Genomic DNA, 142,280 nt, shown 5'->3' with positions numbered 1-142,280 from the left:
TTATAAGGCCACCATGCTTGGTTTTATTGGATCCGTTTGGCCTACTCACTGGTATTCTCTGTTGGCTGAAATGGCCTTTTCATATCAGGCAATCATTCAGACAGCGTCCTTTCAGCTTTGCAAAGGAAAATGTTCAAAATAATTTCTGCTGAAATAAGTTGATGTCCTCACAGAAAATGTCAGCTATTAAGAACAACACTTTCCTGTGTGGGATTTCTCTTCCAGGTGATTAGAGCAAGGAGACAGGTGAAGATTGACCCACCCAAGAGGGGCACATCGGGTCGCTCTGGGGCTTTCTCTGTCCTGGTGAGTCATTACTTTGTGTCACCATATTACTTTATTCTTCTTAACACAAATGTGCTGCTTCCAATGAATATTTACATGATGTGTTCTCTGCTCTCCAGGGAGATCCACAGAATGATGGACAGAACGACAGACCCAAAAGAAGCGTACAGAAGATGGATGCTGCAAAATAAAATGTTCATAGTGTGCACAGTACAAATGTGTCCACATTCGACCAAAAAAACCATGTAAACAAACTGAAGATTGGTGTGAAAATCTGACATTAGGAGTAAGAACTTCTGTGTTTACTTGGTTTTGGTAACCTTCAGGTGTGTTGTCCACCATTGCTGTTTCATCTGTAAGATAGCTTACTTTAATCAGCCAGTCTGCACTTACAGATTCTTTTTATGTACTATTTTAAGTTTCTAATATATTCCTGCATGTTATAAAATCACAGAAGATCCCATATTAATATTCTAGTTTGCCATTTTGTTGTAACCTATTTAATCACAGATTCCTTATGAAGATTGGGGGTATATTTTTGCAGAAATAATACTTGTGTTGTTGTATCAGAATTCAATAAAAGTTTAGTGGAGAAATATGGTGTAAAAGTCTTTAAACATTAAACACTTCATGGTCCACTAGAGGCTTCTCCATAAAACTGGATAATAGTTTTACACTCCCAGCTCCATTAAGAAATTGTGTTGAGTTTTTGTAGCTGTTCAGTCTTTCCCGCTCCCTCCCTCCCTAGAATACCATTATTTTACCACACAAGGGTCTGTGAAACTGCCTACAGCTGATTCATAAGATAAGGTATCATGAGGTTGAAATGCCTCTAAGTCCCCAATTACAGGTAGCAAGTGTTGCAGCTTTTGTGCATGGTTGGCAAAGATGACAGCAGCATAAACTTGCAGGAACCACTTTTCTTTAAAATGGCCATAAGCCATTTACATTACAGCATCTGAAGGAATGCATGAGCAAGAGAGAGAAAAATCTAAATGTAGTCCAGACCATCTGTTTCAGGAGTCAAATTTAGTCTATTTAAATATATTGTGTCATTTTTAATTCATTTGGCCAGGAATGGAAACGCAGTGTGGTCTGGACCAGAAGATTTGAGTGTTTCTGCAGGGCACTGACGTAAATGTGTGCACAAAATCTGATCTGCTCTGCATCTGGGTCTCTGCCTATTTACAGCATATCAGATTAAACAAATCACCTGTAACTCTGAGAGAAACAGCACTGTACTGTGATGGGTGTAGGCTGGGTTAAAAATAAAAGCGGCGCAAATTATATTTAAATCTGTATTCAGGTCCACCCAAAGTGATGCCACCAGAAAATCCAGAGTATGAGGCAATCTGATGAGGAAAATGAGCCTGTGTAAAAGTGTAAGGCAATCTAAGCGAATAGCATGAGTCATCCTCCGCTCATTTACTGATCAAAGCTCTCAGCTCATGACGTAGGTATGCAGTACTCACAGTCTCATTATTATGGTTTTATAGACACAAACAGAGGGAAATGGAAAAAATAACATGACAAAATGTTATTTATAAACTTGACATTTTCCCTGAAGCACATAATTGGTGTTGAATATGCTCCAGCAGCTCGCTCTGGGAGAATATAGACGAGTGTAAGGTCCCGAGTTGCTGACACAGTCATCAGATAACCTGGATTAGCTGGTTGTGAACCGTCTTGGTTGGTGTTGTCTTGGTGACAAACCACTGCAGGATGCCGTTGTGATTTCGCAGAAACAGCAACGCTCTGATAAAGACCAAGATCTTATTATTCCCATTTAGAAGCAACAAGAGAGCCACAGCCTCAGCTCACTCCCCTGTCATCATCTCTCTGTCTCTGTCTCTCTCTCTCTCTCTCTCTCTCTCACACACACACACACACACACACACACACATACAGTGCTGTGACAGCTGCCAGCAGGGTATCACTGATTGACTGTACCCTCGGGCTAATGCATCCTGGGAACCTGATGATGACCTGATGGAACGAGGCAAAAGTGTCTGAGAGTGCATATTCATTGCGCAACAAACAGGCTAATCCTTAAAACCCATATTACTGTCCACAGACACGTTGTAAATAGCAATCAACCATGTAAACCCATTTCCTCTGCTGATGCAAATACAAAATCAAAGAGGAGACACTGCGCTTTTTGGGTTTTTCCCTTTCCTTGAAGGTCCAGTGTCTTTGATTTAGGGGGATCTATCAGCAGAAAGGCAATATAATCATAGCTATGTTTTCATTTGCGTACAATCATCTGAAAATAGGAGTAGTTGTGTTTTTATTACTTTAAAATAAGCTCCGTCATGTTTCTTTCTATAGTAGCCCAGAACAGACAAACCAAACACCGGCTGTAGAGCCTTCCATGTTTAAGCGGTAGGGATGAGGGGTGTTCAGTTGGTTGCAATCTGCAACCTCACCACTAGATGCCACTAAATCCTACACACAGGATCTTTAAGTGTCTTATATAGCTTTTTGTGCATATAAAAGGTCTGAAAAGTTACAAAGCCCAAAGTTCACACCAACAGGAGTCACTATGTCCCACATAAAACACAGCTCACTGCAAACTGCATATTTTTCTGCTTTTATTCAGTCTCATCCAGTTTATCATGAGGCCAAAGCCAAGCATAACTGGATTCTGGACTGCAATCGTGTGGCAATTAAAGCAAACAAGGACTTTAAATTGCTGTATCAGCAGGCCCTCACTGTAAAGGTTGCAGAGAGGAAGACTGAAGAACACTGCAGTCAGGTGAAAGAGGCCCAGAGCTCTGCCTTAGCTTTGGCACTGAAATCTGCCATCGATATGGATCAGCGTCACCAGCTGGAAGAGGAAAATATGCAGTCCATGAAGGAGCTGGAGAAGCACGCTTCCAGCACTGAGCCCAGTGAGCAGCAGCAGACAAAGGAGGCGCTCCAGGCTGCAAGAACATACATGGACGTCTGCGTCCAGACCGACACCGAAGGGGACAAATTGATTTGCCTCCAGATCGGTGCATTTGAGAGAATCGTGGCCGATGCGCTCACCGGGCTTTCTGAGAAGTGACAGCCTCTGCTGGAGGGCCAGACAGCAGACATTGCCAAATTTGAGGCTGCCGTGAAGGAGATCAGGGTGCCACGAGTCCTGCAAAAGAAGACTACGAAGTGGACGGGGGATGACAGCAGGCCCAGGTGGAGGAACTGGTTTCAGAGGTTGTTTTCATGCACTTCTGGACAAGGTATAGAACAGTAATGGACTTTGGTTTCCAAAAAACACCCAGCTGTCCGTAGAGGGGGGATCTCTCTTAGAATTACCCTTCCCGAGGTTTCTTTCTAGTTCTGGCTCACTGGGAGTTGTTCCTCATCTTCTTAGAGAGCTAGGGCTGGTGGGAAACCACTGTTGATGTGGGCCTGTCGTCAGAGGGTATATAAATAAAAAAAAACTCAATTAAAAATAAAATCTTATCTATTCTGTTTCATTTCAAAGCACAAAAAAAAGGTTTTTGCTCTGCAGTTTTTACAACATTTTCAGAAGAAAACCACATCAATGTCAGCTGAAAAAGACATTTTATAGGGATCTGAAATGTCACCATTTTCCTTTTTCTTGAGTCTGCTTTAACAGTACAAGCTCAAACAGTGATCAACACCAGCCCTCTGTGATCCGATTTCAAACTTGGAAGCTGGAAGTTTTGCTGTTTTCTGATGTCCTACTGATTATTTTGTAAGTTAGCCTGTTGAACTTTAGCATTAGCGTTTTGCTCGGCTAGTGTGGCTACTCCCACAGGCTGGGGTTTTGATGACTAACATTTTAATATTGAGGGACAGTCAAGAGAAATGTGTGAACGTTCAGCCATAACTGAAGCCAATTAAACAGAGTAGGAGTTTGGATGCCAGTAGCTGTTTTTCATTCACACAGAATGATCTCACTAGGGTTAGCTTTGTTGTTACACCGACAGTGATTCCTTGGCTGCAAAAACACTCATGCAGAAACATGGATGATGCCTGCTCAGGCCTGTGAGAGCTGACCAATCAGAGCGCACTGGGCGTTTTGGGAGTGGGCCTTAAAGAGACAGGATCTAAAATGGACAGAGGGTAAATAGAATTGCTGCAGCAATTTATAATATGAGAAAATACTGGGGGGGGGGGGTTAGCGTTAAAGCGAAAGCTATTCTAGTGGACCCCCCAAAATACAAGTATGGACCAGAAAATGAGCATAACATGGCCTCTCTAAAGTTCAGACTTCAATCTGAGCATGTGTCACTGTGTGTGGTCAATACAAAGGGAATCCTCACCGCCTTTTTCAGTCATTGTGGTTGTGAAATGGTGTGTGGCATTGTTTCCGCTCTGGTCGGGGTACAGTCATCTTGTTGAGAACAAAGCTGATGATAATCACTATGGACAAAATCATTTGGAAGCCTTCAATCTATAGGATTGTGGTAGGAAATGGTGAAAGCAGAGTGATATGTCAGAATTTCCCATAAAAGCGCAGTCAGGTTCATATGTATTTAGTGGCTTACAGTCAACATCCTTTTCAAGCAGTGGAAACCACGGCGTAAGTATTAGTTTCTGTTGACAGGGGCATCTCATCCCAAACAACATGCAATGTGGGAAAAGACAGACACAAACAAGTTGTACGTTAGCAATGAGTAGGAAGTTTGTCTTTAAGGAAGACAGGGTCAACTCTGAGTCAGGAACTGCGCCCTACTATTCTGCAAACCGCCCAGTGTTGAAAAACTTTATCCTGTGTCTTCTGTTTTCATCACAGTGTGAATTACCCTGTTTAAAGGATGAATTCCAGTTTATTACAGGCCAGCTTTTTGTGGCAAAACAACAACATCTGACTGGGCAAGAAACATGACCAGTCACCTGATTAAACTGATTTTGAAGAAACCCTGAGACAAGCTTCACCTAGTTCCAGATTTCTAAATCACCAATCACTTGTTTGATTCATTCAGAGATGCATATAGGTCTACTATTGTGGCCATCTAGAGAAACAATTAACCAATCACAGCTAAGTAGGCAGTGATAAGAATGGGAACATCCACTTCCTACATAGTAAACTAACTGCATTCATTTAAAAAATGGACAGAAAAATGGCATGGACACGCTCCTGTAAGTCAACTCAACAACTCTTAAATGAAAAGCTCAACATTTTTGGGAAATTATCTTAATTGGCTTACTCATCTTATCACTAAGACTGGAAGGGGAAGCAGCTAGTTAAGCTCTGTTCAAAGGTGGTTAATTCTGCGTAACAGCAACTCTAAAGCTCACTAATTAACATGTATCTGTGTGTCTAATCCATGCAAAAACTGAAGAGTAAAAAAACAGCAAATCTCCATTTTAGGAGGCGGTTTCTTGAAGGAGATCATTTCTTGGTTGGAGAACCGGCTGCCAAGCAACGAGCACAGACTCAAATGCTACAGCCGGCTGCTGGTCGTATCTTAATTACAGCTTACTTTTCAGGTGTGCTCACTTTTGGTGTGACATCCAAATAAGTGGTTCAGATAATCCGGCTAATCTGTTGTTTTGTTTACGACTTTATTATCCGAGAGCATGTGGTTTTTCATCTTGCAGTGTTCCCAGATCACAGCAATTACTTTGGTCGATGATGTTATTATAACTGCTAGAAATGATGGCCAAAATCACAAAAAAATGTTGGAATAAACTAGAATTATCTTTTATCTCACTGCACCAGGCTGTAAAAGTAAAGAAAGTATTGAGGCAACTGACCACTTATTATAAAGGATGATTTCTCTGTGATTGACAGTCAAGACGAGGTATTCCCTGCTCAGTATTCCTGGAGTGGTTCTCCTCGTCTATTCTCCGTTCCAGCTGACCTCAGACTGTGACCATGCTTTCAGGCTGAATTTGGCTCCTTCTCTTCATCTTCTGCCACTTCCCATCAGATCAGATACAGGGCGTTGGCTGTCTTCCCTCACCTCGTGTCACTCCACTCTGGCCTGACATCACCTCCCAAAAACAGCCTCCCTAACTCTGCCTGTCAAAACTTCCTCTAACTGCTGTCACAGCGGCCCAGCCCTGTCACATCACTCCGACCGTAATGAAGAAAAGGCAGAGAGAGACGGAGATGTATGTGTGATACGTGTAAGTCCTCGGTAAAACTGTTGTGATGTCAGCTCAATATATCAACCCGCTGACCTTTCAGCATGTATGGCAGTGGGAGGGTTATTTATGGGCCAATGCAGAATTCATTGACTTTTCCAGGCTCTGTCAGCGTCTTATTATAAACAAAACCATCATCTGTACATCCAGAGGCAGTCCGCCAGCTGCAATCCTTTCAGTTTGTCACTAAAAACAAATGTCTACAAAAAGTCTCTGAGGCTGCTGAAATCAAATTTATATAAAACTTTATAGACACAGTCTCTAATAACATCCAGAACCTACACTCAATGCAAAATGTTTATGCATGCAATTTCATTCCAAGGTCATCAATTGTCAAGGTTTTGTTGGGGGTTGCAGCTTGTAGCTAGTAGGCTACACATTACCGGTATGTATAATCCACTTTGATGTTGCTAATGGTTTCCATTTGATACAAATTACTTATCATTGGTGTTGGTTTAAGGGAATACTTCAACATTTTGGGAAATACAGCTTTACAGCAGTAAAAGAAAAACCCGATACTATGTCTACGTAAAATCATGGGATGATTAGCTTAGCTTAGCATGAAGACTGAAAGTAGAGGGAAACCAAAGTCTCTGTTGGTTGCCTGTGAGCCTCATGTCCACAGGAAGTGACTACTACCAGCCAAGAAATAGCCACATAAATAACTGCCCATTAAACTATAGATTGTGATTTTTAGAGTTGTTTTTTGTAGAGATTAAACAAACTAGATATAATTTTCAGAACGATAATTTCAGTTAATTTGCAAACTAAAGGTGCTGTAGGGTTGATTTTGTTACATTTTAACAAAGCCAGGCTGGTTTTCATCTTCAGGTTAAGCTACGCTAACAACCTCTTGCTTTAGCTTCATGTTTACTTTACAGGCATGAGAGTGGTATCACTCTCCTTGTTTCCCATAATGTCAAACTATTCCTTTAGTGAAAATATGAAAATCAACAGATCGACCTGGGGCTTCTGGGGCCCCACGGCAGTTGCCTATTTTGCCTGGTTGGAAATCCAACACTGGCTATGAAAAATTGTTCGGTTAAGCCCGACCACCATGCATTTTTGAGTTTGTCTAACATATTCAAAATGGTTTATAAAGAATTTCCTTAATCCAATAGGAGCCAAAAAAAAAATCTCAATCTCCTAATGCCAGGTACTGGCATGCCAACAGCAACATGCTGGATGCTGATCTTGACAGCCCAGGCATCAAGAGTCTCCACATCCTTCACCGTTAGTAATTCAGTGGCAATAAATGCCTTTCGGTTTGGAGTGAATTCTGCCAGAGAAATCTGAAAGTGGACATTAAAGCCGAGCACTGAGATGAACATAGCTGAAAGAGAAAAGCAGGATTTTGTCTGTTCCGTCTCAAGGCAATTCATCTGCGTAGCTCTCCTTGAAGATGATGGATGCCTGCTGAGTCACTGCCATGGGCCAATCTCTGCCCTGCTCAGTACATTAAAGCAGAAAATATTGCTGAGTTTGACCCGCTGCCCACTATACAGGTCCACGGACAGCTGATTTATTAAGAGGGGAATACTCTCAGACAGGGTGAATCAATTTCATAGATATAGATTAGAATAGGATGTCAGAGAGAATTTGTGATGAATTGAGAAAGCAGCATTTCTTAAAAATATATCTCAAGGAAAAAGGAGCCAGCGTATCATATATATATATGGCGGGTGACTAGGCTAAAGAAATCCGTGAATCAGTCACAATTTAAAGCCTGGTGTAATTCAGTTGCATAAACAGGACAAAGGATCCAGGGTAAGAAATCTGCACAGAGGCAGAGATAAATGCGAGGCAGGTCTGGCTCAGTCTGAGCCAAGTGGGCTGAAACGTGAATTTTCTCCCTCTCATTCTCCTTCCTCTTTGGTATGACACGAAGGTCGTCACAGGCTGTGAAGTGGACAGGGCTGTCAGTGGAGAGAGGAGCTGAGAGGGCAGCACAGGGAGTTAGGCAGGCAGGGGAGGAATTCAAATCAGCCTGAGGTATTTAAGATGGAGCGACAAAGTTGAAAACTTCTTATAAAGGCTGCGAAAGACAACTATGTCTCCTCAGACCCGAGGAATCAGTAGGAGGGAGGGGTGGGCAGGCTGGAGAAGGTAATGTGGGCTTGGGAGGTAAAGAATGTTGGCTGGAAATAGCCTCCAGCCACCACCTCATTGACTTTGTAACCATTTGTGAAAATTACAAAGCTCTAAACTGGCACAATTATGTACTGTAGATGAAAACAAGGGTGGAAAGGAACATTGCATTCCTCAGCTACATTCCTCAAGGGCAGCAGAGTAATGGAATCTCTGGGCCAGAAAATATTATGAATAAGTACATAAGAGGAGCATAACACATTAGGTCATTGTCTCTAAGTCTACTTAAACCACTTCGGGGACCTTTGGTGAGGAATAAGGAGGAAAGTACTTTTAGTTTGTGGTTGGAAAAGTAACCTACTTCCGCTTTCCAAGTCAGACTCACATGTATAAGTCATTTTTAAAAGACCAAAACAGCACAAAATGACTTCTGATTACCGGGAGTGATTAAGTCTTGCAAGGTAGCACAGACTGCTGATAGAAATCATCCATGTCTTTTCATTCCTTATCTATCTCTCAGTCTGTGGCTGGCTCCATATCTATATTGCATCCTTGTCTCTCTATTATCTTGTCAAAAGCTTTGCACAGTGAGTGCATCAAAATAAACGTCAGTCAGCATGACTGATGTACGATAAAGAAAAATATACTAAATGTTCTATGGAGGGAAAGACATAAAGAGGTGTGGAAGCTGAGAGTAAATGACGCAGATTGTCAGCAAAGAAAAAAGTGGCTATTGTGCCCACAGCTCAGAAACTTCCCGAAGTTCAACTCCAAGTCCTTGGGGTCTGCCGAGTGCCAGCCAGGGCAGAAACATTAATATTTCATTTGAGGCTAAATCTCTCTTTGAACATTACGGAGAGGGAGGGAGAGAGAGAGAGAGGGGAGGCTTGTTGGCCCAGGAGTGTGGTCTCACATTGAATTTTGAAGTCATAAATGGATGTTTCAAAACTGCAGAGCGGGTGGTGCTTTACGGGTCCGGAGAGGACAATAAATCATTTGGTCACACGTACTGTAGCTGTGCTTGGACCTCTCTGGATCAAAGAGCTCTCTCACTACCTCTGTACCACATGCTCTACAACTCAAGTGTGAGCAAGGAGAGAAAATGATCTTCTCTGTGTGAGAAGTAACATCTATATATTGCATCATCCATTTGTAATAGCACTGAGTTATCCATGAGCAGGCTATATGACAGGACAGCTTCAATAAAATTACATCACCCTGGTGTTTTAAAACATACAACAACCACACAAACTCTTACAAAATAACATATATCAGCAAGAACGTAGGAATGTAATATTACATTCCCATGTACTGTAGCAATACCAGGATGTCTTGCTCTGACCATCTACAGGTGAATGTTATACACCAAAAATGTCACGCAAATATGTAATCTTTCAATAGGAACTCTAGTGTAATTTCAGTGCACAAAGCTTCATTCTAAATGGGAATATTAACTCCATAATGTAACCGCCTACTGTATCGACTGCCCTCTACAGTGGCGTGCCTGTCCACTGGAGAAAATATGATGAAGTGCTCTAGGGTGCCCTTCCAGTGGAGAGAATGCACTAAAGTGTCCTATGATGGCTTAATGTACAAGAAAACTGGGTCCTCTAAGATTCCTTTAAATTGGAGAAAACACAATGCAATATCCTCTAGGATGTCTTCCAGTGGAGAAAATGCGATGTAGAATAAACATGATGCGGTGTCCTCTAGGGTGCCCTTCTAGTGGAGAAAATGCAGTACAGAGCTGTACAGGCTGCCTGACATGCTGCAAAAGGGTTCATCAGGACTTTGTGCATACTGGTGACCCACAGTATGCAGCTATATGCCACATTTAAATCCTTTGCTGACAAGTGGTGTCATTGCTGTGGTTGTCAAAGCAATAAAGCGGTGCTCTTGTGAGCAGGAACGACATTGGTTTATCTTAAAGAGCAGTTCAGCAGATTCCTTTTCCATGCTGTTAAGATTCCTCGTTCTCTGGACTAACTTTGATTTACAGTTAGCTGATGTTAACGCTGAAGTAGTATACTCAAAGCTTGCTAGAGATTGCCCTCTTGTGGTTAAGTTCTACAATGCAACATGTCAACAGCAGAGCAATGGCAGATTGAATTAGTACACTTTTTCATTTGAGTGAAATCTGCATGTGAAAAACAAAAACACTGGAGCGCAATCAATGGATTCCAGCACACACAACTTACTGTGAGTATTACTATTGAAGCATACATTTGCCCACTCTACACCCAAAGGAGTATGTTCACAAACACTGTAAGGAGCTAACAACTCCATATTATTAATATTTGTGCTAAACCAATCACTGAACAGTTAGGGCTGCACATTTAAGAGCAAAGGTGAGAAAATGTGAATAAGAATCTCAAGGATTTTGCAAAAGCACTTCTAAGGATAGCAGCAAACCTTAAGCAGATGTAGCAATCACATAGTCTGGTACTTTGCCAATAATTGTACACTTTGCTCAGAGAATCTACCACTGCCTTTGTGGTGTGTGAGACAAGATGTTAGAGACAAGATTAGTTAAATGATCCTGAGTGAAATAGTCTATTGACAGTTATGTAAAGATAAGTTATAGATATTCCCACCTATGTCTTGCAGTATATGAAAAATATTGTAGTATGATAATAGTAGGTTTAAAGAAAATGTATGAGCGTAGTGAAAAGGAAACTGTCCTCCTTGGACTGGATATTAACAAATCAAATTAGTTAACTGAACTTGTTTTCACCAACATGCAAGAACTTTTCCTTCTTAACTGTACAATAAAACCAGAGAGTTGAAAACTGTGCTGTATGATGTGGCAGCATCCATGAGGAATTATTATTTCCACAAACATTTGCCTTCACTGACTGCACCCTGGTCTGACTCCTTGGGGTTTTGCAGTTGTAGGAGGTCTTGGTTGGAGCAGTGGATGGGTCCTCCCCTCGTCCTCTCCTGTGCTGCTCACCGCTCCTTCTTCACCTGCATGCCCCCAGGCCTCGTCCCTCTCCAAAGTCAGCAGCATGGTCTGCTTTAAAACGGATTGGTATTTTTCATTCATGCGCTTTACTGCAGGTTCGTAGCTGCTGCACTGCACTTTAAGCTTTCGCATCTCCTCGATGAGCCTGTTTTTCTCCTGGACGACACGCCTATGCTGCAGCCGGTGGAAGTCTCTGGCTTTCTGGACCCTCACCAGTGTCTCAGCTGCGCCAGCGGCTGCCAGTTTGTACTCCTCCCCTTCCCGCTGCGCGCTTCTCAGCTCGCTCTCCAGCAGCTTGTTTTCAGTGTACACGTCCGGTACCACACCAACCCGCTCTGTATCCAACAGCCCTTTCTGCGCCAACTCGGTCCACTCGGTCTGAAAACAGTCAAGTGTTTCCGTCATGCCCATTTGGAAGAGAAAGTTGCGTAAAAAGTCGTCCACGGCCTCGGGTTGGTGTGCGGTGGGATGAGCAGCAGCGGCGGCGGCAGTGGCCTTTGCCCGGTCCTGGATAGCTTTCACCGTCGCCTCCAAATCTTCTTCCCCTTCTGTCAAACTCCAGTCATCTTCTAGAGATACTTCTTCATACTGAAAGTCATCCTCTTCGTTTTTGTCAGTTGCGCTCATGGTTTCACTCGTCACATGCAATGACAGAAAGTTTTGATGTTGCTATGGTGACTGTTCGCTAGTTCAACGCGAGATTTCACGACTTTGCGTTTGCCATAGCATACGTCATCAAACAATCATGGCGGACTACCGAGAGGCGCCCTTGGCCACTCGGCCAAAAACACTGGACCCAAATGAGTATTTCAACCTCTCGACGGAGCTGCGACGTGCCGAAGAAGAGAGGGGTGCACTTCGCTCGAATCTGAAGCTGCAGTATCAGACACAACTCAATAACCCGCATAGAAACGAGCTCATTGTAAGTGGCTACCGAACGTACAAGCTAGCAATGTCACCCTTGATAATGGCTCCGGCTACTTGCTAATGGTAGCATGTCAGGGCACAAAAGTCACACAAACCCACGTTTACTTAGATATAGTAATATAGAGTATAGTGTCGCATATTTACCTATATGTGTGTTACCTTGTGGCACTGGGTGGCATTTTTGACATGCGTTAGTGTGTAACGTTAACATTAGCTTACTAGCTTGATGTTGGAGCTAACGTTTCACTGATTCAAAACTTAACTATTCCTGCTTCAGCCGCTCTACCCTCCACTATCACTTGGAGCCCAGTTCAGTATTTTGTCTTGAAAATTATATGTGGCCACCTACTAGCTAGCAATGTCTGAGAAGATTTTTATGCTATGTCCAAGTATGTTTAAGATGAACTACAGCAAGTTGTCAATTGTAATTTTCTTTGTGTCAGTCTCACACAATGCGGTGTATCTTTTAAAGTAAATGTACCCCAAATGACGGTGTTACCTAGTTATTATATGAGGTATTTGCTACATACCTTGTTTCACAGCAGACATTCTGGTTTGTCATAGGAAAAGCACAGGTGTTACCAATACTATTCACTATGTCGCCAAAAGTCATGACAGTGAGGCAGCACGCATAATAGGAGGACCCTGAAATCAAAGCAGCCAAATGCAGTTTTGCATTGTTCATTTTATTATTTACACTTTTACATTTTATACTGTGTTATGTTCAAATGTACACCGTGGCCTTTCCAGGAGAGGAATTCCTCTCTTGCTTACCCTAAGGTTTCTCCCTTTTTTCACTAGTAAAGTTTTTTTTTTTTTTATGTTATGAAAATAAAGGGCTTAAGAGAAGAAGGTGTTGTATGTTGTACAATATTGATTGTAAACCTTTCTGGGACAAATTTGTTTTTTTGTCCTATATTTTGACTTAACTTCTATCGAATCAGTTTGCCTTATTCAACGCTGGGAGGTCACAGCAGTTTTGTGTTATCACGACAACAAACTATATCTTTTGTACTGTTGTCTTCCTCTTTGTAGTAATGTGTTGCAAATAATTGTTTGAATCTCTTCTCTTTTTTGACTGCAGATAAAGGGCGATGATTGAATTTTATTAATTCTGTCTTTATAGGAAGACCCTGCCTTGACACGCTGGGTGCATGCACGTGGCAACTCCTACCCATACTTCAGGCCCACATTCAAGACATCCCTGCTGGGTGCAATGTTTGGAGTTGTCCCTCTCTTTGTCCTCTACTTTGTCTTCAAGACAGACAGGGTATGAGACAAAATGCTCTGACTCTTCTTTGCTTGATTATCACAGAGTGCTTCATGCATAACATGACTTACCTATAACTCCATTAGCGACAAGTTAAATAACTACACCATCTTTTTGCACAACTTAAGTCTCTGTAGTGCAAATGCATTGGCACATATTAATGTCAGTTCCTGGAACCACAAATAAATCAAGCCTGGGTACAAATATTGATCATTTCAAGAAAAATGTGGTCACAGTTTCAGGCCACTGACATTCTGTAGGGTATTTCGAGCAAGACTGACAGACTACAACTAAAATAGGTAAAATTAAAATGGGAAAAAGAGGCAGATATATGGCCACATATTATTGCAGGTTAAAGTCTGAGTCTACGAGTGTCATTGTGCTGCAGGTGTCTTGAGTTTTATTTCCAGTCCCTACTGCTATGCTTTTCATTGTATCTATCTGCTGTTATATTGGGAAAACTGAGTGCCAAACTGGTGGGTAACACATCAGTGATATTACCTTGAATAAGTATTGGCATGAGACCACATGGGGTACCTTTTACTTGTGTTATAGAAGTAATATCTGTTTTTTTAGCGACCCAAACACAGTGCTAATGCTGAAAGAGTGATTTTGCCTAAAATAATCCTAAAATGTGATCCTTGGTCATAAATAGCATCATAGATATCTGAAATGTTATTTAGTTTAAGATTAGGACTCATCATTCCCTTGTATGCGGGTGTGCAGTTGATCTGGTTTTCTTTTTTGTCACAGTTCCATTCAGATTAGAAATGAATGCTTCACTTGAAATGCTGCCTGCTTTTATTTTCCTCCCCATTGTCATGGAGATTCACCTTCTAAATCCTTAGCAATAGAAATTCCAGTGAGAATTTGGTGCAAATGTCACACTGCTGGGCTATCATGTTTGTCTCCCTCTCTCTGCTGGGAGGAAAAAAACTGCTTGAAAATCATACAGCGTTCAATCATAAAACATTCAGTTGGGTAAATGTCCAGAAGGTGAAGAGGGTGAGGGTGAGGGTGACATGATTTGTTGCCATGGAAACTGGATTAACCCATTATCTGTTTGTCGTCTGTTTTACAGGATAGGAAGGAGAAGCAGATTCAGGATGGAATCCTCCAGCGCAAGTTCAGTTTGTCATCATGAGCTCTGATGTATAAAGACCTCCTTTATGTATTAGCAATGTCAGTGCGTGTAATTATTATTATCCAAATAAAATGATATTGTCAAAAACAGTCACGTGATTTTGATTGGTGAGGCCAAAGTGTGAGGAGATGGCAAGACGCAATATTCTAAATGTGCACATATTACATGTCCGCAGACCATCGTAGAGGCACTGCACAAACAAATATTAGAGCTGCATATTAATCAGTAGATACTGGAGCAGTAAGGCACACAAGAGTGCATTTACATTTTAGCTGTAAGTGAAAACATTGCTGACAGTAAGCTCAGTTGCTAAAATCCTTTGCCACAAAAATTACAACCTGCGATACTTGTCCCCTTCATTAAAAAAAAAACACTGAGGTACCCTTCAGCAAGTCACTTTTAAAGGGAGACTAAGTTTTGCCAAACTGCAACCACTGTGGCCACAGGTCACAGGACAATAATGTATTTAGTGGCAAATGCAGAGAAGAATATTTATTGTTAGTTCATATTTAAGTCAGTAAAATTACTCAATGACAACTCTAATTTTAGTTGTCTGCATAAAATAAATGACTTTATTCCTTCTGTAAGTTCCTCAACAGACCCGATCAAACAACACAAAGACAGCCATGTTCCATATCGGATTGATGGTAGTTACTTTTTTAATGAAGTGAAATTACAGTTTTTAACTTTGTATATATGTGGTTTCTGCTTTGTTTTACTACTGTTTACTGGGCTTCCACTTGGGATTAAAGTGGCTGCGGAGAGGTTCCCAGCACTGGTAGTAGCTCTTGTCCAGTCTCTGGCATGTTTGCAGACCCCACTTGGTCACTGCCATACTGAAGGATGACTCAAACATGAAAGCCTGAAGGGAGAACACATGTAGCAGATATAATCACTGATGGCACTGACACGGTTTCTAACTTTTTCTAATGAAATCCTTAATGGTGGTCTTTTGTCTCTCTAGTTAACAGTTAAACATTCTTTTTTACCATTGTTCCCTCAGCGACCCTCTCAGGTTTGAGCTCAGCAGTGCTGTTCTTCTCAAAGCATTCAGCATCCGGGCCATGTGGGGTCATTATGCTGTGGAGGCTGGCCCCTCCTGGCTGGAAGCCTTCCTCTTTGGCTTCATAGTGGCCTTTGATCAGACCCATGAACTCACTCATGCAGTTACCTAAAGCGACAAGCAGGGGGTGCTGTAACACAGTGTTGAACTGGGTGCAGTTTGTTTGATAAAGCTGTAACACTGAGTTCCACTAGATGGCGTTATAGATCTGTGGTGAAAACAGACAAAAGGTGTGTGCAGTGGTGGTGCCTCAGTCATGCAGCAGGTGGATTGTTATCGCCCACTGTCTTGACACTGGTTGGGTAAATGGACATAATGTCATGTAAGCCTCTGGCTGGCTTGTTTCATCTCATGACTGACTAAAATTAGCCTCATTAGATAGAATCTGACACTTCCAATCAAATTAGGATTCAAATTCCGCCACGTCTTAACAACCAAGGCCTCAGAATTAATTATTTTTGCTTTTTTAGGTCGTCCCTGCAAAATGCAAGCAAAGCACATGAGAGCCGAAGCAAGGCACGTGTTTGTCGTTGTGGTCTTACGGTGATAGTACGGTGGACGGAAGGTGTGGGCAGCCACACCCCACCGAGGGGGGAAGATCACAAAGTCAGCAATGGCCACACCTGGTCGCGTGGATTTGGCAGTCAGCACAGTGAAGATAGATGGATCCTAAAGAGAGGTTGGAAGGAAAGCAACATATGACTTTTAAGGGTTTTCTTAGCAAAACATGTATATCATGAAGAAGAAGAAGCATAGTTTGCTGGAGTGTGTCTGTGTCCGTAAACTCTCACCGCATGGTCAAAGGCCACGCAGTTGATAACCATGAAGTTCTTCAGGTTGTATTTGTACGGTGTGTAGTTCCCGTGCCAAGCCACCACATTGAAAGGAGAGAAATCCTGCGTGCAGAGCACAGAACGAAACAAATAAGACGAGTCTACCCCAGCAACAAACACAAAAGACTTTAAATTGAGCTTTTCACAGGGAAAAAGGAATAATGAATAATGTCTTTGTAATCTTAAATTCCCAGAGAGAGTACTTCTTGACATAAAGAGAAAAAAAAATGGTCGTAATGAAAAGGGTTGATTGTGAAGGAGGGTGTGCTTCTTTCATTCTTTCTTTTCTTTCACTCCCCCTGTTCTTTGTGAAACGAGTCTCCAGGTATTATGGGGTAATTGGCTTCACAATCAAACTTTCCCAAACTTTGAGCATTTTGACGCTCGCAGCGGCGCAGTTATGGGGGGAGGGAGCGGCAGTAACAGTGGGTGCAGAGATATTTCTGTATCTTGATTGTTAAAACCACAGCAATTTTATATAGTTTCTCTGTTCTGATAATGTCACTGCGAAAAAGACATTCAACAGCAGCTCTAAAATCAATATAGTTCATTACAACTCAAGCTGCCTCCTGAGTGACCTGCGTGCTCCTTCCACACATGCTCACGTACCCTTCTACACATGAACAGCTAACACACACTGACAATAAAACCTCACAGACACATATGCTTACACAAACATGTGCTTAATTAAATTCATGCACGTTGCATACCATAAATAAACCCCCAGAAAAAAACCTTAACCACACACAATTTACAGTAGTGTCTATACAAAAAGGCCTTTGGGAAACCCAGTGCAGGTAATCTCTTGGACAGTTGTCTGTGCTAACTCCACTACATTCGATTAAAATGAAGGGGGAAAATGGAGGAGAGCAAGCACTTGCACACACATGCACACAAAACACAAACATATTGGCCCAGTCAAGCAAATAATAAGTTAATTTGAGCAATTTCAGCGCTCTGCAGGGGAACAAAACAGCAGGACCAGACGGGAGCAGCAGCATCTTCCCTGAGATGAGGCCCACGTCCCCCACCTTATTTTCCTACCCATGCAGCCTCACCCTCCTGGCTTTTGGAAGGGTGGGCACCAGGAAAAGAGCTTTGGGTGCAGACAGCAGCCTCCACCTCTGACACCCAACGCCTAACAGTGGGCGGATACTCAAGCGGAGGCAGCGAGAGAGATGAAAAATGTTTGTTGTGCTACAAAAAAGACAGTATCTCGCCCTTGTGTACTTCCTTCGATGAATAATAACAGTGTGGTTTGACATGGTTTCCACGGTTACAACCCCCCAACCCCCACCCCTGACAAAACCCCTCCTCCCACCTCCTCCCTGTCTCAGTAAAAAACCTCCTGTCAGACATTATGTGTCGATCCAATTATGCGCCCAACAGGACATTTCAGGAGGGGCAGGATCATTCCCTGAGTGAAATATGGTGAAATTAATGCTTAACTTGGGAAAGGTTTTTCCTACAAAGCAAAGCTTCACAGGTACACTGTCTGTAACTCCAAAATGCCTTAACTAATTATGAGTGATTAAGACTCATAAGGGAGTCGAGGCGGAAACCTCCTGAATGGATAACAGCTAAGGCTTCGATATTAAATCATCAGGAGTGGCAATTCAATCGGCAGGAGCAGCTAATGGATCATATGCTTCACTTGGACAGTTTCCTGTTAGTAATTGTTGCGGTTCAATGGTGTTCACTGAAGCAAACACACACCTAAATAAGGTAACAGGGAAGGTATGCCATATGTGTGGGCTCCGGTCATATACTGTCTGTGTACATGTCAGTGTACTGACACACACACACACACACACACACACACACACACAAACTGAAATGTCACAAAAAACAAACCAAAAAAACCCACCTGTTGGCAGGCGAAGAGCTTTCCTTGGTACTTGTTGATGACGGTGTAACCGGTGGCCACTTTGCGATCTTCGTACCAAGCAACTGGACACAGGAAATCTCTTGGGTTGGCCAGACCATTGGCTCCTGCAAAATATAGATACAATATATTCATACATATGCACAGAGACATGCAAAAAAATCTAAATCTTTACAAGCAACGCTACAGCCACGTTAGCAGCTCTGTGAGCAGTACTTGGACCTAAAGGCTAACATTGGCATGCTAACATTGGCATGCTAACATGCTCACAATGACAATGCTAATATTCTCATGTTACGCAGGTATAATATTTAACATGTTCGCTATACTACTTTAACATGTTTCTATGCTAACAATGAATTAGTTCTAAAGAAGTACAACTGATGGGAATGGGAATGTCATTTGTTTTGCAGCTATTCGGTCATAAGCCAAAGCAAAGGGTACATGCCAAATTTCATGGCAGTCCATCCAATAGTTTTTGAGACATTTCACCCACACAGGTCACAAATGTGAACCTCATGGTGGCGCTAGAGGGAAAGTCTGGAGATCACTTAAATCAGTGGGATTCATCCACTGGGGAGCATGAATGCATGTACAAAATGTCATGGCTATCCATGTAATCGTTGAGATATTGTAATCTGCACCAAAGTAGTGGACATAGTGGCCGACTGACGTTTCCAGGTGTTGAGTGTTGCTGCTAGCATGGCTAAAATATGACAGATTTAGGGAGAACACTCCACACTCACAAACACTGTATACACACCTATGGGTCCCAGGTCAGGGAGTTCAAATTTGGCTCCGTACACTTCCAGTATATAGCCTCTGGTTTCTCCAAACACATCCACACTGAAGCGCATCCCTTGCTGGACAAAACAAATGAGAAGCAGTGGTGAAGGAAACTTTAGCGCTGTGGGACCTACCAAAGCTGAGGGACTTATAGGTTCATGGGCTAATGTGTTTCATAAAGCACATGTGCTGCAAATGCTGGTGGTCAGGCTTTCGGTGGCTTACACCTCTTTCTGCTGTTATTTATTTTTAAGGTCACTTTTTGAATGACTTTCTATATATGGCAAGTGGGATGTGAGGGCAGACACAACGGCAGATTTCTGCATGGAAAACGGGCAGACGAAAAACATCGACCTCACCTGGATGACACAGATCTCGTTCGGCTCAACCATCATTTTCCCAAACTCTGTGGTGATCAAGATCTCACCCTGCTGGGGGACTGCGGAGACAAACAGACGAAGAGAAGTAGAGAAAAGAAAATCTGAGGGAGAACAAGGACCGGGAGATTTGAGCTATCATTGTTCTTGTGATAGATGACACTGAAAACATCAACAGCCCTCTTCCTCACCAATCAGAAAGTCTCCGTCTGAGTTGTTGAAGCACCTGGAGCAAGAAAAAACAGAGAGAGCTTGGAAATGATAACCAAGGATTTTTGTAGATGTTTGATTTGTGAAAATGCATCTTATTTGTTACACGATGGGACACATTTGCACGCAAATCCAGTGCACGCGCACCTGTCAACCATGGAGGTGTTGCAGGCGTATATGTGGATGCCAATGCCGTTGCGAGATTTGGCATCTCCGGCACCACAGACAGTATGCAGACCCTGCAACACACGGATGTACAGAATCAGTGAACTGAGAATCTTTAATGAAAACGTGGAAATCAAACGAGCTCAACTCACAGCCGCAAAGTCCACTTTCTTCTCTGTAGATTTGGGGATGGTGAATGGCAGCCATCGAAGCTGTGAGAGAAACCTCAGAGTCACAATCTACATATTCGCTATATAGAGAGAGTTAATTGGTGCAGATAAGTATTGAAGGCCCTTAAGACATTTTTTAAATTCGCATCTTACTATAAGTGATGACATTCCACATGGACACACAGCTTTCAGCCAAAGTTAGGAGTTTAGGTTATTCCACATGACAGATTTCTTTACTTCTGTTTCACGGTGTTACTCGTATGTCGCGTATGTCTGTGCGCAAATCAGAGTCAGCATTTGAATGTGAATGCGATGACAGTCGTTGGATCAGATCAGCCACCCGGTCCTGATGACGTAGATGAGTGGAGTTTTTTGGGAGTGGTGGATTAGTTTGACATTTCGTGAAACATGCTTGTTCACTTTTTTGCAGAGAATTCGATTTGAAGATCAGCCAGGAGCAGTTAGCTTAGCATAAAGACTGGAAACAGAGGGAAACAGCCAGCTAGTCACTGCTTAACATACCTCTGCTAAAGTTTTTGTACTGATTAAAGTAACATATAACATAATATAACATATTCATTATTGAGCTTTAAGGGTGCTAGTAAGCAGGTTTTTCCCCCTGTTTCTAGCTAAGCTAAGCTAGCCAGCTGCTGGCTGTAGTGTCATATTTACTGTACAGATGTGAGAGTATTATCAATCTTCTCATCCAAGAAAGCAAATAAGTTCACTGAAATATTCTTTTCAACTCTATAATACTGTACATAATAACTAAGGATGTTGTTTAATCTAAGCTTTAACTCTAATTGCGTTTATTTCATTGTGATTATTTAATATTATAAAGAAATTAAAAATGTTACATTTCAGGGCCTTTAAAAAGATCCCCAGTTACTCCACTTGAAGCAAAGACAAAATGAGAAGGAACGAGCCTTTCTGTACCTGGTTAGGGTCCGGCTCCGCCTCATTCCAGTTCTCTGTTAGATTTCCACAGGGCACTGGGGTGAAAGGCTTGTGTTTGACAGAGGGCAAAATACGGTACAACCAGCTAGAGAGAGAAAACGGACCAATGTCAAGTCATTCCTCACATCTAAGCTCCATTTGGCCCCATGGTGGTGAGTGAGCTGACTTAAGTGTCAGAAACAGATGAATACCTCCTCTTATTGGCTGGCCGTGGGCAGGTGAAGGCAGAGCCAGAAAGCTGCTCAGCGTAGAGGCCATAGGGACAGACCTGAGGGTTGTTCTGCAGGGGTCACAATACAGGATGTTAACACTGTGTGTTAATGATGGGATCAGATTTTTATGTTTTCCTGTGAAACACAGACAAGTCACACCTCCTAACTCCTGTGGTGTCACATTAAGTATTCAGGCAATTCACTTAAGCAAAAAAAAAAAAAAAATTAACAAAATTAGTGAATAAATTATTGAATTAATGAACACACAAAAAAGAGAGATCCCAGTGTGTGTGTGTGTGTGGGTGTGTGTGTGTTACCTGCCCCTCAGGTAAAGATCCAGGACAGCGAGGGTCCTCAGAGGAGAACTCGTTCCCGAAACCGCTCATGTACTGCAAGAGAACGACATCCAACACCCAAGTTAAAGTAAAAAATAAATAAAAACACATGTAAACACCACGCAGCTTCATTGTAATGCAGGATAAATGTGTTCATGCTGGTTATAATTAAATTTGAAGGCTTGTCATTAACGCTTGTCTTTTTGTTAATTGTTGTCATATTGATTCACATTAGATCTATGATAAAACAAACTGCAGTTATGCCAAATTTCCCCCCTCGCAGTCACCCATTATTTTTGTGTTATTGTGTTACAGAAACAGACTAATTGCACTAACATCCTCCACGCCGCGTTTTGGTCAATATTTCAATTATGATAGGATTATTATTACTCCACTATCTTTCTACACTGATCTCCAGTAACCGTGTCTTCCCCACCACAGACCTTGACACAGTGCGAACGAAATCTTGCTGAGTCATTGTTAGTCTGCACAAAGCGAATGGATGGTTTCCATATGTGCGCGTCCATGCGCCTTTGGTGCGTCGGGAGAGCGTGCGTAAAAGCGGTTTTGAGGCTCCGGTTAGAATTTTATGCTAAAACGTTTATTTTGTGCCAGAGCAGCAAAAAGTTCAACACTTAGGGCAAAGCTATGAACTGTCACGATAAGCCATTTAGTCATGTGCATTCAAATCCTCGTTGTTGCCAACGAGCTGACATTTCTGCCCTATCGTCTCATCCTATAGACGACAAACAGTGAAATAATGCACACAGAGCATCGCTGGATTCAACAGTTTGGAAGTAATTTCAATGATCACTTCCCAAATACATTACTTTAAAATGTACATATATATATACTGAAAGGATGCTTTGCCATCTAAATATTATTGTTCTGTGAGGCTGTTGAGGCGCGTCAGACCACATCTGGGCAGCTGCTGAATGCAGCACACTGATTGGTCGGAGGCAACGCCGCCCTTCAGTCAGCCGGTCTGCTTCTGTTGCAGTAAACCCTGGCTCGATGCGCAGTTTAACTTTGCGTATTTCTGGATCAAGGTGTAAATGATTTACTCCTGCCCTTTAGTCTTTAGTGCAAACTTTGACTCAGTTACTCTAATTTAAAACTTTTGGTTCCTGGCGCAAAAAAGGCGCAGTTCCTTAATACTTCGGAATAAACATTTCTATATCAAACACTATAATATAGCAAACGACGGCTTACCTTGAGTCCAGCCATTGTGCTGTCAGTTAAAACTAAAAGCTGTTTCAGTGGTTACAAATCAACTTGCAGCTGCCTCTGCCTGACTCTTAACGCATTCTCTCCGGCCAAAATCCACTGCAGGGCGCGTGCATGCCGCCTTATGAACTGCGGGGAAAAAGGGGGTTGGATTTGCACTCTTTCTCAATATGGGTTTAATTAGGCCTTGAAAGGCTCCGTGACGCAACAGCAGGGTCTCATGCTAAGTGGAATGGACGGGTCAGATGGGCCAAAATGTGCGCAAACAAGGCAGTGTCGCTGCCAAGACAAACAAAAACCAAGACTGCATTTAAAAGCTTGGAGTGCAACTTACAGGTAACAAATAGGACCCATAAAAACACTGTTCATGAGGGAAGGACAGGCTATATCTCAGGTTATTGTTTATGGTCAGAGACTACTGTAATCCTGACATGACCTGTCAGTCTAATATTGATAAAGGGTTAATAACTATGGATGCTGGAGTATCATAATACTAATTATAGGTAGTAGTGCAAATATAATAGACTTATAGGCTATAACGAACATGAAAAAAAATAAATAAGCAGCCTGTAAATGATGGTGCAACAGACGCAGCATTAGTCTTTTACAGTGACTTTGGTCATGATCAAATTGCAGTGACCTTATATGGGACTGCCTGTGTACACAGTGGCGTCCTGCACATCCTCACTTCCTGCAAAACAAACATCTGGACAAAAAGGTTATTTGGTCAAAATTTTCGACATGAGTCTTTATTCTGAAGACCAGCGGTGGAGGAAGCATTCAGATCCGTTACTTAGGTCAAAGTAACAGAAGCACACTGTGGAAATACATGTGAAAGTGTTTTCTGTCTATTATATATGATGTTGTGGATCAATATCACTGCTACATTCATTTGTGTTGCATTTTACTGCTTAAGGCATGTAGCATCACTGTCCTGAGACATATCATTGTCCTGAGTATCTCTAAAAAGGTAACTTTGTGACAACGTATCTTCCAGCTAATCCAATAGGTTTTTTTTAATTGTTTACTTTAGTTTAAGAAGTGGGAGAGTGTTCTAAACCCTTAAATGAATATTTAACATTCAGTTTATGAGAAAAAATCTAATTCAAAATCACCAGAATTGGAGATATGTGGTTTTCACTGGAAAGGGATGAAAAATTGTAATCTGGAAAGTAACTAGTAACTAAAGCTGTCAGATAAATGTAGTGGAAGAAAAAGTGCAATATTCCCCTCTAAGATGTAGAGGAGTAGAATTATAAAGTTGAATAAAATGGAAATGCTCATGTAAAGTAAAAGTACCTCGAATTTGTACATAAGTACACTTGAATATATGTACTCAGTTACTTTCCAGCACTGCTGAAAGCAAAGTGAAATGTTTGCACGACAATGGAGGCGAAAACACCATCAGTCTGAATGGTGGGGCCATCATTTCTCTGGATTTAATGCTCCACTGGTTCATCAAGTTGCCCCTAATTTTGTCATGTTTAACACACGCTGAGTTCCTGTTTTATTCAAAGCGAGTTATCGTTCCTGTACAGCTGCATAATTAATTGGCTTCTCGTAAAACCAGCGTAGTACACGGATTAACCTCTGTATGCTGCAGAGAGCAATTCATTCTCAATATGAACAACAGCAAGCGAGGCCTCCAAAAAAGCCTATACATTACACCAAATTTATTCAGTTCATTTCTTGAAATAGATGGTCAAAAGAGGGGTACCTAATGTCCCCCATGCAGCATGTATCAAAAAGAATCAATTTCGCCTCTCTCATCCTTGCCTCGCTTCCCCTCTTGTCTATTTCTTTTCTTTTTGGGAGGTGTTGGGGAAGGGTAAATGATGGCAATTCTCATAGCGAGGCGCAAATAAACTCGCCACGGCAGAAGTAACTGTTCTCCGGCGAGGCGTGCAGTCAGGCCCGGGCCCCCCGCTGGCAGCCAGTCAGGGTGCTGTGCCAAAGACGAGAAAGCCCAATGGCAGGAAAATATCACGTCCCAGTCTCCGGAAATTGATCTGCTCCTTGCATGGAGAAAGAAAATGAGCGATTTTAATTTCATCCCCGAGTCTGATGATAGAATTCTAGAGTATTTGGGTCCAATCCGGATGGCGCCTGTGTGTTTTAAGAGAGGCGGAAATAGGTGGAGACGGGAGAGAGGAGACTGTTGTTGCCTACTGACAGTTATATCTATGCATGCGTAAGTGGGCCATAAATGCTTTGTTATTAGATGCCTGCTGAACTCAATGGCTTGATGGTAAATGGTACACTCACCTGGCACAGTCTCTCCCCATATGCATAAACAAGCAATCTCTTTCTATCTCTCTCACACACACCACACACCACACACGCACGCGGACACACACCCACACACACAGCCACAAGCCGATTCTGTGATGTGATGACATCTTTAGCCTTTCATAGCACATGCTTGTGCATGAACTTTCATACCTACTTCTAATGTGTGTTTTTAACCCCTTCTCCTATACTCTGGCCTTTTTTAAAGGGTTGCGTCCCCTAAAAGTGACACACACACACACACACTTACAACATTGTAACCCATCTACCCATGGAGATTGTTTCGCTTCTATTGGCCGAGGTTATCAGATGTTTGCCTTCAAGACTTCCGCCGCTACCCCAATACAATGGACAAAGGAATTGTATTAGTGCTGCTCATTGCTGAGTGTCTTTCTGCAAGACTACATGTCATCACAGGCCTCTAAGGTGGTTTTATTTGGGTGAATTGATCCTTTACAGGTCATGCACACTCAGACAAGTGTTGTCGCTTATTCGGGAAGATTAGACTCCTGTTCAGGTTAAAGTTGGATGAATCTGTGCTGGGAATTATGCGAAGTCCTCAAACTCAGTGCATTAATAAGAATTATCAAGGTGTAATTTGCCCCACCCCAATAGGTCGGAAATGTCAGTCAAACACAGTGTGTGCATGCCTACGCAGCCCTGAAAAGAGGTCTCATTGGGCAGAATAATCACCTGTGTGGGTTTAGCATGACTGTGCAGGGCCTTTTACACGACCACTAATACAGTACTATATCTTATTAAGTCAATATTGAGGCTTCCAGCATGCTCGGTAGCTTTGTGAGTGCCACACATACAGTATTTTACAACATGGATCATTTATTCACACAGGGATTCTCAAAAAATGGTTAAACCTTCCAGGAAATGTATAACCAGAAACTGAGCAGTGCATTGTATTGTATCTGTGATATTTACTACATGCATACTGGTAGTTATATATAGATCCAGTGTACTTTTGATTAAATTAATCAGGCAGTAGCAAGTAGCAACAACTAATTAGTGTGTGCTTACACACTTCCCTGCTCTTGTTTCTCCACAGTAATGAGATTCCTTTCGTCTTCTTTTTATTCTCCTTCGAGCGGGGGGGGAAAGCAGCTGTCACATTTACTCGTTTGGATGCCACAAAGCAAAGCGAAACGGCACTTTATACAGTATGGATAGGTGCTAAATCTACATGAAACAAGAAATTGAGTCTTTTTGTTGCTGCTGATATCAGACAAAATTCAGCCATTCAATCACTGCACACAACATCAGCAATTTAAAAAAAAAAGAAAAAACGATATAGCGATGCGATTTATTCTAATTGTCTTCTTCTTTGTGCTGTGTGTAGTTGCTACAACTACATAAAATTTGCTCAGTATGTCAAGGGAAAACAACTAGAAACTTAACTTTGTGAAGGACACAAGTGCACATCGGAGTTGTTGCCACCTGGCCTCATCCTGTGTATCACTGCTGGCTAACTGCTGTATTTGGATGTCACATCTAACAAGACATAGCTTGGATTCTTGTATTTTGTAATTACAGCCCTGTTACGTACTACTGCAGCTTAATGTTAAATGACTCCTGACATGAGCCATCCAGTACCACACGCACACACACACACACACATGCGTGCACACACACACATTTGACAGCTCCATTTAACGCTGATTAGATTTGCAAGGACATGTAGTATACCCTCTCTGTCTCTCCCTGAGTAGGTTGAGTATCTCCTGAATCCTATCCATCGCGGTAATGTTATGCAAATGGTTTAATATGAAGATAAAAGACTGTTGCAGCGTGTGGCGCTCTCCTGGTTCACAGCCTCGTGTTTCCAGGACGATAGCTCTAACGAGGAGGGCACTATTTGGGAGTCATTAAATGATGGCCTTCCTGACATGCACCCGCTCACCACCACCGCCACCCGCCCCGCGTTGGCCATTAAAGCGGCTCACACCCACACCAAGACACACACTACAGACGCCTTTTAGCGCCAGCTCCCAGTTTCTTACACATCACAGTGTCACAGAATAGAAAATTACACTCTCCTCCCACAGAGAAAATTGCTTTGGAATTGCTTGGTTATAAAGATGTGCTTTAAAGAGAGGGGGGTGCATGCAATAAAAAAGGACACACACAAACACAATTACTTAAGCACTCTAAGGACAATTCTTACAAGTTAATCAGAGGATTTACCAATTATTGATGTCAAAAGGATTTTGTTGTGTATCTGTTTGCGGCCTATGTTTATGTACTGCATGTGTTTGTCTTTGCATTCGTGGTATTTGGTATGCATCTCTCTGTTGGTGTGCATGTGCTGAATTATGGCAGAGCGTATAATGTACACATGAATAGCAATGCTTTCGCAGATGAGCTATTAAACAAGGCATGGGAATGGGCACAAACTGTTGAGCCGATGTGAGCACAACACAATGCGACGCAGCACATCGGAGACACGAGTGGAGAACCGAAGACAGCGGGGTGAAAGGTGTATCAGCGCCGTGAGACGAGAGGCGTGATGGACATGAAAGGGAGAAAATACAAAGTGGAAAATAGAAGATAAGACAAAGGAGGTGAGAAGAGATACGAGATGTTGCAGCAAGGACGAAGAAGGAGAAGAGTGGATGAATAACACCCATGATGCACGTATGATGAGACGTGACTTACTGTGGATTTCTATGAGACAGTGGTAGCTTTCGTAGACTCAACACAGTACCTGACGACATGGTAAGAATGGAGCTTTTGTACGTGTGTCATTAAGTTCATCGCACAGTTAACGGTTGCAGTTTGCTGAGGGTTAGGCCTCAAACCCACTTGGTCAGGTTAAAGAAAAGAGTTTAGATAAGTTCATTAACTGCGTAATTACGTATGTAAAGTTACGTACGTGCCAGTAAGCAAGAGACAAGAGCAGTATGAAGTGGTCGGCCAAGCATGGGAGTTTCACACAGGAGACCAGCGTCCGTTTCCCATGTGAAGCCAAGTTATTTCAACCCAAACCATCATTTTTTTTCTCTTTCCTACGCCATTTTTAAATATTCCATGATTGTCAGAGGAAACACAAACACAAAATCTACCAGTTGAAGAACTAATCACAACGCAGTCTTTTGCATACTGACAGGTGGAGTTAGCGTGTTGGAACACGTGCAACGAGCCAATCGCTTCGCATTGTGGGATCCCGGGTGATGCAGCACTGACTGGTGATGCAGAAGAAAGGAGGGTTTTGAAAGCTGGAAATGTTCAACTTCATGCAAATGGGGGCAACATTTGTTTGGTGGATATGCAGTATTTGGCTGAAAAACTGCCAGCATAAAAACAAGGCAGGGTTGGGTCAGGAGGTTTAGTCTGTGGGGCATGTCTGCAGAGGGGAGGTTCATTATCGTCCTGTCTGGAATCTCTCTTTGCCATGTCCCTGACCACCAGGGTTACAGATGCCAAATAAAAACGGTATTTGAATTGCGGGAGAAAGTGCAATCTTTGCTCATGAGCAAGCTGCTTGCTAGCTTGTCTGCACTGACGCGCCCACAACAATGAGCACGAAGTAGCCTGATGGAGGTGATTTTCCAAGGAGGGTTGAGTCAAGGGCAACTGGGCTTGAATGAGAGGTGTTTTCAGGTGTCTACAACCACATCCAGTTGCCCTTGACTCAACCAGCTAAATCCCAAATTAGGACAATAAAGCCTGAGAAGCTGGGCCTGCACGTCTGTCCCATGCTTGTGAACGCGATATCTTTTTTTTGGGCCAAAACTCAAGGACTCAAATGCTAATTTGAAAAAAAAAGTTCACACCAAATGTCTCACAGGATGAAATGATGAGGTGATGACAGTTTATATCCAAAAGGCCAAAAGGTCAGCTTAACTGTGACGTCACAATGTCCTGCAACAACACTTCTCTGGCCACCATTCAACACCACCACTCAGGAACAGAACCTTATATGCATCCACGTTTTACAGTTTGTAGCTTCTTTGCATCAAAATCCATGTTTGAAGCATTGTGGTGCACCGCAAGCTCACTGGCTTTGCTTATATTGAGCTTCAGGCAATGGCTGTTGATGATGCTCTCTATCAGTCCTCTGTGCTCCTCTGGAAAAATAGTCTTTAAGTGAAGACAGCATGCGTCTCACTAGAAATATTCACTGGAATCATACATGTCAAGATAGAGATCATACCTATTTTACTTCACTACATGAGTCTGGAAAGACTTTTTTAAACTGCAACTTGACTGGTTGGTGGAGGCATACAACCACGATGCAGTAATTATAGTTTTAGGTGTGATTTAAGGCAATGATTTGAGGGGGTGAAATAATTAGCCTAGAGAGGCAGGACAGTTCACTCACTTTCCTTGCTATGCACTTAAATAACATCTATTTTTTCTGTGGTAAAATTGCCCATAAATGTCATTAACGCAAACATATGTATTGTACATAAATGAGAAGATGAGCAGTAATGTGAGATTCACACCAAGCAAATATTCAAAAACCAGTTAAAAAAAAAAGGACTGAGTTGTGTTTGTATTCACTTCTGCAACCTGTCACCCTCTACAGATGAGCTATGCAGCAGCATGATGCAGTTAACATAAAATGTCCTGTGAACAGGTAACTGGACATACTGAGCCACAAACGTCCAGCTATAGGACATTCTGTCACAGTGTCTCTGGACCCGGCCCAGCAACACACCAGACACCTCATCACAAATAGAATTAGCTCCCCGGACAGAACCAAAATGACAGTGGCTGAATGTTTGGCAGGAAGCGTAATGGCATTGGGGTGCTGGTGGTGTTTTCCTTGTAGGGGACCCAAAGGGCAGGAGTGTGTATCAGTCCAAACACTTAGTGTGGTGCCAGTTATACTATTCACCCCTCCCTCTGGAGTGTGTGGACAGGTAGTGAGGATGCCTCCTCTAAATCTGTAGTTTAGGTAGGTAGTTTTGAGGGGTGGTCTGAGATGTGAAGAGGAAAACTTGAGGTGAATGGTCTTTGGACGAGGAATGAGTGTGTTCAGCATCAGAGAACGAGGAGGGTGTGTTTATATCTGTGTGGTTTTCTTGTCTGAGTGTGTGTTTGACCGGTGCAAGTGTGTGACTGATGTTATATCAATCTGGGAATGATTGTGTGCGAGTTTCGGTGTGTGCACAAGCGCGCGTCTCTGTCTCCGCGTATGCATGTGTATATGTGTGTCTGTCCCCAGCACCATCATTAGGTCGTAGGCAGTCCCAGCGTTGGGGGTGTAGCTCGGCTGCTCCTGCGGCCTCTCAGGCCAATTTAGGGGGAGAAAAGCACTTCGATCCTGGCCTGCAAGTCTGAGGGTCCCCAGCGGGAGGCAGCGCAGCCCTGCAATCTATATTGGATTTATTCCTTTCCCATCTACAGGCCCCACACACCCCACAGAGAGGAAGTCTCGACTGCACTCTCTCTGTCCCCTAAGACAGTATGTTATGGTACACACATGAGTACACATAATCGTGTAAACACACACAGGCGCACACATGCAGACACACACTCAGGGGCACACACACCCAGTCTATCTTCCAGGCACACTCCCCCACAGCAAGGAAGTTATGGCGGCACACTTTCTGTCCCTGTGGGAGCCACACCGAGGTCAAGATACACTGAGATTTGTGAGACAGACAGAACGAATCGCCCAAGCTATTGACACAGTGAGTTATTTGAGGCTGACCATTGTTTCGCTCATGAAAAATATTGTTCGGATTTATAAAGGCCAGGGTGTAAAATGCATTTTTATCACATTAAAGCAAGAAAAAAAGAATTTACATAAAACTCAGACAAGGTCAGGGAGAAACGAGGTACTTAATTTAGTCTAATCAACTGTCATTTGCATCGCGCCATTTGCGCAAGGTATTGCCACTAACTGAATAAATGGACTTCTTCAGACTCAAGGGGGGGGCACTCCGGTTTTGATAAGCTGGCAACATAACTTATTTGCATATATTACTTTGATTATCTCATTACTAGGATGATTCTTGCGGAATTTTTGACACTCGCGCAATCGAATTAAAATTAAGGCACGCAATCAATAAAAGGGCAACGCGGCTGTGAAAACACAAGGCACCCCAGGTTTGTATGGTCAACTAGCGATGATGATGACGGTTATGATGATGATGTGGCAGATGATGATGATGATGATGATGATGATGACCTCTTCAGCTCACGAGCTCCTGGACTCTGTCGTAGGTTTACGAGAGTCTCGGGCTCTTGATTCCTGTGATCAAAGCAGTAATCAGCGGAGACAATGGGGGCCGTGAAATTGCCGCTCTCGTGCGGGTGACCTATCCACCTGCCATGAATCCAAGAGTGGCCCGCAGGCGGCTCATGTCCCCGCAATCGATAATAGAGCTCGCATCTTTCCTCCGACTCAGGCCATCTGTGGAATGATGAAATCATGCGTAAAGACACGCATGCCTCGGATAATTTCGCAATACAGTCGCCAGAATAACCTGGCACATTGTCGGGAACAGGTTCAGGTGTGAGGGTCATGAGTCCGGCCGTGCTCCAAGGTATGATCAGGCGTCGTCCGTCACCAAAACCTCCAAACTGCTCTGAGAGATCTCAAATTTCACGTTTAAATTTTCATCGATAGCTTATATGTGGCATTAAAAAAAAAAAAAAAGCAGGTTTCTTTCAAGTTCTGCAGGATTGTCTTTGTGCTCTCATGCTAAAATCTGCAATCCTACATTATGACAAGTGGCTCACTTGTTGCCACAAATTTTGTTTGAGGGAAGAAGATTTGGAGACTCCTTCTCTCCCCTTCTCATAGACTCTCACTCCTCTGCACACTAACCACAGCAGAGGCACACGTCCACGTTTTAAATTCATGATGTAAATAATTATAGGCCTGGAAATTGATTTCCTTACGACCTTCTCCAGCAAACGAGGCATCCGAAATCCCCCCCAAAAGAAAGCTACTTCTGTTGAAGCATTAAGTCATTAATTATTTTCCTTACATAAGGACAAATTATCGAGTCAGTTGAACGAAATTAGAACCCTTTGTTTCTGATCAGACCGCATTACCGCTGGAAATTACGGATGATGGCTGCGTGCGCGCTCGCCTTTGTTGTTTCGATCATCGCCTGTCGCTCTGAACTCGCGCTAACAAAGTCATTAAATTGACTCCCTCTCGCTCTCATTATGCGGGCTGTTAATAACCGCTAATTAACTTTGCTTACGCGCGCCTTAAAAGCCTCCCACCCCTCCCAACACACCACTCTCTCTCACCACCCTTTCCCGTCTTTTCCTGCTCGGCCTCTCAAGCAGAGCAAGTGTCCAATTATGTCAGCTCGCGAGGATGGATGGCGGATGAGCCGTCGTCACCAAGGCCACGAGCCAGTTGGTGCGTGTTTACATGCGCTGCAAAGGGACACACTTGTGGGATAACGGACAACTGATGGCAGAATGGGCCTATCAGTGTAGGACACCTGTCCTCTAGGACATAAATGAAGACTAGCTGACACCACGTGGTCAAATAGGCCCATGAAGGAAGAGGCAGAAGGTGGAAGAAATGGGTGGGAGAAAAGCGCAAACACACAGACTAGATGTAGTTGGATTGTGAAATATGGATGCAGAACAATAGAGTTTTTTGTAGAGGATCTGTTCTTAAATTTTCATAAATCGGCTCACCTGCTAGAGCAGTTTGCTATTCCATCCAGGAGATGGCGCCAGTTGAATGACCTGCAAGCCGAAGTAAGGCCTACAATCTCCTGTGCGTAAAGATGGACTAGTATCGATTCCGTGGTCCGCACTGGAGAGGACGAGACGGACTGAGAAGGGAGCAAAGATATAGAGAGAAATGCATTTACTCACAGGATGTTTTTAATACACAAACCCTCCATCTGAGTAGAATATGCTTTCAAATAAATGACCAACGTGCGTGACACCAGAGAGCCGGAGAAGGCCCGTGGACTCTGAACGAGCAGAGAGCACGCAATCTGATGTTTCCCCTTGGATATCATCAAGTTAGGATGTTATGCAAATAGAGGGGAGGCGGTGGTGAGGTGTTGCTGAAACGGAAGGCGGCCTCTCTCCGCCATCTCTTCACCTGCACGTCAAATAGACGGAAAATTGAAAATGTGAAAATTGCGCTCTGACTACTCCGTCCCCCTCTAATGTATGCGCGTAATTAGTGCATTTAAACAAAGCGCGGATGTCCTGCTGGCTGAAATGGCGGCTGACATCTCTTTTTCCACAGGGTTAATAACAGTGTGCGGATAAATGAATCAAATTGTGGCCCCCAAATTACAGAGCGACTCTAAATACCCGTCTGTATTACGCACGTCTGTTTGTGACCGCGCAGGAAGAGGAATAACATTTTATATCGTTATTACACTCATTACTTTGATTTGCGTGCAAATAAACAAGCTCGGAAGTTTGTGACACCACAAAAAAAAGAGTTGCGAATGGATTGAATCTGACACCATCCGTGTGGCGACCGCGTGCATCTGCTCGTGATACTCTCAGTGCACAGCAGGCTGCATGAGCGCAGACAGCAGAATGAAACACTTTGTATTGTCTGAAAACGTAAACTTAATCTATCACAGGGGAAATGTGCAACACAAAAAAGCATTATTTTGGTGCTATTTCTGCAGATGCATTTCATAGCATCTGTGCTGGTTATATTTTTGTGAGGCTGTTAATAAAAAAAATGCTGCAAACTGACACAGTTGGGTTTACCTTCACTAAATCTACTAAACGGCCTGCACCTTAACTAAACAGATCAATGGCGCTCTTATTCCAGCTTCAGTCACAAAAAGGTCATGAAGCTATATTGCTTAGAAATAGATAAGAGATATAAACAAAAAAAAAAAAAAAACTTGTGCAATTTTCTGGACATATATTTTATTGTTATTTTTCGTTTGCTGCGATGCTTCAGACCGGGCAGATACATAACGGAGGAGAGAGAGAGAGAGAGAGAGAGAGAGAGAGAGAGAGAGAGAGAGAGAGAGAGAGAGAGAAAATTGCAGCTTGCTGAAGTTTTTGGATTGAATTCTGAAAATGATCCTTTTAACAGTGATGGGCTCTGAGGCGAGGATAAGGGTCATGCCATTCACAGCGGGTTAAATAGACTTTCATTTAAAATTACATTCTCGATCCATCTCTCCATCTCTCCCCCTCTCCACAGCGGAGTCCCTGCGTGCTACCCCGGCTCCCCATGCGGCGTCTCATCACCGTCGCGCCACCCTCACTTTTGAAGTCAATCCACAACTCCAACAGAGAGCAGGCAATTGGAGGGAGAGGGAGAGAGAGAGCACGAAAAAGATAGATAGATAGATAGATAGATAGATAGATAGATAGATAGATAGATAGATAGATGTTAATCATATTGATGCTTCTTTTCTACTGTGAAAAACAAATTTTTCAAAAATTAAAAAAAAAATCACATTTTGTAAGATGAAACAGTTTAAATTCTGATCCCAGTGTTGATATTTCTATTTCTATGTGACTCCATCTCTGACATGGCTTTCGCGCGTGCTGTCTACGGTTGAAGGTAAACTCCGCGCCAGATTTTTTTCCCCTTAAATCTCGACACAAGGATTGAAGAGAATGTGTTGCCTGAAAGGAAAAAAAATAATAAAAAACACTTGAGTTTATCATGTAGTTGGGATGGGTAGTAATTAAGACATTTTTTTTTACATAAAACACAGGCCTACACCCTCTTTAATTATACTGTATATAATATTTTCGTTTATAAATTTATCTAGATGATCGATTTTTGTAATTTTAAAGTAATATGTTTTATATTATATACATATATGGGCCTCTTAAGAGAGGGAAACGTGACAAGGGGCTAATACTTTAACATCCTGTGGCACAAATAAAGAACTGATAGCAATACTGGCTGTAATCATTGTTAATACTGTCCTGTATTAATAATGGAACACACTACTCTTTTCTCAGGAAAACCAGGCACGGTGCTTAGTATAGGCCGTTTTCTCAATAGACATTTTAAGTTGTTATAGCATGAAAAAAACACCATTAGTCTCAGTTTTATTTGTGTCCTGACAGTGTGACAGTGAGTCAGCATGCACAACATCAGGACTGAAGCAAATGGGATTCAGCCATTATTAATGTTATTATTTACAAATGTGCTTTTCCTGCTGTGACAAGTCAAAATGTCTTCAAAAAATGTCGTGTGTTGTGCTGATTATTGTGTTTGTACCGTTTGGCTCCGTTCAGCAATGAATGTTTAAAAAAAACAACAAACAAACACACACACACACACACACACACACACCTGTGCTGACGTGCAACACGTCCCATCATTGCATTATGAAATAATTTTATGATTGTTGCTGGTCCCTTCTCAGGAAATTTTACTGTTCTTAATGTTACACAAACTGGAATCGACAGGCGAGAAAAAAAACGGATTTTAAAGCGCTTTGCTTTTGCAACTTTATCTGCTGAGTTCGTTCCGCAAAGGAAAGCCGTTCCATGTCAGGTTTTGTTGCCTTTCCCTCAAATTAACTTTAATCGTAAAATATATAAAGCATGCTCCGCGCTGTCTCTCTCCCCACACACACACGTACGAGCCAATCAGGCGCGCGATAACGGCCCACACGTCTGTTGAGCGAGCGCGCGGAGCGGAGAGGCGCCGAGCGAGACCGGAGCGCAGCGCGAGGCAGTCAAACCGCTGTCTGTCATTAGCTGAGAGAGAGAGAGAGAGAGAGAGAGAGAGAGAGAGAGAGGAGTCCCCGGTTCAAACAGACACATCAGCCTGAGAGGAGAGAAGAAGAAGAAGAAGAAGAAGAAGAGGAAGAGAAGAAGAAGAGAAGAAGAGGACAGTACCGGACCCCGCGCGCGAGAGAGTGTGAGAGAGAGAGAGCGGGAGAGAGAGTGGGAGACTGACAGGCGTTACCGAAATTAGACGAACCGAAGCGTCGACATGAGCGGTCAGTTTGAGGAAGATATCCACGACCGGGGCGAGAGGAAGAGCAGTAAATCCCCGACGCTGCTCTCCTCTTACTGCATAGAGAGCATTCTGGGCCGCCGGAGTCCCTGTAAGGTCAGACTGATAGGGGCGCAAAGTTTGACGGGTCTGCCCGGCAGAGGGGAGCTCGACAAGACGGCTGACAGTAAGTTTTGATTGGGGCTGAAATTTAAAAAAGATAGTCTATGTTGGAGATTTGGGAGCGTTGTGTGGTTTAAACCTGTGACAAATAAGCTAGTTTGATGCTCAAAGTGTGCAGGCCTACTTAATGCGTCAGGAAGAGTTGTTTTTCACGCAGCCAGCAAGTCAACACAGTTTACGGGCAATAATCTCGTCGTTTGCCATTGAGTAGACGAAACAGCTGTTTTAACGTTGTAAAGTCAGAAAGAATTGTTTGCAGGCCTACAAAAGTACTAAACTTCTTCTCGATTTTTAAATGTTCATTTATTTATTTATTTGCTTTGCTTATTCGCTGCCATTTTGTCATTTTGACGTTTTTTGGCCCGCTTTCTTCTCAGGGACAGCGAAAGACCCCCTTTCCCTCAGCGCTGACATGCACCTGCCGCCCAAACTCCGCCGGCTGTACGGACCCGGGGGCAAGTACCTCCACGACCACGCCGAGACGCTGGACAGGGAGCGGCTCCTCCTGGAGCAAGCCAGCGACAGCCTCAAAATCAGCCAGGCGCCGCAGGTGAGCATCAGCCGCAGCAAGTCGTACCGGGAGAACGCGTCACTGAGCCGCGGAGAGGGCGACCAGAGCCCCGGGGAGGGCTCGGAGGACGGCAGCCTGGGGCTGGTCGAGCTCGGCCAGCTGAAGTTCGAGGAGGACGCGGGGAAGGAGGAGAGCTGCGGGGACGCGGCCGCTCTGTCCCCGAAGGACGAGGAGAGGGAGAGCTTGAACGCCGGGGATGGGGACGTGAGGGACGGGGAGGACAGCGTGTGTCTGTCGGCGGGCAGTGACTCGGAGGAAGGGATGCTGAAACGGAAGCAGAGAAGATACAGGACTACGTTCACCAGTTACCAGCTGGAGGAGCTGGAGAGGGCTTTCCAGAAGACACACTACCCCGACGTCTTCACCAGGTAAGAGCTATTTCAACTGCTGACATTTTCATTATTTTAAAGTGGAAAACTTCGCTTTAAAATTCTAAAATTATTTATTTTATTTTTATTATTATTATCAGTCCTACTATTTTAGTTTTAAATTAAAGTCGACAATAGCATGGCCTAAGAATTTTAATTTACATGCAAAGACTGTAAAATGTCCACGATTGCCCACAATAATTGTGCCTTAAAACAATGATATTTTAATAATAATTGTTAATTTTATTATTACATGTGGCTAGGTTTAAAATAAAATCCATAGAGCGAAAAAAGACACAAAACCTGCAACGTGTAATAATTCCACGGGTGAAGGTGATAATTAATTACATTTATTTTTAAATAAACACCGACCCCATTAAATTTTCCAGAAACAGCTCCAGTAATTCCACACGTCTTTAACTGGACACTGTGCGGATCACACCTCGTAAAATGCCCCAGCACCAAACCCGTGCCTGGCATAAGTGAACACAATGGGCCTGGAAGTGCCAACAATGGGGACGTTTTGTTACCTGTATCCGCTCCTGATGATGACAGCGCTGTTATTCTCAGAAGGAAGCAATTAACCGCTGCAGCTCAGGTTACCTGCTGGACATGATACTGAAGACAGTGTTTAAAAAAAAAAAAAAAAAAAAAAAAAAAAAAACTCAGGGCCTCACCTCAAGCCACGGGCAGGTGCGCACACGCACAGGCTGAACTTAGAGTATATCCTGAAGGTTTTTTCCTGCCGATGTTGAAAAATACATTATTAGGATTTGTATGCAGTGTGGCCTTAAAACAATATAAACTCACCTAAATAAAATTTCAGACCTTTTAGTTGCTCAGTTAAGTTTCTAATAATTAACGCATCCGCATTTTATACCAAATAGAGGATTTTCTGACATTACAAGACACGAGAACCGACATTGTTTTTAATTTTTCTTATCTTTGAGATCATTCATATTTTCCATTCGATTTACTTTAAAGGGACTTGCAGGTCTAAATTACACCGCTAGCCCATCTTGCAGCTGAAGGGAGCGTCAATTGCTTTGTGGCAGGCTAGTTTAGATGTCATTATTTCAGCCATTATGTTGTTACAGTGACAGGCCTGTGCTAAGGAAAATCTAACAATCACTAGGCCTATTTCTACCCATCCGTGACAGGGAAAATAGAATATGGCTATGGCGTCTTTCTGCAGCCCATGGCACGGAGGAGGGGGAAAAAAATCAAGCCTATTTTCGTCGTCTATTGTTGACAGTGAACAACAGGAGGGGACAAAACAGCAATTCTACGTTGCTTCCAAACTGTGGCCTGTAACCTTGATTCCTTTTTTCTGTCTCTCTCCCTTTTCTTTCTTCCTTTTTTTAAAAAAAAAATATTCTTTTCAGAGAAGAGCTCGCAATGCGTCTGGATCTTACCGAGGCCCGTGTTCAAGTAAGTGTCTCTCTGTCTATCTAAAAAGAGGAGGCTTGTAAATCAAACAGGAGTAGGGGGGGTGAAGCAGCACCCTCTAATGTTTTATGTGCTCTATAAAATGTCCCTGATGCGCGGTGCTGGATAATAACCGGTGATATGCGTCACTGATTGAGGATCAACGATTAGGGGCCAATTTGAGGCAGTAATTTATTACAGTAAAAATGTGTTAAATGGCCCCAGTCGCTGCGCGGGGAAGGTCTTTCCTGTTATTGAATGTTATTACACGCGAACGGGGGACGTTTTAGTGGCAATTAAGCCGACGCCGGCGATTCATAAAAAGCTCACTTAGTGCAGGAGCAAACACTGTCTGTATTCCTGGTATGAGCTGGTGTTTGAATTCCCATCAGAGGGGACAGAGAGGGGGCGAGGCCGAGATGTGTGTGTGTGTGTGTGAGAGAGAGAGAGGAAGGGAGGGGAGGGGGCGAGAGAAAGAGGGGAGGGATAATGCTATTTGATTTCCCATTATGTGATTGCAATAGACCTGCATTGATCCGATGCTTTGCACTTGGGAGCGAATGAGAGACCATTAAAGGTGTTTGCTCCCCCCTCCACCCTCCTCACCACCACCACCACCCGTCATCCCACTCTCTCCATCCCTCCCTCTCTTCCTCGCCTCGCACTGAAAGCGTGGCTTGCATGTCGAAAGCCCGGGCTCATAACCAGAGAGACAGTTCAAACACGGTGGAAGCTCCGGGAGGTTATGGCCGACGGTAAAACAACAGATGTCTCTTTGGGGGCCGTAGGTGAACAAATCACTTAACGGGCGCCATCAGGAGGTGATAAAAACTCATAAATTCCCGAGGGGCTGTGTAATGCTAAACAGCCCTCTGGGAATAATGTGTGTATGTGTGTGTTTGTGTGTGTGTGTTTGCGCGCGCAGTGCCTGTCGCTCAAGCTCGCTCGTTCAATCACTTCCCTCATGTTGACATTTTGCTCATTGTGAGAGCCCCGTGCTTCTGCAGTGCAAACTGGGCAACAGTGGATGCGTGGGAAAGTTAAATACTCTCTTGGATGGGAGTCACTTGTTCTCCATTCTCTTAAGAATTTAATTTAAAGCGCATTAATTGTTATTGGAGCCAGTTCAGCGGCAATTTTCTGGATCTTTTGTTAACACCGCTCTTAATTATCTCTCCCCACCCCGAAGCCCGTCGACGCGGACGGGGGTTTAATTAGACAGAAAGTAGATTTAAGGGACCGTGAGCGGCAGGGTTTACCTTGCATGTAATTACCGTTGACTTTCCGCCTATTGGCCACCACCTGAACTAGACAACTATTAGACTACACTGACACAACGCTCAATAGAGCCGAGCCCTGTTAATTACAATGAAACATTGCTGTGATGTAAGCAGGGCAGGGAGTTATGGTTTTAATTATTTATAGCAGGAGAGACCAAACAGTTATGTGTCTCCAGCTGAGGAAGAAAGGCCTCTTTATGCAGCAATTATATATTGATTCAGCTGTTTTTTTGTTTTTTTTTTAACAACATGCAGGCATGCTTTATATCACCCGGACCACCACTTTTTAATCTTCACCTTCCATCTTCTGCTCATGTTAATCTCTGTGTTATCACTTTTGTCTGCCCTCAGGTGTGGTTTCAGAACCGCAGGGCCAAGTGGAGGAAGCGTGAGAAGGCCGGGGTGCAGGCCCACCCGTCCGGCCTGCCGTTCCCTGGCCCCCTGGCAGCGGGACACCCTCTGAGCCACTACCTGGAGGGAGGGCCCTTCCCTCACCACCCCCACCCTGCACTCGAGTCAGCCTGGACAGCCGCCGCAGCTGCGGCCGCTGCCTTCCCGGGCCTGGCCCCACCGCCCCACAACGGCTCTGCTCCACCCCTGGCCACCCCGCTCGGCCTGGGCACGTTCCTGGGCACGGCTGCCATGTTTCGCCACCCTGCTTTCATTGGACCCACATTTGGCAGGTAAGGCACACCTGTGCAGAGACCTCCCCGTCTCTGATAGCTGTTTTGTTGCACTTACAATCTCTGAATCTGTAGGACTCCACATTCATCCCTCTACTTTACAGTAAAACACTACAATTTTGTGGTCAAGCACATGCATGGACAAAAGTACAGCCGCAACCGAGCTTATAATATACCCCCAACACATGATGCAAGTGACCGATGGTTAGTGTACAGTCATCCTCAGCCGCACTGAATTGCTGTTTATCTCACAATGTCTGATTAGAAATGTGTAATACTGTTAACCATTCACAGTGGTGTGTAATCACTCTCTCAAATGTCTTAATGAATTAGCTAAATGTGTGAACCTGCAAGACAAGCTGTTAGGAGGGCTGACACTGCACACTCCATATGCCACAATTAGCTTCTCCTTTGCTTTTGTCCTCTCCATTATACCATAATTAACTTCATACTCTCCGTGTTATCTTTTATATAAGGGAAATCAGCATGCTATATGATATTAATCTATTGAGACAACTGCAGAAACTGAAGAAACTAAGAGGAAATAAAACACATTAACAGGCAGTGGGTTTCCTCTTCTACTGCTATTCTCCAGGCAGCATTTAGAGCCATCATGCTCTCTAATGTAAGAGCAAAGTTTTAGCTTGGAAAATAAGACTTCTGTGCTATTTTACAATGAATAATTTGGACCTGAATAGCACGTTCAGCATCCATAAATGTAGATGGTTAAATTTCTGTCTTCTTTCAGGCTCTTCTCCAGTATGGGTCCTCTGACCAGTGCTTCCACCGCTGCAGCTCTCCTCCGTCAGCCTGCCCCTCCTGTAGAGAACCCCTCCCACGCGGGCCCCGTCCTCCCCGACCCGTCCTCTTCTTCCTCCTCCTCCTCTGCCTCGGCAGACCGCAGGGCCTCCAGTATCGCCGCGCTGCGCCTCAAGGCCAAGGAACACTCTGCTCAGCTCACCCAGCTTAACATCCTGCCCGCCGGAGCCACAGGGAAGGAGGTGTGCTGAACACTCAACACCAGCTCTAGGCCTCCCCTGTCCCAGGCTTACGTCCCATTCCATGACACCCCCACCCCCAAAACCCATTCATACCTCTGGAGGCTGATGTCCTGACGTCCCCTTGTTCAACCATCCCTGTTACCTCATGTTTCCCCAACAAAATAGCACGACCAAATTCAAAAGAGCACTGGCTAAAAAAAGCGTGTGTGTGTGTGTGGTAATTACCGCGACTGTAACACAGCTTTACACTCCATACACACACCTGAATGACAGTCCAGTAATATTTTCTTCACTTGAAATACAAATACAGTATGTGAAACCACAGCTTAAAAAATTACATTTTTTTTTTAAGATTTCCTCATATTTGTTTAAATGTTAAACTTAAAATTAGGCTCCATATCATTCATATATAGATTATCATATGTATATAGCTTTTTAAGTCCTCAAAATACAAAGCAGAGAAAGTACATTTACTCAAGTACAAATTGGAGGTACTTTAGTATTTCCATTTGATGCCACTTTATACTTCTACTTAACTACATTACAGACGGAAATATCCAGTACATTTAATTATCAATTAATAGTCACATTACAAGTTAGAATTCTGCATAGAAAACACGAGCTTTTAAAATTTTAAGTACTGTTATACCATAGCTTTAACAACCCAGCAGTTAAAAATTAGATTTACCTCAACCAACTATAACAGTCACATGCTGTCTGCAAATGAATGCATCAATTATAATATTTCAGTAATTTAATATACTGTAGTTTCACCCACAGGGGCCATTTTTCTGCAGTGAGTACCTGTAATACTTTAAGTACATTTTTTTTCTGCGCACTTACTAAAATAATATTTTTAGAATGTTTATTTGTCACAAAGATTTTTGTCAATTTTTATTTAAGTAAAGGATCTGTCGCAGCACACACACACACACACACACACACACACACACACACACACACACACACACACACACACACACACACACACACACAAACAGTAAGCTGAAGAACCGCAGGGGAACCCAGACTTTGAGGAAGGATTCTTGTGCTACTTCAAATGTGGACACCTCGAGTGCTCGACGTTAACACTGCTTAATCTGTATGCATCGATGTGGGCTGAGCCAGTCTGCGTCTTTAATAAAGGCGAGTTGGAGGAGGTCCCCCCCAGAACCAAAGGAAAACTGTCCATAGACCTTCCATAGCCTTCTCTGCAAGCCTGACTCCTCTCCACTGCTCGCCTGTCCGCCGGTCACACTCAGCAACACCGCTGCGCATGTATTTTTGAAAAATCTCCGCATCAAACCGGAGACATTTGAGGTCGTTTCAGCGCCAGATTTCTGTACATTTGCTCCGATTGAAGACCCCCCCCCCCCCTTTATTATTATCACAGCAGTGGCGTTTCCTGCTGAGTCTGACTCCAGGACATACGAGCAAAGCTGAGATTTGACATGTGTCTCTAATGACCTGACTGTGTGAAAGAAAACTGTACATATTGTGTAAAAAGAGGGAGGGGAAAAAAAGTACCACAAAAAAGGATGATTTTCAAAACAAGGTCGTGTATATTTCAGGAGACCGTGTTTTGATAATTTGCACTCGGTGTAGTGTTTAATGAATGTCGCCCTGTGTAAAATTTCACCTGTGTTTATGAATTATTAGGTTTTTAGATAATTATTTATGTCAAAACTTTTCCCCGAGGAACTGAGTGAAGCAAGGTTTTTTTTTCCTTTTTAAGTGATTGTACGTTTCCTGGTTTAATAATGCTAATTTGAATAAATTACACTGGTAAAATGAGTTATCTTTTATTATTTCAGATTCCTTTAGGAGACATAGGCCTAACCAGGAAAATAAACAATGTGAAATAGAATATTATAGAACTATTAATAAAAGGTGTTATGAAGAAAATGTGTTTTCTGTCTTACATTGAAGAATAATTTCGAAAAACTCGATTTAGATAACTTCTTTTTGGAAAATTAATCACAAATAATCTCAACATTATTGACCCAATATCCGAGTGGGACGTCGAATGAATGCGCACCAACTTCAGCGACAGGTTGTGTGGTGGTGTAAAAAGCCCGCTGAGGAGGATGAAAACGTTTTTTCTGAGAGGATTTTCTCGCTGCAGAGAGCATAGATGGAGGCGCGCTGCTCCACCTGAATGAGGCTGAATGCATTAGGTGTGTAATCCAGCGCGCTGCGTGCGTCGGCCCTCTTCAGCGGAGTTGACAAAATACTGACCATATATTCATGAGCTTAATCCCCAACATGTGAAACGCGCGACAAAGGCGAGGGGTTTTCAATTAGATCGCCCACTTTATCTGGGGGGCCCCGTCACAAAACTTCCTTTAAAACCCTTTAAAGGCGCTAAATTGGTCTTAACATCTGTAATGCCATGTCGATGGAAGCGAGTCCCCTTTGTCATTAATGAAGTAACAAACCACTTCATCAAACGGCTTTCACTCTCTCTCTCTCACACACACACACACCTCGTAGAGTTAATTCCCCTCTACTCCCCCCTCCATTGGATCTCACTACTAATGCAGGACCATTACAGCAATCAATGGTTATTCTCCCCCGTTTGACCCATCCATGGTGCCCGACCACATCGCGTGAAATTACCCCGCGGATTAATGTAGTCCCTCTTTCTATTGTCTGCATCTGTGGAAAAAAGAGATCACTTCTTATTCCTTCAGCGGTCTCGTTTTACAGGTCCTGTAGGTCTTCCACCTGTTAATCACCCAATTTAGTCCAAACAAGCAGGAATTAGATCCGATAAGGGACTGATGGAGATATTTCTGTGCATTAATCCATCCCAACACGCGCACACGCACGCACGCACGCACGCACACAAAGTCACCCAGCTGCTCCTTGGAGCATAATGCAAAAAAAAGCAGAGAGGGGGAAAAAAAGAGATAAAAACCAATTTTCTCCTGTGTGACCAAACCATCATCCACAATGTGTGAGCTCTATGTTTTTAAAATTCCTGCTCTTTTGCTCAAGCCCAGCGGAGCGTGTGTGTTATTTTCCTGTATGGCCCTATAGGGTTTTGATGAGATTGTCCGGGGACTTTTAATCTTATTGTGAATATAACTAATGAATGGCAAACCAATTTGTCCCTAATATCTGGGGAATGCCGGGAGGCGGGTGACCTGCTGGGAGCGAGGCTTAAACTTTCTTTTGCAGCGCAAAAAGGCGAGAAAATTGAAATGCTGTCGCGGGGATTTATAAAGTCACACTTGTTGGATGTGTGCGCTCTCATTCAAGACAGGCCTGGATTTGGGATTAGGCCCATGAGGTTTTCTTGTTGCATGGATGATCATGATAATGAATGTTGATATTTTAAAAAAAGAAGGTGAATACAGTCCAATCATGTGGTGTTTTCTTGCGAATTGGCTGCAAAAAAAAAAAAAGACGAAAAAAAATCTACATGATTTGGCGGATTGTGTCAATGTACTGGGCCCTTAATGCTCCTGCATTCTCACAGGTTAAATCCAGGTGTCCTGAAAATGTCCTCCCACTGACTTGTCTGCCTATTTTCATCACCGACCCGCCGCCCCGCACCCCCACCCCCCCGGCTCCCGTTTCCTTCACCCAGCTGTTGGACTTGATTTGGCCCGTGATTTGGATTCTCCCGGGCCTCGTTTCTCCCACCACGTCCCTGCCTGAGAGAATAGGCCCAATCACTCCACAGCCTCAGCCGGATCAGTCCTCACTCAGTCCCCGGGAGAGGAGCTCTAAAAGGCGCTTTGATGAACAGGCTACCACCCCATCTCCCCCTCCTCTCCCCCCTCCAGGCGGAGAACCGGCCCCGATGAAAGGACCTGAATAGCAGGGCCATGGCACTCCGCTCCCCTCTCGGATCGCCCCTTAATTCCCCGTCTCTCTTGCTCTCATCCAATTAGCTCAGTGTATTAAGCGGTTTATCGTCTCATAACCGCTCTTTCAGCTCCAACAAGGGAGACACTTTGCAATAGGACCAGCTCTCCTTTTGACACCCTCTCTGGTGCTTGTATGTTCCACCGCGCTATGAATAACAGGGACAGAATAGGGGACTAATTCCCTCATCAAAGCCTACCTTGTCCATCGCTGGTCAAAACGACAAGCAATAAAGCTTAACGCCACAATACAAAGAGACTTGTTCGACCTTATTAGCTTAGCAGGGTCGAATTAATGCAGGGACTCAGTTTGGCTGGTTTTAGTCCAAACTGGGAGGACAAAACGAGGCCCTCTCACTTAAAAACCCTGCAAGCCTGGCAGTGGGAATGGCAGGCCTGTGCATATGCACTGTGGGCTGCAGCTGATTAAATCCAGGAGAAAACTGAGCAAAAACAAGCTAAGCAACCGCAGGAGAAGTGATGGAGCTGATATGATTGAATAAATATGTAAAGTTATGAGCAATAGGCTTTAAATGCACCGAGACACTTTTCTCTCACACACAGCATGTTCTATCCATTGCATAGTGAATCATGGTTTAAGTGTTCAGCCCACTTAAGGTTGCCTTCACAAGTCACAGTGGTTTGAAGTGATTTGTGGGGCGTGCAGTGTTTATGGAAATGCAAGCGGCAGGATGGAGTTTTAAAAAAAAATCCCTCAACTGTATTAACACAAAGGAGAATTCTTGGGAGGAAAATGGTGAAACACCTGGTGTGGGGAGTTAGACTTAACTTTAGCTGCAGCAGAGGAAATAAGGAAATACACAGTGCAAATACACATAAACTACAACTGATTAATCATAGCAGATTTTGCCTCTGCTTTATGAGGATATAAATCCCTTTAATATCTGTGTTGCAACCGACTTCCCACAAGATGCACATCCTGATTCTACTCAGATTGTTCACTCCTATTTAAAAATAACTGAAACTTCTCATTAAAAATCAACAGGAGCTGTTTAAAATTGAAATTAAGCAAATCCCATTTAAAGGACAAAGCAGGCAATATAGTCTATATTTGTCTTTTTGTCAACAAATGCAATTAAAACACCAAAACCAACCTTTTTGTTCATGTCAATACTTCACAACTGTGGCAGTCAGCCCCAACCTCCTTTACACTGTACATAAATACATCAATTTACCTATTAAGACGACAACACTGATTCCAAAAAGGCTGTGAAAAACAAATAAAAACAGAATGCAATCATTTACAATCTGTTTACCTGCGTTCCTGAGCCCATGTCGTAACATCCTTAATACAATCATGTGTTCACAAAGTGGTGAACCTCGCTTCATCCCTGCTTGTGAGCGACTGAGCGTTTCCAGGATGCTCCTTTCAAACCCAATCATGATGCTATCACCTGTTACCAATCAACCTGTTTACCTGTGGAATGATCGAAACAGGTGTTTTTGGATCGTTCCACAACTTTCCCAGTCTTTTGCTGCTCCTGTCCCAACAAAGCCCCAATAAGCATCTATTTACAAAAATCAACTTCACTTACACAGGAGTAAGAAGTGCATTTGTTGGGGACTATTTCCAGCTGTGGAGTAATACACATTTGGTGTGCAAGTATTTACAGCAGGACAATGCATCCGATCAGGAACACCCACTGCAAACGTGTGGTTCATCATCGTGGTTTTCATTTTGGCTTTGGGCACACAGGCTGTAGGAAAGGCCAGGACTCTCTCTCTCTCTCCCTCTCCTGAGACTCCTGGCCAATCAGCGTTGAGAGCCGGTACATCAGACCCTCTCGCTCATCACCTGCGCTCAGGCAGCTGAAGAGGAGGTACGAAACAACTGCGAATGGGACTTTTTGCTCTTCTATTTTGCCGTTTCTGGACTTCTTTAAGTTATGTGCGTAGCCCAGAACGTAAGTCATAATCATTCTGTAGCTGTTATGGCTGTTATTGCCTTGTTATCTGCAGAAATTCCAAGGTTAACTTTATCGGCCATTGTGAAGCTCCTGTGGCTGTAAGCCAGTGTAACATTGGCTTGAGTTGGAGACATTTGTTACCAGTTGCTTTCGTAATATTTCTGTTGGTTAGTAGGATCAATTCATCTTCGGTTTAGGTCTTGATTAAGATTTGGAACAAAATAATCACCAGCCTTATTCTTTAAAAATGACATCAAAGTGAAGGGATTCTTGATTTACTAAACCCAACACCTGGCACTATGAAACAGGGAGATTTGTGATAGAGTGCAGTGGTAACAGGAAGCATGAAGACACTACAGGAACCACATCCACCCACCCCAATACTGCAAAAAAAACAAGATTTACGTCTTATACATTTAGCTTTTTATTGTGGTTTCAGTATCAAAAAGATTCTCAACAATATCAAAATACTCAATCTGAAATATTCGTGGTCACTAAAAAGAAAAAAATTACATAAATCCACCTGAACAACACAAGTCGGATACATAGAAAATTACAGGCATTAAAGAACAATCTGCACAGAGGAGGGAGGGCAGAGGAAGACGAGTGAGAGGGATGAAATGACATCAGTTAAACAGAGGCAGTGGAGGAGAAGGAGATCAGCTGTTCGATACGGAGACAAAAGAGCGAGGGAGCAGAACATGTGGCCTCCCGCCCCCGTCACTCCCTGCATCCTCCTTACTCCTTTCTTTCATCCTCTGATCTCTCTCTCTCACACACACACACACACAGTGGAACACACACTCCGGATGAATGGTGGTAATCAGAGCAAGTGTCCGATCGCTGCAGGCATCCAGTGGTCTTAGTGGCTGGGGTCACTATCATTGGCTAATTAGCGGCTTTTGGAGTATACTGGCTGCTCTGAGGATAAGTCTCACACACTCTCTCTCAAACACACACACACACACACCTAGGCATAGCTAGCCTCCACATACACAATAGACCGTCATTTAGGTATGATTGCTACTCCCCTTTACCAGACAGAGTCAAGGTGATGGGGTCAAGTCATGAGTGTGTATGTGAAGAAACTGGAGAAGGGAAGAGGTGTGATTGGGTTTTACCTCATGACAAGCCCATTTGGTTCAGGGAAGATGCTCCGGAGGGAAGGACAAAGCCTAAAAATCCCTAATCCTGCGACATTTACAAACCAATAACAATGAAAAGAGATGCAGCTGGATGTGCAAATCTCCAGCTTTGAGTGACATGTTGGAGCCTCTTGGCCGTGCCATCGTTACAGATGTGTGTGTTGTTTTACTTCATGGAGGAGAAGGCCTGGAAGAGTTTGGCCAGGTTAATCTCCGAGTAGCCACTGGTGGCCAAGGCTTTCTCCGGCACTTCCTTCAGCCTCCGATACACTTCTTTTTCTCTGCTCCACAGCTTTATCCGACCTGGAGGTGAAGGGAGGAAAGAAGTGTTATCGCTGCCAGAGCTCAGCGGAGGATCATTCAGTTCCTCAACCGCACCAAAGACGATACTAGAGGCTACTTGCATTTCAAGCTAGTGAATGGTCCACGAATGATGACTCTCACCTCACTCCATCCTGCTGGACGGGGAGCAGAGCGCACGTGGCTTTGTTTCAACACTAATAAACACAGAGGAGCGTTTCACCCTTAACTGGAGAGCTAACATATCCAATGCTACGCTGCCGGTAATGGTATCACTTTGAGGGCTGGGAGGAGCATCGCAGAGTTGGACCGAGGGGTCGATGGCAGCGTGTGCACACACACAGGATCATAAGATCGATTGAACAGCCCAATGAGAGCATGAAGTCAATATCTTGTCCCTTTTATCCCTTCAGGTGGGCTGTAATAAGGCCAGAGAGAAGACTGAGAGCTGCTATCCTGGGCAGGGTGGCCACCAAAACCAAATCTTTACAATATTATACTGAGCGTCAAGTGTAGATGAAGTATCATGAAACCAAGTAATAACACACTATCAGCCCAAAGAGTGCAGCGAGCTGCATCAGGAATAATAGTGTGTTGCCTGGAGCGGTCAATGGTGGAAAAAGCAGGGAAATGGAAATGAGAGAAAGTTTTGTTTTGTTTTGTTTGCAACTGATCTGGTTTACAGGACTAATCTACACTCGTTCACACTGAACAGGAAGTCAGTTTTTCCACCCATTTATTTTAAATGAAAGCATTTTGGCTCTCAGATATTCATCAGGTGAAAAAAAAAACAGACCAACAATACCACGTCTACATAGATACATATATACAACCATGGAAGGCTCAATCAAATAGAAACAAATACAACAGAAACAGGATCCTAATACATACAAGTCATACAATGAGGAACGTCAACACGCAGAAATATTCAGGCCTGGCTATGTTACATACAGTGGACACAGTGCTGTTTGCCTGTAGGAATGTTACCTGATGAAGGTCTAAAGACAGAATATTGTAGCTAAAGTGATAGTGTGCTGAAATGTTTGCCTTTCTTTAATAAAAGTAGCAAATATCTCACATTTGAGAAGCTGAAACGAGTTTTGCTCGATAAATGGCTGATTAACAGATTGTCAAAACTGTTGGTGATTCAGTTTTGCTTACAGCTAATCACTTAATAAACTGTTTCAGAATAGCTCCAAATCCTGAACATCAACAATAAGACCAATGTAACACTGACCACAGCTCTTACAGGGGACCTTCCCTCACTTTTTTGTTATTTTTATAATGTTATGTTGCCAACCGTTTATATTAAATGTGGCCAAAGCTTCAAATGAAGATATAAAAGTAACCCAAGTGAGCAAAAAGCTCAGGTCTCAGGCTGTTCTGAATGCAGCATTAGCCTGAGCTCTTATCAACTCATCAGCTCATTTGTCGGTCATCTGGTCTGATGGCAGATAGCTTTCCTAGATGCAAAAGCAACCGTGAACTGCTGCTAATTGTAACTTTCACTGTCGTTAGCTTGTTAGCTCAGTTATCCGTGCAGTTAGCAGTACTATTAGCTGATTCTCGCTGCCGATTAGCTGTCCGCCCCAGGCAGAAACAAAGATCCTCTGCGAGAAGTTTGAACACCAACGTTCCCCCGGTGCGCCGAGCTCCCAGTCTGAGCAGGGTCAGCTGACAGGACCGCTCGCTGCACAACTATCTGAGCTAACGAGCTACGCAACGAGCAAAGCTATCTGTCCATCAGGAAACTCTGTAAATCAGTTAATTTCTCCACAAAACGTGATCCAGTTTCACCAAAAGCAGTGTATGAAGTTATAAAGTTGTGTTTTTGTACAGTAATCAGTGAGGCCCTGCCTCATCAAATTTAGGGCCCCATATCCCTACTCCTTCGAGCACAGCGGCAAGAGGATGAAGCTGTGCTCACCAGCGCTGTGTGCTTCCAGAAGTTGGCCAATGAGAAGAAAGCGAGCTTTTAGGGCTGGAAGGGGGCCTTAAAGAGACAGAAGCTGAACCGGCTTGTTTCAGACACAGGACAAACCGAGGGGCTGCGTTAAGGGCCAGGGATTTTCTGAACTGTGAATCATGCGGTGCTCCTCTAGTTAAGTCTTAGCATAAACATGCAGAGCTGGAAATGAGCAGAATAGCTCCACTTCAATGAAAGTGTTGACTACAAAAAACAAATTAAAAACTTGGTAGATTGTCTGTTATTTATGTGGAACACACACTGTATATAAACACACGCACACACACACAGAGTCCATATGGCCGGTTGTCATGTCTTCGCCTTCTCCACAGCCCTATCTCCTGTCTCGTCCTTCCTGCCTGCTGCATTAGTGGCTGCTGGATAAATACCAGCCCACTGACTGCCCAACGGAACAAAGGTTAGATACACAGAGATCTACAGTGAGGCAGACACAGAGACACACAGAGGCAGACACACACACAACACACAGACATCGCACATCTCACACACAATTGATGGTAGTTAAACACTTAAAAAGCACACTAACTCACAGTCATGGAGACTAAAAAACATCCATGTGACAAACAGTGATCGCGCACACGCACGCACGCACACACACACACAGAAGATGGTGTGGATGACTTAAACGCCAGCAGCAACTATTACCAGATAATCCTCATGTTAGCAAGGACAGAGACGGAGGGAGAAAAGGGGAGAGGAGAGGCAGAGAGAGACAAACTAGTCTATTTATCTGAGGAATAGAAGGAGGGTGATGATGCATGATCAAGCGAAAGCAATCATGTCATCATTTCTGAAAGGTAGGAGAAAATAATTCTCCCCCACCCCCCCTCCTCTCTCCCCTTCCTCACTCCTTTCCCTTTTCCACCTCAATCACTGTGTGGCGAACAGATAAAAGAATGATTTGAGAGTCACGGGAAAAGAAAGAGGGAGAGACCTCGCCGCAAGTCAGGAGCACAGTGGGGAGTGTAGTTCAAATAAATAGCCTCCCTTAAAGAGTGAGTGTGTGGCGGAAGGAGAAGAAGAGAGGGGAGACAGCGTTGCTGGGAAGGCCGAGACGTGGGAGAGAAAGGAGCAAAATAACAAGACACACGGCGACTGGAACGAAAGATGGAAAACGGACAGAAAGCATACTGCAGCTTTAGATCCTACAAACTTTGCCTAATTGATTGCATTAGTCATCTCACTCTGCCTCACACACATTCACTTGGACTCAACACACACACACACACACGCACAGTGAGTGTATCAGGGGTTATCTTTGCTCTAACTAGGTGTTGTCACACACTCGCACATACTCTGGCGGTGCTGGGCACAAGTAGATCGGGGCTCTGCACGCTCTAACTAGGTGTAAATACAATAACAAGCCTGTAATTAAGTGAGCATGATGAAGTTAATGGAGATCGGCCATTCCGTCGGCCGCCTCCATGAATATTCTATTAGGCTGGTGGCGACGGGCAGCTGGAATAGCAGTTAATTTAATCACCACTCGGAGCACAGGGAAACTTCTTTGTGTGAGTGTAATTGCACAGAATGAATAATTGATTTGACAATCGCACCCGCGGATTTTGCCACCCCGCTTTGTATCGCCGGAGAAAGGGAGGGGAGCGTGGAAGATGAAGAAAGAGAGAGAGGGAGAGAGAGAGGGGGGAGAGAAAATGGAGAGGGAAGGAGATGGACAGGAAGAAAAGAGGAGAGGAGAAAGACAGATCGGGAGAGGAAGAGGAGTGGGAGGGTAGAAGAGGAGCAAACGCAGAGTGCTGAGAGGTGGCAGGGAAGCTGTCGGTAAATGGATCATTAGAAAAGCGCAGCTCAAGGACAATTTATATTTTATCAATGCGGCAAAATTACATTATTGCTCACACACGCAATCATACTGCCCACACTCAAGATTGAGACCCGGAGGGGAGGGCGATGGAGGGAAGAGAAAGGCAACAGATAGACAGAGGGAGGGAGGGAGATAAAAAGGGAGAGCAGGGGAGATGGAGAGAAGAAAAGTGACATGAAATGATTTGAAAGTCATTGATACGGGATGTTCCCAGCTAAGGAACGGACAGCATGTTTTTTCATTGTGTGTGTGTGTGTGTGTGTGTGTGTGTGTGTGTGTGTGTGCGCGCGCCTCTGTGCGTGTGTGTGTTAGCGTGTGTGTATAATCTATTAGAGATCTCCTGCAGCGGATGAAATTACCTCCATGTTTTACTCAGTCACAGCAATCAGGCACAAAAATGCAATGTACATGTAGATAAGACGGGCGCTGGCTTGCAAATGTGCACACGCACACATGCACACACGCACGCTTTAGCATTGCAGCGTGCACACAAATTCAAGCTGATCAAATTACATTCAGCCAGAGCTCTTTTGTGTAAAGCTTTTCACTTTAATGTGCTTTATCGTGTGTGTGCAGCACGCATGTAAACATACATATTCACACTTTTCTGAATGGCTGGACAAACCGTAAATACCCAGATATCATCTGAACAGCATGGCAGAACAGGTATTGTACTACTGTAATAGCCTATATGGTTATTGTCAATAAAATTCCATAAAAAGACCAAAACCAACAACATGTCAGGCGTCTCTCAACACTGTGAGACTTCCTCCACCTGTCTGTGGCTCTCAGGGCATTTTCTAACCTGTAAAGTCTGGTTGAACAGGACTCAATAGGCTTGTTTTCCACCTTTGGTATGTCTCATTTGGGCAGATCTGGACACAGCAATCCCATTCGGATGCAGACCAAAAAACCTGCACCAAGACCCAATAGAGGAAGTGGTCTTGGTCCGCGTCAGAGACAAATCCTGGAGGGCAATGTGATCAGTGTGATCTGACCCAACTACAATGCGCACGCTGCAGGTTTATCATCTCATCCTCTGACTCGTACCAAAACAAACTACAGATTTGAAAATGCCCTCAAACCCAAATCAAATCAATCCCACTCAAAGATGCAATTTTCAGCCTTGGATTAATATACACTCTGTTCGTTAGCCAGCATATGTGCCACACAGCAAGACGACTGAGGACCTGAATGAACTGTTTATGATCTGAAAAAATGGACCAAGTCCTCATCGTGTCTTACCAGCTCTTCTCGTAGCAGATGAAGCAATTTACATTCATTACGCAGCACCGCCACCACCACAGAGACAACACAACAATAGCTGGCGTACATACACAAACAGCGCTCATAAATCTCTATAGGTATGTATGCACGCACTCCCACAGGGACAGCAGAGTAGAGTAGGGTGTATAGGATTGTATGTCTACGCCCTGTAATCAGAGCAGTGTGGCCCCTGGGTGAGTAATGCAGTAATATGGGGTATTACTGCCCCAGGACAGAGGGATAACACCTTAAACCTATGTTTTATAGCAGCATGAGTGTGTATACATGCATCCTGCGCCTTTTGAGGAGAGCAGTGGCAAGAGTGTGTGCTGGATATTAATCATTTGGAGACCCTGGTCTTAATTATTACTTTTTTAAAATCAGTTTTGGTTTTATGTGCTGTGATGAGCTATACATCAACTGGCAGCAGTGTTTCCTCATCCTGTTGTCCATTCTGGCATGGATATGTAATGGTTAACTGCAACTTTGAGTGTGCTTCACCACTTAGCAATCACTTAAAAGTAAAGAGCCACCGATATAATCAATTTAGTTTGTTATTAAAGAATGATTTGCTTGATGTTACTGAAAACACATTTGAATGCAACCTGCATCGGTTTGGTATCGCTACACACATTTTCACTGTGACACCAAGTCAGCCGGCACTTGCCGTGAATGTTAACTCTGCGGAGTGCATGGGCGGTGCTGAACAAGGGGTGTAGAACCGCACTGTTTCAGCCAGGATGCAGCCACGCATCCTGTCTTTCAAAACAGATTTTGGGGACGATGCAGGGAAAGTGGAGGTCTTGTGTTTAGGAAACTGAACCATCTAACAGGAAGGGTGATGATTTGATGGACTGGCGGCTCAGAGAACAGAGGAGGGCAAGCTGCTTCTCGGCTGACGGAGGCAGTAACAAGTAAACATGGTGTCGAAATGTGGTGTGGTGGTTAAAAACCCACAGCTGGCAGCTGCCCAATCCCTCAAGAACCTTTTGTCCCATGTGTCCTCTAACTTTGTGACCTTTTACGGCAGAGGTGTAGTGAGACAGTGTGATCTGGCCCACGTTGAACTCAGTGATCGCGGGTGTCTGTGTGCTTCGGCCTTCATGGTGAACATTACCAAGAACCTCTCAGAGCTGGACCTCGAGCTACAGCAGCTTCTCAGCTCTGTGCATCCAAATGTGAAATTAAAGCTGTGGCAACTGTAAAGAGGAAACGCTGCATTTTCCTGCTCTGCAAGAACAAAAGCTGCTGTGACGTCTGAATATGCTGTCGAGTGTGAAAACTTCTTCAGGCGTTTGGTGAGAGGTTTCAGGACATGAAAAGTAAACAAAAGGAAATGCAGATTTTGCTGCTGTTTAATGTGGAACCAGCTGATTTACCTGACAACCTACAATCACTGTAGTGCATCCAAGTTTGCATCTCTGTATGCTTGCAAAATGTCGACAATGTTAATGAGCTCCGGTAAGAAATCTAAAAGGTCTCAGTATGTCAGGTGGTGTAGACGCCAACCTGAGGGTTGCAGACCCCAGCAGGTCACAAGATCAATCTGAGGGGTCAAGAGCCGATTAACAGGATAGTGAATGCATAATTACGTCACAAGATGATCATTATTTTTGTCAAACTCTTCTCTGATCTTTGCTTTCTGTATGAAATAATAGATAGTTTGACCTCCTAAGACCTGATGAACGTTGGATGAACTTCAAACATCATAAATGGTTTCTTAGTTTTACCCAAAAATAAAAATAAAAAAAAAAAGACTAAACCAACTAATCTGGAAACCAAAGCCCCTCATTGGCTGCACCACTCACAGCTCATTGATATGCAACCTGGAACAACATGTAACAGATATTACTTCAATTTGAAGGGTCTAAATACCAACATGCTAGGAGTCACTGGTCTGCAGTATCGTGTGCAAGGTTAACACTTACCATTCAAAGTATGTCTGACTTTAAAATAGTCCTGATTCCTGGTGAAAGACCAAATCTGGTGCCAGTGGACTAGAAAGCACTTGAGACACAACCACCACCACGCAACGTGTGTTGTACACTGAATGCTGCACACTGTGCCTTCTATATGTATGCAAACCGCGAGCACACATTTGCCCTGAGGTATAGAACGTACTGTATTGTATTGTGAGGCACAAAAATAAGGATGAAACTCAGGAAGAGAAAACCCGGCGCAGATCAAAACCACCGCAAAGCACAGGAGCATAAAGAAAGGATGAGAGTCAAGAATTGATTGGCGATGATTTCTTGCATCTGGGCAAAGGCAGAAATAAAAGAAAGCAAAAATGGAGGCTATAATCATGTTAGTACTCCTTCCCCCTTCCCCCCTCCCTCTACACCGGCCCAATCCCTCTATTTCAGCTCCCTCCACCTTCTGAGTGGTCATCTGTTGATTACACGTTATATTTACCTCTGCTGTCTCACTCTTTCGCTGCCTCACTCAGGCCCAGGCTGGCACACACACTCACAGCATTCAGGCATACATACATAAATAACATACATACATAAATATTTAATCAAATAAATAAATCACTCGGCCTGGCAGCCCTTTCTAATCAAGTGACATCAATCAGGGAGAACTATGGGTAAAGAGGCCTTGTGGCTGACGCCTACTGAGCGCGCCCAGAGCGCTGGAGTAGCGTCTATTTGAGTCCAAGGGGGGAAATATACGCTCCATGTCCCATTATAGGAGAAGGGCTATCCTTTCGTCAGCGTGCCCATTACTCCCCCTATCATTTCCCCAAATCTAAAACCTGTTTTCAATCAACACAGCCAAACGAGTGCCTGTCCAAGAGAGGGAGAGAGAGAGAAAGGAGAGAGAGACCAAAGGAGAGAAAGCGGTAGAGATGGACAGTGAGGGTAGGGGTAGAGGGAGAGCGATCGAGGGCTCTTTCCTTCTTTCTTCCAGTGATTGGAGCGTTTTGCATTCTGTATGTGTGTGTGATTGAATCCGTCTCCTAAATTAGGGCTGTCGACTCGAGGAGCTGAATGTCCTTAACCCCCCTCCCCAGATCCAATGCCCATCCTCTGCTACTTGTGTACGTGTGTGTGTGTGTGCGTGTGTCACATCATTGGGGAATATTGTAAGTGCAGCCTGGATAAAATGGTTTACGTTGAGCCATTGATTGCTAATGCTATGTTGTATGCGTATTTGTGAGGAAGCATTGTTAGGACATCAAAATTCAAACTTCAACAGCGGTTCTAGTAACTTGATTTCTGCTTGAAAAGGCGGTGCTGCAGAATAAAATAAAAAATAAAAAAAAAGAACAGCAAAAAAAGGAACAAATTTTAATTTACAATGGCAGGTTTTCACAGCTAGCACTGCACAAAACTTGATCAATGAATCCTGGAACAAAACACTTCTGGCAGTTAAATACAAGACCTAACAGTGCTGTAACAAGCAACACGTGTGCATAGTCTTACCTCTTTCATCAGCCTGTAGCACTTTAGCAACTGCATAGTCCCAGTCAAAGATGAACCTGTAGAAGCAGAGCTGGTTGTACAGGGCCTTCTCAGAGTACTGCAGAGAAAACACACACAGACCAGAACAGATTAAAACATCGGTACTTAACAAAAACACAAGCTTATCAAAACCTGACACACAACCTGATATTGTTATATATATATATACGTGCAAATGCGACTCACCACAACTGGAAAGCATTGCCGCTAATCCCAATCAGATCGGCGCATCACTTAAACAAGTGTCAACACCCTGGTTGCAAAATGGCTGCAAATGCCACCATGGCAGGCAGTTACATCTAAATAAATATCAGCATCAGGCCCAATCAGGGTATATTTTAAAGGATCAGTACCAGCTACAGTAAAGCTGATCAAAATACGCTCTTTTCTTTACAGAACTCTACTGTGTTTTGTCAGCCTGCTAGTGTTGCAGCGCGGCTATCCGTAATGACAGCCGGCTCCACACTGTGAGCATTTTACTGCATATAAGAGTGAAAATTAGAGTGTGTGAATGTGAAAAATTATTTGATTGCACTGGTGATTGACTCTGTTCTGACACATGGGTTGGCGTCACTCCGTAACACCACTGAGTGAGACATCATTCTTCCAGTTAAACTTTAATTGACATCATGTCAATGATGTGCGCTCATCAACTTCATAGTTTTGGAATCAGGACCTTCAGTGTTTGGAGTATGTCATGAAAAATAAGGTGGGTCGAATTCAGAAGGCTACAGCTGTTATTTCAGTGTGTCAGATACATATTAATCAACATGTAGATAAATACATGTATGGGATTGCACTCGGATATAACTGATAATAAAGGACTCTGATGACACTTCCTGGTTACAGCTTCTAAAATGTGAAACATTGCTCCCTTTTTGTCTCATTCGATAGATAGCTGATGATTTTTAGACTAAGTAGAGTGTAGAATTGAGATCATCAAAAAAAAAAACATCCAGAGCAGATAATAAACCGTGTTTTCCAGAGAGAAACAGGTAGACTGAACATGACTCCACAGACATGTGCCCCGCTCATTCGACTATACCTCCCAGAAAACATCTCCCTTCCTCTGTGTGACACAGTAAAGCAAGAAAACAAATTTGCTTGCTTTGTTAATCTCCACTGCAATTAACTGGAGCCACACGACAGCCTGCCAGAGAGAGAGAGAGAGAGAGAGAGAGAGAGAGAGAGAGAGAGAGAGAGAGAGGGATAGAGAGAGAGAGAGAAGGGAAAGAGACAGAGAGGATGAGTGAGACAGAGAGGTGGGAGGGAAAGAGAGATGGAAAAAAAGCAAAAGAGAAAGTGTACAGATACAGAAACAAGTGAGAGACAGAGAGAATCAGAGACGGTGAGGAGGAGAGAGAGAAAGAAAAGAGGGGATCAGGCCTGAAATACCCTCCCTCATAATAGTTTGTTGTGATAAGCCATTGTGAGAGAGGCATGCGAACAGCCGAGGCTGTCAATTTGATTAGCCATTATACTGCATGTTTAATTGCAGTTATTGGCTCGTCATTTCCCTGCTACGCTGGAGAGGGCACGCTAAGCCCCGACCCCACACTGCCATCAGGTGTGCGCCGAGTGCTTTATTATTACCACCAGGAAGAATCCCCTGACAATTCCGGCGTGTGTCTGTCTGTGTGTGTGCGTGAGCGAGCGAAGTGAGTTTGTGTGTGCCCATTATACCTGCCAATCGGCAATGCGTATAATTGTAATTTCAGTTTTTACTGCTGTGGCATAATCAAGTGGCAAGTGTATCTAATGCAACTAAATGCAAACCGCGTGATGTGTGAATGTGTCTGTGCGTGCATATGTGTTTAATGGCTTTCTATGGCTGCCCACATGGCACGCACAGCTGTTGACCGTTGATGCAGTGCCTAGTCAACAACCAAACCATGCACATCCCATAATGGAGCCTCGGTTACGGTTGCCAAGGTTGAACAAGCTTGGTCGGCGCAAACACCGCACACCACTTCTTCCTCTTGAAAATGAAACACCGAGCACGCGCGAGCATGCACACACGCACTCCAACAATATAATGCTGATTGTGGGCGGGACAATCGCCGCATATTGATTGACTGACAGGTGTCAGAAAGGCGTGGCTAAAATGTTACAGGGTTGTTATTGAATTTAGGGCCCCTCAACCCCACCTCTCTCTCTCTCTCTCTCTCTCACTCTCTCTCACACACACACACACACATACACACACTCAGCAACACACACGCCTACCTCGTCATTCAGCTCGGCGCTTTGTTCCTGCACTGACACCATTTCAATTTGCTCCACAAATCTGCAGCATTTTCAGCCTGACTGCCTAAGGAGCAAACCAGCTGTGAAATTGCCTCTCTCCCGGGAGCGTAGGACCCCCCAGCCCCCACCTCGTACCCCTTGCTCCTTTGCCTCCCTCTTCTCCCGACTGACTCCCCTCCCGGCACACATCCCGCCATATGTACACATGCACAAACACAGTTAAGGCAAAAAGAAGAGGGAACTGTGTGTATGCGTGTGTAAGAGTTGGGATGTACAGAATAACGGAGAACGTAAGCAATAAGGAAGAAGAGGCTAAGTCATACAAATTGATCTAAATCACAGAGCAACAGTCTGAAATGGCTCACGCAACAAAACGAGCACTCAAGACTTCCTCACAGTCTTAAATCACCCATCTCTATCTTTTAGGGGAAACGCAAGCACAAAGACACATCCGACCTCCAAAGAACTTTTGCGCACTATACTGTCGCTCAAGTACACCAGTGAAGCAGTTAATGAAAAGGTAGTCAGTCAGACAATGTGTCTGCGTGTGTGTGTGAGGAAAAGACAAAAACAAAAACACACAGGGTTGATAGCGGATGGAAAGTGTGCACGCTGTGGAAAAACTGGGGCCATTCAATGCCCTGACATGGATATGGCTCGGGAGAAGATGTCGCAGCGACAGTGGCACAAACAAGGCCTCGGCTTCACACACTTTCCCTCTGTGCTCGACAAACAGGCTGTAAATACTGGAGCTACAATATCCGAGCCCTCGCACACAACCGCAGCTGCAGAAAGAGAGAGGGAGTGAGAGAGGGAGGGAGACGGAGAGAAACAAACATACATTTTCCCTCAGCTGTGAGGCCACAAGGCTTTAAAACTCTTGAGCTTTTTAGATGCGATGAGCGTTATTGCCGGTTGTGGTAGTCACGCCGATCAGCTTCACAAGACACCATAATGAGTCAATATATGTAAATCTTTACTAGGCAAACACGGCGGGAAACAAAGGCATTTAACTGGTGCTCTCGCCCGCAAGCCTCCAACGATTCAGCACCGGTAATTTCTCCCCATTGAAAGGCATAATTGCCTGCTATTTGAAGATATTCATGCTCAATTTTTGAAATTAATTTCAATTGGAGGGAAATGTAGAAATGTCAGCTCCAGTGAAAGGGATTTGATTTCAATTATCCTCGCTCAAAGGACTGTGATTTCCAAATACACTTAAGCAAAATTATGACAAGAATTTTTGTTCGGCAAAATTCAGTGTTTAAAGAGCGATTAGGCGATAATGGGGCAGCTTTGAGCCGGCAGTGAATGCAGCCGTCTCCCTCTGAAAGGCACTCAATTATCTCTGATTGCTCCCGCTATAATGTATCAAATAGAGATACCTGCTATTGCCGTAATTTGTGTGAAAATTAACATGCTGCAATTTCCACTAGAGGGAAAAAGGGAGCTCTAATGGGCGCCTGAGCGTACATCAATAAAACGAGGGGAGAAAAAGAGAGAGACAGAAAGGGAGGGTGAGAGGAGGAGAGAAAGAGCAAGCCAGGAGAGGAGAGAATGAGTGTAGGAGCTAAGGAGGGAGAGAAAATGAAAAGAAAAGAGCAGGGAAAGAAAGCATTGAATAAAAGGGAGGAAGAAAAGGAAAGTCGGGACAGAGATTTCAGACACTGTGAGAAAAAATAGCCCATTTGAGTTAAGCGCTGTGGAGGGAGGGAGAAGAGAGAGGAAGAGAAAGAAATTTAATTTACTGAAAATATTACAAATTGCACCTGTGCATAACTCCCCTAAATTACCAACCAATCAAGGCAGAGTGCCTATTACTCTCCCATTACATGGAGATCAGATCACGCTCTGAATCTGTGTCCAGAGAGGGAGGGAGGGAGGGAGGGAGAAAAAAGAGGCAGAGTGAGAGAGAGACGGATGGAGGGAGGAGAAGAGAGAAGAGGCAGCGCCTACAGCGATGGTAAATGGACCACGTTGCAAGAGAGAGAAAAGGGATGAGAGTCATAAACAAGACGCTCTTTTCCAAAAGTGCTGGCACAAACACGTGTTTTGAGTGTAACACACAAAGAAGAAAGCCTGATTGTCTTTCTGGCCGGTGCTGATATTAACTTGATAATCTATGATGATACTGGTGGATAAAAAGCATGACGGGAACATAGCCAGACTGATCCAGCAGGCAGAGTCTGGCTGGACACGCAGGAAAAGTGATGGAGCGTCCAACAAAACAAAAAACTTTAATAGGAAAAAAGAAAGAAAAAACAAGCGGGGGCTGGTGGACGCTTCATCTTCTTCTCTGATGGCTGTTGAGCACAGCCTATCTACCACCAGCTCAAACAGCCATGAATGGCCTCTTGAGTACTTTGCATAATTGGCAGCAATTTAATATGTAAGCCGCTGGGCTACTAATCTCCGTGCGCTGGCTCGATTCGGATGACGGTGTTACCTAATACTGAAAAGTCAGCGTTAGCTCGAGAGAAGTCGTGTCATATAAACTCCTTGGGAGGAAAATTGCTCTTCTCTGAGAGAGGTCATACGTGAGAGCCGGCAACATTTATTAGGGTTTAAATGCCTTGCTGCAGGGCGCTTCAGCAGGGCAGTTGTTTCTGTATTTACAGAGCCTATAATGTGCCAGTATAAATAGAAATAAAAAGAGAAGATCAGGTCTCAATTGATTAAAACAATCCTGCCATTAGACGTAGATTTGTGATTTCGGGCTATAAGAATAAAATTTGCTTAACTTTACTTGATTATCTAAGCAAATTGTTGCTATCATTATTCAGGCAGCTCGTACACAACATAGGAATTAAGAGGTAAAACCTTTTTGCACAACGATGGGGTCCATTAGTAGTTTTAGTAAACACGCCACAGGTGGAGAATGGTAGTGAGCAGGACAATCAGGACACCACAGAAGAAGAGCCCTCTGAGTTCTTGCACACGCTGCCTACATGACTGATGTCAAAGCTAATTCTGTGTTTGAGCTGAATTTACATATAGCACGTTCACTGGATATACGTAATGCTTTCTATTTTTGCAAACTCATCTTTATGCTGTGCTTACGATCTTGAACATTTAGTCTCGCCTGCATGGCATGCCACCTGTTGGTTTATTAGCAGTCAATTGGTTGTAGCATGGCGCTAACAAGAGCAAACCAGCATACTGTCGAGGACAGTGTTCCTTTAAGCAGATGGAGGCCCCCTTACTGAGTCTATCCCACTCCTGCTGAAACATTTTTATTTCATAAATTAGTTTAATGTGGTCAAAAGTTAATGCATACATTTGATTGAAATGAATTAATAACATTTTAATGCATCTAATCAGATCAGCACACGAGAGGCTCCAAAGGTGTTAGCCAAGCAGAGCAAATATCTTGAATGTAGATTCACTAAAGCTCCTTCTACCAGTTTAGCCTGCAGTGAACATGTCAGCCCTCCTGATGGTGGGCCACTTAAGGAAGACTAGTTTGGACAATTTGAGGCAATGAAAAAAAAATTACCTTTCACATATGCTTACTTTGCATATTGCAGAGCCATATGGATGTTGCATGTGTCTAATTTTACCTGCTCTACTTCACCTTGCAAACTATGCTGATTCAGTTTGTTGTACGTTGTCATCATCAGTCTTCCTCAGGTGCACATAAAAGGAGTACGTTATGAGAGAGAGTGCAGAGATCAAACAGTGTGGTCGAGGAGCAAAATGAAGAGAAGCTCCGGGTTTTAGGGTGTAGAAGGGGTGCATGAGTAAGCACAGAGAGTTAAATGTTTTATTCAGCCCCGCAGTTTAAAGTGCCACGGCCCTCAGGCACAGCAATGGCCGCCTAAGTGGCTACAGTGACAGCAGAAATTGGCCTTCTGGTTTACAACCTGTCGCCACAGAGTCAGACACAGCAAAGCAGCCGGGGGGGGGCAGACAGGAGCAGAGAACGCAAGATAAAGAAATTGACAAGAGAGAGTTAAGGCATGGGTTGAGACAGGACTGGGAAGAATGGGACACAGAAAGAGAGGGGGAAGGAAAAAAAAAGACTGAACCTTCACGCTCAAATTGAAAGGGAGAGTGTTTCTTTTAAATCCAGTGGTCAAGCTAACAAAGCGTTCATAAGGCGGCGACCAGAGCTCGACGGACAGATGCTTTTAATGGTTTAACTACCAACCAGCTCTTAGAGCCTTACGAACACACCGCGGCAGGCGAGTGAGCACACGGTCACGCAAACACACACACGCTGAGGAGATTACTTTTATCACTGTGTGTGTGTGTGTGTATGATGAAATGTGATACTAATGAGGAAAGATGTATAGCACATACGAGAGGAGAGACTCCAGCTCCATAGCACCATCACCTGGACAAAACATACAGAATTCAACAATGTGCTTCAGTGTGTGTGCATTCAGGCCACACTGTGTGTTGGTGAGCGGCATTCTGCCGTGCATCTCTTTGACAGCACGGGGGGAAACGCTGAGTCATGTGTGTTTTCAGTGTGAATTCCAGCGTTTGCGTTACCTCGGGTCGGAGGGTGGCCCGGGTGCAGGCGGGGCAGACGGGTCCGTGGCGGGAGAAGGCGATGGGCAAGCGTCTGGTCCTGTTCTGGCAGGCCTGGTCCTCACACACCAACCAGCCCTGCGAGAGACACATCAGTCACATTACTGCCACCAGCCGCGAGCTTCAGTGGAGCTGCAGCAGTCAGTCGATTCATTAATTAGTCGATCAGCGGAGAATTAAATGCCAACTATTTTCTTAATTAAGGATTTGCTGCTTTTATATCATCGTACCGTATATTTGGGGTTTTGGATTGCTGGTCTGACAAAGCAAGACACTTTAAAGCTTTATGAACATGTGATTAATTCAGAACCACATCTCCTAGACTAAACGATTAGTCAGATAATGAATAGAAAAGTTGTTAATGAGAAAAACAATATAATGGCTGTGTCTCTAAACTTTAGGTCATTCCTCAGTTAAATCTGGGACCAGTCTAGTTACTGGAGAAGTTTTGGCTTCTACAAAGAAGAAACTGAACACTGGAAACGACAATATCAAGCAATAAAGCCCAAAAACTAGTTTTAAAATACACTCTGCTAAATTGACCCATTTGCTATTCTATGATTTTCAACGCATTTGTCAAACTCCCCGAATTTCCATTACTGCAATACTTCTTTGAAATTACTTTAAATTATAACTTTCTCATGTCTGAAGGGATCCCTGATGGAAGTATCTCGAAACACACACATGAATAAGGTGCGTTTCCATCAGACAGAAGGGCTCGCATCAGAAAGAAAAAAAAAATCATAGCAGCCTTTACTACCCTATGTGATTACTTATTTATGAAATGTGTTGGTCTCGCCATTCATTGTGTTGATAAAGGTGTTGTTAAAAATTGGCCCAAAAAAACTTTTGTTGCCTCAAGACAAACGGTTTTTGGTAATGAGGAAAATTTTGCAGAAAATTGTTGCTCCCATTTAGTCGCTCTAATTCTGCACAACAGAAGTGACAAGAAAAGTAGCCAGAGGAAGAAAAAGAGGGGCTGTAAAATAAAAACAACTGCAACAAGAGACGGGCAAAGAACCAAGGTTTACATCTGACTTCACATCCCACCCTGCTCTGCCACTCTCTTTACATTTCAATGTATCTTCAGCTGCCGTGTGTCGGGGTCCTGCTCTGTGAGTACTTGTCAGGCAGGCAGAGCAGTGGACAGCCAAAACGGCAGTAGTTAGGACCCCCTGGGGTGAGGTAGTGACCCTGGGCAGGTGCTGTGGTCTAACCCTCTCAATCTCCCCGTCTTCTTCCAGACCCCTCCACCCCCTCTGCTTCTTATGCCCTGTCATTACAAAGGGGGGTTTAAAGGAGAGGGGGTTAATGCCCAACTAATGACAGAGAATAAGACCCACCACCATTCACGCCTTTCCTTCTTTCCTCCATCTATCCATCCTTCCTTCCTTCCTTCCTTCCATTCACAATAAAATACACCCCCTCAAAACCACTGCACCTGTCTTCTTATCCACATCCCCCTCATACAGGCAGGCAGCCACTGTTCCTCTGATTGATTTTTATGTTTGGCTTTGTCTCGTCTCCTCATCAGTTTTTGAGCAGCAGCGGCAGCCACAAAAGAAATGGTAAAGATTATTTTCTTTCTTTACAGCTGACTCCTACAGTATATAAACCATTTTTCACTGTGCAGAACCCTTCAATAACCTTTTGCGAAGGGAAACAACTAGAACAAACTGGTTAGAAGGACGGGCTAGCTGTATGTGTTTCCACTGAATTTTAAAGTGACTCTTAAAAAAAAAAAACAAATGAACTTAGTGATGTTGCTGAAACTTACTCGCAGTACACATGAAAAAGATACGAAAATGAAAACTAAAACAAAACATGCATCCCTGTCTGAACATGTTTTATTGCTTTGAATCACTCACCCAATTCCATCAACTAAGTCCGTACAGATGTGCTTGCACCACCCTAACCACACCTGGATGCTGCGTTTGACCACCGCTTTTCTGTGCAAAACTGCTCAAACTTTGTCAACTCACCGGGAACAACGGTTTCTCCGTCACTATTCCTTAACTGGACTGCGGTCTGGACTCAAGTTTGGCAACTCCAGTGCAAGCTGTAGGTTTGGTGTGAAGGCTGGGAAAAGAAATTGTTGCTCTTCTTTTGCAGATTAAGGTTTTCCTCCAGGATCTGCATGTTGTTTGTTGCATTCATTTTTTCCAGAATATTCATTAACAGGATAATATATTTAACCCAAATCTCGCATTAAACCTTGACTAAATACAGATGATCCAACCAATGTCTTATGTAACTTCTAAAACAAAAAAAATACATGTGTCATAGTAAAGTTTAATTTATCAATTTTTCTTAAATCAATTACTTTGTCTTTTGTCGTGACTTATGTAATGCATAATTTATTTACACCACTTTGTAAAGACTTGTATTTTTAAATTAAAGACTCTTTCCTTTTGTTGATCAGTGCATCAACTGTGATTCTGTCACATTTACAACTAACCAAAGAAGAAATGTCTAGTACTCGCAAAGACAAAATTTACATTAAAAAAATATTATACTGGACTTTATACTGTTAACGTTTTCTTACCATATTGTGCAACTACACAGAAAATGTAAGACGAGACAGGGAGAGGAGTTCTCCATGCAGTCTACCTACACACACACACAGCCAATCTCTTCTAAATGAAAGCCAAACACACATGTTCCAACAAACACACACATACGTCCCAAATCAATTAGAATGTCCCAGAGTTCACAGCTTTACCCACAAGCCTCAGCTCCAGGGCTAATTATCTAAACACCCCTGCCGCTCTTAAACAAAGAGCAGAGCATCATGGGAAATGAGACTGCTTCAACGTCTCTGATAAAGACATATGCAGGACAATGGTTCAGTGGAGGTGGGAGATAAGGAGTATGAGAGCGCGTTTTTCAACGGGCGGCTGCTTGATCTGTCTTTTTTTTTGTGTGCATTTCTTACGACACAAGCCTTGGCACACACTGCTGTTCCCATGGGGCTCTGTCTCTCTCTCTCACATACACACAAACATATTGATTTCCCCATTCACACGCATTAAAATGAATTAATAAGACACACATCAAAGACTGAAAGACACGTACGCAGCCGAGAGGGCTGAAAGGAGGAAAAGCTACCCACAATGCCCTTCTGCTCTGCTGCTGTGACCTCGAACCCATCCACACAAATCACACACACACACACACGTAAAAATAAATTGGGATTAAGTGCGGCACACCCGAGTGAGCCGCAGAAAAAAGGGCTAAAAACAAGGTGCACATGACGAGTGAGGAAGGGAAAAAAAAATCTAATTGAGGCATTTCGGCAGAGCGAGGCTGGGTGGGGGTGTACAGTGGGATGTGAGAGAATAAAGGCTCATAATTGCATAATTATAGCAGCGGATACCTGACACACTGAATGCAGACGTCAAATGAGTTCCACATAATTTAACCAAACAGAGGCAAGACCAGGCCACGACAGGGCCCACCGCGAAATATACCCTCTCTGCTTCCTCTTCTTCGTCTGTTCGGCTATTCTACCATTCTCATCTCTTCCACAGCCTCTCGTTCTTACAGTATGGAGTCTGATCCCTCAACATCCTGTCTATTACTGGGTTATCGTTTAACTATTCTGCAGTCTGGGTGCTGCTGTCTTTGATTCTTAAAGTTCTGACTAGATGTTAGTAGCGAAACAATTAGTCGAGTGTCGACAAAAACGTTCCCTCTGGAGTGTTGGTCCAACAAAACAAGCATCTGAGAATATCACCTTTGACTATGGGAAACTGCAACAAGCCTCTTTTTATTATTTATGACATTCTAGTGACTGAAGAAGTCAATGATTGATTGATAAGTGCCAGATTATTTGATTATGGAAAGCATCATCAGTTGCAGCTGGTCTAAGCCTTCTTTGCTCCACGTATCTTACCAGTTTTTTCCATATTTAAGGGTCAGGTACTGTAAATTAGGTCTGCAACTGACATCTATTCTCATCATTGATTAAGATGCTGACTGTTTTCTCAATTAATTGATTGTTTGGTCTGTGAAGTGTCAGAAAATAGTGAAAAAAAATGCTCCTCCCAATATAAGAGAGCACGAGGTGATGTCACGAAATGTATTTCTTTTTTGTCCAACCAAGAGTCCAAAACCCCAAAATGTTACATTTACTATAACGTCAGACCTGGAGAGGCAGTGATTGATCACATTTGACAACTGGGAACCATCAAATGTTTCGCATCTTTAGCAAAATAACGAAAATGTCAAAAATAGTTGCAGGTTAATTTTCTTGATTGATTAATTGACTTGTCACCTCTACTCTGCTGAAGACATCACACTTTGCTCTGGGAAGTTTCATTTTCACCAATTTCTTACATTGTCGTGACTAAACAATTTATTGATTGTGAAAATCATCATTAAATGAAGCCCTGATCTGAAACTTCTTCCATCTTTTCTGGGTCGCCCATTGTTGATGAGAGCTTTTTCGCTACCACTTATTCTTCATTTGCTTTAACCAAATAATTGATCAACTGTTTGGTCCATCAAGTGGCAGATAATAGTTGGAAATATCCTTTATCATTACCCAAAGCTATGTCTTCAAATTCCTCGTTTTGATCAATCATAAGTCCAAAAATCTTCACTTTTATTTCATAGACATTTAAAAAAATAATAGTATGAATACCTGCTGGTTAAAGCTAATCTGCTGATCTATTAATCGACTGCTCGTTTCAGATATATTGTTAATGTTAAGACAGAGGAGAAGACTCTCTGACATGACTCCTGAACCAGAGGAATCCACCTGCCACACACACACACACACACACACACACACACTCACACACACACACACACACACACACACCAGAAAGAGCTCTAACTGTTTTGTGCTTCAGCAGTCAACACTTTGAGCTCCACCTAAAATCGGCCTACTTCACAAACACACTCTCACACACTCACACTCACACTCACACACACACACACTGAATGGAGCTCAAACGGTTCCACTTTGTACCTCCTCCGCTTAATCAAAGCTTCTCTATTCAACAATTTGACCTTTTGTTCAAAACAGGATTATCACCTTCCCTGGTCTTCATTCACCCTTTCTCTCTCTCCCTCCCCCTTTCTTCTCTTGCCCCTCAGCCCGTTTCCAGGGGCGACCCACATGACGAGGGTAATTGCAATAATTTGTTAAATGCCATGGCAACGGTGGTTAGATGGGAGGGGTTTAAAAAAAAAGAAAAAAGAAGAATTGGGTGGTTCAGGAAACAAGCGAATCTCTCATTTTGCCAAAGACAGCAGGATGAGAGGAGGAGAGGATGACAACAGAGTGTGTGTGTGTGAGTGTGAGTGAGGAGTGAACAAGTGTTTGCCCATTCTCAGGGTGCTGGTTTATTGATAATGGTAGGGATGAGGGTGGGGGGGGGGGCTGGAGGTAATTTCACTAATGATTAATGTCTCTGTGGTCCTTGCTTAGGACGCCAGCACACAGACACGTATATATGTGTGTGTGTACGCGCACACACACAAACACACACGCGCACACACACGCACACAGAGGTGCAGCGCTTTCAGTCTATCTGGCCAGACAAACAGCTCTATTTGAACTCTCCCTCGGCCTGAAAGGAATCCTTAATTACACAATATTACCCCTCTTCATTGCCCCGCTGTGTGTGCTGTGTCCACTGCTGTTCAGCCTCCAGTGATGTGTGTGTGTGTGAGTGAGTGAGTGAGTGAGTGAGTGTGTGTGTGTGTGTGTGTGTGTGTGTTGCTGTGTGAGGTGTAAGTATTCAGTGGTAGCAGCTGTTTCACACATTGTGACAAAGGGGTTGAGGGGGGCTCGCTCCCCACACATTCACCAAACTAATTGATTTCTGTTCAGCACTGTGGGAGAGTAACCCCCACATACACAGACACACACACATACATACACACACACACACTTTTACAGACAGTGCATTCCACTCACTCAAGACCAAGGTGTTAGACGCCACCAGGGGAGAGAGGGGGGAGAGAGAGAGAGAGAGAGAGAGAGAGGGAGAGAGAGACCTGCACAAAGACAACACAGGCATCCAGTTTGCTTCACTCTCGGGCTGCTCGTCAGGCTCTGAGTACAGTGACAACTCGCCCTAAACATAGTCTGGTCTCACATCATGTTTCCACTCGGTATAAAAGGAATCTATCAGCGTAATCTCAGTCACTGGATATCAGTTAGAAAAGAGTGTACCAACATAATCAGAGTGACACTGCAAAAAAGTTTTTATGCTCGACTGAGCTGGTGTGCCGGTCAATGTGTGGAAAAAGTCCACCAGAAACAGACCTAGCAAATAAATGATGACGCACGTGAAGCATGTGTTCAAATGAATACATGTAACTTCTGTCTCATTTCTCCAACATGTTTCCTGTTGTTTTTCATTTTTTGACATTTGGCTGGCGCCCATTTCAATTACATCATCTTGTTGCGCCCTCTTCTTCTGCAGCGGTTTGATGGCTCCCACTGAAGATTCAGCACCACCAACTGCTTATTTTGACGAACGAACTGCATGTAACCACAACGGTAGTGGGTGGAAACGTGCGTTATTTTGCTTTCTTTTGCCGATTTTCTCAAAATTCAGTTAAAATTTGGACATGTATTAGGTTTCTACAGTGTTTTATATCAGAGCTTGGTCATCTTGCCTAAAGCTTCACCAAACATCATGAAGGAAGTACATTGTTATGAAATAAAACATTAACCTTCTTGGAAACAGAGCTAATGTTATACTTCACACAGCAAATGTCATCTGATAATTGAATTCAAGATGAGATGGATCAGCATCCAAGTGGCTGACTGCCTTGGCTGAACAACTCCCTGGAGAATAAACCTGATCATGTACGATGAGACAAACCTGTGATTTTGAGTCTACAGCCATGCCAGCAGCTTTGTGACGCTGCACTTAGCTGTACTTAGGGTTAGAATGCTAATGTCAGCATGCTAACATGCTTACAATGACAATGTTAACATCACTTCAGTTCAGAGTGACAGAATGCTAACATTTGCTAATGATAGGTCACCAACGTTACTGTAATTCATCCTGTGGGAAACATAAATGTCTGCACCACATTTCACGGCAATCCATCCAATAACTGAATTTCACTCAAAACTATAAATATGAACCTTTGAGTTACGTGAGAGGAAAATTCATCTCCTATAGGTCGAGTTGTTAAGGGACAGGTGAAAACTCTGAGCATGATGCATGATGGTCAACTGGTTCGAATAAGTCTTATCCCTGTGTGCAGTCAGTACCTGGGCTACATGATTAGTCTAATACCTGCACAGAAAAAAGTGTGCTACCATCTAATAAATGACCATTTTAATTCATTAATATGCAATCCCACATGAGTAGTCTTTCCAAACAAGAGTAGCCCCATATTGAGACAAATCTGCTCGATTTTTCAACTCTAATAGGTTTGATTTGTTGTTTTTTCAGTTTTTCCAATGACCCAGTTTTTTCCCAGATCCGTCATTTAAATTTCACCTTAACATCTTAAACCCCCCCCCAAAAAAACTCATCAAAGAATACACGTTAAACTTGGTATTCAAAGTAAGAATGGCCATTTAAGTATTTTCATGGATCATGCTCCTTCAAATCTTTCCAGTGCTCTTTTCATTTTGCAAGCACAATGTGTTCTTTGGTTGAAAATGTCAGCGCAGTGCCCTGCTGAGGTTGTCTTCATCTCTTGTCCGACATATTTTTGACGGCTTCTCTTACCATTACTGCATCTGTTGCATACCATGTTGGATTAAATATAGTCCAACACTATTGCACACTTTTTATGGGAGGTCAGTTTTATTAGTTTTGACTGTTTCATTACATCCAGTTTCTGTCCACTTGAGCTCGTATTTTGTCAGTTGAAGCATTTGTTTAATTGCTTTAGCACTGGGTTGCTAGACAGTGGTATGCATCTGCAGCTGCAGTACTTAACCATGGGTAAAGCTTGGTGTTTGGGTAGCAAAGATTTACACTCGGTGTATATTTTTGGTCAATTGAAGCACATGTTGTTAAGAAATTTGTATTGTGAACAAACTGCAACCTTTGGAGAAAATGGTTTTAAAAAAATAGGAGACAGAAAATAGGAGAAGAGAGAGCAAGTCGTCTGCTGGCCAGCTGTGCTAGTCTAACAAGTTGCACCATTAAACACTGAATGAAGTCCATTTGTGGCCCCGCAGGTGGTGAAGAAATAAATGCATGAATGTTTGTGTGTTTGGGTTTTGAGCTTGTAGCAAGGAGAGCCTTATTGGTAGAAGCAGTAGTTTTTTTTTTTTAAATCAAACCCTCACTCACACTTGCATACAAACAGGAATACTCACAGAGTAGTATTTCTTGATATGGCGACGGATGTCAAGTAGAAGTTTATTGCTGATGTTGACAGCGTAGTCGATGGGGTGGCAGTCGCAGGGGATGTGACAGCATCGCATCAAGCTGGGCTCCAACTTTGATCCCTGAGAAACAGACAACAGAGTAATTCGCACACAATATCGTCAGCTGCAGCTACCAAGCAAAAACTCTGGAGTCTTGTTCAAAACACATGAATTAAAACAAGCGTATTGTTGTACAGAATTCATCCAGGTGACTCACACAAATACTGTAGATGGTTTTAAGTATTTGCGCGTAAGCACGGCTAAAATCCTGATGGGCTGTACAATATTACATGTGTAATAGTCTTGAAAACTTGTGGATGACCATTATAGTCAGAGAGCTTTATTACTTAAAGAATCTGAGTAGCATCAAGTATCAAAAAGTGTCAAATACATTTGGGAGCAAAACAAGTCGCCGTACTTGCCCAATTCACCCAAAATCTGACAGTGAATTAATTTAAGATAAGATTATCACCAGTTTTCTCAAGGGCACACGTCTGAACTGACATCATAACTCACTCCACGCCATGATTGGTCAACGGTGCAGAGGTTTTTATTTTTTCCTCCCCCAGTCTCGACATGAATACAAACGGGTGCAATTCTACGAATGCCTTCCAGGAGAGACTGTCTGCGCCACATTTTTTAAACGACATGGTGTCTCTCTATGACAGCCTGCTTTTCACCCTGCATTCAAGTGTGGCCGTTGAGAACAACTGTAAACACTACTGATTTCGGACACTGATCGGACAACATGTCGTACAAACCCCTTCTTTTCCAGTATTACCCGGCCTTTAGCGTCCATCGGCCTTTAGTGTCCACCCGCCTTTCGGTTAGACAAATTTTATGTTCTGTGATTAGTTTAAGTGGAAATGTTGTCTTGGCAGAATCATGTTTGTCATTATAGAACTATTCACAGAATAACACGCAGGCTTTGTTCACAATAAATATAACCATTGAGTAGCACTTTGCACTGATGTGTATGAAATTTAAATCAAATAGTTCAGATCTCATTGTAAATGTATTCTGTACGCTGTGGGTCTGTCCATGTTTCTTATCAGCCTACCATTACCACCACCCTTCAACTGGCCCAAAAGCACCCAAAAGGTGGGATGATTTCTGATCTATTAGGTATCGAGTATCAAATCAGTATCATTTCAGCTTTAAGTATGGTTTTGGTACTGAGTATCGTGATGCTAAACTTGATATTGGTATCAAAGTCAGTATTTTGTCATGTGAAAATGCGATTTTTCTGCTGTTTTGAGTCTGTGGGTACACTGCCTGTTAGGGGGAAGGATCTACTACACTCTCAGCAGTCACTAGGCCTACAATCCCACCATTTTTCATGAACATAATGTCCTATGCATAAATAAATGTGCACAGGAGATTCATCACAGGTGCATTTTTAACCCTGTAATCAGAAGAACAGTTATGTAACTCAGCAGCTCACTTTTAAACCTCCACAAAGAACATGTCACGAGCGAGGAAGGCGTAAGGGCTTAAAGCCTGGGTCCGGTAAATTTTAACATTATTGGAACCTGAAGAAAACAGGTCAACATGACCTCAGTACTCCTGAATTGAACACTTGACAGCAAGGCTTATAGTTAATGCAATGGAAAAAGTAGCCACAGTACATAACAATTACACTAAATATAACAGCTTTAAACACTCGCTCTTTAAACCTGAACTTCATTTAACTGTCACATTGACAGCAGCTAAAGAAAAAAAGAGAAAAGGTTTCTGCAGGGAAGTCAATGACACACATGCATGCATGTGACACCCCCCACCCAGCCACACACAGGTTTTTTGTTTGCCTACATCATTTCTTTTTTAGGAGGAAAAAAAAAAACAAAAAACCCTCACGCTCTCTACCATTTCCAGTCAATCAACTCATTTGACTCCTCTAATAAGCAGCCAAACACATTAACCCTCTGCATCTGAGCCTATCCTCCTCCTCCTTTCCTGTTCATGCTTTTTTCTTTCCTGTCTGCTCTGGAGAAAAGCAGCCTCTCTTCTTCTCTCTCTCTACGATCCCTCCTCTCCTCCTTCTCTTCTTTATCTTACTTGCTTCGTTCCAAACTTCATTTTGATAAGAGAAAACTCCCAAAACAAGCTGTTCCTATAAAAATCACACAACGCTTACTCGCCAGTTGACAAAGCAGTTCCTGTCTCGTGTTTGCACGCGAGACCGACTGTCATCTCATCTCGGCACATTAAGCCGACTGTAAAACCATTCACAATGTCGAGCGCCTGCCCTGACCATGCCTGCATCCACGCCTTGGTCTGATAATGTGCAGCTTTCACAGCCTGTTGATTTAACTGCTCAATGCGGGATGCCCGGCGCTCTATTAAAACCGAACTCAGGGAAATCCCTGCAGCTCCATCCAGCTTTTCTTTCCCCTCCGCACTCAATCTTTTCAGCCCCCCTCTCCCGCTAGCCTCATCAAACAACTTTCTTCCCCTGTCTGTCCTCCATCATCCATCACCGCCTCCTCCTACCATCTTCTGGCGCTGTGTCAGTGGTGGAGTCAAGGCCCATCTGTCCTCCCCTCTCACTGAGCTGTTAGACCATGTTCACCACCCTAATTAACTTCCTGTCTTATCAGTTTCACTGTGCGTGTGCATACCGGCCTCTGACGCACGGTGGAAAATGAACACCAGTAATCAGACGAATCCTGGTTAATTTAGTCCAAAGAAATTCACACTCAAAGAAACATTTCAAGACCATATTCTACTGTTAAAACATCAAAGTATGAAGGATCTTTAGCATTTGCCAAGCAATCGATTCCCTTCAACTGAATCTAACTAAGCTTTTCTGGAACGCTTCCTGTGCAAGTGTGTGTGCCTCTCAGTAAAACATTTCAGTGTATCTGCTGAAGTGTGTATTAATATCAAACAAACGTTTTAAGGAGTGTGTGTGTATAATACTCCTTTTTTTAATTTAATGAAAGTTCTCTCTGCCAGCGGAGGACACATGCTTGTCAGTTTTATTAGTGTGTTTCAGACAAGAAAAAGCTGTGTGCCCTGCTCCTCATTAGAAGCTGATAACACACACACACAGACACACACACACGACCTTGGCCTGACAAATGGGGTGTGTGTGTGTGTGTGTGTGTGTGTGTGTGTGTGTGTTCATAGAGCGGCAGGGGTTAAGGAAAGGCTTTTCAAGTTGTGGAGTCCGAACTATGCCAATGAAAACAGAGTCCATATTGGAGCCAGGCAGCTGTCTAAAAATACAGACAGAGACACAATATGGAGGATGACTAAAGCATGAATCCTTCACAGGACGTTTGACTGAAATGCCTTCGGAAGCACCATTCTTCCACTCTCAGGCTCTTCATCTGTGTCTCTACTGAATAATCCATTACACCGGTGAAACACACCATTAGTGACAAAAAGAAATCGTCTCTTTTTCCTTTCAGCCTTTCTGAGTTTCTCTGCGAGGCTCTCGGTGTGGTTTTGCGCGCTGCGCACAAGAACATCTATGACTCCACAACTTATTCTTCTTCTGCATTGACACGCGCTAAAACAATATCTTACATTTTTCCAGGAGTAATCCACGACACAATATTCGTTAAATCTTGCAGCTGCATGCTTTGTGTGAACACCTCATTCAAACATTTTATGTTGGACAGACAACAATGATGGCGTGATTGGAACACCGTCGTCTGCAAACTGATCGATGCACCGGCTGACCAACTGAACTGTGATTGGGCAGCTATACTGCAGACACGTGTGAGGTTTGGTTTATACTACAATGAGCTGGAAGACGAGTAAGGGACCTTTCCGAGCATATACTCACAGATCCTTCAAAGACGCTGTCGTAGATGTTGTCAGCGCCACACTTAGGGCAGGTGAAGGTGAACCTCTCACAGTCTTTGTAGCGCTCCTCATCGGTCAGCTGGACTGGAGCTCCCAGCATGCCATCGGCTTCTTCCTCCCTCTGGTACTGCTGCTGAGCTCGGAACTGACTCGGGTCCAGACCTGGCATGGACAATAGATAACTCTATATTCACCACAGACTGTTTTATCCCGCTGCATTTCTTCTTTTCACATTAAATAGAACAATTGTTTACATACTGACGGTGCAAAGCAGGCAAAATACTACCTAAACTAAACTTCCATCCAAACCATTTAATTTTAACGCTATTAGACAACAGTGAAACATCTATTTTGTACTTTTATTACACTGTTGTGACATTAGGTATGACAACTTTTCTATGTTTGGCTGCCTCAGCTGTCAACAGACTATAAAACAGGAATTATGACTAATGCTAACACATACATAAAAAGGGATTAGTAGTACCACTCAAAGTAAGCTGTGCCCCACAAATACCTCATGACCAGTGTTCATTTATAAAATGGAGCGTCTTTGAACTGCAAATGAGATTTCTGATAATGCATTTAATCCCAAGTGTTATGCAAGTTGATGTCAACAACCCCAATTAAAACCCTTTCACTCATTTAATTTTAATTACACGCTTTCATTAAACATTTGACTCTTTTTTCCTATTAATTTGTCATTCCTATTAATTTGTCATTTTTCTGTGGCATAAGGCAACCTGAAATTCCTCAAGTCATAATTTAACAGCAGAATGATGTTGGGCCTCATTCAGTAAAATTAAAAGGCCTCTACAGTCGACCAAAACCTGTCGTTGACATACCCAGCCACGTGGCTATGAGCACGCTGTCGATGCCCTCGATGGGGTCACAGATGCGGGACACCACAGGGTGAATCTGCTGGGCAAGGTAGTACTGAGCGTCCAGACTGAGACCCTCCTGCTTCTGGAGCTGCTCAAGAGCATAAGCTCTCTGACTGGCTGCCAGCGTGGAGCCGTCCTACAGGAGACAGTTGTGTGAGTGTACCAAAAATCATGATTATGGTGTTGAGATGTGAAACCCTGACAGCTGTGGCACTGTGTAAAATCTGAAAAGAATTCAATCATTGACAATCAAACTGTTCACCAACAACGGTTTTCCAAAATGTTCCTGAGCTCATGTAGCGACATCCTTTATACAGTCATGTGATCACAAAGTGGTGAACCTCACACTCCATCCTTGCTTGCGTACGACTGAGCCTTTCCTGGATGCCCCTTTCATACCCAGTCATGATACTATCACCTCCTATCAATGAACCTGTTTACCTGTGGAATGATCCAAACAGGTGCTTTTGGAACATTCCACGATTTTCCCAGTCTTTTGTTGCTCCTGTCCCAACGTGTTTCTGAGCTAAGCATATATTTACAAATAGTTGATGAGGTAAAAACAATGAATATATTGTGTCTGTCCTATTTTCAATAGAGAATATGTCACATTCTGTTTTGCAGAGCCCAACATTTTTGGAATCAGGGTTATACAGTTATTGTCTCGTGGACACACACCTTGCAGATGATGTAGGAGACTGTATCTCCCGTTTTGACCCGGCGACCACCCTGCGAGTTGATCCACAGAGCCACATGGACGTGAGGGAGACTCTTCTTATCAGGATAATCCTGAGGATCTTTGGTCAGAGCCTTGATGAAAGAGAAACAAAGCGATAATAAACAGACAGAGAATGGAAAATACAACAGAATAAACCGGATGAAAACAAAAATGCAATAAACATCTGCTCGAGGCTCACACAGGGTGTGTTAGTTTGTCTACATGTTTCCTGACTAGACTGTCTTGTGCTCTCTTAAGTATGTGCAACCGCCTTGTTGATACACTGTAAACAAACACAGAGCCCCGTCCTCACCTTGTGTATCTCATACTGGTTGAGGGGTATATCACCAGCTGCTACTTTCTCTCCCACCTCCACCAGGTGTTTCTGGATGTTCTCCACAATGACGTCGCGATTCTGGTCCGACAATATTTGACCGATCACATAACTGCGAGAGCAAAGGAGAGGAGTGCCTCAGATGTACAATGAAAACCTTTGAAGTCTCTGGCAATGGCCGATATATATTCTTAAAGGGACAGTAACTGTAAGATTGGTAAAATGCTAACGTGCTGGCACAAAAAATCCAAATGAAGCTTTCAGTCGCAGCTCTGTTTGGATTATTTAACGTACTTGCCACATTCCTTGGCCAGGTCACACCAATCTCTACGGACGATGTCCAAGCCTTTCAGCTCCTGCTTGACGCTGTATCGGCCTTCGCCGTGGTTCTCCACCACCAAGGCGGCGTACTTCTTCTTCTTCAGAAGTAAAAGTGACTTAAACACACCGTCAATGTCGATCTCCAGCAGTTTGTAGAGCTTGTTTACTTCTACCTTCACCTGTGAATAATAAACACGGATATGCTGTCAGTGAAAATGTCAAATAAGGAAACAACTGGAGAAGATGAATGTACAACATCTCTATTACACACCTTATTGCCAAGTTTGTAAACTTCCTCTAGAGACCTGCTGTTGGTGTTGATCATAATGGAGTCTGTATCTCCGTAGATGACTTCCAGATTCATCTGAGTAACATAAGAAAGACAAAGAAAAATAGTTTGGGGAAGTAAGAGAATGCAAATTATTGACTTTGAATTATGGCTGAACAACAAACCAAATTCAATGATTTATTAGAACAATAAATGCAGTTTAAACCGTCTGAATGACAGCACTATTATAATAACTATGTAGAAGTAGAACAAGAAGTAATATTGCATCATATGTCTTATATTACTACATAATAACACAATATTGCTATTGTTGTATTTTAACATCATCGTATTATAAGCCAAGTCATGATATTTTCTTCCTTCTTTTGTATATATTTCTTAGCATTGTATTATCACTGTATACTGTGTGTATATTACATATACAGTACAGAACATACATTATATAAATAGTAACATACTGTCTATAAAACTTTGAAGTATTGCCAGGTAGACTATATCAATTATAAATATAGTGCACACATGGCTGCCAGAGTTGGACCACTTGATTTCTTTGACAGAAATATTACATCAATTCACTTTTACAGTCTAAGGTATTATATATAATAGCTATGGCTTTTTTCCTATCTACAATTACTTTAATTTCTTATTCTATTTTTAACGATTTCATTCAAATAGTTCTTCATCTTTTTTTCTTACCTCTTTCTAACTCTCTAACATGTCACTCTCCACCAGGCATGAATTACGTCTTCTCTTAAATAAGAGACTTGCCATAGTCAGGATGTATAAATCAGAGACCAGCACGATCAGTCACGCACTGAAAGAATCATTACATTCACCATTACTGAGGTAACGATGACAACTGACCCTAATATAGATTTTAAGTCCAATCTTATTTATTAGAGTATTTGAAATTTTAAATCTTCCTTGACTAGATTTGTATTAACTGATCAGGACAACCAAAAGCTCGTTAAAGACCCACCTTTTGGACCATGTCCTTGGTGTGCATCAGAATCTGAAGGAGAAAGCAAACACAACAAATTAAAATACGTGTTCATGTTCTATCTTATGTTGCTCTTATTTGTTGTGTCTGAAGCACAATGAGCATGCATTGTCTGAAACGCGGCGTACAAATAAATCGGCCTCGACAACAAAATGAATGAGGACTGACACAAACAAAAGAACACATTATAACACATACAGCATTTCAGCACAGTAAACAAACACATCACTCTGGAACAAACAATGATTAAACATTAAGTTTCTATGTTATTTATTCTGTGAGTGTAGTGTGTGTGTGTGTGTGTGTGCATTTGTGTGGACATGGGAGCAGAGCAGGTGACTTGCTTTTAAATGGGGGATAATTGGCTAAGAGGGCAATTATGAGAGCGTGCTGTGACAGGCTTCTTTTCAACCCACACACATCCCAGCCGGGCGACACATACGCACACACGCGTAAGCACACCTTAATGACTCGTAATGGCCTTTATCACCCGCAGAGTGAGTGACGGACAAATAAGGGAAATCTGTTAACGCAGGTTGTCCACTGTGTGTGTGTGTGTGTGTGTGTGTGTGTGTGTGTGTGTGTGTGAGAGAGAGAGAGAGATCTGAGCAGCAGAGGGATCCCAACAGGTGGGGGCTCAGAGGAGGGGAGGGCAGGGTGGTGGGGGGCTCCGGGTGGCTAATCTGGGGGGGTCGGAGGGACGGAACGCAGTGTGACCTGTCACCAGCAATCTGCTCCTCAATCAACCACGGCCGCATATATACACACCCCGACTCACACTGTGCTGTGGGGACAAGGACGTGGCTATTTCAGAGTGTGAGGAAGGGGCGGGGTCGGGCTGCGGCCGGACAGGGGGAGCGGAGGGGGGGGTGTTCCACTCCCTGAAACCAGAGTGGGACTTAAGCATGCTTTATGGGCTGCTACATACCACTGTACGGTGGGGGGAGTTTGAGTCATTCACAGAACAGCCTCCTCCATTAGGGATTGCAGTCAAGGTCAAGGTCTCACCACAAACACACACACATTCACACACACAAATCTTGGCCTCAGCGCACACACACACAGACACTGAACTGTGCTGCTAAGCTTCATGCAGACCAAACGACGAGCCTGTCTCCTGATTTGATTGACTGTGCAGGTTGATACATCTACATCACAGGAAAACTAAGATATTTTCCATACCCTCAAAGGCAAAAAGTGCTGCTTTTTTTGTGGCTTCATGTCATCGCTCATTCAGTCACACACCGAATCAAATTTACTGGCTAAAATTCAACACATGTGAAAACATCTGACCATCAACTGTGTCGAACGCTACAACGAAGAGCGCGAGAAACAGCTGTCATCCAGCAAGATGCTGCCGCGCGGCAAACCAAATACATGCAAGCGCGCATTTCTCTCTTTCTTTGTACGATAAAAGATAAAACATACTGCCGCCGTGAGAATTGTCCATATTTGACACTCCTGTGTTTTGCCGTCTGAGAAGCCTTCAGATCACAGATCTCGAACCAGACTTCCTGGACTATATTTATTTATCTCACAGCCCCTTGCACTGTTTAACGCAGGCCTGTTTTTCGCCTGCTAATACAGACAATAAAGCCAAATCTCTTCATGTTAACAAACTTCGATTGTGTCATGATGAATGTAATCATATCAACAAATCTACCCTTCGTTATAAGCTGTGGGCTCTGTCACGAAACAGCAAAAGGGAGGCGCAGGAAGAGGCAGGAGACAGAAGCAGAGTCTGGAATGATCAGAGAATAGACAGAAGGAAAGGGCACAGAAGTGATGAATAGAGAGATGTGGAAAGGCAGGGACACAGCGACAGCAAAGTGAGGCAAGGGGGGAGGCGAGCGAGGTGAGAACGTGTTGATGTAATTGATGTGTGGACTCATTTAGACAGGTTTTCCATATGCTGTCACTTCCAGCAGGACAGACCGCTTTACGGAATGAACCGCGTGAAAGACAAGTCGTTTGACCATGATGCAACGTGTGCACATGTGTGTGTGTGTGTGTGTGAGCGCTCATCTTAAAACACACGCCAACACACACATAACATACGGACCAATGCAAACACACGGCCTCGGGAGGTAAAAGGAGTGAGTACATCTTCTGTCTGATGACTACACTAGTCACCACTGTGCATGCCGCTCATACTGGGGCAAACAACTGAAAAAGCTCGACTTTGACTCAAATTACTTGAAGGCGTTGTGATATCGTTCACATCACCCATATTATCGGAAAGGGATTAATGTAGAGCCGCAACCATTTCGATCAATTTATCACTTTAGCAATTTTCTTTTAGAGAAAAAGAAAAAAATTCACCTGCTCCAGCCTCGCAAATATCAACATTTTCTTGTTTTCTTCCTGTTCTCAGACTATAAAATGAGTATTTGGGGCGTTTGAAGTGATGAAGGACATCTGAAAACATCACCTTGTGTTATGTCAGTCATTTTTCACTATTTGCTGATACATCAACTGATATCTTTAAGATTTGATATTCCCCCATAGTTTGACATCTACAACTAATCAGGGTCAGTCTCTTACTTGCTCTATTTTCCACTCAGTAAATTTATAAAAATCAGTTCAAATCTTCCAGTGATCGTTTCTATCGTCTTCTCACACCGTAGAACATCACTCAGTTTTGTCTCTGCCTCTTTCGCTGCTCGGCTTCTTGGTGATAATACAGTGTAATTAGACTGGACACTAATTGAGCAGCTCACTGACAAGCGCTCCCGTAGAGTGAAGGATCAGGCCCGAAGATTTCTGGGTAGAAAAGATAGATTTTTTTTTTTCCATATTGTTAATGCCTATCCCACCTCAGGCCGCTGCACAGGCTCAGGTGTCAGTTTCATTCTTTGCATGTATGCTTACAGTAGAATACATTTTACTGAAGGAGTTTTCATGGGCACTTGTGCAAAACAGAGCAACGGTCTCACACACGCATCGCAACACTGCATACAGATTATTTTGTAGCATGTGTAAGATATATGTCGCACGGTACTGCCCTGAAACCAGCCATTTGTTACATCAGACTTCAAACAGGCTCGCGTGACAGCATCCTGCCTTCTAGATTATCTTACAGTGACATTTGTCAGACTTACAGTCCCACTAAACCTAAAAAACATTTGCAGACAAACCCAAAACTTGCAGCAGATGGCATCTTCAGCACAGTCTGCAGCTTCTTCAGACCCACCAGTTTAGGGCAGTCGTACGTGTGTGTGCAGTGGAGAGTTCTTGTGTCCCTACAGTATTTTAGCAACTGACTTGCACAGCTTAGAAGTGACATTTTCCCTTCGTGCTCCCCATTTTTTAAAACATAATGTACCAACAATCTGCCTCGAGACTTGAGGGCGCAGACTTCAGGGAACCTGACCCTGCCAATGTTGCAAAAAGATGTAGTTGGGTTAAGTGGTGCTACCGTAGTCTGTAACACTCAAAGCTGCCATGAAGTGACCGAGGGAGACAACTGCAGGAGCGCAGGCCCATGATGAAAAACAATCGCTGCCCAGCTTACCAGTGCAGCTGAATAAACCAGAATCAAGAATTCCAGATTTTAGATAATACAGAAGAAGTGAAATGGACTCGAGGTTTGACATCTTTGCTTTTTAATACCTCGTCCTCACTGTGCAAACTGCACATACACACATCATGTGGTCTCTTTTCATTTTGAGCTTTTAACAATGCCTCATGTCATTGCATGTGCACCTGTGTCTGCGCATGAGCTGCACTCATTAGCTGTGCGTTATTGCACCCTGTCATGCTAATTGATGAGTGGTTCAGCCTTGTTGTGATATCCGCCTTTCCCCCAGCTGTTACTCAGCTATTTGTTGGCCTTATCTATTAGGGATTTATGTGTCTTGTTACCACGTCGCTCTCATGTAGTCTTTACTTCAATACACTCAAATGGGCCCTAACTGGCCTTCACTGCTTCAGTGGCAAACAGTTATAGATTGTATTATCTTTGTTTCGGACAGAATGGTGAGTAGACAAATAAGGACGTTGCAAAAACAGGATACAAGTCCCACCTTCAACCTCCCGTTCTGAATCCCTCCACACACACATATACCCCACACACCCCTCCGCTGATCAGCAGATCAGAGGCAGCATGTTAAGCCTCAGTGCGGCAGAGGGCCCTTGTAAAAAGAGCCTGGGGCACCACTGACGATTGTTTTGAAAAGCACTCAGCTGAAAAGCATTTTGGGATGACAGTCGGCCGACTGAAATAGCACCTGTGGAGGAACACACCACTGTCAGAGCTGGGTGGGCTTGGGTGGGGGCGTTGTAGGCACAACATGTACACAAGGCGCGTAAGTATGCGTGCACATAAACACACACAAACACAAAGACCCCCCCCCCACCTTTCACCAACACAATCTCACACACAAAGATGCATTAAAAAAATGTGCACTTCTCTTCTGCTAGTGTGAGCTCTCATGTGCACACACCTCCACACACACCCACAGAGAATGAAAATCCTTCTTTCACTCAAATGATTTCACTTGCATGGAAGAATGCATGAGCGCGCGCACACACACACACACAGACACACACACACACAAGCACACACACCTGTCCTGGCAGATGCCATAGCTGTGTTCTCATGTCTGCTGCTGGGAGGGTCAATCTGTTGTAAAGCTGTGTCTGATTTAATACAACCGGCTGAGATCACACACGCCGGCGTTCATTGAAAATAACTCGACTATGACAAGAATCCTCTTGCTGTCTGGTCAATTAAAAATATGGTGCTTTAATAGCTGGAAAGGACACATCCCGATGTGTCACTTCAACCCTGGCACAGACAATGTGGTCGCCAGTGAATCTTTAAAATGTTGACAGGAAGTAATGCACGTGTGTGTAGATCATCAAAAAGGGCTCATTAAAACATGTGTTTGGAAGGAAGGTGAAATTACCACATCAGCATCAATCTCATACTGACATTTTAAACTGAACTTAGAAGTGTTTTTTCAATATTCACATATTGACGATGTGAAAGAAGCTCATGAGCCTTCAAGGAATCACCCAAAGCTGCAGCTCAGTTTAGCCTCGCAGAGCTTCACAGTGACTTTCAGCTCACTGTTTAGCTGTTCGGCTTAACTGCTCTCATAGTGTTATTTTCAGCAGCAGCTGTTAACTGCTCTCAGGGAAAAAACTCTAAAAAGCCACTGTTCACGACCTACTCAGCGCCTAAAACACAGTGGATCAGCTCAAGAGCCAGATATTTCCCTCAGGAGTCGGTAGAGACCAAAAACAGAGCTAAAAGAGTCAATATTGGACTTGTGATCACCAGGTCTGGACTGAAACATGAGCTAAAATTTATGATCATGTTGTTTGAACACGTTTTCCATGTCAACTTAAAAGATGATAAGTCAAAGTGATCACAGTCTGTTTCTACTGCCCCCAAGTGGCTAAAAAAATCTGTTATTGCAGGTTTCAATTCGTCACAAGTTGAAACTTCCTATCTGGCCTCACGTAAAAGTGGAGTAAGTGTATTTCAAATTTGTCTTTACACATGTACACATGTTAGGTAATATCTTTAGTATTGCTTGAATATTTCAACTAGCAATGCATGGCTCAGCCACAAAATACTGACTACACACCAGTGGTTATTAAGAGCAGCAAAACACCCACCACTCATTCTTTTCTATTAGGCTGAACTACAAGTATTTGGACTGTTAATTTGTTTCCTTATCAATTCATCAAGGTTTTTTTTTTTTTTTGAAGGGCATTAAATTAACATTTGCCAAGCAGCCGCTCACACGAGAGGTAAATTATTCAGAAACTGCGATCGACACCGACGTTATACCTTTATCATCCATAAAATGCTGTTAAGTTGTTTAGAGGATCAAGTCCATTAGGTGAAGAAATTTTAAGGTTTTATTAGAACTGAGCATATGTATCACCTACTTCCCAAGTCAGCTACAACCATGTACTTAATTATCCTCCCATTTACAGTTCTATCAGTAGCCCTGACAAAGACACCATATGTCAGATCAATCCATAATAAATTATAATCCCTGACATTAGCCCGGTCTCACATGGCCTCATTAGTAGGTGTTACTAAAGTCGCAGTTTAGCTTCCTAAACCTGTCCACTGTCATCCCTCACAGACAAGCTAATGTAGCCAAAATAGCAGCGCTGCTCCCATGTGACTATTTGTTAAGTCCACTCCTATCAGGAGTAAAGCCAGCTCTTTAAGAGGACCACAGAACTATGGAAACATGCAGCCCTCATTTCCCCAGACATGAGCATGCACACATGCACAAGCTCTCTCTCGCTCATACGCACGCACGCACGCACGCATGCACGCACACACACACACATACACACACACACACATACACATACACATACACACACATACACATACACATACACATACACACACACAAAAGACATGATAGGGTGGTTTAGGTATTCCAGTTTCTAATTCTGGGAAATGATTTGTGAATCCTGAGACAGGAATGATACAGAACCTGAATGTGGGACACGAGGGGCAACAATATTTACTTAGACTTCATTACAAGCACACGCACCATCGCACACAAAGGTTTAACCTAAACCAAACTTTGACCTCTCCACACCCTCGGCTCTGTTACCCAAGCCCACTTCTATCCTTCACTCCGCATGCCATCCAATAATGTCAACTACGAGCTCCTGTCAGGCTGTTTTTAAACACAAGGACAGAGACTCAATTACAGCAGAATGGCTCTCAGGAGTCGTCCTCCGTCCTGACACACACACCTGCTAATGGTTGTCAGATTTGCTGGCAAAAGGGCCAAAAGGTCAAACCAATCTGCGTTCCACAACAATCAGCGGCTTCCACCGGCCGCCGTTGTTAACATCGCTCGATTAGGAGGACGTAAACACGCTAACACACGCATACAGTTCGTGTTCAGAGACGAGAGAAGGTTTACATGCTTTCTGAATGAAAGCATGTCGTAGAAGTGGCAAAATTAGGAAACTAATTAGAGAGAAGGAGCTTCTGATTCATTCTGTGTCCAAACTAGAGACGAAAAGGAGGCCAGTTTAATGATAAACCACGTTAAAATACCAACAGCGAGCATCACCGTTTCAAATTTTTCTTATCATTAGGACCGTGTTTGATCACCTTGTTTTGAAAAACACTTAGCAAATGCTGTCCAGCATCAGCCAAAGTCAGCAACAGTCTCCCAGAGGCGCAGGCGCAAAGGCACAGCATGCAACGTGGGTTTGTTTTGCGTCAATGAAAACATGGCGGAAGGTAGTGCCGGCGCTCCGGAGATTTTTTTTTAGCCTTCTGAGAGGGCCGAGTCACGAGTACAGATGTATTTGGGCTTTTATAAGAGTGTCGAGGGAAACTTGATAAAAGATGGTCGCCCTGTATGCAGAACACGCATCAAGAAAAATGCTGCTAAAGGGCCAATTGTTGAGTCATCCATGTGACCACCGCCCACTGCTTTATAGCCAATGCAAGGTACATTAACTTTTAGCTCAGGATGTGGGGACTTGGGAATGGGGGAAAATGTCAGGGTTTGTCCAACTAATCGCTTGTCAACAAAGTAAACTGAAGCGTTCAGAGTTACCTACACTTCGTTCTGCTGACCATTTACCCATTACACACGACAACACGTTTAAGTTTAGGGTATTGGCTACGTTAGTATTCTAATGTTGTTGCAAACAAGAAGTGCAAAGTGTCACTTATTTGTGGTTTTCAATATAAAACATGATGAAATGACGTTAGTGTGGCATCAGGCCAATTGTTCTGGTTCCTTACTTGCTTTTAAAGACACCGAAGAGAAAGATGAGCTACACTTGTAGTTACCTTGACTGTTAAAAGACACTTCTCCATTTGCCGTGACGGGCAACATGAACACCAGCATGGGAAGTTACCACAAACCTCCAGCCAAATGCTGTGCAGTTTTCCCTGCAACTGATATCTGATCTGCAAGAACATCTGAAGAAAATTCTACTTTCTCCCAATTTTAGTTCTCTCGGTTTGTCGGCTGAAGTCGGGGAGCCACCAGCCAGTAGTCGAACGACAACAAACGTCTTCCTGGCATGACAAATGCATTTATCAGCCTATTATAACCACATGCGTGTAAGTTGTCTGAGTTTCGTATATCTGTCTCTCGGCACCCAACTGTTCTCTGGCGAACATACAAAAGAACCCAAAATAACGCTGAGGGGTTGAGGGGGACATCAATCTGTGGCTGTGTAATCCTAAACCTTCACCTTCCTCTTAATACCCATCATCCCCCCTTTAATACCCACACATACCAGGACAGAGTCGGGCCACAACAAATGGTCCCCCGACAAAGGGCAGAGTTCGGCCAGTAGCACTTGTGCGCGCACACGCATAGACACATGTACATCGACGCACGCATGCAGGCGCAGATACATGCAAGACATTCTCAAGGAACACACACAAGAGTGAGGAGGGGAGCTAAGTGGGGGCTTTCCCCCTCTTAACTTGGCAACTCTGATGAGAAGAGCCACCGCCAAGGGTCTGTCCACCCCCTCATCTGAACCTCCCACTGGGCCGACAAACCACTGTGGCCCCGGGCCTGACCCGTCCTGCCACAAGGGGGGGGGGGGGTTTAGGCCTCAATTTAAAACAAGAGTGAGAGAAAGATGAGAGCTGAGCCAATCAATAAATACACAGAACACATGCACATTCATTTGTCCAAACAGATGAAGGGAGCTCTGAGGGGCAAGGGAGCTCTGAGGGGCGAGGGAGCTCTGAGGGGCGAGGGAGCTCTGAGGGGCGAGGGAGAGGGGGGGGGGGGGGATTTACACCGCGGATCGAGTAGTGGTCGGTGTACGTGTTACAATTACAAAAATAAAAAGCCTCCTAAATCATGATATGAAAGTAGAGTGCAAATGTGACGATTAAAACGGGGGTGGGAGTGCAAACGGCAATACCCACAAATACACTAGAAACCCCGCAATAAATGCCAGCTGGCCCCGTCTGGCTCGCTGCAGTCGGAAACTACCAAGAACTACTTGGCTTACAGTTATTTAACTTTAGGGCTCCGTGCAAATTCAATCAAATGGCTCCATTTTGTTTAAACTGCTGCCTGAACCGGAGTGTCAGAGTCTGACAGCCCATATACTGAGAACACAACCTGGGGTATTATAGACGCCGGCTTTACATTGGTATAATCAATCCAGCTAATGAAAAAAATAAGGGGTTGGATGAAAGATCATGAATATTTTACATTAATATGACTCTCTGTAATGCAACGCCATTCCTGAGCGCAGTTTTAAACAGTACGGGGTAACTGAATTTGTCAGAATTAACTTGATGGTTAAAGTTAAAGAGCTATCTAACACATATATGTCGAAATATCGATTTCAGAGAGTAATAAATTACCCTCAGCAACACTATTTAAGGTATCTTATTCGCAGTGGGACTCCCTGGTTGTGTTGATGCAGTGCTCTCCCCAAACCAGCAGTATAAATAGATGTGTGTCTTGGATCATGGATACAAAGTAAACAAAACACTAAGATTGTGCAAAGGGGGATGTCCTGCTACCTCAGCGGGTTGAGGTCCACGCTGTGCACTCAGCACATTGTGGCTTCAGATCAGACAGATGACCTTTCTCATACTCGTCACTTCAATCTGTTATATTACTCCAAACTATATACAATGTGCAAATGCAGTAACAGCTACTTAAAGGATAACTTTTGTTTTTTACAACCTGGACCTTATTTGTAGCATTAAATATGACCATTTACTCATCCAGACAACTTTGGTGGCATTTGGAGTCATTTTGAAGAAATTAGCCCCAGAGGAGCGGCGCGTATATCCGTATAATGCGAGTACTCGGGGCGTCCATGCGCAGCCTCTATATAACACATAATCTGCGGCGAAACTCGTTCATATTCCAATATTTTGTTATGATATGCTGGTGCTATTCCCCTCTGAGCCGGCGGTCGGCTAGTTTAGCTGTAGTTTGGCACAGCTATGGTTCGTTATTGCGTATTCGTAGCCGACCGCCGCAGAGTTAGCCGTGTTGTGGCTGGCTGCTCGCAGCGCACGGCGTTCGGTAATGACATCATCCACGTCAGTGGTAGTTGCCTAAAGATGCCGGATGTTGATAACATGCCACCACCATTTCTTCAAAACGACTCCAAATGCCACCAAAGTTGTCTGGGTGAGTAAATGGTCGTATTTAATGCTACAAATAAAGTCCAGGTTGTAAAAAACAAAAGTTATCCTTTAAGTAGCTGTTACTGCATTTGCACATTGTATATAGTTTGGAGTAATATAACAGATTGAAGTGACGAGTATGAGAAAGGTCATCTGTCTGATCTGAAGCCACAATGTGCTGAGTGCACAGCGTGGACCTCAACCCGCTGAGGTAGCAGGACATCCCCCTTTGCACAATCTTAGTGTTTTGTTTCTAGATCAACAGTACATTAAATGCCAGAGAAAAACACTCTGCGCATGCATAATTTCCTTTGGCAGCTGGAACTTAAGTAGCTAATTATTTATTTAGCTGGAGTTATTTATCACTTTTCTGGCACACAGCTAAGCAATGCTAACCAAACGTAACCTAACCAGACGTCTGCGACTGTTGTTTCAGAAGCAGGCTCATTACACAAAGCAACAACGGGCATGCACAAACTGAGGTGATGACACACACCGATCCACAGAAAGCAGAGGCTTAAGAAAAATCTTCATTTTCGAGGGCATTTAAAAAAAATCTCAAATGCCCAGATGCAAAGGAAGCTTGTTTTCCAAAATATCTGTGTACTTGTGGTCAAGGAATATATATAAAATGCATTTTGGATATGGCCCCTTCAGCCCGCCGGGTAACTTCAGATGGCTGAGAAAACACTGTAGGCAACGTAGGCAGCTTTCAAGAGTAGCTTTAAATGACTTGAAACCATTCAAATGGAAATAAATCAGAATCAGAAGATACAGCTAAATAATAATTGCTATTTCTGGCCAGAAGCTGGTATGTCAAGAGAAACAAAATTCTTGTATATATTATAGAAAATGCAGCAGCACATTAGTTCCAAATGCTAAATTTCTACCCCTTATTTCCTTTTTGGTCTTCGTATAAACTTGTAATTAAAATTTGGCTTTTAGTTTTCAAGTCAAGTCAAAGCGAGTGCCTGAATCTGTATCAGATATGATAGATAAGACATATTCCTTCAAGGTCTCTTCTCATCGATGGACACTGGTCTTTTCCTAAGGTGCTGGAGGAACAGCTTCTTTTATGTCTACAGATTTGACTGCTGGGACGCATGCTGAGAGGACCTGAGGACATCAGCACTGTTTCTCTCAGACCCTTCAAATATATCTCTTCATCGAGCATTTACACCACAAGTCCAATCACATCCGCTTTGAGTGCTAATACTTGACTCTGGATGTATAGTTTCATTATTTGATTGATTATTATTTCAATGTTGCATACAAACAAAATGCCGCTCAATATCATGAGCACCAATCTCTCCATGACGGCACAATCTGCTGAGGCAGGAAGGCTGCACAGGATAATCCAACTGTTAAACAACAACTGTGGGTCCAAATAGAAAATGTTTGTTCCCTCAATAACGACAGTCAGTGGAGCGGTGCACCCTGCAGCTCTGTGGCAGGACACTTCTGGTCGTCATTTGTGTGTGATGTGCAACCAGTGCCGTCACTGTGAAAAGCTTGAGGGATAGCGAGGCAAACACTTTGAACCCAAACCGCTGCAAAATACTTGGATTGTGCAACAAGTTTCAAAAAGATTACTTCGATGTTCATGTTTGGTGAGTCCTCAGACCTGGGGGGGATTTGTGATCATTGCAGGGATAAGTCGAAAATGACTAAATTTTATTGTATGGAGATTTATTTACAGATCAACAGACCACATGCCTGCACACAACTTGCAAAGTGCAGCACTGTCACCATTTTCGACAGTGAAAATGTAGCCAACTTATTGTCTTGAAAGCAGTGACATTTCCTGGATAAGAGGTAAAATGTAATCAAGCCATCCACTTCTGGCTGTTGACAAAGACACAAGCAGCAAGTCTGCGGGGGGAGAAACTCCCACCTGTCCCCGCGAATCAAGTGTGCACCTTTTACAATGTAGCTCTGTCAGCCGAACAACGAGCATGACTGGAGGCACAAACGGACTGAGAGAATAACACGCACACACACAAAGTTACTGCCCTGCCCTCTATTAGGGAGCACAATGAGTGTGTAAGGGGATCTTAATGAAGGACTCCCCTGAGGCAAAGCTCGACACCTCTGCTGAGGATGTGTACTGTTAGAGCTCATTAAATGAACATGAGTACTACCACCAACATGGTGGGAGAGAGAGTGTGTGTGGTGTTCAGTTACAATACCAGATTTAGCTGTTTATGTCATGCAGTACGCACGCCTCTTTGCACAAATTTATTGAGCGTGCACGCCCATGTTGTTGCATTCCTGTGTGTTGAAAGAACACAATCAGACATTACACGGGGAGAGTGTGAGCGTCATGTGTGCTCCCTGGGCATTTTGTTACTGGAAAATACCTTCATAGAGCCATTGATATCACAGGCTACAACAGGTCTCTTATTCTGACAAAATGAACTAGAAGGAAAAATCATATTCAGAGCAGGGAAGGGCACGGGGTGAGGGAGACAGAGAGAGTTCTGTTCAGAGAGAGGAGCACAAATGTGAGGCAAGTGAAAACCAAAACAGAAACAGAAGAAAAAGTCAGAAAGAAAATGGATCAGTGGAAGGAGTGGTGCACGATGTGGAAAATGATGCAGCAGTGCCCCCTTGTGGATGGAAATGGAAGTATTTGAACGCCTATTGCACTCTCCTATTGGCACTCAAGTAACTCCAAAGACCAGAATCCGAATTAGTTTTGCTCTGCGTGTGCCTCAACAAAATGTACCACTTCCGTTTGACCGTAAGCTGCATTTAGCTCTGTTTCAGCTCTGCATTATCTATCAGAGGTGTGACAGCTAAAACTTGTAAAAGCTGCGGATGTGTTTATGTACAGAGTGTGGGTCTGACTCACCTCTCTACCCTTGTGTGTGACCAGGGCAGCGAGTGGCTTGGCGTAGAAGCGGCTGTAGCTGAATCCAAGGCAGCCGTACATACTGTTAGCAGTCAGCTTCAGAGCCTTCTGACGGATGTCATACTGATGGACACACAGACTCAAATTAGGCCAAACAGATACAAATCTCAGTTATGAAGATTTGACAGGCTTCAAGTTGTTTTAATGGCTGACAGTAGAAGGAGTGTAATCATATGCGCATCTCAGGTTGATGAGAAGATATAACTGGTGTCAAAACATTGTCCATTTCAATAAATGTATGTTTTGAGTCTGTATGGAGGCATTACTTTTTATCTAAATAAAAATGGTTGACCATTTTCTCAAACGGCACCCATGCGCCCATGAAACAGTTGTTTGCATGACTCGGTCTTGCAGAGAGCAGAAAATAATATGCAGCACTCAGAGATGCCGAACTGCTGTTGTGGTGCACTCAGTATGATCCAAAGTCACTAATATGTGGTTACATAAATATGCTACTTGCTGTGCTGCTTTGGAAGGTTACGGATGACAGAGACACACAGACGGACAAAAAAGAAGTCCATTATGCAGCCGGAGAAGGTTTGAGAAGTTTCTCTGGATGTTATGATGCTTGTTTCCTCAATAAAAGAAAAAACTGTCACCAACTGCTCAACACTAGTAAACCGAATCTTCTACTTTGTCCAGAAAAACCCACATCTACTGAAATTCAAGAACAACCTCAGGAATGCTTTGCAGTGTGTACGGCGTGTCTGTTTCCGTGTGCATGCATAAGTGTATGTGAACTGTGAGTGTGTGTGTGTGTGTGTGTGTGTGTGTGTGTGTGTGTGTGTGTGTGTGTGTGTGTGTGTGTGTGTGTGTGTACCTGCAGGTAGAGGTCTGGGTTGATGTCCTGCTGTTTCATCAGCTGTTTGACCTGTTTACGTCGCTCGACCAGCTTCCTGATTTCTTTGGGCAGGATTCCCATTTCCAGGTCTGAATCTGGAATCTCGGGAATCTCCTCCAACTCATCCTCCTGTTACCATGGAAACAAGAGTTGGAAGTGAGCTGGAACTTTTTTTCTGGGAGAAAAAGAAAAAGTCCAGGACCAGGAAAGTTGAGGCTCTCTACACCTCTGTTACCTGGACACTGGGAACTGGGATGAATCTATGAATCACGTCTGGTCTTCAGGGAAACTGCACCATGTTTTATATGGTCGGTGTTGATGGTAAATGTAGTTAATTCAAGCCAGACATGACTCAGTGTTTGCTATATTAACCGAGAAAGCTGAGTTCTCCTCGTGCAAAATCTGCTGTCCTTAATGTTGCTAAGTATTTTGTCATCTGGCCAACAAAGTAATAGCTGTAGGGTAGAGTGGATAGACAAGGTGTGGTGGCCGTCAGTGGCTTGCTTGCTAGCTTGCTTTTTCACACACACCTCATTCTTCTTATGCATGTTGTGAGCCTCCCTCTGCACAGTGGTGAAGCAGATGTTGAACTCTTGGATGATTGAGGGATACAGGCTGTTGAAGTCAAGCAGCAGCACAAACTTGTCATAGAAACCTATAAAGAAAGAGGGGAGCAGGGGTTATAGACACACTGTATGTACAAAGACATGCACACTTTTAACTAAAAACACAGACTTACCAACTTTCGGATCCAGCACCAGACCTCCAGCATAGGCTGCCTTCTTCTTCCTCTTGCCTTTCCCTGCATCCACATCTTCACCCTCCACCTGGGACACAGGAACATAACAATAATAATAACAACAACAACAACAACAACAACAACAACAACAAAAACCCCTGTGTGTGATTGTGTCCGGCTTTACCATTTCCAGCTGGGCCTTTCTGAAGGACGGTTTGTCTGGAACGATGTAGTTTTTGTCGTGGAAGGCGTGAAGCAAGAGGAACTCGTTCCTCTCAGAGCGACCGCCCATCAGAGTACGAGACTGCGGAGAAAAAGCGGGAGGAAATTGGGTGATTGATGCAGAAGGCGAATAACATTTTCAGACGGACAAGAGTCGTGAACCAGTGGGTGCTTATGACTGAAGTCTACAATGTCACCTCACCCCACTGTATTGTATTTTGCAGTTCTCCTGACACACACTGGTTGATCAAAAATACGCTGGCTCTAAGCCTCGCTAAAGATTTAAAGCTTCACGTCTTTCCACTTCACTCACAAGAGAAACGCGTCTGGCTTTTGTCTGCAACCTGTTTTGTTTCTGACTTCAATTTTGTATTTCACCTGTACAATAAGCAAGAAGAGCTGCTGACTGGAATTTAAAAACCTCAACGATTGGCCATCTCTGTTCCTTTTGTCAGCCGTGTTTAAAATGCTTTACTTTCTGAGAGGCAGGCAGATGCATTTTACACGTATTTTCCTTTTCTGTTTGAGCTGAACAATAAGGTTAGACAATACCTGTAACATTTAACGTATATATATATATATATTTTTGCAGCTATGGAAAAAGGTGTTGCTGTGTGTTACCATGACATTGCCAGCGATGTTGGTGATTTGCAGGGCGAGTGGCAGCACGTTCAGCTCACACATCATCTGCAGGATCAGCTTGGCGTCCATCCATGTCAACTCCAGCAGGTAGAGCAGGTGAGGAGAGTCACTGGCACACAGACACACATTTCAGGATACACACACATTTTGAGATAGATCTTTGTCAGATTTGGTTGAACTGGCCCTTTAAGGACAAACAAACCTGTAGAGATTCTTGATGTTTTCCGGAGGGACTGTGGCTCTCTCCATCTTCAGCACCTGTGCAACCAGTTCAGTCAGATGGTAACTTTTACAGCGAATCAGCTCCTTGGCTGAGATCTCCACATCACACACCAGGCGACCGCAGGTTGCGCTCTTCTCTGCAAAGGCACTGCGACCCTGCCAAGTACAACAGTATTTAGTAATGTGCAATATGGTGCTGAAACATAGAACACTTAAACCCCTTGGGCGTTTTGGCTCATCTTACCCCAAGTTTTGGCATATTGGCCCTCCTGAGGCGCCCCATCTTTGACCAGTGGGGAACCTTACACACATTGATCCTCTGCAGAATCACTTCCAGGTCAAAACCAAAGATGTCGTGACCCTACAGGACAAGAATAAGGATACTCATTTTTACCCCAGCGAAACTGCACCTTCATCTGGGCTTCCTGTGGATCCTGTATTTTCATGTAAGGATGCTAATAACTAATTCATCCCAACATCTTCTACTCACCACCAGCACATCAGGGTCGATTTTGTGCATCTTGGCCAGGAAGAAGCCCAGCAGTGTCCGCTCCGTAGCAGCTATCTCCACTTTGCCATTCTAACAGAGGACGGGAATCACACATGTACATGATGACACTGACCTGCCTTTCTGCAAATTTGAGTTAAAACAACTTTTATTCAAGTGTCACATGAATATAGTTTAACATTATATTGTTCCGTCTCTTTGGTACCTATGCTGAAAATATTAAGGCAAAGTCTTTCCTGTTTCTGTGCAAAACACACAAATCGTACAAATAAGCTGAGCTCCATCGCCACTGACCTTTTTCCTCACAGCCTCTTTGAAGTCATAGGGGAAGATACAGTCAGATGGTTTACTGACCACTACAGAGACAACATATAAATAAATAAATACACATTTCAACACGCATGTCACGAAATAATAACATTTTCCACATACATTTCCATTCTTTTGCATTCATGCGTTACAATTTAAGTGTAATGAAAGTGAGATGAAGAGTATAAATAAATTACCACAAAAATGGGTCTGGTATGGAGGTTGAGGTGCAGCTTTGTCCATATGGAACTGATAGTGGACCAGCGCAGCCAGGGACACAATCTGCACAGGAACAATTATAGCAATTGCTCACTATCTCAGTCCATCTGCACACACCATGACATAGCTAAACAATATGACAAAATCATTCCATCGCTGTCCAGCACATTTCCTGCTAAAAATGGGAAACAGTGTATTCGTTTTTGTGTGCAGCTGGAAGTGTTCTGACCTCGTTCTGGTGCGTCTTGGGGTTCTGGACGGTCTTGAGGCTGATGGACATGACTGTGATGGGTGGAGGTGACAGGTCTTTGACAACAGTGACCAGGTCACTCCTCAGGGCCAGAGCCTCCACCTTACACCAGCTGACCGGCTGGCTGATCAGCTCTACCACAGAAACAGAGGGTACATGTGAATTCTTAAATTCAAGTAATTTCTCTAAACTTCCAAATATCAAGTCAAACTAAATGCAAAGTGTTAAATTAGTTATTCATATTTGTGGACAAAGATCCTCCATACGTGGTGTCTTGATGTCCAGCCAGCAAGGCCCTTTAATCTTCCTGCTGAGTAGGAAGTGCTCCAGACTGGATGTGTTGGTTCCAAAAATGTGGGAAAAGGTCGCCCCCTTGAGGTCCGAAGGCAAGGCAGGGAACTCAGCCTGCAAAGATATTAATCACAGAGACGAATGAATAAAACAAAAAGCAACTATAGGCCCAGACCACTTCTACCTGAGAATTAGGCAGGGTGTAGGTGTAGGCATGCACGGCTACTCACAGAATATCTGACTTCCAGGTACTCGCACTGACTGGGCACATCGGGAATTTCAAAAGCATAGTTCCTCTCCACTTTCTGAGAGAGAAACACAGAAAACAAGCAGCAGTTACAAACATATCGAACTCACATCCATGCTGCACAGTCACGTAACCGAGGACAACACCGACCTTGGACTTGAACTTCATGATCCTGAACCTCTCCGAAAGCTCGTTAAACTCCTGGTAGACGTCCATCATCCCCACCGGAGTGTCTGACACCTCCCCAGTCTTTGTGTTAACTTTCTGCGCATGAAAACACAAGCAAACAATGAAAGAGTCCCTAAAGAGATCAATGTGAGGGACAGCTTTCTTATCTTGTGTGATCATAGTGGCCATGACTACGACATAGCAAATATTGCATAAAAGGGGAGAAAACGAGTTGTTTCTTAAAACATGGCCAAACTTACTGCAACGATACTGGCAGTAATGTGACAAAATCAGGAAACTTACATATTCACGAGGCAGGAAGTACATGGTCCGCTCAATGTTCTTGACAGTAACACAGCAACTGACGTGAGACTCTGCAGACTCGATCCACACTTTTCCAAACAAGTACACCACACCTAGACCACAGTTAAATTCAAATCAGAAAACAGTTCAAACCAGAAATTATGTTGTAATATTCAGTATATATTCACTCCAGGTGTAAATATGCCTTACCTGGTTGGCTGTAGGGATCTTCAAAGGCATCCAGCCAATAAAAGCGGAACACCTGGTCCCCGTCTGGCCCCTCCACCAGCGGGAGCTGGCTGCAGTCAACCTGTATCTCTGCAGGAGCCTCGCTGGCGCCACCCTCCTCCTCTTGTCCCCAAGAGCTTCCAATCCTGCTGGACCTGGAAAAAGAACAGAGGAGGGAAGACAATGATGCTATGCTGTTTATTAGCTCAGCATATAAAGTGCATGTAGACCATTATAAGAAAATACCTATAGCTCATAATTAAGAATAAGCAAAAGAAAGCAGGTGAAAGACTTACAATAAGACAGGATCCTGAGGCTCTGCTTTGGGCTCCACTTTAATGGCCACCTCTGCTGCTGCTGCTTTAGGCTCAGCATCATCTTTCACTGCAGGCTTCTCCTCCTCGAGCCCGACCTCCATCGGCTCATCGAAGTCCACCCCATCAAATGCAAGAGCGTCATTTACTGAAAAACACAATATGATAAAAAGTAAGGTGCTAGAAGGGAGAAAAAGCGCAAAAAGCAGCACAGTATCCATCTTTCTTACCTTCCTCTTCATGCCGCTCCTCCTTTTTTGGTCTCTGCTTCTCCACAGGAAGAGCAGGGGAGGATGGAGGGAGGCGGCCTGATGACCTGGGATTCGGGTCAGGAGGTGGGGGCCTGATAACTTTGGCCTTCAAGCCCGTAGCTGAGGGTGACTCCTGGAATTACAGAAGTGACATTAAAAATCTCACAATTACTGATTTCAGAATGTAGAATCTGGGCAGTGATGTGGTTTACAAATACATGCAATCATGTGTTTGAAATATTTTTCAAGACTATGACAGAATATTATGATTGATACCTTTGGCGTCTGAGGTCTGATGGAAAAGGGGTTCATGGGTGATCCAAGAGACTTCTTTTTCTTCAGAGTGACCACTGGCGGAGGAGTCAGGAGAGCTGGTTTCTGTTAAGAAAGAGGGAGAGACAGATTTTTTAAAAGCAAATAAAACAACATGTCAGATTAGGCACAAACAATAAAGTGGGGAAGTTAGCTATGAAAAAAAAAAGACTGTCAAGTAACTCAAAGGTCAAAGGTTTACTTCTTGTATCACGACTTTGTCCCAGTCAATCGTCCGTTTGCAACACATGTCTTGCTCACTCATAACACATCAGATAAAACCCTAAATGTAAATGTCATCGTGCAGGGACCATTTGGTTAGTCGTGGGAAACAATTAACTCAATACTGCATTCGCTGAAACTGAATTGTGTTTAATTGGGGCTTTGCATTGTCTATACGATATGGTCCCAACCTCTGAGTGCAGGTCCTGTAAGAGATCCCCCAACAGGTCGTCTTTGGACAGGTCCACATCTTTCTGCAAGAGATAAAATGATGCATACGGTCAAGGCAAGAGCAAGAAAAAGTGAAGAGCATCTTCAAGTTAGGATCTGCACAGGGGACATGTCAGCAATGCCAGCAGGAACACACCTCAACAGGCCTTCTGACATTACTGTTCATGAAGAGGCTCTTTATGGTGTTGGGCTTGGCTACAGCAGATTTCTTCACAGACTTCTTGGAGTCTGCTCCTTTAGCACCTGCTTTTCCTGCTAACACAGACATTTTCACACACACACACACACACACAAATCACTTGATACAAAACTATTTCTAGTACATTTTCCCAAAGTGAGAACACACATCCATTGTTTTGTACTGTAATGCTTTGTGAGGGTTTACCTTTCTTGCTTTCAACTACATCATCATCCAGATCATCGTCAAAGATTTCTCTTCCATCCTCCACATATCCTGTTCCATCTAAGAGAAGAGAAAAGTAACTCTGACTTCAAATCTCTCCATCAGGCATATTCCCACAGTGGATACAGAAGACTGAGACTCACCATCATCAATTATCCAATCATCCTCTTGTCTATCCTGTACAAGCTTGGAGTACTGCTCCTCGTCCACCTCCTCATACACACTTGTTAACTCTTCCACCTGAAAAAACATAAATGCTGGTTGACAATAACGTATGAAATAAGCATATCTGAATAAATATCAGATCCAAATGTAGTATTCAAAAAACATAGTAGGGCCCATTAGCACTGGTTATTTCTCTCATCAATTTATCTGGTGATTATCCTTCCAATTACAGCACATATCAAAAAATAGTGAAAATGGCCTTCACAATGTCCCAGGGTGTTTGATCCAAAGACCAAGTCAATACAAACTTTGATGGATCCCAGCAATTGAGGTGATGAATGTACTGTATCATTGGGTAAGGAAATATTAAACTGTCTCAGAGTTTACTTAAACACAAACGACTACACACAGATTGCACATATATATGCACACCAGTTTGTCACCTCATATTTAATCTTCTCCCCCATCTTGGCTTTCTTGAGCTGCTCCAGTGCAGACTTCCTCCCCACCTTCTCCCTCTTCTCACGTTTGGAGCGAGACTTCGCCAGACCACAGGCATCACCTCCATCGTCTGAAGAGGAAGACACATCGACATGACGACGCAGCAGCAGGTATGCACACGACAGTTTGATGCACAGATGCCTATCCCGACAAACACACCGCTAATGACTCACTTGCAGGGAATCGTTTGAGGAGCGCAGGCGCACACTTCTACTCGTTGAACACGAGGACGCATCTTGATATTTTGAGTCATTTTGTTATAGTTAGCTTACTATTTCTGTAATGGACACAAGGTGTAGCTAGTTCATGACAATAACTCAGCCACTGCGTCCAAAAAGTTGCAGTGGAGACAAAGCAAGCAAGGAAATGACTGACAATAACAGCAGCACACTGTAGTTAGCTAACATTACATTGCGCTATGTCGGTAATCCTCTCCTAACACTAGCCTCGCACGGCAAATTGTTATCTTAGCTAGTTTATAGTTAGTTTAGCGTGCTATATTGTTTTAAAACACAAACGGTATTGAGGGCCCAAGCGTGCCCCTTGTCGTTGAATCATAGTGCAAGCTAGCTAATATGTTAGCTGACTTATTCGCTTTTCCTGAGAGTCCTCAAAACTCAGTCAACCAGCGACGCGAAAAAAAACACTCACCGCCTTCCGGACCGTCCACGTCTTTGTCTGGGTTTGATACCGGAGCCATAACTTCAACTTCACTTAACGTTTGCTCACTGACAGCTGCTCAACGCGGCGGCAGTGGCAGCAGGTCAACACAACAACAGAGCAGTCCGCGCCAAATCGTCTTCCCGGGGAAAGTCATATGCAGGAAGTGACATCACAGCACTGTCAGTGAGAAAAAGGAAGCACTGATTCCACTCCTGTCCACACGGTGGCAGTGTTGTTCAATGTGACTGATATTTACGCCTTATGATCAAGACCACAAAAGTGCAGTATTTTTACAGTATGTGAGCCGTTGTTTATTCGGTGCCTTTATTTGACAGTAAATTACTCTGTAGATTAAGATTCTTCTTGCAAAATACATGATATGATAAAAAATATTATGCTGTACTCTACTGTTGCACCTTGTTCATACATAAAAAGAGCAATCAGAAAGGATTATAATATATATGTCTTCTAATTTATATAGAATAGCAATAAAGAAAAGGCAACAAAATAAAAAAAAATACATGGCCTTGCTTCAAAACAAATGCAGTTCTTGTCTTGCAAATGTATGGTGTTTTTACCACTAGCTCAGAGGTGTTTGCAGGATTTTTGTCTTCTAAGCACAATGACTGCGCCATGTTTTCCCTCTCTGAGAAATATGCAAAATATTCTGTTCATTTTACAACAAAGTTCCTCACTAATATGTTTCAGTTGCAAATGAGTTCTGCATGAATTCTGCAGGACTTTTTTGTTTTTACACTGATATAATATTCCTATGGACACTGAGCATCCAAATCGTGAGTTCATGGTGTCTGTGTTTTACAGGGAACATTACAACCTTATCCTCAAATCTGGATTCTCAAATTACAGGATTATACTGGTCTCCCTCCTTTTTAAAGTCAATGCCTATGCCTGTGTATCCCGATGAAGCTTGTTTCCACGGTGACCAGGCTGGACTTTGGAGGGCACAATGGGTTCCTGTCCCAGATTGGGGCCACAGAGACACTACACTACAACAATGAAAACACAAAGCATGGCTTGTCCTTCATCCCCAGAGCCTATTTAGGCTTTTATACCATAAATCATGGATAACGCATATGTTTGCCTGTTCCATACCTACTGCACAGTGGGTTAATATAGCCACATTATCATACTGGTGACTTCAAGATCATTTGTGTATGTTGTCAGCTGGCTAACATCATCTTTGTGTGTGATATGAACTCTTTAGGTCTTGGTTAATGTTCTTAATTTTAGTTATAACAGCGTTTTTATCATCTGTGTTTTGCAAGAGACACGTTGTTCACTATTTTCAAATTAGGCTACAAGTCGCAGATTGCATGAGTAAGGTCCCCCCACTGTGGTACAATGGGGGAGGGTTCCTGAATGTATGGTCGACTGTAAGGTCTGCTAAATGGACCGTGGCCGACAGTTGTCGCAGCTCATCAGCTGTGAGCAGCTGATCTGTGCTCCGGACAGACGGACCGTGGTCGCTCTGCTGCACTTTCCCGCTGTGCTGGAGTACAGGCAAAGTCCTGCCTCAGACTAGGCAGCAAAGCAGACCGAAACGCGAGCGGTGAACACATCTCACTTTCCAGAACTGTTTAGATTTGGACGCCATGGTCAAACAGCGACGCATCAGAGCGCGTTCCTGCTGCGCAACTGTTGCGCCTCTTTGTTGCAGAAGAGGACCACTGAAGGTGAGTCCGCGACCCTGCTCAACGCATTCAAAGCTAAAGTCTTCAGGGTTATTCTAGTGCAGTCTGCGTGTTCTAATGACCCGACAACGGAAAGCTCGCCAAGTGGGAAAAAGAAAAACAGCAGAGTAGTTTGTGTACTTTGAAGCACAGCTAACACCCTGTTTAGATTTCTGTGCCAGGCAGCAATACGCGTTTATATGGTGATTAGCGAGCAGATCAAACTTCTCACAAGTTGATGTGACTGACAATCAGTCCGTCACAGACTCCTAACATTTTTCATAAAAACAAAAAATTAAAAAAAAAAAAAATCATGTTAAATTCTTCTCAATGCTCTTTAGCTGTAAACCAATGCAGTGATACTTTGTATCATCTCACTGATGGTGCTATGGACCACTCCTCCAATCCTCACTGCTCATACTGCTGGACTGCTGTAGCTTCCCTCTGATTGGTCCTTTTCTCGGAGCTCTCTCCTCTTTTCCGTCGCCATGGTGAGAGCTCGTCAGCTCTGCCCGCGAAGATCGTTTATTGAAACAGTGACTCACTCACAGCTCACAGACGTCTGCAGGATTATTCTATACAGATAAATAATTTGTGGCTAATTTCTGCACCGTTAATACGGAAGTGATACTTTCCCTGCAGTCATTTACACACAAATGACTGATGACATCTCAAAGATACGATCACACATATGCAAATTCGCTTCTGGTGGCAAAGCAGTTTTGCATGTTCGCTAGACATGGAGTTCAGCCATAGACTATATAAACATGGACGTAGTCTCTGTGTTTCTGAAGTGTGTGACCTTGACAGTGGCTGACCCAACAAACTCCTGGCTAATCCAAAAATGGGCAAAGAGGTGGAGCATGGGTGGAGCTGAAGAGGGGTGAATGATGCCTGGTAGCTGAAACCTAGCTGCCATGCTTGATTCTGCATAATTTCAAGCCTTAAAACAATTTAAACAAGTGAGTTGCGTAAAAATTAATCCCCTGTACAGTTGTCATGAGCGGGTAAATTAGCTATAGAGAGCAAAACAGTTTGTAAACATGTTTATTACTACTGTAAAGCTGGGCATTTTGATCTAGGGGTCTATGGGGATTGACTCACTTTTAGAGGCAGCCTCAAGTGGCCATTTGAGCATCTGCAGTTTTTGGCATTTCCCCATTGGCTTCATTTTTATGCATTGGCGGTTACAACTTGAGTTCAACTTTGATGAATTTTGATACAAATTTCACCCTGGCAAATTTCACCCTGGCAGGCGATGGCCTTTCACCTGCATTCACATATGTGTGATACTGATTTCAGATGTGCCTTGAGATTTGTGACAAAATATATAGCCAAATATAAAGTCTCTATTGGTTGAATCAGTGCTAAGATGTCAAAAGAGAGTAGCAAAATGAAAAATAAAAAGAAGGTCAAATTAAGCTGAACATATTTGAAACAACAGAGATCATCCCTTCTGTGGTACCAGGAAATTGCTGATGAGTGAGACCTCCTCACTGCCTCCTCCTCTCTGCAGCAGGGGATCAGAGAGGAGGAGGAGGAGGAGAGGCAGAGCAGAGAGTGGGCGGGGGGAACAGAGGAAGGAGAAAGAGGCTGAGTGGTGAGGAGAGAGGCATCGTCTCACTGATGCTGAGTCATATAACAGAGGGTCGACAGCCACATCCCATGAGTCTTCGGGAATCATGGAGGAGCTTGAACACACCTGCCCCCATCCCCGGACGGTAGGGTGTTTAGAGCATGTGTGTGTGTTTCCTTGTGTCTTTTGTGTCTTGCTGTGTGTGTGTCGGGGGAGTGAGATGAAGACAAAGGGTCCTGCTTGCTCCCCTGTTACGAAACAGATCCCCCATAGCATGAGGACGTGGGTTAAAGGCTCAGAATGCTGAGTGTACATGTTTGAATGAAGGAGGGGGCTCACACGATGGACCACATAGCATGAATGTCCTGCTGAGGGGACACTGCGGCAGTCAGGACAGAGAGCCTCCTGTCTCTCCTTCCCTTTGGTGTAATTCCTCATCCTTGGCTTTCATGTTTGACTCCTCTGAACGGCCCATCTTTGCCTCCTTGTCTCTTTTCTCGTGCCCTCTCTCGGCCCCGTGTTTCTCTTTTTCGGCTTTAATCCTCCTCATGCCAGATGTTCTTTGCCTGTGCCAGAGAGGGATTTACTGACCGCTCGTCCTGCCCCCGGTCAGTTTAAGCTTCACCATCTGCTCTGTGCTGAGTGTCTGTAAGCCACCCAAGGAATCACAGGTGATGAGGATGCTCCCTCAACCTCAAATCAGCCCCGGTGGCATGCACTGAATTCTGACACCTCCCAAATGGAAACAGACAGGACAGTTGTGTTCAAAGGCGACTTTAAAAAGCACATTACATTTCACATTATACACTGTATGTGATACGGGCTATGAATGAACAGATAAAATCTCTTTTGTTAGCTTAATTTTCTCACACAAATTCACCCGTTCAGTCTCACTCTCCGAACATGCACTGCCATTCTTTGGTCTGTCCCTGTCTGTGAAACGTGTTGTCTTGCCACACTCTGGCTTTGCTGCCGTTCCTAGAGGATGTGTTGACGTCAGTTGCTGCTCTCGTCCACAGAGACCGAATCTGTTTCCATTTTTTTCATCCTCCTCTCACACACTCCCACAGCTTTCTGCTCTGTGCCGACTCTGATCCTCTTTTACTGGTGTGAATAATGAGATTCGGTGAAAAATATTCCCTGCAGTCAACAGATGGCACACAATGACAAATTTTCAGGCCTGCTCACACCGCAGCACTTTAACCTTGATGTAGCTTTGACAAGTGCTAACAAGTATCATCCCTTATCTGTCCTTTCTTTCTCTATCTGCCTGCATCTCCACCTCTTCCATCTTATTCTTCTCTTTTGAATTTTAGCTAATTCCTGAGAGGCCTTCCACAACAGATCAATTGCTTTGACCTTGTTTTCTGCCACATGCTAGTACACACACACAGCGATCAATAATGCTGAGTGCAGCCCTGCCTGTCTCTCTATCCAATGCCCCAGAAAAGAGAAGGCCGTAGCCAGTAACTTAATGGAAGTTACTGTAACAGCCCGGAGTGTGGAAAGGGAGACATATTGCATACCACTGAAGGGATGGGTGGCTGTGCTTCCAGGTGTGTCGGTGTTTTCGATGTTGTAACAAGCCAACATGAGTGTCCTCCATTCATCCATCATCCAAAACAAGATATCTGTGCTGTATTGTATCTATAACCCAGTCTCTCCTCTCTGTGTCAGACTTTAACAGAGCCTGCCATCTTTGCCAGGGAGACCAGCTGTGATTGTCACGCCCCTCATGAGAAACTCACCATCGCTCAGGCCCGCAGAGGCACCCCAGGTACAGCAGCCTTCCCGCTGCCCGGTTTCCATTTCCTCCAGCTTCAGCATCTCCCAGCTGTCATGTTTGTCCTCATCATATTCCTCAATTCTTCCTTTCTTTCACGACATTTGAAACTTAAACTACGATTATTATTGTACTGCAACTACTGCTAGCACAGCTGCTAGTGCTTCTAATACCACAAGTACTACTACTATTGCCACTGCTACTATTGCTGCAACCACTGCAGTGTCACAACTACCATAACCACCACTAGTAGTATAACAGTACTACAGATACACTTTACTGCTGATGCTAATGCTACTGCTATTTTTATTGCAGCTGCTGCTGTGTCTACTGCTACCTCTGAAACTAGTTCTACTGCCACAATTTCTACTGCTGCTACTATTGCTAATCCTACAATCACCATTACTACTGCCAATACTCTTACTACTGTAGCTAATGCCAGTGCTACTACTGTGGCTACCACTGCTACTACTACCATTAGTAACTGCTTATCCTACGGTATCACCTCTACCACGATTGATACTCTTTCTACTGAAGCTAATGCCAGTGCTAGTACTGTGGCTACCACTGCTGCTACTGTTATTACTGCTATTGCCAATCCTACAGTATCACCACTACCACGATTGACACTCTTTCTACTGAAGCTAATGCTAGTGCTAGTACTGTGGCTACCACTGCTACTACTAGTGCTACTATTGCTAATCCTACAGTATCACCACTACCGATACTCCTACTACTGAAGCTAATGCTAGTAATACTACTGTGACTACTATTACTACTACTATTATTACTTCTATTACTATCACCAAATCTACTACTACTGATGCTAATTCTTCTATTATTATCATTGATACTAATAAAATTAGCCTAAACAGTAGAATTACCGTTTAGGAAAGTGTGAGAGCGCTGCAGATAGGTCTGATAAATGTGTCGCTGTGTGTTTTCAGTGGACCGGCCGGTCAGAGTCTACGCAGATGGCATCTTCGACCTGTTCCACTCTGGACATGCTCGTGCTCTCATGCAGGCCAAGAACCTCTTCCCCAACACCTACCTCATAGTAGGAGGTAGGACTGACCCACTGAGACAACACACACACACACACACACATACACACACATGCATACACTCTTAAACTCCACTGCTCAAAATAATCCATACAGATTTGTCTCAGAGTGATAGTGTTTTAATTGCTCCTGTGTTTTGTTTCATGGGGTTTCCCTCCCACGTGCTTGGAACAGTGTGCAGTGATGAGCTGACCCATAAGTACAAGGGTTTCACAGTCATGACGGAGATCGAACGTTACGAGGCCCTGAGGCACTGCCGCTACGTCGACGAGATTTTGAGAGACGCGCCGTGGACCCTCACGCCTGAGTTCCTAGAGAAACACAAGGTGTGTGTGTGTGTGTGTGTGTGTGTGTGTGTGTGTGTGCGCATGTGTGGTTGCTTACACTATCTATTTCTTAAACTGTAAAGCATCCAGGGGCATTCAACTTAAATTTGAATTGAATTCAAATGGATTTAATCTATTATTTGAATAATTATATTTAATGAAATGTTCTATTTTATTTTATAACCCCTTGATGCCTGAATTTATTTAGAATTATATTACAAAAATTAATTCTTTGTGTTTTTGCTTTCAAATTGATCCTAAATTAAGAGGAGTTTGTTAATTTTTCTGTAGCACATACAAAAGATATAAATTTAGGTATGATGCAAATTAGCTCAAACAGGCGTCAATGCTTAAATGCAATAAAAATACTTTTTTTTTTCAAAATTCATAATTTCTCTTTGGAGATTAATTAAGTATCTATTTATCTATCTATAAGCCACAAAATTGTTTCCAGTATATGTCCACTTTTTTCAATGCTTAAATGCAGTAAAAACATCTTTTTTGTGTATTCAAAATTCATTTATTTAATCAAAACAGCCATAAAATTGGCTTACAACCATTACATTGAACAACACAACGGATGTAGTTTTTACTTTGACCGGTCCAACGAGAAACCAGTGCTTGTAAAGGGTTTCTAGGTGTGTGTTGAATATGCACAAACATTAGAGGAATGCATGCGCGATTCGGCTGCAATGTGGATTAAAGCGGTATGATGCAAATTCACGACAATCGGCGTTAAGGGGTTAATTAAATCTCATGTGTGTCTGCCAGCGCAGTGTTTTCTGCCATACAGTATGTGTCCTTTGATTGTTCCTCAGATCGATTTTGTGGCTCATGACGATATCCCGTACTCCTCAGCAGGAAGTGAGGACGTTTATAAACACATCAAGGAGGCAGGTGAGTGTGTGACACCACATAAACCAACTTCTCCTAAAATACAGCTTGGGCAGGTTTCAAAAACTGTGTGTTTTTATGTGTGCGTGCCAGGGATGTTTGTGCCTACGCAGCGGACAGAGGGGATCTCAACATCTGACTTGATCACCAGAATTGTCAGAGACTACGACGTCTACGCCCGACGCAACCTCCAACGTGGCTACACAGCCAAGGAGCTGAACGTCAGCTACATCAACGTAAGAGTGTGATCAATTCTACAACCCCGCTTCCAAAAAAGCTGGAACGCTGTGTAAAATGTAAATAGAAACAGAATTTGATGATTTGCAAAATACTGAAAGCCCATATTTAATTGAAAACAGCACCATGTTTGAAAAAAGTTGGAACAGGGTCATGTTTACCACTCTGTTGCACCACCTCTTCTTTTAACAACACTCTGGATGCGTTTGGGTACTGAGGAGAACAACTGCTGTCTTCTTGCTTGCTTCATGTACAATTGCAGCTGCTCAACCATTCGGCATCCATGATTTCCAAAAAGGACAGTGTCCACTTCACCTCAGTCCATCTTAAACCAGAGAAACCTTAGACCAGAGAAGGTGGTGGCATTTCTGGATCTGGTTTATATACTGTTTCCTCTTTGCATGCTAGAATTTTAGCTTGCATTTGTGGCTGAAGTGATGAAGTGTGTTCACAGATGGTGGTCTTCGGGAGTGTTCCTGAGCCCATGCAGCGATGTCCACAACAGAATCGGGTCTGTTTTCAGTGCTGTGCCGTCTGAGGGTCTGAACGTCACAGCTGTCCAGTATTGGTTTTCGGCCTTGTCCCTGCATACAGATTTCTTCAGATTCTCTGAATCTTTTAATGACATTATGTACTGCAGACAGAGAAATCCCCAAATTCTTTGCAATTTTACATTGAGAAACATTTTTCTTAAATTGTTGCACTATTTGCCAGTGCAGCCTGTCACAGAGTGGTGAACCCCTCCCCATCTTAATTTCAGATAGACTCAAATTCTCTGGTAGGCTGTTTTTATACCCAAATAATGTTACTAACCTGCTGCCAGTTAACCAAATTAACTGTGAGATGTTCCACCAGCTGTTTTCTTTCAGAGTTTCAACACATTTGGTATGTTGTCATTTGGGCTATTTTCAATTAAATATGGGGTTCCAATGTTTTGCAAATCATCACTTTCTGTTTCTGTTTCACACAGCGTCCCAGCTTCTTTCGAAACAGGATTGTATGTATCACTGTAAAGGTGTAATGCTAAATGCTGCAGCATATCACAGTATGGTTTTAGACACGGCATCTCGCTTAATACTAGAATATTTCTCAGAAGTCTTAACTTCTCTTGTCTTTGAATGATTATACTAATTTACAAACATTACATTATTTAGTGCAAACCGTGGCTTTTATACACATTCGACCCCTGCATCACAGCTACATGGTGTGTGGCTTGATTCATGCAACCGTTTGTGAGAAAAACTTGTGGAAGCTTTGTTTTGGATCAATACTTCCCATTTACGTGAGTGTAATTACTCATGAAATACATTGTGTCTGTAGCTGGAATCGGTTGCTTTAAATGGCTTGCACTCCCTTTTTAAGAGTCAGGCTGCAAAGACTAATTTCTGATCGAGGCTCTGGTTCGTCAGTGATGTGTTTATTGTGATACTTGCGCAAAGGCCTTTCCTTCCTCAACGTTTGGTCCCCCTCAGGAGAAGAAGTACCGTCTGCAGAACCAAGTGGACCGAATGAAGGAGAAGGTTCGCACGGTCGAGGAGAAGAGCAAACATTTTGTTTATCGTGTGGAGGAGAAGAGCCACGACCTTATTCAGAAGTGGGAAGAGAAATCCAGAGAGTTTATCGGCAATTTCTTAGAGCTTTTTGGACCTGATGGGACTTGGGTGAGTGACTCTTTCTTAAAGGAAAAGCCTGTCATCGTCATCATCTGTGGAATGAAGAAGTTAGATATTATCAGCGTGTTCCTAAAAATACCAGAAAGTAATGTCAGTCATTGTCTGATCATTTTAATAAAAATACTATCTTTGGCAGTGAAGTTCTTTCTGAAGCTTGGGGCTTTGTGCTTGCTGGAGGCACTTAACATCCACTCTTTCTCTACAGAAACAGGTCTTTCAGGAGCGCAGTGGACGAATGCTGTCCTACGCTCTGTCCCCCCGGGAGTCGCCCTGCAACAGCCCGCCCCGTGAACTGTCCCCCCTGCGCTCTCCCTCACCCCCGTCTCCCCCCGCCCGCTGGCACAATGCACGGCCCTCGCCCCCAACCTCCCCCAAAGGAGCGTCTGCCTCAATAAGCAGCATGAGTGAAGGTGATGAAGATGAGAAGTAGATGGACTGTTGAACACACACACACACACACACGCTTCACGCACAGTACACTGCCTGAGAACTGCTCACACACACACACACTCCCACAAACACTGGCTGGATACTGAAAGAGCTCTCCTCAAGGATGCTGCCAATACACAAGGCAGACAATGATCATGGGAAATGAAGTTCTGTCAGAAGCCATTGCCGTCTCTGTTGTCTGGGCAACCGAGCGGACAGAAGAAAGACAAAGGAAGAAGAGGATGAGGATTTATGTACACGGTGTCATAAAGGAGTGCAGCATCTTTCAAAGGATCAGCTTTGGATCGTCCAGTGCTGATACAGACTGTCCAACAGCCTGCTCATAATATCACCTTTTGTCCTGTCCTGTTTAGTTTGCATTTTTTTCCAAGACGCCAAGATTCTCGAACTACTGAGATGAGTAGATGCAAACAGGCATGACATTACAGAACACTGTGTGCAACATTCCTGAATCGCCAGAAACTGGATTACCATGTCATTTTGTGCTAGTTGAACTGAGAGTTAGGAATTAACAAAAAGACACCCCACATACTAAAATAGCAGAGGCGAAGCACCTCCAACACTGTCTGAGCCAGTTTGCACCATTTTAGCATGAATGATTGGCAAAGAATCGTGACACACAATCCTTGGATCACACCATATAGTTATGACAATTTAACCACAAAAGTAGATTAAAACTGATCCTGAAGAAAAAAATTAGCCTGAGAGAACAGTGGCCAGTATGTTCCTCATATTACGATTGGTGCAAAGGAAGCGCCACTGAAAGACAACTGAAGACACAAAACAAAGCTTTTCATCACATCAGTTGAATTTAAACAATATAATTGCAGTTTTAAAGCTCATTTAAGAAAGAGAAATGTTCTGTCAGAAAACAAGCCCCTTAAATCTCTGCGCCTAATCTGTAAAATGCCTGTTAGATGATCCCAAAAACTTTGACTGTGATGAAGCAGCCTTCATTTATGAGCTTCTTGAATGTAACCTGAGCCTTTGAGACCACACCTACAGTACAGATTAAATGTAATCCCTCCGATTTCTAGTCACACGCCATCACAAACGCACAAACCACAGCCACTCAGTAGACCACACAGACATCACATCTCACGGTAAACGTTTGTGGACTCTCAGCATTAAAAAGCCATGTATTTCTTCACAGCTCTCCACGTTTTATCTGTCGAAGTCTGGCAGACGTTCTCGCTCTTCGGAAAATGATGTCAGCTGTTCATCAATCCCGGCAAACTCGGAGATAAAGCCTTTCTCTAGGACTCTGATGAAACTTGAAATATACAATAATTGAGGCCCTCCAGGTGAACTCAAACAAAAGCCGGAACATCACCCCAATGTTTCATTCGCTGTTACTGGAAATGTATGTAATAACTTTTTCTGCTCAGGTCTGCTCGCTCATGCCAGGCCGCAGCAGACCTCTCTTCCACCCCAACGATACAATAAATACCCTAATGCAATGTAGAGACCTCGATGTCCTGTACGCACCACATGTGAAGCTGCACTGTATGTACAAACTTTGGGAATGTGTGTCTTTTTTTGATTTTTTTAATGGCTTGATATGTAAATAAATAAAAAATCTATAACTGAATGTGAATTAAAGTGCACCTCACCTTCTTAACAAATAACAGGCATGAAATCATCAACGGATCGCACACAACAGCAATTTTCTTTATTGTCAAGTTCGACAACGTAGGTTGATCTCATGCTGGACCACATCATTATACTGCCTTATTATACCACCTTTTTGGTATAACGTCCATGTTGCACTAATTGCATATGTTCGCGTGACGACCTCCACAGTGGAGTTCATGCGTACAAGTACGTTTGTTTAAGCTGGAGGTACAGTAGGATGGAAAACACAGTGAATACTCCACACTGGCAGCAAACACATGAAGTATAGTTACGTACAGGATATTTTCTAAAATACCATCGGTACAGAAACACTCTTCAACAGTGAAGGTTGGCAACTACTGAGGAGGAAAGATCCTCAGGCCTCTAAATCACACAACCGGAGCTGGAACTTTGAATAAGGTGTGAATTCTGTTCACAGGCTTTTTTGATTGCGGCCGATGTGCAGGGTAAAAACACATTACGGGTGGCGAGCGGAGGCCTTTACGTGAAGAGGAGCGTCGTCTCCGTCTTTGCAGCAGGTTTGTCACTGAGCATCACTCGGTGAGCCTGGCAGGTTACGAAAGCACTGGCAGTGATGAAATGTTATTAGAGTGAGGCTGAAAAGGATGAGGAGGCATTCCTTCCTGAATTCTTCATCTACACTCCTTTCTTTTCACATCGGATGGAGCTAAAGGGGATGAGAAAAGGACGTCACTTCGGATTATTCAAAGTCACCCCGATCATCTGGTCCAAACAAACAGAACCAGGTTTGGTCTTTTTCAGAAGCTCCAAAAATCACACTGCGATTCCGACGTTTTTGAGAGTGCAAGTGGTGACATGAGATCTCACCTGATCACAAATAATCTTCAATTTATAAAAATAGAGGCCTGAAATGATCACATGAAAGTTATTTGGAGGAAAAATATGTGTGCGGTTAGTAAAGTGCACCAAAAAAGTTCCTTAATTTGATTTATGTGACAAAAATATCGGATCGGTTTCAAGCAATATGTCAGTACCAATAATTAGTGGCTGCTTCAACCACATTTTCTCCCGCTGCCTTTTCCAAACGCTGCTTGATTTCCGATTCCGTAAATAGAGAATTTGGGTGGACACTGGACAGTCCACATGAAAATAATCATCAAAGATGATCAAAAGTAATCCTGTTCCAATGATTAAAAGAGGACGAAAACAGTGCAAAAGCATAAAAAAGGTAGTTAATTCGCTGCGTCTTTGTTCCAGGATATAAATAAATTAAAACCTCTCAGCTGTCAATCCCGTCTGAATTTTAGCTGCATCTTCTACACTCATGAAAATAAAAACAAAAGCACAATTTAAAAACACACAAGCTTCGCTCAAACCCATTCCGAGGACTGTGAGGATTAGTCGTAGGAGTGAGACTTGAGGCTGACTGGATGAGAGCATTGTTAGGGTGAAGTCCAAGCGCGTCCACGGCGGTAGGCAGGTGTAAAATGTCTGCAGGATGCAACGGGTCCATTCGTCCGATACAGTACTAAAATCATGCCGGTGTGGTTGAAGCAATGTGACGGAGAAAGCTGGCATGGTGGCATTTCATAAGCATCCTACAGACGCTGCTTTGGTCCTTCAGCAGTTGTTAAATCAGGGTGCAGAGCTGGTTTGCAAGCAGAAATGTCAGATGAGGGTCAGTTGTGTTTGTAGGTGGCGATTAGTTAACTTCCATGAGCGAAGAAGTAAAACAGAAACAAAATTCCCTGAAAAACTTGATTTCTAGCGTTCCTTCATTAGAAATTAACTTTTGAGTTCCAGTAGAGCCTTCAAGGCAGAAGATCCCAGAAGTAAGGCTTTCTCTCTTTGACATAAAATAAAACTGACTTCTAGATCTTTAAAAATAAGGTGTACTCTTTCGTTAATCTCTTACAAAGGAGTGATCATTTTCTCTCATCTACATGCAATCTTCTCTTTTATTTTCCCAGGCCGAAATAGAGACCAAAACAAGTCTTTACTATGCCAGTGACACACTGGCCTAATTGTGCGTTCAATCGACAGTGTCTCCCAAAGGAAGGAAATGAAACCTCCTCCTCTTCCCATTTGCACTGAAACTCAAACCTCCTGACTCTGCTTGTGTTCGAGAGGGTGAAAACGAGACAGACTCTCAATCAGCAGTGCTGGCGTATTCAGCCACAGGGAGCGGCGGCCCGGTCCGCACAGACGAGCCAGGCCGAACTGTCCGCGAGACAGTTAACAGTGAATTTAGCTTCGAATAATGGCCAGATGGAGGAGAAATGAAGAAGTAAAGATGCAGAACGTAATGGTGGGGAACTAATTTGGAAGAGGTTCATTTTTAACTCTGTCTTGGGAGAGCCAGTGGTAATGCCACAAGAATGAAAGCTACACTGATGAATGCTGTTGCCATTGGGTACAGATATAAATCAAGTTCAAGGATCTTTTCCAAAGCTGGAATGTTAAAGCAAGTCTGACCGTAAACCAAGCGTTTACCCAAGGACAACACTTCATCGTACATGCTCGAGGGCAGAGTGCAGGTATTTGGGCTCAGCAGAGGGCTGGGCTAGCATGTCAGGCAGAGTTATCTGTTGGCTTTGTATTTGGACTTGCTGGCATCGCGCGGCTCTTTGCTGGGGTTGCTCCAGTCGTCTGCCTCGGGGCTGGTCTTGTAATGCCGCCACGCTGACTTGTTGAAGACGGGCAAGCGCTCGAAGGACTCGCTGGACAGGGCCTTTAAGCAGAGGGACAAAACAAAAGAGCCAGTGAGAACTCGGCTTCATCGTGCAGCCAGAGGCGGTTAGCTTAGCTTAGCATTAAGATCTGAAGTCTGCTAACTTAAATGTGAAGCCACGGCCAGCAGCCGGTTAGCATAGCTTAGAATAAAGACTGTAAACACTGAGAAACAGCTACCCTGGCTCTATTCAAATGCAACAAAATGTGGCAAACAGAATACATCTTTTTGTTTTTGATGGAGGTTTCATAGCTGCTTCTCCCTACATCCAGCCTTTATGCTAAGCTAAGCTATCCTCTGGCCCTAGCCTCATAGTTAACAGACAGATGTGAGTGGTATAAATCTTGTCATCCAACTCTTGCCTTAAAAAAAGTGAATAAGCGTTTTTTGAACTGTGACCAGCTAAAAATAAATTAAACCCATTCCAACATGCTCCACATTTGACTAGCTCACTTTACCTTCAGATAGATGACTGCGTCTGTGCCCACACCCTCCATGGAGTACAGTTTCAGATCCCCCTGGAAGTATCGGGCATAGAGCCTGGAAATCGGCAAACCGTAGCCAAAACCAGCCTGGATGGGAGAGGGGGAACGGCACAGAGCAACGGCATTTAATCTCCCAGATGCTGTACATAACAAATGAAATGGTCACCAGGATCAATACTGATCTGTGTGTGTGTGTGTGTGTGTGTGTGTATGTGTGCGTACCAGTGGGACAGCTCCTGGCTCCAGGCTTGGTGTAGGAGCAGTGGAGTACATGTAGTTAAACAGACGGTCTATCTTCCTCAGAGGAACTCCTCCTCCTCTGTCACTGATCTGAAGGCAGATCGCGGGAGAGACGAAGCGAAAGGGTGAGAAAGACGACCAGACAAGAAGTTCAAAAACCATAAATATTTATTCAAGGATATGCGTGTGTGTGTGTGTGTGTGTGTGTGTGATTTACCTTAACAGAGAGATCCTCTTTACCCAGAGTGACTTTTGCCTTTACTGGTGGTAATCCCTCTGTGCTGTTCTCATAAAGCTCCACTGTGGCTCTCATTGAGTTCTACAAACACGCAGAGTTCATTAACTCAGCTCAGTCTTCACACAGTTGTAACCACATTATGACTAAATTACATTTAAAGAGCGCTAAAGTGGTGAAGTTACTGTCACCGGTACTGCACTGCTCACCTTAAAGAGCTCAAACAGCATGTGGAACAGATGAGAGGGCACATACACCGCCTGGATGGGCTTTTTTGGGGCCTTCACTGGTAGACAAGAAAGATCACACACACATGCATGCACACAAAGCCGCTTGTTTTCAAGTTAACGAGATGGTGAACATTATAATCACGGGGCTAAATTTGGACCCCAAAGCTGCACCCACAAGCTCTGAACAGACTTGGTAACAGGATATATTGTTTCACATCAGCTGTGCGATAGATTACAGGGAGAAAATGGCGAAATGAACGAACGGCTGGCAAAAAAATCTTACTGTTGAACTCTTCGATCTTCAGCTCGGGCGCAGCCAAGTAGTACTTCTCACACAGCATCTTGGCGGTGTCATAGGCATCTGAGAGAGGAGGCAAAACGACAGGAGTCAGCACAGAATGAGCAGAGTATGGGCAGAGTTCAAATTTGGATTCCTGTTACTAATGTGGCTTTCTGTCCCTTGCTGGGTCACTGTGAGTGCAGCTTTGGATCCACATTGCTGGAATTCTTGAAAAATCATTATGTAAACATGCCGTTTAATGCGGATGAACTGGGGTTTGTTTGATTTGTGCCACAGCTGAGAGTCACTGCTGAGATATGCGTAACAAAGTGCTCCCACAACCACCCTGCCTGTCTTCAACTCACCACTGACAACTTCAGCCACGCTGCAGGTGGGATCAATACTGCCTATGTGTTTTGGATGGGCGGGGTTGGTGTCGTTGCCGAACAGGAGAGCTGCGCAGAAGAGACGTGGAAACTAAAGTCAGCTGCAGAGCAGCGGCGATCCAAACAAGCCACATCGGTCTGTGAGACTCACTGTGCTGGTTGATGAGCATGCGGAAAGAGATGCGGTTGGTGTAGAAGCGGTCCAGGAAATACTGGATGTTGCTGCTGATAAAGGGGTCAAAGCCAAACTTCTCTTTGTACTCGATGACTCCCTGAGCCATGGTGGGAACCACGTCGTTGTGACGGTTACGGATCTCGATCAAGAGCTCTAGGAAACTGAAAAGAAAATAGAAAAAAAAATGCAATGAGGCCGTCTTGGATCCACCTTGTGATCAGTCATGAATGAAGTGTATCACTGTCCTTTCATTTCCAGTGGAATGATTGTAAAAGTCACCTCTAAGCAGACCTTATCCGAACTCCTATCTGTGTTTATCACACAGTCATCCATTATTATGGCATAAATACACAGCGTTACCTGTGCAGTCAGCAGGGATCTGCAGAATGTGTGTAACAGGGATTAGCTGCAGAGGGACTCGAGACATAAAGACATAAACCCAGCACAGAACAGCTGGGTGGCTGACAAAGCTGTACTTACTGCACCGTACACGTATCACACTTTGCTGTCGTGAATCATTCATTGAGGCAATGTTCACTCACTCGTTCAGAACGTGAGCATCCTCTGGCTTTCGGTTCTCATAATCCAGCAGCTCCACAAAGCTCTGCATGTACCTAATAAAGCAGAGGTCAAAAGACAGCCTTTACGCAAACATCTTAACAATACTCCTGCTGTAAACCTTATCCCCGAGCTGCCATATAAAGCTCATTTCTCCAGGAAGCGTCTCACCATTTCTGCACCAGTCTGACGGAGGGCTGGCTGAGCAGGTGATCAGGGAGCAGGTTGACCTCCCTCATGGTGTTGGCCAGCCGCACCGGCAGCTCCTTGCGCAGGAACATGTAGGACGTCTTCTCGCACGCATTCTCCCTGCCTGAAAGAACAGCGAGCGGGGTTTGTGGAGGCTTCGCCCGCAGTGAACTGCACATACATTCAGGGCTCAGTTTGTTTTTTTCATGTCGTAGTCTTAGAGGCGCATACATGACAAAATCCACCACGCACAAAACTTCTGTTATATTCTGGTTCCCATATGACACATGTTAACCCTATCAGTTAAGAAACAGGTGGAATAACACAAAAATGTAACTGTATTAATCTCAAATCAGTGGAAAAGTTCTGTTTTCCCCATAAAAAAATATTTCCTGTGTGAACTTGTGTACCAGCGTGACGAGTAGACAGGGTAAACAAACAAGCTGAGTATCAGGTGGAGAGCTGTAGTCAGTTTCAATTTCCAACCTTTAACATGATACCTTCGACTGTGCTAACTAGCTGGAGCTGTATGTACTTTCCCACATGAGCTTGAACCATACAAGGAAATCATAAATATTGTAGCCCAGCAGAGAGAGGGGGTCATGGAAAGGTTTGGGGAGATTTATGTTTCTGATCTAAACAGGAAAAATAAAATTACTGTGGCGTAATGTTAACTGTCTTTCTCAGAAATGGCCATCGGGGAAGCCGACATTGCATTTTTGTGCCAACCAAGAAGTCGTTTGCACCCGGCCTCTCTATTGAGCGATTGTGAGGACTCACACGTGAACCCTGTTAAACTCTCAGCAGAGAAAATGTGCAGAGGAAATCTGCTGGCTATGTGGAAAAGGAACAGTGTCACAAGGAAATGTCCCATCATCTCTGCTCAAAGGACAGGCTTCCCCTGATTCAGCACCACAAAGAGAAGGCCCAGTAACTGCAACACGGGGTTGTGAAAACACCAAATACTGACTCAGCCCTGGAACGACTACTGGTTGACTTTCCTGTTCCCTTTTTGAGACACCCAGTACGTTTTGCCCTACTTCTCTTCTGACCAATTACAGCCAACAAGATCCTGGCTGGGTGTCTCAGCGCAGCAAGCTTCCTGGACCTCACATCAGATCCACGGCCGTGACAACAAATTATGTAAGAGAGATGACTGTGTTTTAATCAGAGATGGATTAAGGAAAGCCTTGAGCGCGGCGTCCAGCATCTTGCGACTCAATTTCATGTCAAGAGCACAGTTACTGACTCTGCATGCAGAGACGCGCTGCACATGCAAAACCAGGACCCACTCCTGCTCTGATGTAAGGCTGATTAAAACCCTGTTGAGCATTTTAGGAGCTGGACTCACATGAGCTGCATCCAGTGCGACTGGGGAGGACGCCTGCATGCATTAGGCTCAACAAACAGAGAGCTGTCATGCACAGCCATCATATGCATGTGCATGTGCTGTTACTAAAAGTAATCACTTCATTCAAAGCCCACATCTGATCACTGCACAGTCTAATGTTTCACGGCAGCTCGTGGAGGACTTCTTCTATTAATAACAGGGCTTGTCTGAGACACTCCACAGAAACAAGAGGCTGAAATGATAAAATACATGGCAATAAACAGAAAGGCCTGCTGGTTGTCCTCCTAATCAGCAAGTCACTCCTGTAAGATGATGCTTACCAAAATCCAGAAACTGCTTGATGGAGAGCGGGGACGGCGAGAACCTGGAGTAATACTCGATTTTGGGGTTTGCGTTTTTCAGCAGAGACGCGAAGAACCTCATTTTGAAAGTTTTTATTAAAGATGCCCGCAGCTGAACGTAAGAATGACTTTCAGCACAAACACGACCATTTCATCCCCGGTAATGCTGACAGCCACACGGACAGTCCTCCCCGGTCATCCCACATTTCTTCCGGTGGACACGAAGCGAAGAGATGAATAAACGTCCATAAAGTTACATGACAGGATACAAACAATATGCGCTCCAGAGTGTTTCCTGGGTCTGCATTGTTCAGACATATAGAGGAGCTAAAACACTGTCAAGCTAGTCGGGAGCAAACGTCCGTTTCCGGTCCATTTTTTCAAAATAAAATTAATAGGCTGTCAAGAGTAGCCAATTTTGGTAACGATTAGAAAATTTAGTTCCGATTTTTAACACGCAGCCTTTATAGATGGTTTCTGGTAGCTTATTTATGTGAATAAATCATTTACTAATTCTTTATTAATCAAATATAATTATTATTAAGAGAAAAATATCTCTATATCTATGTCTATTTCTTCACCTTTTTTTCTCCAAACTTATATTATCCATGCTAGAAAAACAATTAGTTAAAATAATAGCATGCTAATAGTTAACAAAGACAGATGCATGGTAGAAAAAAAGAAAAGAAAAAAGTAGAATGCGAAAAAAAAACATGCATGTTATAAAATCTGAGATTTTATAACTGAGACTAAATCAAGATGGGGTTTAGATAATATAACCTATATGAAAACAATACATTAGTTAAAGTGACAGTTGCCAGCCAAATGCAAAACAACTGTATGCTGTATGAAAAGAGGTCTGTGATATTAAACATCATACACTTCGTTTCGTCCTTTAGCTGTTGTCATCATGAGAAGACCAGTTGAACAGAACATTTGAGCCCTGAGGTTCTGGAAAAGAGCTGCAGAGCATCTGGATAAGAGTTGTTGGTTTTTTTTTAACAACTTATTAAAATTTCTCTGTAGACTTCAGGAGTTCTAAACTAGTGTTTATACTTGCAGATGACTTATAAAACCCTTGCTCAATGAGTTAACATTTGTAAACACAGGCTTAATGCTTTTAAAATGTCATCCACGTCACTCTAAATGACTTACTACAACTGCAGACTTGATGGCTTATTAGAAGTTCCACACTTACAGCCTTTAATGAATGACAGTGACTTGACTATTAATGACTCAACAGCCAGAGGGATTTTTCACAACCTGGCACATGTTGTAAGAGGCTTATAAATGATAAATAAAGCATTGATGAACTCATCACGCATGACAACAATGCATCATGCTTTATAAGTTCATATGTTTTTTTCACATATATATTAAATATATATAAAATTACCTAGCATTATTTGAAATAGCTAATTTTCACAGTCTGCTTCTTGCACCTTTGACCATTTTCGAAGTGATGGGTTAAATAGAACAAAAACTTCTATCATTATTTTGAAGGACCATGATAACTCAGAAGGGCAAAAGTATTGTTCTTAAAAGACTCAGTCAGTTTGAACAACACTCATCTTTGTGGAGCTGGGGGGAAAACATTTTATTTTGAAGGTTAAATCCCCACACTTCCGGCCAATTTTGACTGCGTGGACGGTTTTGGACATCACGTAGCTACATTCGAAAGTTTCCACTCAACCGCACTTGGCTCAGGCATGTTGATTCACTGCGGTGATTGGGTTAAAACTAGGAAGTGCGAAACAGCAGCAACACAATTGGACGAAGGCGTGTCAATCAGCATCGTCTACATTACCTTGTTTATCTGCGGCCGCCTACGTAATTCGTAATGCGCTATGAAATGTCTAATTGGAACAGAAGATCTTGCATTTGAATAACTGATTACATTTTGGAGTTTAATGTGTTGTTTTCCGGATTGTACGGAGCCTGTTGGTATGATAACTGCTGGTTACAGTGGCAGTGGGTGATACCCAGGCTACACAGAAGCTGTTTGGTGTCTACCAGATTTAGGGGTCTAATGACTGAACAGACTGAAACAAATGACACCACAGAGACACCACAGCGCTTTCATTTCATCTGAGGATGTTTTAAATCTTTACATTGTACACATGCTGACAATAAAGGTCCAGTGCTGGTGACACAGAATGCAAATGCTAGATAAAAATATAGCTTTTATGCAATAATGCCTAACAAAAGACAGCAGATATAAATAAATGGGGCCACCTTACATTTGGGGCTCCATTATTACGATTATTATTAATATTTTGGAAAGGCCTAGAATTAAACTAATATGCAACTGTAAATTCAAAAAGGCGAAGGAAAGTGAAATTTGGTACCTCAGCTGATACTTGATAGTCTTTTTGTCAGTGCACACAGCAGGTCGACTGAAAATGCAGTTGTGCAAAATTAACATACAATTCACAAAGCATGGAAAACAAAATTTGGAAAAATAAATGAATAATAAACAATGTTTTCTTGGGTTTACACTGAGCAGTTTCCTTAACACTATGCTCAAGTGTCCCCAAACGTTTTCTCTATTTTCCCTGAACTTAAAGGACACAGCGGGAACAAGCCAGTCTCTAGGTCTCTAGTGCTGGATCTCTCTGGATCTGTGTGGTTGTTGTGCCCCGTCCATCAAACGGTTACGGAGAGAGTGCAAATCCTGTAACGAACACCCACAAGATGAATGTGCATGTCATTCATATTTATATTTATTCATAATTAACTATTTAATCTCTCATATCAAATACATGCAGGAAGTACAAATGACACACGCACGCTCACGCACACATTCAGAGCTCTCATGCAGAGCCGGGTATGGCAGCCATCTTGGTGTTTTCGTTGTCGTCGTATTCTTCTTCGGGTAAAGGATCGTACTGTCGGCGATACAGCAGGCGTGTTACCAGCGTGATGATGAACATCTCCAGGATCAAAAGCTGCTGACTCATCACTGCGGAGACAGAGCGGTGCAGAAAGTAAAGTAGCGGAGTGAGTACAGGTGAAAAAACAAAGGTCGGCTGCTCAAGGAGTTAAAGAGATAAAATCAAAGGAGACTTGGAGGAGTCGTTGTGTCCAGTTTTTGCGTCTGAATGAACAAAGGGATGGACTGACTCATTGTTGATCGACACAGAGCAACACACAGATGAATGGATCGGCTGTATGTTGACTCACTGTATCCTCTGGCCGGGGCGGAGAAGGGCGGGGTGCAGGCGATGGTTCCGTTTAAAGCCAAGATGTTGATGATGGCTGTTTGCAGCTGACTCAGGATCAGCACCAGCTACAACACACACACACACACACACACACACACACACACAGTTTAACCTGACTGACCTAACAGGAGTTGAGCGCCTGAATTAGTGTCCATCACAGTGTGTAAAACAGCTGTTTGTGTGTATAAAAGTGTGTTTAAAGCCTCTCTGGTGCTCTCACCTGGTACATGGCGTACTTGGGGATGATCTTGAGTGACTGCAGGGTAACCCTCAGGTGCATGAACATGATGGCTACAGGCCACAGGGCTATGATGGTCAAGATGCCCACAAACGGGTTGATCCATATGGCAGCTCCGGTAATGCTCAACTGAAGTGCGGCCACACACACACACACACACACACACACACACACACACACACACACACACACACACACGATAATTAAATTATATAGTTAAACGATCATTTCTTTGGCAAAATAGAAACACTTTACAACAAGTGTGCAAAATACATGCTTAAGTAATAAATGAGTGTATGATGGATTCATGTTGCTCACTGTTAAGAAATGATAAAATCATTGTGAGCTTCTATGATTAGTAAACACTTCATGGATCATCAGTCATTGAATGTTGACTCACAGGTAGTTCATACATTGCTTCATATGCCACAAAGGAAGTGTTACATAGAAAAGGGCTTTTCAGGTCCATGCGTTTAAAGTCTCACATAAATCTGAAGATCTGCTGTCAATGCAAACATCTAACAGTCTCTGTTCACATCACATTTACAAGCTGTGGGGTGGAAGAGGAGTTTTTCCTCAGTTATTGCATTGCTGATTTAATAGTGCTCACCATCTAAGTTTACCCTGCTATGCTAACACTTGCTAACTAGCCCTAAACTCAAAGTACAGCTAAGGCTGACCGGTTTAACGTTTAGCCATAAATCAAGCACTGGACAAATTAACAATTTGACCTGATGGTGGCGCTAGAGAGAAAGTTAAGGGACCATTTCAGTTCTGTTTTTGGAAAGGATGATCAAATGCACAGGTCTGAAATGATCCGCTGTGTGTAACTTGATTGCAGCTAATTTCAATTACATATTAAAATGAAATTAACTCTGAGCTAAAAATCATGAAATAAAGATTCATTAAGTATTATCGAATCACCAGCGCACAGTGTCTGGATCATTTCTTAACAGTGAGCAACAGGAAGTCATAATGCACCCTGCATTAATCCATTCATGAAAACATCAGGAGTCTCAAAGAAGTTACACATTAATTAAGCATTTTAATTATGGACCCCTATGATGAAGTGTTACAGAAACAAATAGAACAATTTATAACAATCGCTAACAAGAAAGTATAAACAGTAAATATTGGGAATCTGGGCTGTAGTGACACACTAACACAATAATATTTTTCTGACACATTATACAGTAACAAGTTAGGGAACAACTTGTACAAACAGACATTAGGGATACAATAGCAAGAGGAGACGCCAGACACCAACTCACATCAGCCAGATTAAAGGTCCCATTGGTGTAGAGGACAATGGAAAGGACGGTGAAGACAATCTTCAGGACAGCAAACTGGAAGGAGCCAAGTTTGAGCAGGAAGAGAGTGCGCCTGGAGTTGGAAGAGAGGAAGCTATTTTACAGTAGCTGCTGATGACAGAAAATTACTTACGTTTCTAAAAAACAAATGTCCACCAGGGAATTCCCCATCTCCCTGAACCTAACCTGGGTTATTACTGCAGGATGTTTCGGACAATTGACAGTGGCCTTGGGCCCATCGTTATTGGCTTCGGGCACGTCCATATTTGAATGTTCCTACATGTGCAACAATAACATTAACAGTCCCTCTGAGGTCCATTATACCGTTCTGATTTCTCATAAACAGAAGTGTTTCCCAAGACGGCACAAATGATCCTCAAACTGAGCTGTTGATGGAAAACTGAGCCCTGCATCAAAGAAAAAGAGGCTTGCCTATCATCATCAGAGTCGCTGTTCTCTGCAAGAGGAAGGTTTACGTAAAAGCACTTTCTGTGTATTTGCACTCAGTGACTGCATGTTAAGCCGTGCATAGGGCTAGAAATGTGCACATCTGCATGACTCCAGAGAGATTGTGCATCGCCTAAACAGACGACCTGCTGGAGACGGATAAACACGACGAATTGTGTGTGAAAGAAAAAAACTGCTGCATTCATTTGAATTGCGTGGATTGATCAGTGCACTGTGACACACAGCGAAAATGCAGGCCGCCCGTATTCAGCCAGAGGGAGTTGAACGACCAGGAGTGTGTTCAACCTGCACCCAGAAAACAGACACACACAACCCAATGCACAGGATCCCTGAGGTTACGTAATCTTCAAAAAGCTCAAAAAACTACATCAAAGAGCTCATCAAGCATTTGGCCGAACCCTTAAACAACACATGGTTGTAACCATCGTAGACGCTGCGCAGGATCTGGGCTTCATTAGCGCCGCAGGATGTTTTAAAAGCCACCTCAGTAATGCAGGGATTGGTGTATTTCCCATAAATGCGGCTCCATGGCTTGTGTTAACTTTGCTCTAGCTACCTTTATTTTAGAGATCTAGGGAAACGAGGCCCCACGTAAAAAAAAACAACATATGCCAGGGCAATGAAGCCCAGTGGGGGTGATCTCTGTTCATTGCAGCTTTTAAAAACAGTTCGAGGAGCTATTTTCACTTTTTTCGTTGGGAGTTCAGTGAGAAGGTCGATGCCACTCTCGTGTCAGTGTCGTAAATTTGTGGCTCTAAAGCTTGCTTGTTAACAGGTGATATCTCTTTAATCTGCATCCAAAACCAAAAGTGTTTCCCCCTTTTTCCAGTCTTTGTGCTAAGCTAAGCTAACCGTCTGCTGGCTGTAGCCTTATATTTAATAGATAGATCTGAGAGTGGTGTTAATCCTCTCATTTAACTTTCAGTAAGAAAGTGCACTTTCAACTTTAATGCTGCTTGATTTTCACTTAATCTAAATCAAAACAGGAGCTGAAATTTGAGGTCAATCATGTACTGTGACAACAAACCTCATGTTTCTCTATATTTACACCATCTACAATTGCTACCAAAACTCTGGAGGCCTAGTAATCTGATAAAGACTCTCTCCTGCAAAGGGTAAAGGGAGCAGATTTCCAAACCCAAATGCTGCTGTTATCAGACTAAACATGTGCTTCTGACCCACAGAAGCTGTTCACACACAGGGTGCGTTTAGGACCGAGCGCTGTTCATTTCTGCTCTCGAGACGTGAAAAAGCAGAGAGTTTGTGTCGAATATGCGAACCCCAGACTGCACTTTATTGGAGTGTTTACCTTGTGATGGCAACATATGGCAGGCAGGGGCAGCAGCAGCAGCACGGCCCCGTGCTGATCCTCAGCTTATGTTTCCCAGCTCGCCTCAGGAAGGCCTCGTCGCCACCCACCTCCTCCAGCATCAGGATCAGGAACTTGAACACCACCACGGCAAAGTAGCTGCGGAGAGATAAGGGTGGGGAGAGACGGGTAATTGGGGGTGAGGAATGAGGGACGGAGGGCGAGCGGGAGGACGGAGCAGTAGAGAGGTGGAGAAAATGAAAGCCATAAGTCCCACGCACATTACACAACAGTGTCACTGTTTTCTATAAAACTCTCAGTAGGTTTTGAAGCTGAAGTTTCCCCCTCTGTGATTTTTTACTGTGGGGCTCTGTGGGTAACAAAACTCACGGCGCAGCGAGTGATGAAAGGTGAGTACAAGAGAAGCAGAGACAGAGACACCCACCAGGCGGAGGTCATATCAGTAAACATGGTGGCTCTGGGGATCCACATCCCCAGACACGACATGGTGCCAATCACCTGAGGAAGAGAGGGGAAAGACTGTGTGAAGACGCAGAATATCTGACCAGCACCTGTGCATTTCTCCCTGGAAGGAGTGGAAAATATAAATCTTTCTGCATGTTATTCTCACCGGTGCCGCCCCATTCACCCAGATGATTACGCTCTTCTTATTGGCCGGCACTTTCTTATAGATGTAGGCACACTCCTCCAGGAAGACCAGCATGGACACTGCCGCCATGAAGGTGAGCACAGAGTACAGGATGATGCCAAAAATGTCCAACTCTGGAGGGAGAGGAAGGAAATAACAACAAATGAGCCGTAATCAAATTGGAGCTGTGACGCTGGGCCCACGCGTCGTTCTCCAGAAACCGAGCCTTGATATGAACTTTGATTGCGCTGCTTTGAAGGTAATCAACTTGTATTTATGTTGTTAGAGCCTTCAGCAAAGCCTTGAAATGTTTATTCAGGCTGAGTAAATAACTACTGGAAAAATAGCAAGAGGCCAAAAGGGTGTGACATGCCCTAACGGGGCTGAGAGTTACAGACATGCTGTCAGCCCTGTGAGGCTGCATTTGGCTCATCTGCGCTTTGAGCTAAAAGCTGGCATCACCGTGCTAACGTGCCCACAGTGACAATGCTAACATCTTTAGCAGAAACATTTGCCATATTCCCTGTCAAAGTTTTTGTTAGCATGGTAACATTTTCTAATTAGCACTTAAAAACAAAGCAAATGGGAATGTCATTAGTTTTGCAGGTATTTGATCGTAAACCAAAGTTTTGGACAAATTGAAGCGTTGACTTGATAATGCCACGTGATGAAATACTAGCGATCAGTTAAGCGATGAAAATTCATCCTGTGGGGGACATGAATGTGTGCACCAGACTCAAAACCACCAATGTCAACCTCATGGTGGCGCAAGAGGGAACGTCACCAACGTCATTAGAATCACCAAATCATGTATGTCTGCACAAACGTTTGTGGCGATCCCTCCAAAAGCTGTGAGGTTGTTTCACTAAAAGCCCAAACTGTCAACCTGCAGGGGGCGCTAGAGATAGAGCCAATGGGATTCATGGTTTTTTGGGGTCATGATTGTCTGTTCAAGCTTTATGGGAAAATGTGCTCAGACTGGAAACAGCGTAACCAAGTGAAGGAAGGCTAATTTAGAGAGACAAAGTAACTTTAAACCATTTTGCTGCTAACTCTAACAGAAACTGGAGAGCGAAATAATGAGGGTCAACAACACACTGATGCATTACTGTGATGGCCGAGCCAGACCTGAGTGCAGGTTCTGTCGACCCTCTTAATTGTGTTTCTTTGAACACAACAAACAGTTGATTATGAAGCAATGAGTGAAAACAGCAACACAGAAAATTAAATGCAGGCTGTTGCCATAGACACGCGTGATGGATGGATGGATTCCCTCTTATAGCATGTGTTGGACAGCTGACGGTTGTGTCACATGTTACGCAAGAGCCTGGCATCATCAAAACACAAGTTGGCTTCTTCTTAAGCCTTGAAAACAAGCTGACAGACAAAGATGGAAAACGTGTCCGGGGATGTGCGCAGAGGAGCAGGCAGGGTGTGATCTGTGGCAATAACTTTGGAAACAGGCACCAGCACACACACACACACATGGCCACAGCTGCTCAGGCAGATGTTTCAGGCAAAGGCAGAAAGTGGCGACGCTGCAGCTATACGCTCACGATGGCGCAAAAAGCGGGAGGAAAGGTTTAGCGAATTGTTTCAGTATGTTGCCTGTAAGTGGGAGCAATCTGAGTCATTTACTGTCATTCTCACAAACACACACACACACACACACACAGGCCTACAACCACACACACAAACAAACATTCCTACACAATGACTTCAGTATCAGTAGGTTGCCCTCTTGATGTGTTTGTTCAGTTACTTTTTTATCGATTGAAATTCCTCTTTTGGCTTCTTGAATCGTTTCAAGATTCAGATTATCATATTTTTATTATATTTCCTTCGTCTGCTTAAACTGTCTCTGTCCGCTCTGCTCTTAACCACCATGTTATGTAGGCACACATGTGGAGTCAAAGGGAAACTGAAGGTCTTTTTCTTTTTCCTGAAAAAACTGATCCTGATCCAGTGAGACTTTTAAAGTTTTAACATCACAGGTACCCAGCAAAAAGCTGATTTCTGAGGCTGATGCAGGAATGAATATTTGGAAATTTTGAGAAAATTAGATAACTAATTGGCCAATGCTATTTTTTCTATCCTTTAAATGAGTTTTTTTATATAGATTTGGGACCAATAAATGTAGTGATCAGCTTATTCAACAGCTGGAAAATACACTTCAGAACTCTGCGGTGGACAAACCAATATTGAAACAGTTACTAAAATACCTACATTCAACAGTAAGAAAACACATCTGTGATAAGATACTTGACAGCATACATGCAGCAAGCATTCGTGAATATATCGAAAATGCAGGGAAATTGTCTAAAAACCTATTTTGCTTTAAAAATCTTAGTGTTCTGAGATGCAGCAGCACAACAAGAGGGTCATTTTTAACCTTCCTTTAGTCTCAGTGATTTTTTTGTTGAAGAATACACATTAAAAAAAGGTCAAAAACACAATGAAAAACAACAAGCCAAATTTTTAAAGCAGAGAAACATCTTCAATATTAAAAACATACAATGCAAAAAAAAAAAAAAGAAAACGGTTATAAATGTTTTTGGAGAGGACACACTGTCCCCAAATCACAGAGCACGAATGACAGTATTTCTTAGTGGACTTTCACAGACATTTATCATGATTTATGGTGATTTAATTCTTCAGGATTTACTCTAAGTCCTAAAAATATTGCTTAGCTCTATTTAAGTGGATTTTCTCTGTGCATTGCTGCAGATGTCGCCCCTGAGAAGTGTTAGGAGCAGTGAAATGGATAATCCAACATGACTCACACGCCTAAATATTAATTAACAATAACCCCGGCAGCCTAGAGGAATGGATTAATGGATTAAGCTCGATCATTTGTTGAAAAATCCGAACCGGCACCTGAGAACTGAGCTCTGCTTGTTTCATACCGGTCTTGCAAAATGTTTGCTGCATGTGCCGGAGACGGAGCCGAGGGTGATCCTGCAAAGATCTTGAGAAGAAACCTCTTTCACTTCAGCCCAGGCAAGAAGCGAGGGGGGCACACAGAGGACACCAGCATCCTGCAGCAGCAGCAGCAGCAGCAGGGTCCGGGGACCACTTAAACCACCGCAAGACCACAAGTTTAGCCTCTCTGCAACCACTGTCACCGCAAACCGCTCCACAGCCTACTCACTGAGGATGATGTCGATAGCGAGAGGAGGTCTGTCCGTGCAGCTCGGGTCAACAGTTCGGTTCGATCCATTATTCATGCTGGCTGCCGATCTTCACAGTTATCTGTCTTGGCCCTGCTCAAACACCCGCAGACGCGCGTCTCTCCTCTCCAAACAGTCCAAAGAGCGTCCTCAAACTCTCCGCAGAGGGATAGCTGCCTCCCGGGCACCCCGACGCACTTGTTGCGCTCGCTGGACCCGCCTCTTTCCTGCTGTCATAGGACAGAGAGTCGGCAGCCAAATCACCACATCCTGGGTACATGACGTAAAAACGCGCTCTGTGTCATGCCAATACATGCGGGACTATATACATTTTAAAGAAGGGAGGAAAAATCTGTTGCTTATCTGTTGTTCATTCTGATCTCTTGAGACTATCTGGAGCCTTGAAGCATTCTGTGATCACTTGTGTCTGAGCCACTTCTCCTGAAGGTCTCTTAGGAGCAATGAAGAGATGAGAAAGAGATGAATCAGAAGACTTATACTAAGTAAACAGATGAGATCTCATTGTTGTCTGCCCCTGATCTTATTCATGTCTCGGTTACAGTAAAGAGATGAGCAAGAGACGAGTCTGAGGCTTTAATGAGAAAAAATCTGAGAGGTGCGCACTGCACAGGAGGGGTGGTAAACTGTAATCTGAGAAGTAACTAAAGCTGTCAAACAAATTTAGTGGAGTAAAAGGAGCAATATTTGCCCCTGGGACAGGCGTGTAGCAGGAGATGCTGCAGCCACACAGGAGCAGGCCCCCCCAACAACAAGTGGTCCTGAGCAGCAAAGGTGCTTCAAAGCAGCACTTCCATTCATAATCTCCCAACCTTGCCTTTACTATATTTTAATGAGATCAGTTGGTATATTTATCCTCAAATGTGCACATCCACCTCTGTCATGGTGTCAGTAACTTTATTGAAAAAACATCAGTAGTAAGCAGAGTATAAGAAAATTATAGGCTTATTCTACATAAACCGTAAGAAACATTAAGAAACTAAACATAGCAAAAAAAAGTAAGGAAATTTGTGTTTGGTGGATTATTTCTTTGTTGTAACAGCGCTTCTTGGCAATATTTCTTCTATAGTTGGAACGCCTGTTTATTTTCCTTTTAAATGGTGCCACGTTTGTAAGGAACATGCATTAGTGGGATGAGCAGCAGAGCGGAGTATCTGGGTTGCGCCCATGAAAAAAATTTCCAGTTCTTCTCTGCCAATGCCAAACAGCTCATTCTGTTTGGTGGATTGGATGATTGAAGTCTGAAGAAACAAGACACATTGGCAATTTAAAAATGTATTCATTGAACAAACAGGAGCCTCAGTGGTGCGTGGAAGAACCGTACACAGCCACAACAGCCTGGCACCTGCTCCTCATGCTGGTCAGCAGCCCGGTCCTGCTCTGATGTGGGGTGGCATCCCATTCTTCAACCAGCCAACGTGGACCAGCACGCCCAAGCTGATCCCACAAGTGTTCAATGGGGCTGAGGTCAGGACCGCTGGCTGGCCACTCCATCCTCGCCACTCCCAAATTCTGGAGGTGGTCTCTGATTAACCCCGCTCTGTGGGGGCGAACGTTGTCATTTTGGAGGACAATGAGTGAAGAATGTGAAGATATGGGATTGAGATTTCCTCCACTGATGACAAGCCTCATTTTTCCAGTGAGGGAGATGCTGCCCCGCACCACCACACTGCCTCCACTAAAAGACGTTTCTTTATCGGTGCAGCAGTCAGCGTTCTCCACGTCTTCTCGCTCTGTGATCCAACTGCCGTCGGCAGAGTCTGGCCTGATCATAACATTCCTCCACACGCTCAGGTTCCAGCGAGCGTGTTGCCGACACCAGCGCAAACAGACCTGACAGTGAAGGCCAGTCATGGCCGGCCTCCTTGCCTCTCATTTGCTATTTTCTGACACTCTTTGCAGTGTTTGGGTAATGTGTAGTGCAACCAACTGCTTAGAGACTGTGGCGCTGTGTGGTAATTTAATGGTAAAGTAATTAGCACCACTTCACTGAGCCTCAAGGTGCAGGGTTCACTTACCATTCAACACAACTCTATCAGCTGCCAGTGTTTTGTGGAGACGTTTGTTGAACAAAATAAAGGGACTACAGCATTTTGTCATACAAAACAAACATGTAAACGGAGCAGTCAACGGTAAGTCATAAATAGATGAAGTGAGGAGCGGCCTGAGGAGAGAACCTGCTCTCCAGCGTGTAGCTGTGGGAGGGTGGGTGCTGTCTTTTACTGTCCTGAGTATTATGGTCTTCATCACCGAGGCATCTTAAAAACGTCTGGCTCTATGTTTTCCAAGGAATATTCAAATTTCCTGTGAAATGACCTCTCTGAAGGTTGCGTTGATCACAAGAGAGACGAAACTTCCTCGTCTCAGATGTGGATTCCTGGTTAACTGGGAACGTTTTTACAGGTTTTTACTGGAAAAACTCCAGTTTAATGGGGGCTTTCGAAGGACGAGGGGAAAGTTTCCAGCATTAGGCTATGTGCGTGTGGTATGGGAGGGGGCATTTCTTAACACTGGAGCCTGTGGACAACACAGGCACTCACATCACATGCCCCTCGTTCCCATAGCAACATGTGAGAGGGTATCGTCATGTGAGGCATTTGCTGCAAATCTCTTTGCCCCCCCGGCTGCATTTAAACTCTTTCCCGCAGCACTGAGACGTCTGTGCGCAGCAAAACATCACTGCATTGAATCGAGGACTCCACTGAACAGCAGTGACACCTAAAGTGCAGTTTTTCCAACAAAAATCACCTCTGATCAGAAATTTCCTGCATCCTAGTTGTTATCGCTCACAAGAGCTTCACAGAAAAACATCACCTCTGCCCGCATTTACCTCACAGCCCCGTTTTATTGTTTGCCACGTCTGCCTGTCCGTTCAGGCAAACTTGGCTTCCACAGGTTAAAATAGCTTTGTTTTCCTTTGCTCGGAGATCAGATCTCTTTATCCTTGAGCTACATGTACAGACACATTTAAGGAGCGAGTATGACTGAGGGGCATAAAAACAGGGATCCAGTCACCTCATACACATCCTCAGCACAGCATCATACAGAAGAGGGATGAAAAGCGCAACGCTTGTGTCACTCAGTGTTGATGTGAAGCCATACTCATAGACGTGTTCGCCTTAATTACAAAATGTACACCATGATACATCGGCGTCTCCCCTTATATCACCACTGAATCATCTAAGCAACTTTGTACCTGCTGGGTCTGGCTGCGTCACGGCACACCTTCATTTGTGTTTCTATTCGAGACTCATCAGGAAGGATTTGTCCCGACTGGCCTGAGTTTCCCAAGGATCTACAGAGCTTTATTAAGAAGACATTCATGGTGAGATTCCACCTGAAAATGAATCCATTTTTAACGCTTCAGTTTAAATTTGTTAATTTGAACATGTCTCTGGATCACAGGAACAGCTCAGCGCACTATGACAGCAGTCATGTCTAACTGATCGAAGTCCATTTACATGCACACTCAAAGTCAAGAGTCCGAAAAAAAAAAAGTCACTCTGACCTCCTGCCGGCGAGGGACGCTGCTGATGTTTGTAGAGACTGATGTTACTATGTAACAAGCACCGTTTGATGGTTTTCCCTTTAATGGCTAAACCATCCCAAGGTCTGGAGTGAAACTGCTGCAGCTTTGGCCTTGTGGACGTTAGACTTGTTTGGTTTTTTACAAGTCACTGTTTACTCTCCCTCAAAAACTGACACTGAGGTCATTACCTTGGGATGCGTGTGCATTGGCATACACCTTACGTGCCCTTGCACAATACATGTAAAAACAAAATGCAGAAGATTCGTTAAACAGTCGACAAATATCGCGACTAATATCATGCGCGGTTCTTGTTCAGACTGCTTTATAAAGATGAACTTGCTTTTATATGCAGTTCACTACTTCTACACCAGGGAACATATTTAACACAAAGATACAGTAATTCCAGTGCATCAAATGCAGCTGTATTTTAGAGCAACTTGGCATTTACATCACATATTATATGCCAAGTCGTGCTGTTATCACCTTGGCCAGTGTGCTGCACAGATCTGCAGAACAGGTGTGATACACCGGGGGTCTGTTCTATCCCCACATGCTTGAATTATGATTAACACACAGCCATGTCTAGTGCTTCTGTAGTAAAACAAAGGGGTTTGAGAGAATGAGCTGAGTAGTCAACAGCAGAAGTCAAGGGCCTGGGTGTTAGACAGATAGCAGAGGTAAAGGTTCATCTGCTTCCTTAAGCTCAGTCCAGAAGACTGTTGAGCGCCTTCAGAGACTGTGAGCATGATGTGTCTATTTTTTTGTGTCAGCGCTCATTAAAAAGTACTTTTTTAAAAGACAAAAACCAAAGCAGTGTTTACTTTTCCAAATCACCATCCTTCCCTGACAGCCCGAAGCTAAACACATTCATCATCCGCCGGTCTGTGTGCTGGATCTGCGTCCTTGTGGAACTTGCATGTAACTAACAAGCTGTGCTGCACTCCAGGAATTCAGCACTTGCAGATTCTGATAGAGTAAACACAATGGACACTGAGTGAAACAGTCCTCGTCTTATTCTCCAGTAACACTCAATGCAAATTCAGGATCTGACATGTTCTGCACTCGAGATTGAAACGACACTGCCAAAAAACACATCTGCTAAACACTTTTCACTTAGTCTCCACTTTTCTGGTTTCATACATTGAAGACTGTTCACACATCTTGTGGAAAAGTGAAGAAAGCTGTTTATCAGACCTCTGTAGCCTGCGCTGCTTTGGGCTAACAGCTCTAGGCTACATTTACAACTGTTGATGATCGCATTGCATTGTGGGCAATGTAGGCAACAGGCTCTAACAAGGACGAAGAATGTCTAGACTAGAGTAACGGCGACATCTCTGGCTCTTCTGCATCGATTTTGAGCCTTTTTTTTGTTCTTGTTGTTACCCATTGTGAGTCCGACAGTGTTGCAGTAGTGCAGTGGTAAGCTGGTGGAGTACTGCTTTAAGTATATTTCTTGAATTAATTAAAAAAAAAAAAAAAAAACTGACGAGAGCCAAATTAGACTGGAGGTTTAAAAAACATTTATTGTTATTTTCACGTTAATTGTGTGGAGGCATGTACATCATTCACAAAATAGGAACAGTAAAATTAATCAGACAAGAAAAATATATATGTAGTCCTCTTCATACATTATCAATATATATATATATATGTATATATATACACACACTGTAAAATAGGACAAATGTAACAAAAAGAAACCAAAATGTCGCAATAAGCAAGTTATGATAGGCTGCATCTGTAATGTGAACACAGATGTAAAATGTTTTAGTCTAGAAAAAAATTTTTTAGATCCTTCCTCCGTTTTCACAGGAGTTTTTATGGCTTCATTTAGAAAGTCGAGACAAACCGGAGTAAAGCTAATTTAAAACATGACGCACCTGGCAATAGTTGAAAAACTCCAATGCCTGTTTTAACACCATAATCCCCGTTGTAACGGTTAAAGACATTTTTACAGAAGTTAGGCGCCATGCTTTTGAGCATTAGTCAGACGTTATGTATGTACACACACATGTAAAAATCTCATGGTTGCACAGAAGCATTTCTCCCAAGACGACAATATTACAAAAGAACACTCAATTAAGCATTACAAAACACACACGCGCACTTTAGTCTCGGGGCCAAACAGCCCAAAGAGAGAAGATAGGCAATTTGTAAAACAACAAGACGACAGGTCCAATGCTTCAGAATCAGTGGCTGTTGGTGACGAGTGGAACAAGCCGGGCTCCTTACAGATTTATTTATTTTTTTTGTCTTTTTCTTTTACTAAATGTTTAAGTGTGAGGTTTAGAAAAGAGATCTACACATGATCGGCACACAACCTGGCCTGGATCACGATGTCTGACATTAAATTTAATCTGCTAAACTGAGACCAAACCGCAGTGTGATTCTGAGACTTAGCCACCGTGAGCATAATCCATCCCATATCCTCCAATCACCTGTTTGTAAAGAGTAATTATAAATACAGACCTGATCAAAATCTTGAGACCAGTTGAAAGATAGCTAGAAATTACCTTTTGCACATTTGGATTTTAATGAGGTTTTAAGTAGAGCTACAATATGCAAAAGCAAGAAGGGGGAGTGTGAAAAAACAAAAAGTTATTTATTGAAAACAAGTAAACTGAAATAGTCTGTTTATCAGCTGATCAAAAGTTTAAGACCACAGGCTATAAAAGCCAAAATCTGCTCAAAATTCTCATTTTCTGTCAGGCATTCACACGGCCATGCCCTCCTGATGGCTAAAGCTAAGAAGCTTTCTCTTCTTGAACGTGGTCGGATCGTCGTGCTGCAGAAGCAAGGCCTCTCGCAGCGTGCCATTGCTGCTGAGGTTGGATGCAGTAAGTAAGTCATTCTAAATGTTTGAAAGATCCTGAGCATTATGGAACAAAAAAGTCAAGTGGTAGACCCAAAAAAATTGAGCCGGAGGATCCGATTGGCTGTCCGTCAAGACACAGGGCGGTCCTCGACCCAAATTAAGGCCCTTACTGGTGCCGACTGAAGCGCAATAACCATCAGACAGCATCTGTGGGAAAAGGGTTTCAAAAACAAAAAACGAATTCAAAGACCTCATCTCCTTCAACGCCACAAAGATGCCCGTTTAGACTTTGCCAGGGAGCATCAAACATGGGACACTGAAAGGTGGAAAAAAGTTTTATTATCTGATGAGAAAAAATTTAACCTTGACGGTCCAGATGCCTTCCAACGTTACTGGCATGACAAGGAGATCCCACCTGAGATGTTTTCTACCCGGCACAGTGGAGGGGGGTCCATCATGATCTAGGGTGCTTTTTCATTCAGTGGAACACTGAGCAGCGGGCGTCCCTCATGACTGAGGGCCCTCGTCTGTGTGGTGACAGCTGGGTTTTTCAACAGGACGACGCTGCAGTTCACAATGCTTGCTTGATGAGGGACTTCTTCAGGGAGAATAACATCACTCTTTTGGACCATCCCGCATGTTCCCCTGATTTAAATCCCATAGAGAACATTTGGGGATGGATGGCAGGGGAAGTTTATAAAAATGGCCATCAGTTCTAGACAGTTGATGCCCTTCGTGAAGCCATCTTCACCACTTGGAGCAATGTTCCCAATAGCTTCCTGGAAACACTTGCATCAAGCATGCCCAAACAAATTGAACAACTGAAGTGATTAACAAGAACAGTGGAGCTACTCATTACTGAGTCCTACTGAGAAAATTTTTTGTTCTGGTTTGGAGAGTTTTTTGTAATTTTTCAAGCAATGGTCTTAAACTTTTGATCAGCTGATAAACCGCCTATTTCAGTTTACTTGTTGTTTTCAATAAATTATTTTTTCAAAGTGCTTTTTATCACACTCCCCCTTCTTGCTTTTGCATATTGTAGCTCTACTTAAAACCTCATTAAAATCCAAATGTGCAAAAGGTAAATTCTAGCTATTTTTCAACTGGTCTTAAGATTTTGATCAGGTCTGTACACTTGGGCTCAAAAGGTCAACCATGATTGGGAGGACAAAGCGTAAACATAAAGTTTAAAGAGCGGGTGGTTTTTAATGCGCCATCGTTCGGTCAAATGCCCTCACTGTCCCGCCTGGGGGTACATTCAACACAACTGTGACAACGATTACCAAGAAAACACACCGTACAACGCCACTAACTCACTCTACACGATAGAAACAGCTGTAAACTTGTACATCAGCGGAGTCTGGTGGGATCTAGTTAGTAGGAGGCTCGTCCAGCAATAGTCAGGGATGTGATCAGGCGGAGCAATGACAGACATCAGGAATTTGCAGGTTCTCCCTCCAGTGTGAATCGGAAAGTTGCATAAGTGACAAAATTCCTTGGAAAAGGATGTAACTCAGTCCTGAACAATTGTTATTTGGTTATACTGACAAAATAGTCCATTCTTTAACAGATATTCACATGTTGTGATATGCATGAGTCATGAAATCTCATTCTGTCTTCCTGCAAAGATCTTGTTAGACCCTCTGAGTCACTGTCACATCCCAGATGTTCAACCTTGATGCGAGCCAGTGTTGAGATTTAGCCAAGATGAGGCTCCTTTAACAGTTCAAGGTCACAACACTGAGCTGACTCCCAAAGCACAGGCTGAGTAGACAAAGTAGTCGACGCCTCAGTTTTACAGTAGACCAGATGGGTTCAATCCACTTTCAATTCAAATTAAATATGGATGTCATTGCAGGAAAATAATGCATATTAATGCCATCTTATAACAAGATTTATTTCTGAAGAAAGCTGCACCTGCAAATTAGACTGAAAGTGAACTGAGCCCTGAGCCACATGTCGATAAAGTTGAGAAAAAGCGCCATCTGAATGACAGCAGATAGCAGGAGCGCTGTCGCCATCTGACGGCCAGCACTGGTATTGCAAGGACATCATGGCCCACTACAGGCAGGAGGGACAGATGAACCTTGCATAAAATATTGCGCCACTGCGACTGGTAGAAACAATTTGGTTTTGATGACATTGGCCAGTGAGGGTAAAGCTAGGATGTTGTAAACACTTCAGGTTCAGAGGTCAGAGCTCCTGACAGGTCAGCCCTTATTTGGCAATGAGTGTTAGTGTCTTAGTAAAGGTTGAAGCTGTAGAAAAATCACTGATCGGCATACGACATAATTAGCTGACTTTAAAAGAAACAGGTAGTGACAGACGCTGCACATTGCACTGTGTGAAATATATCTCCCAGGTCAAACTGTCCATTTAAAAGCAGCATGTTTTAACACCAGTTGGCCACAAAAACACATAAAGCTGATTCTTTTAGTTTCTGTTAGTTCTTAAAAAAAAAAGTAAAATAAAAAACCCAGAAGACTGCCACTTCATATGTTAAACACATTCACACACGCAAACAATACGCCATAAATCACATGATCATCCAACATCCTATATACCTGGGATGCTTTTTGGAGATGATAAAAAAGCAGCACGCTGTTTGATGGACATTGATAATCTACAAAGTGCAAATGTGCCATCTTGTGCTCTGATATCCAAAACGCCACCCAAGACCCAGCTACAGTCGTCCCTGTGTTGCACTGGTTCAGTCCACTGAACCGTGCAGTAGAGTCCTCTGTAAGATAGTCCGGGTTTTGGTGGGAAACATCCATCTGAAAAGGTGCGGACCACAGATGCGCTCCAACATAATGAGTTAAAAAGAAGACAAAGAAAAAAAAAAAAAAAGAAGTCACACAGGTAAACCGATTCATCTCCGCGAGCAGTACTGCCTTTCTAAAAACACGAGAGAGACTAATGTTCAAAACGAAAACACACTGCCTCAGCTTGTCCCCCACTCTTCACTGTAGCTTTGCGCCATGAAAACGAGTCCTGGTGTGACCGGGAAGCTTTTGGCACAAAAAGTTTCAAACATCAAAAGTAGCTCATATTCCATCCAGGATTCTTCAATTTTCTCATCATAAAATGCTCAAGCTGTGGAAAAAAAACCTAAACAACACAAGGAAATATGTATAGACTTACATGTGTGACTGCTAGCATGAGTGTGTGTGTGTGAGAGAGAGAGAGTCTGCATCACATGTCCTGTGGGGGTAGGTGTGAGCTATGCACCGCATGCGAAAAATGCCAATGCCATAAATGCATTACTGTGCTGCGATGGGCAAAAGAAATGCATTTCCATAGTTACTCTGAATGGGTCTGCGCTGGGAGACTGTTGCCACGGAGACAAACTGTTGCGTTGCTTAAGGCATCGTATTAGATGACTGAGGAGTTTTTCCTGTGGCAGAGAGGAAACAAAGATGATTAGCAACATTACTGTTGATTACGCTCAAAATTTACATATTTGTGCGGAGCAACACTCCGAAACACACAAAAAAAAGAGCAAACAAAGACCGTCTCAAGCCGTTTACTCACGCTCACCTGGCTAGGACTCGCTTTCCATGGAGATTGTAATGGTTTCACTTTCAGCTGTGGAGCCAAACGGAGAAGGTGATGAGGTGACAAGACACCAGACAGAGACACCCAATTTAACACCTGGCGTGAAAATGGGATCTGAATCCTGATAAGTTATCCGGATGATAAGCCATCTGATCTGCGTTTACACCTGGGATTTCAAATAAATTCCTGTCTTCTTTGGATCGGCTCAGAGCAAAACCTGCATTTTAATTTGAGGTGGCGGCAAATCTGTCTCAGATTGCCTTAAAACATTAAGTCTTCTTCATTATTTGTCCCCTTTAGTAAATTCAGCAAATGTAGTAAATTAAGTTATTCCTTTCTTTATATAAAAAACACTGTCAGTTTGTGCCAGTATGTTGCAGCACTGACTTGCCTGACTTCGGTACGGATCTGATCACATTTCAATCACAACACCTTGCATTAACATGTGTTTTTCCTCATCTTGACAACGTGTTTGGATACAGGTCGCATTTTATTACCAGGTGTAAACTGGGTCTGAGTTATGAATGTTATTTCCGCCTGTGAAACACCACCATCTCTTGTAGAACTCACCTGATTTGAGGGTGTCATTAGCCAGATGGTCTCCGACGTTGTTGGCATGCTGGTCGTTGTTCAGGAGGCGATTCTGTGACTCGCTGACAGGGCTCGCAGGAACATCAGCAGCACTGGAAGCACGCCCAACAAATAAAAAAGCAAAATGATCAGTACATCCACGACCCCTTACCAAAACATAAATCCTTTTCAGAGCCTCGTGTCAAATAACATATCTGCTCTCACTCCAGGATTTACCACCTTTTATTGGGCTCTGGTTGCAGGGTCACTGTGGCCTGCTCTACATCAGCATTGACCAGCCGTGTGGGGAACGTCAGACCGTCTCCCTGACTGCAGTAAACAAGGACAGAGAAACTCAGGATTAGGTGCAGTCAGCCTGCAGATTTCCACTGGAACTACAACAAAGGTAACCTGATATTTGAATGGAGGGGAGCAACCATCTAAAACTCTTTCTTTTGCATGAAAACATCTGTGTCAGATACAACCCAATTCCAGAAAAGTTGCGTGGCTGTGTAAAATGTGAACAAAAACAGAAGGTTATCATGTGAAGACGGATGAAAGTCTGTTTTACGATGTAGTATGTAGTAACATCCTTTATTCAATCATGTGTTCACAGAGTGGTGAACCTCGCTCCATCCTTGCTTGTAAACAACTGAGTCTTTCCAGGATGCCCCTTTCATACCCAATCATGATACTCTCACCTGTTACCAATGAACCCTTTTTAACTGTGGAATGATCCAAACAGGTGTTTTTGGAGCGTTCCACAACTCTCTCCTGTCCCAACTTGTTTGAAACGTGTTGCTGCATTAAATTTGTAATAAGCGTCTATTTACGAAAATCAATGAAGATGATGAGGTAAAACATTAAATACATTGTCTTTGTACTGTTTTCAATTGAGCATATGTCAAAAAGGATTAGAAAATTGTCACATTCTGTTTTCTTTGAGTTTCACACAGTGTCACAGATTCTTTTTGAATCAGGGTTGTTGTTTTTCCACTTCAGCTGCACTGCGCTGTAGCAAAAGTCAATACTTAGCTTGAGTCGAGTATTTGTGACAGTGCTACAAGAGCCTCTATCTTCTTCTATTCAGCTCTAGATTTGCCTCCTCTACCTGGTGAAGACGGGCAGCAGCCAGTACTTCTTCTGGTCTCCAAAGACCTGAGAGATATTCTTCCGGAAACCCAGAGAGAAGCCGTTCTTATCGGAGCCTGTTCTAAAGACTGGTGCTCTGAACGCCTCTGCAGAGAAGGAGCAGCAGGGAGGAACAAGAACGGACACTTCATTCAAAACACTGCAAACAACTGCAATACTGTTGAAACCTCTTCAGTGTGTTTGTGCTTTTACCTATAGTGGACCTGTTCTTCCCTACAAGCCACAGGTGGTAGCTGAAGAGGGACAGAATACTGATGCAGAACATGGCCGCCACAAAAAAAAGGAACAGGACGTGGAATTTGGCGTGAGTGTCCGGCAGCTCATTCTGGGGGAAGACACGGGAGCAGAGGAGAGAGGGGTCAATGGCAAATTCACGTTAGAGGATAGTTGTGGAAAGAAAGAGAAATTAGAAGGAGAACATGAAAAAGGAGAAAGGCGAAATAAAGAGAGTAATATGAACCACATCACAGCAAGCACATTAGGACCAAAACCG

At 43.5% G+C, this 142,280-nt stretch overlaps 9 protein-coding genes across 14 annotated transcripts in view; 4 read left to right on the top strand and 5 right to left on the bottom strand.

Moving 5' to 3' along the window:
* Nucleotides 1-876, top strand: part of si:dkey-12l12.1 — a 4,500-nt gene extending 3,624 nt beyond the window's left edge. Inside the window, exons 5-6 of the mRNA XM_041961741.1 lie at nt 226-306; nt 405-876. Of these exons, the coding sequence (XP_041817675.1) occupies nt 226-306; nt 405-476 (153 nt within the window). The 3' untranslated portion in view covers nt 477-876. The remainder of the gene's footprint in view (nt 1-225; nt 307-404) is intronic.
* Nucleotides 877-12,166: 11,290 nt separating this feature from the next.
* Nucleotides 12,167-14,867, top strand: ndufb4 (NADH:ubiquinone oxidoreductase subunit B4). Its single transcript, XM_041961743.1, has 3 exons — nt 12,167-12,365; nt 13,497-13,640; nt 14,722-14,867. Exons 1-3 carry the CDS (start codon nt 12,189-12,191, stop codon nt 14,782-14,784), a joined length of 384 nt encoding a protein of 127 aa, XP_041817677.1. The 5' UTR covers nt 12,167-12,188; the 3' UTR covers nt 14,785-14,867.
* Nucleotides 14,868-15,488: 621 nt separating this feature from the next.
* Nucleotides 15,489-23,107, bottom strand: hgd (homogentisate 1,2-dioxygenase). The gene is made up of 14 exons (XM_041961740.1): nt 22,990-23,107; nt 21,760-21,831; nt 21,422-21,510; nt 21,210-21,315; nt 20,256-20,315; nt 20,086-20,177; nt 19,920-19,954; nt 19,711-19,790; nt 19,329-19,428; nt 18,548-18,672; nt 16,639-16,743; nt 16,390-16,516; nt 15,774-15,955; nt 15,489-15,646 (listed from the first exon to the last, which is right to left on the bottom strand). Exons 1-14 carry the CDS (start codon nt 23,002-23,004, stop codon nt 15,503-15,505), a joined length of 1,332 nt encoding a protein of 443 aa, XP_041817674.1. The 5' UTR covers nt 23,005-23,107; the 3' UTR covers nt 15,489-15,502.
* A 13,062-nt stretch (nt 23,108-36,169) lies between these two features.
* On the top strand, nt 36,170-41,704 carry arxa (aristaless related homeobox a). The gene is made up of 5 exons (XM_041961781.1): nt 36,170-36,368; nt 36,742-37,303; nt 38,689-38,734; nt 40,363-40,694; nt 41,443-41,704. The coding sequence occupies exons 1-5, from the start codon at nt 36,179-36,181 to the stop codon at nt 41,702-41,704; spliced, it is 1,392 nt and encodes a 463-aa protein (XP_041817715.1). The 5' UTR covers nt 36,170-36,178.
* A 6,219-nt stretch (nt 41,705-47,923) lies between these two features.
* Nucleotides 47,924-101,410, bottom strand: pola1 (polymerase (DNA directed), alpha 1). Of its 2 annotated transcripts, none has more exons than XM_041961236.1 (37): nt 101,275-101,410; nt 100,566-100,693; nt 100,101-100,197; nt 99,940-100,017; nt 99,691-99,809; nt 99,515-99,577; nt 99,066-99,167; nt 98,769-98,922; nt 98,521-98,686; nt 98,207-98,379; nt 97,997-98,109; nt 97,676-97,789; nt 97,509-97,583; nt 97,254-97,392; nt 96,967-97,121; nt 96,716-96,800; nt 96,504-96,565; nt 96,192-96,281; nt 95,946-96,062; nt 95,682-95,857; nt 95,459-95,588; nt 94,800-94,919; nt 94,616-94,703; nt 94,407-94,531; nt 93,856-94,005; nt 92,976-93,098; nt 79,969-80,001; nt 78,972-79,064; nt 78,674-78,879; nt 78,359-78,491; nt 78,006-78,137; nt 77,289-77,463; nt 76,427-76,608; nt 72,580-72,711; nt 64,233-64,349; nt 57,450-57,546; nt 47,924-48,946 (listed from the first exon to the last, which is right to left on the bottom strand). In XM_041961236.1, the coding sequence occupies exons 1-37, from the start codon at nt 101,321-101,323 to the stop codon at nt 48,810-48,812; spliced, it is 4,428 nt and encodes a 1,475-aa protein (XP_041817170.1). In that variant the 5' UTR covers nt 101,324-101,410; the 3' UTR covers nt 47,924-48,809. The 2 variants fall into 2 exon arrangements, with proteins under 2 accessions (XP_041817170.1, XP_041817171.1); XM_041961237.1 differs by having other exon boundaries at nt 99,691-99,806.
* A 1,489-nt stretch (nt 101,411-102,899) lies between these two features.
* pcyt1ba (phosphate cytidylyltransferase 1B, choline a) lies at nt 102,900-111,085 on the top strand. Of its 2 annotated transcripts, none has more exons than XM_041961644.1 (8): nt 102,900-102,980; nt 106,231-106,330; nt 107,284-107,400; nt 107,575-107,726; nt 108,545-108,623; nt 108,714-108,856; nt 110,330-110,518; nt 110,736-111,085. In XM_041961644.1, the coding sequence occupies exons 1-8, from the start codon at nt 102,900-102,902 to the stop codon at nt 110,958-110,960; spliced, it is 1,086 nt and encodes a 361-aa protein (XP_041817578.1). In that variant the 3' UTR covers nt 110,961-111,085. The 2 variants fall into 2 exon arrangements, with proteins under 2 accessions (XP_041817578.1, XP_041817579.1); XM_041961645.1 differs by lacking the exon at nt 102,900-102,980 and adding an exon at nt 104,660-104,698.
* Nucleotides 111,086-112,584: 1,499 nt separating this feature from the next.
* pdk3a (pyruvate dehydrogenase kinase, isozyme 3a) lies at nt 112,585-120,095 on the bottom strand. The gene is made up of 11 exons (XM_041961456.1): nt 119,757-120,095; nt 118,068-118,209; nt 117,881-117,952; nt 117,315-117,499; nt 117,143-117,232; nt 116,781-116,858; nt 116,477-116,553; nt 116,250-116,351; nt 116,015-116,122; nt 115,766-115,879; nt 112,585-115,307 (listed from the first exon to the last, which is right to left on the bottom strand). Exons 1-11 carry the CDS (start codon nt 119,857-119,859, stop codon nt 115,158-115,160), a joined length of 1,221 nt encoding a protein of 406 aa, XP_041817390.1. The 5' UTR covers nt 119,860-120,095; the 3' UTR covers nt 112,585-115,157.
* Nucleotides 120,096-121,943: 1,848 nt separating this feature from the next.
* Nucleotides 121,944-130,322, bottom strand: slc51a (solute carrier family 51 subunit alpha). 2 transcript variants are annotated; one of them, XM_041961636.1, is made up of 9 exons: nt 130,127-130,322; nt 126,958-127,109; nt 126,772-126,845; nt 126,327-126,485; nt 124,511-124,622; nt 123,222-123,368; nt 122,961-123,066; nt 122,568-122,739; nt 121,944-122,451 (listed from the first exon to the last, which is right to left on the bottom strand). In XM_041961636.1, the coding sequence occupies exons 1-8, from the start codon at nt 130,200-130,202 to the stop codon at nt 122,591-122,593; spliced, it is 975 nt and encodes a 324-aa protein (XP_041817570.1). In that variant the 5' UTR covers nt 130,203-130,322; the 3' UTR covers nt 121,944-122,451; nt 122,568-122,590. The 2 variants fall into 2 exon arrangements, with proteins under 2 accessions (XP_041817570.1, XP_041817569.1); XM_041961635.1 differs by having other exon boundaries at nt 122,578-122,739.
* Nucleotides 130,323-137,611: 7,289 nt separating this feature from the next.
* The window catches only part of zdhhc20b (zinc finger DHHC-type palmitoyltransferase 20b), an 8,149-nt gene continuing 3,480 nt past the window's right edge, over nt 137,612-142,280 (bottom strand). For 2 of the 3 annotated variants that reach the window (XM_041961218.1, XM_041961220.1), the window contains 6 exons: nt 141,980-142,112; nt 141,747-141,873; nt 140,876-140,965; nt 140,636-140,748; nt 140,048-140,095; nt 137,612-139,904 (listed from right to left, as the gene is read on the bottom strand). In XM_041961218.1, the coding sequence (XP_041817152.1) occupies nt 140,052-140,095; nt 140,636-140,748; nt 140,876-140,965; nt 141,747-141,873; nt 141,980-142,112 (507 nt within the window). In that variant the 3' untranslated portion in view covers nt 137,612-139,904; nt 140,048-140,051. Of the gene's footprint in view, nt 139,905-140,046; nt 140,096-140,635; nt 140,749-140,875; nt 140,966-141,746; nt 141,874-141,979; nt 142,113-142,280 lie in introns of those variants that run through there. The other variant, XM_041961219.1, reaches the window with a different exon arrangement.

The sequence above is a fragment of the Chelmon rostratus genome, chromosome 20, assembly GCF_017976325.1.
Source record: "Chelmon rostratus isolate fCheRos1 chromosome 20, fCheRos1.pri, whole genome shotgun sequence".
NCBI lineage: Eukaryota > Metazoa > Chordata > Actinopteri > Chaetodontiformes > Chaetodontidae > Chelmon > Chelmon rostratus.
This window is presented reverse-complemented; position numbering and strand designations above follow the sequence as displayed.

Coding starts and splice junctions, on each gene's coding strand:
- ndufb4 (XM_041961743.1), top strand. CDS start 12,189: ATGGCGGACTACCGAGAGGCGCCCTTGGCCACTCGGCCAAAAACACTG. Junction 12,366..13,496: donor CGCATAGAAACGAGCTCATT/GTAAGTGGCTAC, acceptor CTGTCTTTATAG/GAAGACCCTGCCTTGACACG. Junction 13,641..14,721: donor TTGTCTTCAAGACAGACAGG/GTATGAGACAAA, acceptor TCTGTTTTACAG/GATAGGAAGGAGAAGCAGAT.
- hgd (XM_041961740.1), bottom strand. Junction 19,955..20,085: donor AACACCTCCATGGTTGACAG/GTGCGCGTGCAC, acceptor TTCTTGCTCCAG/GTGCTTCAACAACTCAGACG. Junction 16,744..18,547: donor AGCTCTTCGCCTGCCAACAG/GTGGGTTTTTTT, acceptor CTCTGCACGCAG/GATTTCTCTCCTTTCAATGT.
- arxa (XM_041961781.1), top strand. CDS start 36,179: ATGAGCGGTCAGTTTGAGGAAGATATCCACGACCGGGGCGAGAGGAAG. Junction 37,304..38,688: donor TACCCCGACGTCTTCACCAG/GTAAGAGCTATT, acceptor TATTCTTTTCAG/AGAAGAGCTCGCAATGCGTC. Junction 40,695..41,442: donor ATTGGACCCACATTTGGCAG/GTAAGGCACACC, acceptor GTCTTCTTTCAG/GCTCTTCTCCAGTATGGGTC.
- pola1 (XM_041961236.1), bottom strand. CDS start 101,323: ATGGCTCCGGTATCAAACCCAGACAAAGACGTGGACGGTCCGGAAGGC. Junction 99,810..99,939: donor TGTAGTTGAAAGCAAGAAAG/GTAAACCCTCAC, acceptor TGTCTGTGTTAG/CAGGAAAAGCAGGTGCTAAA. Junction 99,168..99,514: donor TACAGGACCTGCACTCAGAG/GTTGGGACCATA, acceptor CTTTCTTAACAG/AAACCAGCTCTCCTGACTCC.
- pcyt1ba (XM_041961644.1), top strand. CDS start 102,900: ATGGTCAAACAGCGACGCATCAGAGCGCGTTCCTGCTGCGCAACTGTT. Junction 108,624..108,713: donor TAAACACATCAAGGAGGCAG/GTGAGTGTGTGA, acceptor TGTGCGTGCCAG/GGATGTTTGTGCCTACGCAG. Junction 108,857..110,329: donor TGAACGTCAGCTACATCAAC/GTAAGAGTGTGA, acceptor GGTCCCCCTCAG/GAGAAGAAGTACCGTCTGCA.
- pdk3a (XM_041961456.1), bottom strand. CDS start 119,859: ATGAGGTTCTTCGCGTCTCTGCTGAAAAACGCAAACCCCAAAATCGAG. Junction 118,210..119,756: donor CAAGCAGTTTCTGGATTTTG/GTAAGCATCATC, acceptor CTGTTCTTTCAG/GCAGGGAGAATGCGTGCGAG. Junction 115,880..116,014: donor AGCCAGGAGCTGTCCCACTG/GTACGCACACAT, acceptor TCTCCCATCCAG/GCTGGTTTTGGCTACGGTTT.
- slc51a (XM_041961636.1), bottom strand. CDS start 130,202: ATGAATAATGGATCGAACCGAACTGTTGACCCGAGCTGCACGGACAGA. Junction 123,369..124,510: donor GGACCTTTAATCTGGCTGAT/GTGAGTTGGTGT, acceptor GCCGCACTTCAG/TTGAGCATTACCGGAGCTGC. Junction 123,067..123,221: donor CCAAGTACGCCATGTACCAG/GTGAGAGCACCA, acceptor TGTGTGTTGTAG/CTGGTGCTGATCCTGAGTCA.